Source organism: Peromyscus eremicus, chromosome 4 (assembly GCF_949786415.1).
Source record: "Peromyscus eremicus chromosome 4, PerEre_H2_v1, whole genome shotgun sequence".
NCBI classification, from domain to species: domain Eukaryota; kingdom Metazoa; phylum Chordata; class Mammalia; order Rodentia; family Cricetidae; genus Peromyscus; species Peromyscus eremicus.
Genome location: NC_081419.1, coordinates 105,960,253 through 106,099,608, shown reverse-complemented (window position 1 = coordinate 106,099,608; position 139,356 = coordinate 105,960,253). Strand labels below are relative to the sequence as shown.

General features: G+C 47.5%; 2 protein-coding genes and 1 long non-coding RNA gene across 4 annotated transcripts; 2 read left to right on the top strand and 1 right to left on the bottom strand.

Moving 5' to 3' along the window:
• The first annotated feature begins 18,119 nt into the window (after positions 1-18,119).
• Slc23a2 (solute carrier family 23 member 2) lies at positions 18,120-67,345 on the top strand. 2 transcript variants are annotated; one of them, XM_059261469.1, is made up of 15 exons: positions 18,120-18,371; positions 24,250-24,348; positions 26,993-27,109; positions 29,311-29,468; positions 41,064-41,152; positions 42,055-42,119; positions 43,511-43,692; positions 46,847-46,967; positions 47,391-47,547; positions 51,563-51,710; positions 53,004-53,109; positions 57,857-57,986; positions 59,106-59,243; positions 61,830-61,925; positions 62,989-67,345. In XM_059261469.1, exons 1-15 carry the CDS (start codon positions 18,264-18,266, stop codon positions 63,219-63,221), a joined length of 1,947 nt encoding a protein of 648 aa, XP_059117452.1. In that variant the 5' UTR covers positions 18,120-18,263; the 3' UTR covers positions 63,222-67,345. The 2 variants fall into 2 exon arrangements, with proteins under 2 accessions (XP_059117452.1, XP_059117453.1); XM_059261470.1 differs by lacking the exons at positions 41,064-41,152; positions 46,847-46,967; positions 47,391-47,547; ... (4 more) ...; positions 61,830-61,925; positions 62,989-67,345 and having other exon boundaries at positions 43,511-43,971.
• LOC131909689 (uncharacterized) lies at positions 42,446-49,773 on the bottom strand. The gene is made up of 3 exons (XR_009378900.1): positions 47,093-49,773; positions 46,073-46,286; positions 42,446-44,146 (listed from the first exon to the last, which is right to left on the bottom strand). It is a non-coding gene; the product is annotated as an uncharacterized LOC131909689 (long non-coding RNA).
• A 29,957-nt stretch (positions 67,346-97,302) lies between the features above and the next one.
• On the top strand, positions 97,303-134,701 carry Rassf2 (Ras association domain family member 2). Its single transcript, XM_059261468.1, has 11 exons — positions 97,303-97,488; positions 116,472-116,562; positions 119,326-119,401; positions 121,334-121,485; positions 123,576-123,664; positions 124,491-124,651; positions 126,128-126,229; positions 127,996-128,047; positions 128,607-128,728; positions 130,938-131,035; positions 132,250-134,701. The coding sequence occupies exons 2-11, from the start codon at positions 116,504-116,506 to the stop codon at positions 132,317-132,319; spliced, it is 981 nt and encodes a 326-aa protein (XP_059117451.1). The 5' UTR covers positions 97,303-97,488; positions 116,472-116,503; the 3' UTR covers positions 132,320-134,701.
• The last annotated feature ends 4,655 nt before the right edge of the window (positions 134,702-139,356 follow it).

The following is a 139,356-nucleotide window of genomic DNA, read 5'->3' as shown; positions in this document are numbered from 1 at the left end:
TGGGAACTGAACTTTGGTCCTTTCGATCAGTGCACACTCTTAACCACTGAGCCATCTCTCTAGCCCCAGAGGCTTACACTCTTTAACATGTAGTATGATTATGATCACATTGATGTGTGCTTTGAAATAACATTTTCTTTTCTCATTTCCAGTATGTCCTTTCTTGAGATAAATTATACAAGTATAATAGAAGTCACATAATTTTCTGGTAGCTATGTTAAATAAAATAAAAAGTAAAATTAGTTATAGTCAATAATCTACATTGAACAGTCTGCCATTGGATATTACATTTTTAGCTACTAAACTTTGGAATTTAGGTGTTTGTATAAGGTCAGCCACTCAGGAGTAGAGGGGACATTTATACAGCTTCCTCCTTTGTTCTCCTGTACAACACAGTGTCTTCTTACTGCATGGCAAGCGCTTCTTCTGAGCTCAGCAACTAAGTTGGTTCCTGCCCCCAGCTGGTCTAAGGAACAGGGAAAAGTCTTATTTAAATGTTATGTGTATGAGTGTTTGGCCTGAATGTTAATGGAAGTGTGTGTCCCTGGTGCTCACAATGGTCAGAATAGGAGGTTGGATCCCTGGAGCTGTTTGGGATGGTTGTGAGCTGCCTTGTGGGTTCTGGGAACTAATACTGGGCCTTCTGTAAGAGCAGCAAATGCTCTTAACCTCTGAGCCATCTCTTCAGCGCCCTTAACCTATTAAAAAATATGTATATGTTATATGTTTCCACAATTTGGCAGGCATTTCTCTATTTTTAGACAACAATGTTTTCCTATTTGCCTTTAGAATAGTAGGTAGTATTTTAGTGAAGAGTGTCAATGAAAAATTGGAGTGTATTCTATTTTAAACTAGGATAAATCCTTTAAAATGTGTTTTTAGTACTTTTAATGATGTCAGATGGACTTCTAGAAACATTGTAGCAGTCAGTCTAGTCTACTCTAACTAGCAGTGTTGCACATGTGCTTTCCTGCTAAAATTATTTTGTAATTTAATTATTTGTTGGTTGAATTATAAGTGATATACCTACTTTTAGATACTTTATATTTTTGTAAGAATGCCATATATAAAATACAGTCCTATCAGTAATGTATTGAATCCTCAGCACAGAGAGAGAGGTGGGGGAAGTCTAGAGAACCAGTGGGCCTTCATCCTCAGCACAGAGAGAGAGGTGGGGGGAGTCTAGAGGCCAGTGGGCCTTCATCCTCAGCACAGAGAGAGAAGTGGGGGGAGTCTAGAAGCCAGTGGGCCTTCAGTTAGGCTGATGAGTCTTAAAGACACCAGGAAAGGAAAGGGACAAGAACACAGGTAAAGCAAAAGGCAAAGAGAGGGTCCTCAAGGGCCAGACGCCAACCTCCGTCCATCACAGTGCAGCAAGGCTCAGCCGATATTCTACTGGGGAAATGCTGCAGCACCCCTGGACAATTCTTGATCATACTCTGGATCTCTTATTCATTGTGCATGGGTATAGGTGTGCACACACATCTGGCTTTGTGTGCATATGCTTGTATTTGCATATATATCAGGTGCCTAGGTTTTTCAGGCATCCTGGACAGGTCCTTTACCACCAAATTATATCCTCAGCTCTCTTTCTCTTTTCCCTTTTTATTTTGAGATGATGTCTCAACTAAGTTGCTACCTTGCCTTGAACTTGCAGTGTTCTTCAGTGCGCCTGACCTGCGCTCATGGCAGCTCTCCGGTGACATTCTAGGGATCTTGATCTTACAGAGCTTCCTGTCCTTGGTCACTCTCATTCTTCTGACGGGTCCTGTGGTATGGGCTTTTCCTTGGCTGGTCTCTGGTTCTCTTATTTTCCTGTGGGCTCTAGGGTGGTCACATATGTGTTGTCTGACCAGAAACAGACTTTCTTTACTTACAAGCTCCTTCAGTGGGTCAGCCCTTTTATTTATTTATTTATTTATTTATTTATTTATTTATTTATTTATTTATTTATTTTATTAAAGCGCATGTGTATGTGGCTTATGTGCAAGTGCCCATGGAGGCCAGACTAGGGCATTAGGTGCTTGTGGAACTGGAGTTACAAGTGGATGCAGGGAACTGAACTCTGGTACCCTACAAAGAACAGCAAGTGCTCTGGATGGCCGAGCAATCTCTCCAGCTCTAATTTATTTATTTTTGTGAGTTTTCTTGTCTTTTGAATACAACTGGAGATAAACTAGGTAATAAGGTGACATTCTTGAATCACTCATTTACAAGTTCTGTGTTTGATTAGACCTCAATTTGTATTTTTATGTAGTTTTCCTTCCCCTACAGCTCCTTGTATACCATTCTGTTGTCTGCCGCCTTACTCTCAACCCTAACCTCCACTTCTTGGTTCATGAGGTCATGACATACACACTCCCCTGACTTCTTGCCCTCCCACCTGCTGAGTAGATTAATGGTAGCTATCTGCAAACATCTCTGCAAGTGTGAGGATGTGAGGCAGTTCCTCATTTCAATATCACCATATACCAACGGATGAGACCCCCTCCTCCCTACAGGTTTTGAATATGGTTTAATTTGATGAATCCTGTTTCATTATTAAAAAAGAAGTGATATGCCTACAGGTAGAGGGTGGAACTCACAGAGCACGCTGGTTTTTGCTTTGTGGTTGACCCACACTGCAGTTACCTGCTGCAAATGCTCAGCAGCGAAGGGCTCAGGGCCCGTGTGAATGCTGGTTCCCACTCTCCTCCTATCGGATGCCACCCAGGACACCGAGATGAGTCTGGAGTGAAGGAGGCCGTTCCCTGTGGCTGAGCTGTATTTCCACCTTGCGGCTTGAATTCTTCAGGTGCTGGCAGGCACACATGCGCAGTCATCGGGCAGCCTTGGGTGCCCAGGAAGACAGTAAGTCTGATGGCCAGGACGAAAGTGAACAGTCCATTCTCCTCCTCCAGACCCCGGCCCTTCACTGTGAACCTTCCATCTGCCCCACAGAAGGAAAACCCCAGCTTTCCCCCATCACACCCCCAGGTTTGATAGAGTTTTATAGTTCTCTGCCCAGGTTTCATTTCTACATTTATTTTAAATGTGAGGTTTCTTTGTTTTTGAAGTACGATCATTATGGTTTCCTTAAACAGTAAATGTTTCTTGGGCTGGGGAGTATAGCTCAGTAGTGTTTCCATGGTATGCGTGAGTCCTAGCGCTGTGGGGGGTGAGGGGACTATGAAATTTCTTTCTCCTCTTATTTCCACTGTGCTGGGACTGAACCTGAGGCCTCAGGCAGACTAGGTAGTCTTTTATCTTTTACACTCCCAGCCCTCAGATTCTCTGCACGCGTGTGGGTGGGAAATAGTTTGGGGTTTAATATGCCCAAATAATGAAGTAGAAACTTCTCACAGTCTGCCCTCACACTCCCCCCCCCCCCCCCACACACACACAGGGTTTCTCCGTAGTTTTGTGACTGTCTTGGAACTCACTCTGTAGACCAGGCTGGCCTCAAACTCAGAGAGATCTGCCTGCCTCTGCCTCCTGAGTGCTAAGATTAAAGGCGTGCGCCACCACTTACCGCCCCACGCTCTTTTTAAACACACTCTGCTTCAGTCCTGGATGATCCATGAAAAGGGGAGGCGCTCTCCCCGAGCCAGTCCCATTGGCCGGAACTGAGTGTGTCTAGCTTCATGGTGTGCTGGAAGATGCTGGCTGTGTGGTTGTGTTCAGCTTCAGAGCCTGGGTACTAGTTGACTTTTTAACTGAATGAGAGGTAAGGATTTCCTGTTAATAAGACAGAAGTTGCTACCTGAGTCAGAAACTAGTAGTCAAAAGTAAGTTCGATACAAAATAAATGTGTTTTAATTCTGTTGTTCTGTATGTTAGAAATTTCTAAAATAAATTTTCTTTGACTTTTTTTTTCCAGTGCTGGAGTTCAGTCCCAGACTTTGCACATAGGCCAGCACTCTACCTAAACTGTGGCTCCTGCTCCAGCAAATTCTGTATTTTTTTTTTAACCGTTACCACTGCCAGTTAATTATTATAGCACTAGAGGGTGCTGTTAGGTAGTGGTTAGGTCAGGTTTGCTTTGCTTTTGGTGCTTACGGCTTCTCCCTCCCTTCATCAAGGAGCTAGCATAGTTTTGTTCATCTGATAATCCTGAATCTCTCATGTTGTCAGGTTAGCAAGAGCAGAGCAGGAAATGTCAGGATTGTAACATTTGTTTGGAAAGTTACAATCAAACCAAACAGACTATAGTATTTTTTTTATTAAATTTTTAATTAACATACAAAATAACAATTTCCCATGGCAGTTTCATTCATCCGTAGTTTTGGTTGGATCATCCCACCCAAATGCTCCTCTGTGTTGTCTCCCAGTCCTCGTCCCTCTTTGTGCCCTTCCGCCCCAGTGGTCACTTCAGCTTTCAAATCACAGGTGGTCTTATACCTTTTCATCCCTCTTCCTTACCACCCCCACCCCATAGGTCTCCTTCTAGTTTCCTGGCCTGAACACACACTTACAAAAATACTCATGTTTAAAATTAGAAGTAATGTAACTTGTTTGTCTTACACCACTTGGTATGTTTTCTAGTTTAGTTCCTAAAAAGAAAACAAAAAAGACTGTACATTAATGAAATGAGAGTTTCGATTATGTAGTTATTTCTTTTTGAAAATGCATCTGAGTATGTATGCATACATGTGTGAACACATGCGTGTAGAGGTCAGAGGACAACCTTGGGTGCTGTCCCCAAGATTACTATTTCCTTTGAGACAGAGGTCTCTCTCAGTGGTCTGTAGTTCACCAGTTAGGCTAAACTAGCAAACCCTAGGGATCTTTCTCTCTCCACCTCCCCGCCGGGGTGGGGGTGTGTGTGTGGAGGTGTGTGTGTGTGGGGGGGGTGTCACAACCACTCACCACCACGCCTGGCCTTTTACCTTTAAATGGCTTCTGAGGACCCAGTTTGGGCTTCAGGTTCGCAGAGCTAGCCCTTTACCAACAAAGTCATTTCTCTAGCTCCTCAAATTCTAGTTACACCCCCCTCCACCCCGCCTTTTTTCTTGAGACACGGTTTCTCTGTCTGTCCTGGAACTAGCTCTGTAGAGTCACCTGCCCTTTCCAGAATGCTGCACAAAAAGCATATGCCACCATGCCCAGCTAAATGCTGGTATTTTCTGACAAATCCTTTTGTATTTGTCCAAGTTTAGTCTTTATGATTTTCTCTCATTTCTATCTTGAATTTAACCTTAAGAGTTGCTGAGAACGGAGCCTCTCACTTGCCTCTTAAGGAGAGAGACTTGAATGGAGTTTGAAGTTCACACAGAGCAGACTTGAGTAGCAGAGCAGACTTGAGTAGCAGAGCAGACTTGAGTAGCAGAGCAGACTTGAGTAGCAGAGCAGCAGACTTGAGTAGCAGAGCAGACTTGAGTAGCAGAGCAGACTTGAGTAGCAGAGCAGACTTGAGTAGCAGAGTAGACTTGAGTAGCGCAGAAGCCCCGCTGTGGAGATCAGCAGGAGCACTGCTGGATGCCCAGCTTCCCCTCAGCAAGGTGCAGTGTGGGTACAGCTTCCAGTCAGGGAGGTCCTGTGAGTTCATTCTGTGAGTCCATGTGAGAATTTTGATTCATTTGACATCTTTCGGCATTTCTAGAGTTTTTGTTTGTTTTGTTTCTTAATTTGTGCTTTTAAATAGCTATTTTTTTTTTTTAAAAATTATGTGTGTTGGGGGATTATGCATTTAATTTAAGTTCAGGTGCCCACAGAGATCAAAAGGGCATCAGATACCCTGAAACTGGACTTGGAGGTGGCTGTGAACCCTCTCTCCTGGGTTCACAGCCCTGTTTGTTTGTTAAACACATATTTTTGTCTTGTGTAAGTATATGACATGTGAATGGAGGTTCCCGTGGAGGCTAGAAGGTGGCGAGAGATCCCCTGGACATGAGTTACAGGTGGTCGTGAGCCTCCGTGTGGGTGTTGGAAGCCAGATCCAGGTGCTTTGAAAGCAGTAAGCATTTTCAACTGCTGAGGTTTCATATTTTTAAATTGTTACCCAGGTTTATACTTATTTTGTCTCTTTTTGGTATTGTCTTAGTCTTTTGTTGCTGTGATAAAACACCATGACAAAAGACTGCTTGGGGGAGAAAGGCTTGTTTCAGGACAGTCCATCCCTGAGGGAAGTCAGGACAGGAGCCTGGAGGCAGGAGCTGATGCAGAGGCCATGGAGGGGTGCTGCTTATTGGGTTGCTTGTCATGGATTGCTCAGTTTACTTTCGTACAGCATCCAGGACCACCAGCCCAGGGGTGGCCTCACCTACAGTGGGTGCAGCCCTTCCACATCAATCACTAATCAAGAACGTGCAAAGGCCATACAGATTTGAGATAGGCCAGTCCTATGGAAGCTTTTTCTCAATTCAGATTTACTCTCCCTAGATGTATCTAGGTTTGTTGACAAGACCAACTAGCGCAGGCATTATAGTTAGATAATGAGAGACACAGAAGCTGCCTCTGAGGGCATTCATAAACGTTCACTGTGACATGCTCACGTCATTTCCCACCAATGCTCCCTGATCACTAGGGATGAAGCTCTGTTGTTTTTTTAAATTATGTACAGTTCCCTTCTGTTAATGTTAACTTCATTCCCTACACTGGCAGATCCCTACATGCTGCAAGGCAAGGAAACCCCCTTGCTTATATATTGTCTCTCCACCCTCTTTTTTTGTTTGTTTGTTTTTTGGTTTTTCGAGACAGTGTTTCTCTGTGTAGTTTTGGAGCCTGCCCTGATCTCGCTCTGTAGCCCAGGCTGGCCTCGAACTCACAGAGATCCGCCTGGCTCTGCCTCCTGAGTGCTAGGATTAAAGGCGTGCTCCACCACCACCGGCTTATGTTCATGTTTTATTGTGTTGTGGCGTTTCATATTTTCATGAAATCTTGGGGCAATGCCAGTAAATATAGTCATGTTATACTTAATAAGGAGACAGCTTCTGAGGTGCATCCCTAGGAAACATGATTGTATGCATATCGTAGAGGATACCACCCTAGCATCACTTAGTAGACACTCTGGCTGTATGACACAGGTACCATGCGTATGAGGTCTTTCTCTGACCCAAAGCTGGTATGTGGGATAAAGCTCCATTGAAAGCATACGTTTTGTCCCTGAGTGTCTCCCTCATCTCTGGCTGTGTAGACACAGGTTTCTCCTGACTTTACGTGAGCCTCTGTGCCCTTGTGGTGCTACACTGCCTTTTGTCCTTCACTGTTATGTCTTAGGTTTATCATAATGTCAACAGTGTGTCTTAGCTTTATCTGCTTGTCCCATTTTCATTGTTCAAAGATTTCTTTAGTTTTATGCTTAGAAGTGTTTTGCTTGCATGCATGTATGTACATCACGTGCAGTGATCACAGAGGCCAGAAGAGGGCGTTGGACCTCGTAGAACTAGAGTTACAGATGGTTGTGAGCCACCAATGGGTGCTGGGAACTGATTCTGGTCCTTTGTAAGAACAGTTAGTGCTTTTAACCATGGAGCCATCGATCTCCACAGCCCTTCCTCTTTCTGCTTCCTGGAATTTCTCTAGATCCCTGCAGTAGTCCTGTCCGGGATCCTCAGAGCATTCTGACAGGTGCTTGGCTCCCTGAGTGTACTGACCCTCAGGTGGTGGCCGTGTGGGGACTGTGTCCTGGGCCTTTTGGGCAGTGCACTTCCATCCTGAGCCTTTACAGTTCTTCTCCACCCTTCTCCCAGTGTCCAGATGTCTTCTCCTCTGGTCCCGTGGCCTCTTTCCCCTCCCCCACCACTGACTTCCTCAAGGCTGTGTGAAGGAGCGGCACTTTTAGCTCTTTTTCTCCTGGTTCTCCTCTCTGCTCAGGGCCCTCTCTCAGGTGTACGGTGTTGCCGGCAGAGCCTTTCCTGCCCCCCTGCCTCTCACCTGAGTCTGATGTCCTCTGCTTTGGGGGAATGCAGTCATTTATAAAAGAGACGGAGGCGGATGCTGCACATCCCAGAGTGGACCTGCTCCCGCCCACCCTGTGCCGGCCTGGGATGGAGTCAGGACTAGGAAGGACAATCTGGCTGCCTATGCAGCCTCTTCCTCTTCAGGGACTATGCACTTAGAGCCTGTCTGCCAGACAACGGGGACTCGGGGGGTGTGGTTTGTTCTTGGTGTTCACTTTTGTTGACTTTGCTCGTTATTTAATGATGGGGTCCTACCTTGACATCACTGAAGTTCTTTGAGTTTTGCAATCTCATGTCTTTGGGCTCCTGGTTGGGGGAAAGAAGAACTGCCAGGGAATCAAACTAATCCTCCTTTTCACTGAGCTGGCAGCAGCATGGGCAGACTTGCTCATGTGAACTGTTTGAAAAGATAGATTTTAATTTCTCTTCTTTGTTTGGGTTTGAGAAATACAATCCCAGCAGCTGCTGGGGTTCTATAATAGAACATCCAGATTGCTCTGAAGAAGCCTGCTGCAAGACTGATTTCAAGACCATAATAGAGGCTTGCAGTAACTGTTGGTAACCAGGCGGTGGCTGTTGTGTAATACAAACAGCATCTCTGATGAGGTGCGGTTAGTTATACAATTTGGGCAGCTTGTGTGGGTTATAAGAGCCGAAATTATTTCAGCACCTGGAAGTGGCTCCTGCTGCAGCCCAGGACAGTCACAGCACTGCACAAGCGTGGTGGATCCCACAGATTCCAGGACAGTTTTGTGGACAGATCGAGGCTCCATTGAAGGTATGACCATTACTTGGTACAAAAGCTCTGCTTTGGGGCATGAGTTCTGAGGCTTCCTAGACTGTGTCTGAACATGTCTGTGTGTGCATTTGTGACCATGTATGTACCTGTCTGCTGTGCGTGAGTATGTCTGGCCATATGCCTAGTTTTCTGTGAGTGTTTTATGCACACACATACACATACATGCATGCATGCACACACACATACACACACACACAGAGGCGTGTGTGTGTGTGTGTGTGTGTGTGTGTGTGTGTGTGTGTGTGTGTGTAAAGAGACAGACAGACAGACAGACAGACAGAGACACTATAGGTGGGTGAGTAGTTTATAGTTCAAGTTCATCCAGCTGTGTTACTGAAAAATGTCCCATCTTTCTCAGTGTTGCTAGGCATTATTTACCTACTGGTAAGCAGTGGGCATTAGCATTCCTGCAGCTCTCAGAAGGCCATGCCCTTGTTCCACGTGTAGGGAGAGTAAGGGCAGGACCGGCAGGCTGTCTGCAGCGGTGAGGAGGCATCGCCAACACCAGACGCTTTGCTTCTGCTTTTCCTTCCTCCACGTTCAGCTCGGGACTGACAGAGCTCTGTGTGTTCTTGTCTGTTTTCTATTTTAGAGCCTTTTAGGGCTTTGGAGAAAAGCAAGTATATAAACAAAAAGGAATGTAAATAACACATTTCATGAAGAGTGGGGCCTCTTTATAATGGAGTACATCAATTTTTTTTTTAATCCTTGTAAGTTTTTCTAGGTCTTAAGAGTATTTGGTTGAGTACAGAAAAAAATCGTAATCGCTGTGGTGTCTGACTCTAAGTGATTACAGTTTCTGTGTTAGGTGGCTTTTGTTTTGTTACAATTATTATTGACATAGGATCTTGTAATGTTGCCATGACTGGACCTGTACTTACAGTCCTCTTGCCCTAGGCTCTTGAAGGCTTGGGTTTAGAATTGTGTGCCACTGGAAAAAAATCCCACTTTAAAAGGTGTTTTTTAGTTAGGAGGTACATTATCCCTTCCAAGGGGGAAAATGGGCAACATGGTTATAGGCTCCCTCTATGGAAGATTAGAGAGAGCCTTGCTTTTTCTATCACTTTATAATTGCTTTTAACCTGGGGAAGGATTGTAGTCCCTGCCTAGGTAATTGCAGTACAGTTAGGCAAACCCTTGTTATCAACCCCTTACCTTATCAAGGAGAGTCTGCAGATGAGAGGGGACTCTTGGTGAATTGCAGTCGAGGTAGGAGGGGAAGGTGGAAGAAGGGTTGTGACAAAGATTTGCAAGAGGGGAGGCAGCTGATGAAGAGAACTAAGCCGGCAAAACCCCTGCAGAAGCGGCAGATACGTGAATAGGGTGTAAGTAAGTGGAAGGGATCTCTGGGATTAGGAGGAGATTTGTCTTTGATGTTTGAGGCACAAGGAAAAGATGGGAATGTTCCAAGTGGATTGGTGTGATCCAAAGAGTAACTTGGAGTTCAAAGAAAGAGGTGGGCAGTGTCAGCAATGCTTCTTCTAACACACATGGCTCCTCTCGGCGGCGGCGGAGGCGGGGGAGAAGTGGAAGGTGATCCCAGAGTTCACTGATGGCCTCCTCTCAGAGAGGGCAGTGGTGCTGCAAAGAGAGGGTGGCGCAGGGAGCCAGCACTACGGAGCAGGACAGCAGGACAGCTCTCCTGGAGCTACCGGAGCTACCGGAGCTTCCAACGCCGCCTCGTTCATGTTAGAAAGAGGGAGGGCATTGGAGACCTGGAAAAAGAGAAACTGTCCGTCTGGACTTCTTGACAATAAAGCAGGGACTTGGCCTTCCTTGGCTTGTTCCAAAATGGCTACCAGTCTTCAGAGCTTTGTTCTTTCTCGTTTTTCTTTCTTTTCTTTTTTTTTTTTTTTTTGGTTTTTTGAGACAGGGTTCTCTGTGTAGCTTTGTGCCTTTCCTGGGACTCGCTTTGTAGACCAGGCCAGCCTCGAACTCACAGAGATCCGCCTGCCTCTGCCTCCCGAGTGCTGGGATTAAAGGTGTGCGTCACCACTGCCCGGCCCTTTCTTGTTTTTCATTTGAAAAATGATTTTTTTTTTAAATTGTGTGTACATGCATGCAGTGCCTTTGGAGACCAGAAGAGGGCATCCTGGAGTTGGAGTTACCCCACATGGGTGCTAGAAATCCAACTCAGGTCCTCTGCTAGCTAATTTTATGTCAACTTGACACAATCTAGAGTCACTAGAGAGGAGAAATTGAGAAATTGCCTCCATAAGTCTGGGCTGTAGGCAAGGCTGTAGGGCATTTTCTTAGTGATTGATGGGGAGAGCCTGGCCCATTGTGGGTGGGGCCATCCCTGGGCAGTGGTCCTAGGTTCTATGAGGAAGGCTGAGCAAGCCAGAAAGCAGCACCCTCCATGGCCTCTGTGTTACCTCTTGCCTCCAGGTTCCTGCCCTTTTTGAAGTTCCTGTCCTGACTTCCTTCAGTGATGAACAGTGCTGTGGAAGCATAAACCAAATAAACCCTTTCCTCCCCAATTTACTTTTGGTCATAGTGTCTCATCACAGCAATAATAACCCTACCTAGGACAGGTCCTCTAGAGGGGAAGGAAGTGCAGAGCCTTGTTCTGTAGGAACAGAGCCTGCATGGGAGCACAGTGCCTGCTGTGTTCTCAGAGTCCTTGCCTAGCCACTTTTGCCCTTGGCAAGGACACACCAGCCTCTTTGCCTCAGTTGATGTACTTTGGAATGGAGACAGCAACCCCTTCCAGGATTTTTAAGGGAGTTAAAATCATATTTGGATCTGGAATGAATGCATCTATTACGCACTTATTTTTATCTATTAAAATGTAATGTAAAATGTGTTATTCAGGAGAATTGAGAGATGGCTCAGTCTGCAGAGTGCTTGCCACACAAGCATGAGAACCCAAGTCTGATACCCATGTGAAAAACTAACTATGCTGGTGCATATTTCTGCTACCGCTGCTGGTGGGGTGGAGGCAGGTGGGTCCTGGGGGCTCACTGGCAAGTCTAGTCTGTCTACTCAGGAGCTCCAGGGCAATGAGAGATCTTGTTTCAAAAAACTAAGCGGGCATTTCCTGACACCAATATTGACTTCTGGCTTCCACACTCTCTGGTGTGCACACATCTCCATCCATGAACACACTCCATGCACACCCATATGCAATTAGCTTTCCATGGACTTCATTGATTTTGTTTGCATGTTTTCAGGTGCTAGGGATGAAGCTCAGGGCTTGCACACACAAAGAAAGTACTGTACCCTAAGCTACATTTATATTTTAATTCTGGTCCTACCTCTCCTCCCCTTTCAGGTTCCAGCCACAAGATTTCCCTGGATAAACCTGGAGAACAGCAGTTAAATGTTGTTTTTCTCCGTGTGACTAGACTGCCCTTTAAAAAAGTTGTTTCCTTAAAAACTGTGACTGCCTTTTATGTACTTGCCACTGTATCTCTGCCCTGCTCGCTGGGGGAACTGGACTGATGCCAAGTGCCATGGAAATGTAGAAAAGGAAGGGACAATTCAGGAATGCTTCTGGGGAGGTGACCCTCTGAGTTCAAACCTGGGAACTAGATATACATGGTCAACGTAGATGGCCGCTGGAGGGGCAGGGGCAGGGGCAGGGGTGGGGGTGGGTGGGTGGAGATAGCCAAGATGGAGAGGCGAAAGACGCTTTTATCAGCTTTATTTAAACAGCGTTTGGGGAAGCAGTTTCTGCTGGAAGATTTCAGCAGACTTGGCAGTAAAACATCTGATGTGTATAGGTCAGAAATACAGATTGTTGGGCTTGGGAGAGGTTCAGTTCATAGAGTGCGTGACTTGCAAGCATTAGGATCTGAGTTTGATCTTCTGGAACCCAGGTAAAGAGCTGTGTACAGTAGTCCTATGTGACCCCAGCATCCCTGGGGCTCAGTGGGAAGCCAGTGTAGCTTGAGTGACAGTCACTGTCTCAAAAAAATCAGGTGGGGTGCAATTGAGAAGACACTCACTGTGAACCTCTGGCTTCTAATGCATGTGCACACACATGTATGTGCACACACATACAGAAAACAAAAAAAAGATTGCTGATGGACTTTGTGTGTAAAGGATTTTGTACAAGCAAACAAATTAAGCACTGTGCTGACATTTTGCTGTACACAGGCTCTCCTTCTTCCCCTAGCTGAGCATAAGTGAATATCTTGACCTCTGTAGGGTGATCATCCCTTCCCGTGGCACCTCTAGGCCATGGGTGGATAGCTTCTTGAGCGATTGTTCCTCTGCGGCTCTGCACACAGAACCTGGTTTCAGAGGTGGAACTTGTCATGAAACCTGGATCCCCATCAGACACCAGGCTTCATCTGCTTCTCTTGAAATGCTCTTTTTTCTCTTAAAATTTTTGGGGCTAGAGAGATGGCTTAACAGTTATGTGTCCTGGCTGCTTTTCTAGAGGACCCAGGTTTAATTCACAGCATCCAGTGGTAACTCCAGTTCTAGAGGTTCTAACGCCCTCTTCTGGCCTCCATGGGTACCAGACACACGTGATGTACAATCAAGATAAAACATCTATACACATGCAAAATAACTAAAAAAGCAAAATGATCCTATTCTACAGAGAACCAGCCCATCAGCTCAGACAGTGACAAAGACGTAGCAGTGTTTGGGGTATACAGGGGATCCTTTCTGTGGCTGTCACTGGAGCGTGTATATAGGATCCCTGCAGATTTAGTTTTGTGGGAAAGCCTGCTCTGCTGTTAGTGGGCACGTCCATGTTTGTGGAGGCCCTTCTGTAACTCCTGTCATCCTCTTGCTGTGTGCACTCACTTCGTCACATTGTTTCTCTGAGTGTGTCCTGCTCACACCCAGACCCATGATGCCTGCTACCTTTGTGTCACTGCAGGGCTTTATTTACATCAGTGACTTTCAGACTTGATTTGCTGACCCGCAGTGTAAAGAAAGCATTTTACTTTGAAGCTTGCTATGATAAAGATACCTGAAGCTGAGTAAATTGTGAAGAAAGAGGGATTTATCTCCTAATTTGGGAAACCAGAAGTCTAAACAGCATGGTGCTTAACTTGTGGAAGTCCAGATTCAGGACTCCAGCAAGGCTAGGGGCTTGCCTGACTGTAATCACCTCAGGCTAGATGACGACATGACCAGGGTCAAAAGAGGGATCACGTGAGAAGACTGGAAGTCAGAGTGTGATGCAGGATTTGACTTCCTCTTTCATGGCAGCTCTCTTGCAAAAGGAGAACTGCACTCTTCAAAGGCAGAGTCCTCCGTGCCTTCCCGTTGGCTCCTGTGACATCACCACACTGACCATCAAGTCCCCAACAGAGTCAGGACATCTAAGCCACAGCACTAGGTTGCCCTTACCTAGTGAGATGTGCTCTGATATTGCTGCTGCTTCTGTTTTTGTAGCCCTGGCTAGCCTGGAACTTTCTGTGTAGACCAGGCTGGCCCTGAGCTCAGAGAGATCCACCTGCCTCTGCCTCCTGGTGCTGGATTTCAAGGCTTTGCCCCCATGCCTGGCCTGGACTGAAAGTGCACCTGTGGAGTAACCACTCTCCTCCCCCGCCAAGCTCCTGGTAACCATCGTCCTATTGTTTATTCTGAGTTTGACTGTCTTAGACAGCTGATTTAATTCTTCTCTTCATTTTTCTTACGTGTATGAGTGTCTTGTTTGAAGTTATGTCTGTGTACCATGTGCTTTGCTGGTGCTGGAGGAAACCAAAAGAGAGCATTAGATCCCCTGGACCTGGAGTTAAGGAAGTTGTAAGCTGCCATCTGGGTGCTAGTTAGACTTTGGAGACGGTTTCTTTGTGGAGCCTTGACTGTCCTACCTAGAGCTAGCTATGTAGACCAGACTGGCCTCAAATTCCCAGAGATCGGTCTGCCTCTATCTCCCAAGTGACTGGATTAAAAAAAGGCATGTACCACCACTGCCTGGCTTTGCCCCTTTGGTTTTTCTCTATACAGAAATCTGAAGAACTTTACATTATAAAATCTGTCAACCCCCCCCCCCCCCTTTAAATCTTCTTTTGAGCCAGGTTCTGTGTAGCCCTGGCTGACCTGGAACTCGCTCTGTAGACCAGGCTGGCCAAGAAAAGAGTTCCCAGTCCCAATATGTAATCATGTAGTGACTTTTTAAAATCTGAGCTCTTTCCATGATTTTTGTGAGTAGTGAATTGAATCCGTACCTGCCCTGTACCTTGAAGTACCACTTTATCATATATTCGTAGTCTCCATTTTCTGGTATCTGTATTGAGTCAGGCTGTTTTCATACCTTTTTTTAAATTGCAGCCCTGTATTAGGGTTCCAAGCTGAGAGAATGCATTCTTTTTATAATTTTTCAAATATTTGAGGGTTTTTTTTTTTTTAAATAGACTCTTCCTGTGTAGCCTGGGCTGGCCTGAAACTGGAGATCCTCCTGCTTAGGCCTTCTGTGTGCTGGAGTTAGGTTTGTACCACATGTCCAGCGCTGTTTATAGCCATTCTTGCTCATTCTTTCAGGAATTTTCAGGGGTATTAAGATTAAATTTTTATCAGTTTTGCTGATTGGAAAATGAATATCCTTGCAGTAGCTCCAGGAACACTGTTTCAGCAGTTACTCAAACCCCTTTCATGGAAAATCAAATAAGATTATGATTATAGGCCAGAAATAATTGCTACTTATATAATAAGAGATGCATGATGTGCCTGGCATGCGTGGCCACTTAACAGAAAATGGCTGTTATTGCTGTCGCTATCGTCATCATCCCTCAGCCACTCCTCCTTCGTCAGGCGGTTGAGGGACAGACAGCAAGTAGCCTGGCTCATTCTCTGTCCTTACGCAAGGAGCAGGAAGAGGAGCCTTGGGGCCCCATTGACTAATAACCTTACCCTAGTGCCAGAGTTTCTGGGAGATTTCCCCTTTTCTGTTCTCTCTCTCTCTCTCTCTCTCTCTCTCTCTCTCTCTCTCTCTCTCTCTGATTGTGATTGTGTGTATATGTGTGAGCCTGTGAAAGTGTATATGTACCATTTGTGTGTAAAAGCCCTTGGAGGGTAGAAGACAGTGTTGGATTCCCTAGAATTAGTTATAGACAGTTTTGAACCAACATGTGGGTGCTGGAAAACTGAACCCAGGTCCATGGCAAGAGCAGCAAGTGCTCTTAACTGCTGAGCTATTTTTATAGCACCCATGATTTTTAAAATATAGTTTTCCAAAACTTTTTATTTAATAATAATAATTATTATTATTATTACTTTTGTAATAGCGTCTGTTTACATAGCCCTGGCTGTCCTGGAACTCACTATATAGACTAGGCTGGTCTTGAACTCACAGAGAGATCTGCATTCCTCTGCCTCCTAGTGCTGGGGTTAAAGGTGTACCCCACCACATCTGGCCTTTGTTTTTATTTTTAATTATGTGTATTTGAGTGTGAGTTTGTGTACCTGAGTGCAGTGCTTGCAGAGGTCTGAGGAGGGAGGGCATTGGATTCTCTTTGAGTGGAGTCACAGGTAATTGGGAGCTGGAACAAAACTTAGTAGGTGCCCTTCACCTAACTACTGAGGCACCTCTCCAGCCCCGTGTTATCACAAGTCCCTAAACTCCCCTCTGCCCTTGTCCCTCTCCTTTCACCTTTGGCGTTTTGCTTCCAGACCTTGGCATTTCCCACACAGAAGTATATCCCGTGTGGGTAATGCCACTGATCTCATGTTGATACAGGGTTTCTGACCTTGCGGCTGGCTGTCTCTGCTAGCCTTGCATACTTGGGTATGGAAGGTCCTTCTTTGGGGACTTCATCGTCCGCCCCTTCTGTCCACATCTGTTTGTTTTCCGTGTTCCCCAAAGCCTTCCTCAGAACATGATCTGTGGATGCAGGGTATTGGTCAGCACTGCTGCCTCCTCCTCCTAACCAGCTCTCCCACTTGTGGCCAAATACAAATATTGCCATTGGAGTGCAAAATCAGTCCTGTTGAGAACTACTGTTTTAAGTAGATGTGGGTACGATAAGGATGTAAATGAGTAGCTACTTCAGAAAGTTTTGATGGATGTCTTGGGTTCTCTCTGTTCAAGAATGCAACATGGGGACTGGGAGATGGCTCAGTGGTTAAGAGCACTGGCTCCTCTCCCAGAATCCACATTGTGGCTCATAAACATCTGTAACTCTGGTCCCAGGGGATCTGACGCCCTCTGCTGGTCTCTAGGCACCAGGCATGCACATGGTGCACAGACGTACGCTAAGGCAGTATACCCATACATATAAAATTTAAAACTTATGCGGTGTGTTTTGTTTTTCCTCTCTGCTCTCATGACTGCTGAATGCTCAAGTGTCACATGTCTTTTCTTACTCCCTGCACCCCCCTGCCCCCACCCCAATCCAAATGGAGAAACGCTGAAAAGGAAGTTTCCGATTGGTGTTCTTTAGTGTGGTTAGATTGTTTTCCTTTTGGAGGGCAGATCTGGCATCACTAATAACCGCCCCCCACTCCTCCCTGCTTGCGCCACACCTTTCTTTATAAAAAGCCAGGCATGCCTGGGCATGTTTTGTTGTAAATGTGCCATCCCGGGTGCTTTCTCCTTTTTGAAGACAGGTTTTACAAATGTTTGTTAATCCAGGGTGGATTAGTTGTATTGTCCAGGTTGTGTTTGGTGGTTTGAAATTGTTTTAATTTTTTTTTTCTCTTTTGAAACTTGTCTGCACAAAATTGTTGCAGGATTTTCCTGATTTTGAATTTTTCTTAGTTTTATTTTAGTTTGGAATATTGAGTGTTTCTCTTTTGAATAATGCCGTCTCTTAGACTCTCCAGACTTGTCATATCCATCTTGGATTTGGTAGTGGTGATCTCTCCCTTCCCGTCTCTTGTGTTACCTCCTCTTTGGGGAGAAAGAGGGAGGCTCTGGGCCTCTTTTTCAGGCTCATGTTATATCCCGTTGAGCCTGCATGCTTTGATTCCTGAGAACTCAAGCTGCTGCCTTGCTTGAGTTCTGCGTAGTCACTAATAATCCTAGGATGTTTGTCTGTTATTGGGTGTTGAAGACCTTCTGCCTTCCATAGGACATATGTAGGGAATTTAGACTTACTTAAGTCCCCATCCAGTCGTGACAGATTGGCTATATTTGCATTGTCTTAAATTTTAATTACAATTCACTTCTGCATTGGCACAAGCCACTTTTTAAGTGCCAGGTGACTAGTGATATCTGCTAGACAGGGCAGGTAAAGAAGATTTTCATCACTGGAGAGTGTTCTATCTAGCAGGTAGCTTGGGGTTAATGCACGTCAGAGGACTACCTTAGCTGTTTTTTTTTTCTCTTCTTTTTCGTATTCTAATATTTTTGACACCATTTCCATGCTTCCTTTTCACCAGGAGGTTGACTGTAGGTGAAGAGGGTGAGTTCTTGGGAAGCATTGCTGGGGTCTCATCAGCTGTTTGGGTGCACTCGGACTGTGTCTGTGCAGGGGGCCTGATGACGCTGGGCCATTGTCTTCTCTGACTTTCCTGCCCTGTCTTTTGCAGGTGGTAAGGGATGACACTAATCTCCGTCTGAGAATCCCGCGTTCCAGGTGCTGAAGAGAGCTACCTCTGCTTGAGCTCCTGGCTTGAACAAGCCTTCCCTCCAGCCACGCCAGGGCACCCCTTGTGTTGGTCGCTCACCTTCCTTAATGATGGGTATCGGCAAGAACACAACCTCCAAGTCAGTGGAGGCTGGTGGTTCCACGGAAGGCAAATATGAAGAAGAAGCGAAGCACCCCAATTTCTTCACTCTCCCGGTAAGAGCATCTCTTCCTTCTCGTTCCTCTCTGGAGTAGATGTAGGACAGACTTTAACAGTTATGTTTTCAGTGAACATTGTGGCACTGAAAATCAACTGCCTCTTATGCTGTCTTTGAGACAACCCAGTATTGGCTGTACTCTCAGCCAGCCTCAGGGCACCTGCTTGGGTTAACCCAGGAAGGAATTACACACTCCTATTAATGTTTTAAACCATTCAAATACCTACTGTATTATGGAGAGAGTCTTCATTTTCTCTCCAAAACTGTACTGTTAGGAATAACATGTAATCCAACTTCTCAAATTGCAGGTGGGAGGGATGAATGACATATTATTGGAATCATATATTACAACATTTCAAAAGACGTAGTTCAGGACCTAACACACCATTAGCTACCTTGAACCTGGCTGATGCAGCAAAGCCTCTTCTCTTTTTTTTCCCTTTCCTTTCCTCTTTCTCTCTCTCTCTTTCTTTCTCTCTTTCTCTTTCCTTCTTTTCTTTTTTCCTTCCTTCCTCCCTTCCTTCCTTCCTTCTTTCTTTCTTTCTTTGAGAATTTCATATGATGTAATTTGAACACATTCATCCCTTTTCCCCCACGTCTCCCGTCCTCTCTTACCCTACTCTTGAGATTTCTTCTCTTTTGTTTTCTTTTCTTTTTTTTTTTTTTTAATTTATTTATTTCTTATGTATACAGCATGTATGACTGCAGGCCAGAAGAGGGCACCAGATCTCATTATAGATGGTTGTGAGCCACCATGTGGTTGCTGGGAATTGAACTCAGGACCTCTGGAAGAGCAGTCAGTGCTCTTAACCACTGAGCCATCTCTCCAGCCCCCCTCTTTTGTTTTCTTTTCCCACCAAGTCCAGTTTGTGTTGAGAGTTGAGACTGCCCTCATGTGTGGTTGACCTACCATGGCCATGTCATTAAAGAAAACAGACTCTTCTCCCCCTGCAGTTTTGGAATGCCAATAGCTCCTCAGCTAGCATTGGGATTTCTTGCTCATCTTGCCCATTGTATGCTGGGAATTTGTCTTAAACCCTCGCTCTTACAGTCTTGTACAGTCCTCCATGACACTCGGTGGCCACATTCAGGCAAAACCATGTGGAGTAGCCGATACTGCAGCCGGAAGCTCCCAGACCCTGGGAATTGTGGCCTCTGGTACTCCTCAGCGCTGGGCTCCTCCGGGCGCTCCTGTCGCTGGTTGAGTTGTGGCTCACTTGTCCTTTAGCATTAATGACACAGCTGTCCCTGGTCCCATAGTGAAACTGTGCAGCTTGTGTCCCAGCCCTCACATAGAGGGATGGAGGGCAGGGGGTGACTAATGCCTGTCTGGCACCTTCCAAGTCCTTGAGCCCCACATTGTCACATCTTCTCTCCAAAGTGAGGCTCACAGGTGTCGGCTTAGACCTGCCTGCTGCGGTTTTAGTGGGGTCTGTTTTTTCCAAATCTCATTCTGGAATTCAGTCCCTGTTAGGAAATAAGAAGAGATGGCATGAGGTGAGACTTTGAAGAGGAGACTAGAGCTCTGCCCTTTGGAATGGATAATCTGTTCGTGCATGTGACTGATAGATTAATGAGTGGGTGGGCTGTGAGAGCCAGCTTAGCTAGCTAGGTCTCTGGTACATCCCTATCTTTCATCATGGGCTGTTTTCACAGCTCCCAGACTCTGTAGGCAAAACAGCATCGCCAGATACAGCCCCTTGAGTCAGAGCCACGACCAGCTGTTTTTCTATTTTACGTATGGCCCATACGTAAGGTATGGGTGCTGTGCCTGCTGTGTGTCTATGTACCATATGATGCAGTGCCTGCAGAGGCCAGAAGAGGTATTGGATCCCCTTGGACAGGAGTTACAGTGGGTTTTGAGCCAGTATGTGGGTTCTGGGGATTGTCCTTCTTTGTGTTTCTCATCTCAGTGACGTGGGACCAATGTGCCGGGATTCCCAACCCTGCCCCTGCAAGGCATTCCTGATATGGCTGCACCTCACTGCCCACATCTAGCTCAGCTTCAACTCTGCTCAGAGCCATATTAATAGTGCAGATCAAAACCTGATCTTAGAAATTTTAAAAACTATTCTAAGACTGTGCGGTTTCCTTGGTAAAATAGTGTTTGAAAGGTCACAAAGTGAAAATATTATCAATTATCAATGTATTTTATATTTGTTCCTTAAACACACACACACACACACACACACACACACACATGCATACACACTCAAACCCACTCCCTCAGTACTTCTGAAGGACTGATTTTAACATTGGATTTTTCCCCCTCTCCTCTTTTGGGTGCAAGTTGTCTAACCAAGAGCCATGTATATGCCAAGACATCCTCTGCCCCAGCATCTGGCCCGGAGCTGGGCGCTGCCTGTTGTACTCATCACAAAGCCCCCATTTACCTCAGAGCATCACTCTATATATACCTTTACGCTTCAGTGGCACTATCCTGTCCAGACCACTAGGTGCTGAAGGGTCTGCTCCTGCTGCTGCTGCCTTTTGACTTTGGCCCACCTGCCCACCCTCTGCTGTAGCTGGAGTGGCTGAGAATTCCCTAGCCTGGCGCCTGGCGCCCACTCTGGATGGACCTCCTGTAGAGTGTCAGGGTTGAGTCTTGTTTGTCTGGGACACAGCTAGGATCTGTTAAATAAATATCTGAGCTTTCATTTAGTTCAAGGAATATCTGTCATATATATAAGGATAGAAAGAATCAGGAGAGCAGTTGTAATTATGAACTCTTGCCAAAATCTGTTGGTTTTGGTCCTGTGTCAGATTTTAAAATTTATTGAGGTTGGCTATAGTGGTGCTACTTTCCTGTAATCGCAGCACTCAGGGGGCCAAGGCTAGAGAGGGTCAGGAGGCTAGCCTGGGCTACATTTTGAGACCCTGTCTCAAAAATTTTTCTTGAGGTACAGTTTGTATAACATAAAATTTGAAATAAAGTTGTCAGAGACATATGATATATTCACAGTGTTTTGTAACTATCACGTCCAGCCAGTTCCAAAACACCCTTGTTCCCCAAGAGGTACAGTTACCCAAGGAGCAGGGCGGCCTTATCCATGGCTTACTCTGCTCTAGACTCAGGTTTCTCTGATGGAGTCCCTTTGTGTTATGTTAGGAAGGTTTGTATTGCCTGTGTGTGTTCTCCTGGGCTTCTCGGGGGTTGAGTGCTGCTGTGCTGCAGCTGGAATGCTGTGGCCTCAAGTGCAGACTTGAGTCTGGCTGGGAACATGGATCTTGCTGTAGCCAGTGCAGGCCAACCAATGTCACAAACCCAGTTGTTCATAGAAGAAGCTGTAGTGTGGCTTAGAATTTTGTCTGTTTTTGTTGTCGTTCGTTTCGTTGTTTGGGGGTGGAGTCTTGCTCTGGTCTATTCTGGCTCCAGATCCACAATCCTCCTGCCTCAGCCTTCTGAGAGCTAGGATTATAGGTATGCACCACTGTACCTGGATAGAAATACTTTTAAAAGCAGACCTTGGCTTAAATTAATAAAAGAAAATTCTGCTCCATTAGAGTGTGCTGAGATCTCTGCATACTTTACAACTCGGACTTGGGTCTGCATGCTTTCGAATGAGAAATTTAATTTTTTGCTGGCTCAATTTCCTTAGCTACAAAAGTAAGTGTATTGGAAATCTCTCTGGAATTCCTCAGTCCAAGGAACTTTATACTCACTCTGCTGCTTAGCTCCTTAGTCTTTTTAGTAACTCCTTCCTGGAGAAAAAAACTTGTGTTCACTATAGGAAACTACCAAAATATGTAAAAGGAAAAGGAAGGTAAAATGGCCTTTAGATTAACAACAGCCACTGTTAATATTTGGGAATATGTCGTTATTGTCTTCTGTTTTAAATTTTGGCTTGTGTGCTGATGCTATTATTTTTTTTTGATTTTTTTTCCATTGTCAGTATGTCAACTTCAAAGTTTCTGTCCTCTCCTCCCACCTTCTCCCCCCACCCATCCTCTTTTTCCTTTAGACAGCTGTCCTGTGTAGCCCAGACAAGTATACAATGTATCTTGATCATAGTCCACTTCCTGACCACCTCACAGTTCTCCCAGAACCTCCCCATTCTCCCTCTTCTTCATGTTGCACAGTCTAGTTAATGCTGTTGTGTGTGCGTGGGTGTAAAGAAATGGTTCTCAAACTTCATAACGCTGTGACCTTTAATACAGTTCCTCATGTCCTGGTGACTCTCAACCATAATACTATTTTGTTGCTACTTCATAACTGTAATTTTGCTGCTGTTATGACTTGTAATGTAAATATCTGATATGCAGATATCTGATATGTGAGCCCTGTGAAAAGGTCGTTTGCCCCACAGGTTGAGAACCATTGGTGGAGAGCCATCCACCAGAGCTTAGGCAACCTGCAAGAGGTCATACCCTAAAGAAAACTGACTCTCCCCCTCTTAGCAGCTGTCAGCTGCCGATTTTTCTCACCTAGGGTAGGGCCTTGTGAGCCCCTACTTCATTTATGCTTGATCTCACACAGGTTTCTTTCTTGGGGTTAAAGCCTCTTTCGTTTTCAGTATTGCATCTTGAGAGATCCCTAGGAATGGAACCATTTGGTTAAGGAATGAAAATACTTTTAGTTTTCTTGTTTCTAATCAGATAAATCATACTGTTTCTCACCAAAGGAGGCAAGCATGGGGCTAGACTTCTTTTGAATCCATCCCAAGATGGGCTGGTCTCCCAGTGTCCCAAACAGCTACACACAGCAGGCTGCTTAGTTATAGTCCTCTGACTGCAACACTTCCTGCCTGCCCCTCCCAAATCCCCCACTTTTATCCATATATCTTTACTTGCAAATGTTCACTGCAAAGTCTTTGGTCTGGTTTGAGGCCTGTTTCTGCTACACCATCACTGGAACTTCTCTTGGTTACCCTGTTGTTGCCCTGTGTCGTGGAGATCCTGCAGCTTTGGATCTGAGGGATTGGTCCCTTCACATGCTCCAGCAGATCACAGATAGTGTGGATGTTGGGGAGGTCCAACTCATAACCCTGGTTCTGGGCCTGTATAGTTTCAGGATTGGTCAGTCCGCCAGCTCTCCCTTGTACTTACCACCAAGGTGAGCTGTCCTGCATGGCCCTTGCTAGTTCACCCCTTGCAGTGATGAGCAAGGGGCTGGGCCAGTTCTCCTGTACCCACACCTTCAGGGCCACTGTGTTGCCCAGGTATGGCATAGGGCCACTCTCCCGAGGGCTGCAGTTGATGAGAGGCAAGGACAGCTCTCTCACTCTTATGACCTCAGGGCCGGCTCTCTCACCTGCCTCAGACATTGATGGAGTGGGGAAGGATCTCTCTCCTGCCCATGCCACCGCATGACAGATGAGCAATGGGGACAGCTCTCCTATGCTCACAACTTCGGGGTTGGCTCACCCACATTTCCGCCAACAGGATTGACTCTATTGTGCTGCTCAGGCAAGGTGCAGGGCCTGCTCTTCCGAGGCAAAACTTCCTCCTTCTAGAGCAGACTGGCAGTTGCTTTGGTGGTTCCCGAAGAAGTGGTCTTAACTAAAGTAGCTTAGACACCACCACTCAGCAGCAACCTGGTCACCCGAATTGCAACACTGGTTTATCAGTCACCTCCCTTATCCTGGAGGGTGTTGGGGAGCCTATGGCTAGAGGTTTCTGTGGAATGTTTCATTTCTGTCTTCCCTGGTGGGCTCTGGCTCACCCAACTCCACCCTATGGGTCATAGCCCATTTCCCTATTTAAAATAGCCTATACACATCAGTTTCATTTAAGAAAATGAACTTGGCTGCTGTGATATGTAAAATGCATTTTAGGGCTCTTCTAAGAATTATGGGAGGCCTTTTGGAAAAAACACATTTCCCTACAGCACAGTGGCAAGTGTTGAAGCAGCCTCTCAGGACAGCCTTTCTCCCCAGGTGGTGATCAACGGAGGGGCCACGCCCAGCGGAGAGCAGGACAACGAAGACACAGAGCTCATGGCAATCTACAGCACGGAAAATGGTATCGCAGAGAAGGTACTGTGCTCACCCCGGTACTGCCTGACCCCGTGCTTCTGCAGGGCCAGGGATGTCTGGTTTGCGGCAGTGTATCTGTGTGTGTGTGTGTGTGTGTGTGTGTGTGTGTGTTAGGGGGTGGTCTGCATGTTTGTTTTGTAATGGAAGAGTCATAATTACTAGGTTTTAATTGTCTTAGTAGCAGTTAAGGTTAAAAGCCCTTAAGAGTCATTATCTAGGTATTTTTAAAAGCCTCGCCAGAATGCCTGAGAACAGTGGTTAAGAGCTTGAGGACTGAAAGTCAAGTCTGACTACAAAGGTGACGCAGACTCTTAAGGAAATTGACATGACTCTCTGGGCATCAGCTTTCACTTCAAAGATAGGAATAAAAATACAAGGTAGGTGTACCTAAGATAGATATCTGAAACCCCAAACTTTAACTACCAATGTGGCTTTCAAAAGCATTTTGTATGTAGTGTATGTATGTGTATATATGTGTGTATAGATGTATACTTGTATTTGCATATATACACATACACACATGTATGTTCCTCTGTATAGCTTTGGAGCCTGTCCTGGAACTCACTCTGTAGCCCAGGCTGGCCTCTGTCTGCCTCTGCCTCCTAAGTGCTGGGATTAAAGGCGTGTGCCACCACCACCTGGCAAGGATGTTGCCACTCTTGAGGAAGCCTTCAACACATGGACCTTCAGGGGTCACTGGGCAAACTATAGCATATATCACTTTTTGTAAGCTATGTGACAGTGTTGAGTTTGCCTTGGATGGTAAGCCCAGTATGTCCATAGTCCTGTCAGTATAGACAAGTGTTTCAGGAGTGGCCATTGGGTCCAATCACGTCTTCATGATTCATAGATTCCATTCAGTTCTCATCCTCACAGTTGTTTATGGAGAGAAGCTGCAGGTAAAATTCCTGATTTTTCCAGTCATCTTTCCCCCAGTGCAGGCAGGCAGGCAGGCAGACAGTGTTGTAATTCTTTCTCCTGCAGCAATGGATAGCACTTGTGAAATGTTGCCAACTAGAGAAGCTCACCGGGGCTTTGGCATGGAAGGTTTTATCAGGAACCCAACCTCTTAGGTATGGCTGGCCACCTGTGTGGCTGAGTTTAGATTCTAGCTTCTCAGACTACAAGCTGGTAACAGTGACCCAAGGACCTTGCTGTAGACCACATTGTTAGCTTAAATGTTACCTTACCCAAGGCTTTAGAGGGGGAAAAAAGAAGTAATAATTATGATTTTTAAAACCCAAGAACAAAAGCAAAGCACCTGGGCTAGTATCAGGAAGGCCAGACCTACTTTGCAAGGCAAGGTGTGAGTGGCTCAGGCCTTTGAGCCAATCTTTCCTAGTCTTTTACACATACGTTGCACTTTCTATGTCTACAACTACAGCTTTGGAAAGACACAATACCATTTTAACACATCCTGCCAACATCCGCTGCTGGACCAGAGGCAAATGCGCGTTCTGTAACATTTGAGTCAAATGTCAGCTTCATTAAGCTGTACCTTTAAACTGTAGAAGATGAAGCAAAACTCTAGCATGTTTGTGGAAAGGGATTCAACCCCAAGACAGAGCTCCCCTTTTCAAGGAAATTTGGGTGACAGTGCATGGAGCCAGCAGCATGTGGGCTGGATTGTCAGACATGGGCTCCAGGGTCACAATGTCATCTCTCTCTCTTTTTTTCTTTTTTTTGTAGAACATTTTCATTTTGGTTCCTATTACTTTGTTTGCTAGATTACAAAATATTTTTTTAATAAGATACTGTGTTCGTTAATTTTTAATTACTGTGATAAAATACCACAACCAAGGCTTATTTTGGGCTTATGGCTCCATGACCACTACTGCAGGGAGCTTGGCAGAGTCAGGCAAATGAGAGCTTAAATCTGGAACCACAAACAGGAAGCAGACAAGCCTGGTCCCAGGGATACACTTCCTCTAGCAAAGCCACACCTCCTAATCCTCCCCAAACAGCCCCTAACCAGGGACCAAGTATTCAAATGCCTGGTCTCAGGCATCTCATTCCAACCACCACAGATACGCATGGCAGATTCTAAGAAATACAATTAATTCTTTGCAGTCTTAGAAACCAGAGCAGTTTCAAGATTGTGTAGAAAGAAAGACAGGGTTTCCTTGAGCCTTCTGTTCAGCTGATGTCCTAGCTGACTACACAGCTAGGTTGAGTTAGTTGTCTTGGTGATCTTGGCCTTCAAAAGCATGTAGTACTTAACACTTTAAATTCTTTATTAAATTGTCACATAAAATATTAGAAATATTTTGGTTTTTTTTCTAATTAAGAAATTTTTTTATTCATTTTTACATACCAATCACAGATCCCCTTCTTCCCTCCTTCAGAATTCTCTTCCAACCCACCCCCCCATTTTTTTTTTTTTTTTTAATCCAAAATCAAAATCTGAGTCCTTAAGCTTGGGCAGAAGGTCTGCTCAGGTTTGGAGCTCTTGGAGATGAGTTGATGTCAAGGGAGACAGAGCTCTTGTTCTAGAACTAGCTCTCTGAGCAAGTGTACTTGAACCCTGCATCAGCGCTCAAAAGATGGAATGTAGTTTGGGGCAGTAGAGGGCTGCGCTAAGCTGAAAGAGCTAACATTCTGGGCGGTGACTAAGTCCCTCCTCTTCTCGTCTCGACTCTTGCAGAGTTCTCTTGCAGAGACCCTAGACAGCACTGGGAGTCTGGATCCCCAGAGGTCAGATATGATCTACACTATAGAGGATGTTCCTCCCTGGTACTTGTGCATATTCCTGGGGTTGCAGGTAAGATGGTCCTTCCAGGGTGTGTGACCTCTGGGCTAATGCTTGTATGTCTACCAGCTTGCTTTTCAAGAGATTCCTTTTTTCTCTTTTTCTTTTTGTGGCAAGGTCTCTTTGTGTAGCCTTGAGTGTCCTAGAACTCACTCTGTAGACCAGGCTGGCCTTGAACTCAGATGCCTCTGAATCCCGAATGCTGGGATTAGAGGTGTGTGCCCCCCACCCATAGTCTTTTCTGTTTTTATTCTGTGTATTATGTGTGGGTATGTATCAACTGCAGGTGCTGCGGAGGCCATAGGTGTTGACGAGGGTTCTGAGAACTGAACTCCCTTTTTCTGAGAGAACAATAGATGCTTTTAATTGCTGAGCCATCTCTCTAGTCCCCAAGTTTTATCTTTAATTAAGATTTATTATGGATTATTTTCCAAGAATGGTGCACAGGAATTTTCAGCATTAATTTCATAAATAGCAGGAAGAAGAAAAGAACCAGGAAGGAAACATTCAGGGAACAAAAAAAGTGATCCAATAGGAAGGAAAAAGGAGGCAGCTGTAGGGAAGGCAGACAGAAGAAGGAAGAAAGCAGAACACAGAGGAAGCAGTAATTAGCTTTGACCTCCCATCCCTGACCTTAGCAGTCCATGACCATGGCAAGTGCCTGTTGGCCAGGACCTGAGAGAAGGTCTTACCTTTTAAAGGAAGGGAATTGCTGCCTCCAGCCTTATCTGCTGTAGCTTCCAGCAGGAGGGAAGGCTGACAGTAGCCAGGTCTACTGTAGGTTTGCTGCTTGTCCTCAGTACTCTTGTCTTGCCTACAGATTGAAAGTGGCTTTTTAAGAAAAGGGACAGGCGGGGGCTCTCTCCTCACTGGCCTCACTGCCTGGCTTCTGACCACTCTGGGTTTGAACACTGTTTTGAGGTGTGTGTTTCCGTATTTCCTTGCTCAAGTTTGTGTGATCTCTAAGGTTTCCCAGGTGCTGGGAAAGTCAGTCTTGTTGCCCAGACCCCTATGTTTACTTGGCTCTGACTGGTGCCTGATTGTGTTTTCCTCCCCACCCTGCAGCTGGAGGGCTGAGTGGGCTTGGTGAAAGACTACACTCAGGCCAGGTGTCCTGGACCTAATATAGGCAGCCCACCTTTCAGATCTTTCTATTATAGATGTTTTCAGAATAGTCAAATGGAGTAACAACTCTTGCCTCCTGCTCTTAACAATACACAGTACATTGTGCACTGCTGTGAGACGTTTTCGACAGAACACACATATCTGCACATTTGAGTTGCAGTCAATATGTATGTTTCTCTCACTTGGGCAGAAATGGGAAGCTGTGGGGACAAAAAAGAGGAAGTTCACAGAACAGAAATAAAGAAATAGAAAATTAGGGGGAAAGGGAAGTGAATTGTGAATGCTGGGGCTGTCTTCAAGAGCCACAGGAGTAAGGATGGGGTCCTAAAAGGAAGAGTAGTAGGGGGTTCTTTCTGAAGGATTCCTGTAGCCTGTACCCTGAACCTTGCCTAACTGGAATAGGTGACTATTTGCCTAGTGGTACCAGACCACAGAACAAGGTAGAAAATGCCTTCTGCTGTGAACTCACTGTGTGGTATAATCCCTAGACCCGAGAGGGCTAAAAAGAAGTGAAAGAACTCCATAGAGAATGCAGATATAAAATATGAGTGTATCAACTGGGTTCAGTGCATTCCTGTTATCTCTGATTATCAGAAGGCTGAAGCTGGAAGGTTAGGAGTTCGAGATCAACTTGGGCTAAATAGTGAATTTCAGTACACCCTGGATTCCAAAATGAGACCCTGTCTCTATAAAACATGAACAAAACAAGATCTTATTAAATCAAGTCCTAGAGTATGCCTAACTAGGGTCTCTTTCAATACTGCAAGAATGGTTCAGCACAATGCAGTTATCAGGTTAGAGACGTGTTTGGGAGGACAAAAAATAGGTATCTCTAGTGAGAACTGTCTAAGCTTCTGTTGAGAGCTTCCTTTGTGCCAAAGTGAGTTCATGTCAGTGATGTCCTAATACAGCAGGGTGATAGGGAAGGGCAAGTGACAAGTGTGAATGGACATGATCAGATGTATAACTTGTACACCTAGAGATCCTTCCCGTGGCTGTAAGTCTTAAAGACACCAGGGGGCAACACCGGGGCAAATCAAGCAAAAGCAAGGGCAGGTTTACTTTTCCCCTTGTCTCTCCTCGAGCAGCACTACCTGACGTGTTTCAGCGGCACAATTGCTGTGCCCTTTCTGCTGGCTGATGCCATGTGTGTGGGGGATGACCAATGGGCCACCAGCCAGCTCATCGGGACCATTTTCTTCTGCGTGGGAATCACGACATTGCTGCAGACAACATTTGGATGCAGGTGAGATGGGGTGCTGTGGGACGTTCACATCCCAGCAAGGCACTGAGCTGGGCCCTTTGCCCAGCACTATTGGATACATCAATTGGTGTTACGGCGTATTCCAGTGGCCATTGGTCTCCAGTCCACCTTTACAAGGTGTCCCTGGTCCCATGTTTCTTCTCTTCATGAAGGAAACTATCCCATTGTGCAAGCTGGAAACAAAGCCTTTTTATTGCCAGTGTTGGCTGGCAAGGCCCTGCCAGTCTTTAGCGTGCCTTCTAGTCCTCTCCTGTAATTCAGACCCAGTCAGTCTCTTTGACTGAGTTCCCATGTGGTCTCTTGCACCGTGACTCTATGCACTCCCAGCCCATGCCATCTTTCTACTGCTCCCCTCCTTGGGCTGCCCAGGCCACATTCTTCCTGGTGTATAGCTTGTCCCTGATTCTCCGCCTTTCCCAGGCTTCCAGGTGAGCCTCTGAGCCCCACCCTCCTGCATGTCCCAGTGGCCCACCCATGGAGCACACCTCTACATCCTCCATCCCACTCATCCCCACTCCCGAGACTCCTGAAGTCCTCTGTTCTCCCTGAATTTCTACACCTGTGTTTTATGGTCTTTGGATTCATCTTCTAATGTGGCCCTGCTTTTCTGCTGTCTTTGCCCGCTCTCTCACACTGCCCTTCTTGGTGCTAGCACTTGGACTTATTTACCTTTGCATCATAGCCCCGGCACCTGGGGATGGAGCTGAGCCAGGAAATACAGGAGGCAACGCTCTTAGCTTCTCCTCTCTTTTCCATATTGAACTCTATTCACAGCATAGCCTCCTACTTGCCAAGGCTCTGCTGCTTGTCCTCAGAGTAAAGTTTGTGGCTGTATCTCTTTATCCATTGGGAGACAGGGCAAGTAGGGCATGCTTTTCCCTGCTGGGAAGCAGCAGCCAGAGGGACAGCGAGTAGCAGGCAGCCGTGACCTGTGTTCTGATGTGCCAGACTCGATCCTCAGGGCTCTCAAGGGCTACCCTACCCAGGGGACAGTTGGCACCTGGGGTGTCTGGTTGCAGTGTAGGTGGGGTGGAGAGGCAAATGGCAGTTCCCTTGTAGGTCTGCTATTGGAGAGAAGCTGTCTGCACCTGGCCATGCGGCTGGCAAGCTGTGGGTTCTTAGGTCCCCTTAGACAATCTGCAGCTCCTATACTGAGCAGAAGGGTTGGAGGTGTTCTCTCCAGGGGCCCAGAAGAGAGGAGCAGGGGTGTCATTGATGTGCTGGGGAAGGAGATGAACCCAGGCCTTTTACAAAGCATTCAAGCCAGGGAGTTAAATGTGGCAGTAGTGACACTGGTGTTTTGTGTTATATTTAAGACTCTGGCCACAGGTTTGGATTGGGTGGAGCAGCTTTTGTTGGCTGTACCTTGTACACAGGGCATGGCAGGCACTCTGGGAAATACTTTTCCTAAACAGCTGGCTTGACCTACAGTTGTTAGAGTTGCTGACATGGAGAGGTGATGGGTGCTCTCTCTTGTGGCTGTATCTGCCTGTGTGAGCTGCATCCTCATATGCCAGAGGCCAGGCCAAGTGACTGCTGAACCTGGGGGCAGACTTATGTAAGATGACATGGCCAGTGGACCTCAAGGAAGTGCTTTTGGTCTTGGGGGCACCCTTTGTGCCTGTTGTTCAGGCATCAGCCCATGGAGACCAATGTTGGTCAGTGCAGTTCATCTCTCTTTTTGCCTGAAATAGCAGTCAGCCAAGAAAGAACCAGAGAGGGACTGGAAATAAGGAGCGGTGCTTAGGCATGGAGTTCAGTGTGCTCATGAGGCTTTATGTCCCCTGTGGGGTGAAGAGTAGCAAGCCCCTTTTCACCATGTGTGGTGTGGCCACATGCTTGGTTGTTTATCGGGAGGCCGGTATCCCATCTAAGAACCAGGCAATGAGTGCACACCGTCCAGGAGAGTGGCTGCTGTGGTATCGTGCCGGGCCTGGGATGCGGGATTCTGTGGCTCTTGAGGTCTGGGTGGTATCCACTCTTGACCTTTGAAAAGAAGAAAAGTACTGACAGCCTCACAGATATCTAGTGACTCATCTGTGTGAAGGTGGCAAGCAGCTAGGACCATGCACATATGATGATGTCCATACCCCAGAGCATTGTATAGGGCCGTAAGACAGGAGGTGATGTCTTGCCTGTGACTTGAGGAGCTGATAATGGTAGAGATAAGTCCCAGAGACTTGGGTTTTGGGCCTAGGAGGATGAGAGAGTATCTTGGCAGAGGTGGAAGCAAAAGCAGTAACTTACAACCCAGCACAGGATTCCTCTCACTAGGCACAAGCCAGGGCTTGGCTGAGCACTAGGACCCTGCACTGGTAGGGTTGTACCGAAGGCCTTAGCTTGCAGCATGTGACCAAAGAGAAGTAGTGGGACATACCTTCTCGGCCTTAGGACCTTAGGCAGCTGCCTCCTTTGGGCAGGTGAGAGGAAGCTGCCTCCAGTGCCCCTGGATGACAGTGTTTGCCTTTGTCTTAATCATCTAGTATATTTTTGCAGATTATTTTGGGCAGTTGTAGAGTGTAACTGAAATGGGCATCCTTTTGGTTCTGTTAGATAGCAGTGTGGAACATCACCAGTGCTGAGAATTATCATCTCAGGAGGCATTTTAAAATTCCTGTTTAAAATAAGATCAAATAAAGCAATTCACACAAAGGAGATGCAAAGGTGCACGTTGGAGGATGGAGCCAAGAGCTAGGCTGTTCCCATCACCATGTCTAGAGATTGCAGGCGGTCTGTGCTTTGATTTACTAGTCATTGTTTGGGCTTCCCATAGCAGAAGTTTTTCATGTGAAACTTTTGTGGTTTCTTGGCAGATTCTCAGAATTTCACAACTCTGGTGATTATCTGTGTTGGTCATAGGTTCTGTGTGTATGTGTGTTTTCCTGCCATTTGTTGGCACCCGGGCTTCCATCCCTGGGCAGCTAGGGTATATGGGCCCTGCCTCTGAGGGGTGGACCTTTTATTCTACAGAAGCTAGAGAGCAGTGAAGAGTAGTCATCTGTGGTTAGGTCCTACTCCCTTCCTTTCTGCCGCCTTGAAAACCTATCTTTATCTTGTTCATAAAATAGAATTCAGGAAAGGTGATGCATGCTGTTAATCCTAGCTCTCAGGAGGCAGAGGCAGGTGGATCACTTTGAGCTTGAGGCCAACCTGGTCTATATATAGAATTCTAGGGCAGCCAGTACTGCATAGCGAGGTCCTGTGTCCAAAAATGAAAGAAGCTAAAATTGATCTTTGAGAAACAAAGATGATGAAACAGATGGGTCCCTTCTCAGACCTGAAGCTAAGCACAGGGTAGCAGTCTCCTAGGGGTGCCTGCGTCCCCGCGGTGACGCGCTCTCCGGGCTGTAGGGAATGTGGTACAGTGCTGCTGTAGGTCTGCCTTCCCTACTTTGCTGCCTAAGAATGTCTTCCGTGCCTTTGGGGACCACCATCTTTTCCCCTGGGGACTTCAGTGGCTGTTTTGCCCCCTAGAACGTCTGTCTGTTGGGTGAGGTGATTTGCAGAATGCCTCTCCCTCTCCCTCTCCCTCTCCTCCCTTGCCTGGCTTTTCCCTTGGACTCTGCTGTCAGGATCTTCATTGCTTCGCTCCCGTGATGGAGACTGAAGAGTTCTCGCTCTGGTTGGTTGGTTTGGCAGGGTTAGTTGTCCCTGAGCTTGTTCTAAGAGCTGCTGCCAACCCTTTTAAATCTCCCTGTCACGGGGATAGGGTTACTCAGAGTCTTCCTAACCCACAGCGAGCCAGCCTGCAGTTGTGTGTCTAGAGCCCTCACCTCTGCACAAACACCCTGAGTTAGTGTGGAGAGAGCTTCTCTGAAGCCCCGTGCTTCCCTGCCTTACTGATTCTTCTCACGGCTGTGGCTAGGGGAGAGAGAACCCCACTGCTTTAGAGGATTCCTCAAGCCTGCTCACTCCGTCATCCCCCAGTAGTGTAAGAGTATCGGTAGGTAGGGACTACCCAAGGGGCCCCTTGTGGTCAGGCACATAGGAGATTCCTTTGCTGAGAGCCACTGGATCTGGTTAAGTTCTGGTTTAGCCACAGTCCGAAGGAGAAAGTCTCCTGCCTTCTGTTTTATTAGCTTCTCGTGGCCAGGGCGTGTATGTATGAGACTCACTAAGGGCAGTACACTTCTGGGTCTTGCATCTGGGGACCTTGAACATACATATTGTTGGAGTGCATAGTGGTTATTTATCTAGGGAGGTTGAAAGTTTTCCCGAGTTTCTTCACCCCTGAGGGGTCTTGTGTTTGTTTTAGTTTTTGTGAACCAGTTGAAAATAAGATTGCAGATAGCATGATGTCCCACCCTAAACTGTCACAGGGATGATAGTCTCTGAGTAACCATAACACCATTTATCAACGAGAAAATAATTATTCTGTCATATCATCTAATATGCAGTCCACATTTAATTTCCCCAGTTGTCCCTAAAATATGTGTTATAACTGTTCCCCAAGCCTCTCTAAGCCATGGTCCAATTAAGCTCATATTGCTTTACTTGCTACGTCTCTGGTCTCTTACCTCCCTATATCATCTTTTTAGAGTCCAGACCAGGTGTCTCATCGACTTGTGATCCCAGTTTGTCTGGTTGTGTTCTCTGATGCTGTTTAATCTGCTGCACAGTCTCTCATTTGTTGTGAACTGGGAGATGGGGCCAGAGACAGGGATGATTCAGGGTGAGTGTGTCACCAGAACTACTTTGTCGGTGATATTAGGCTCTTTGTATTCTGCCATGCCAAGCAGCACATAATAGCTGGTTGTAGAGTTTTCCCCACCAGTAAAGTTTACTGCCTACTTCACTAAGGAAGCATTTTAAATAGCACATTGAAATGGGAGGCCAGTGCAAACCTGGAGGGAAATGACCTTGAAAGACATCATGTCTAGTCAGCTTCACTGGGGCTATAGACTTAGTGGCCTGGGTCTCTTTGTCCCACTTACAGCCATAGGACTTTGGCCAGGCTGCTTAGCTTCTCAAAGACCATTCCCTCTGATGTAAAAGAATAATAAGCATGTTATTGAGTGTTATGCAAGGTAGTGCCTGCCCCTGCCGGTTCCATGAGCTGTCATTACCTGAGCTCTGGAAAGGAGACAGAAGCCTGGTGGAGTAGCATGTCCCTGATGAATGTTACAGGAGTGGGTGTGCACCCTGGCCGTGCAGGCATGTTCTGACTTGGGTGGAACAGAGGTCATTTGACCCAGCTCCTCCTGAGGCCTGAGCTACTCCTGCCTCAGTTGCATGTTTTCTGTGGCTGGGGTGTTGGCCATGCTACCTGAGATTGCTCTTTTTTGTTGTGTTTTAAATCTTCAGGGTGTCAGGATTAAGCTGTGTGTGGCTTTAAAAATTTTGTTCTCTTCTCGGTATATTTTTGTTTGTTTGTTTGTTTTCAAGACAGGGTTTCTCTGTGCAGCCTTGGATGTCCTGGAACTAGCTATGTAGACCAGGCTGGCCTCTGCCTTCTGAGTGCTGGGGTTGAAGGAGTAAGCCACCACCACCCAGCTCTCTACACCCTTTTTATTTGACTGTCTGATCCTGTGAGCCTGGCACATTCCCCGTGCCACAGATTGCCCATTCTCTCCCTCATCCTCCATACTTCTCACCTCTCTGCTGGTGATTGACAAGAGTAGGAGGAAACAGTTCTCACTAAGTGTTAGGAGGGGAAGTAGCTCCTTGCACTTTTCCCGACTTCAGGACCACTATACAGCAGCAGTACTTTTCAGTACTTAAGCAACGTTATCTTCCCATATGTTCCCCCAAAGAATTGATAGACATTTTTTTTAAAGATTTATTTAGTCATGTGTTTTATGTATATGAATGCTCTGTCTTGCACATCAAAAGAGGGCATCAGATCCCATTACAGATGGTTGATGAGCCACCATGTGGTTGCTGGTATTTGAACCTAGGACCTCTGGAAGAGCAGTCTGTGCTCTTAACTGCTGAGCCATCTCTCCTGAGAGACATGCTTTTTAAAAAGTTCTCTTTGCTAGGTGTCCTTTAAGGATATAGATTTATATAGATATATAAGGCTATAGAGTTATATAGATATAACTCTCTGTTGGTTTGAAGCCAGCCTAGTCTACATGGTGAGTTCCAGGCCAGCCAAGGCTACACAGTGAGACCTCTTCTCAAAAATAGATAAAATAAAACAAATGAATAGATAACCGTTATGTAATGAGTAGTCGTATTAACATACAATAAAAGGCGCCTTTTCTTTTTTTTTTTTTTTTTGGTTTTTCGAGACAGGGTTTCTCTGTGTAGCTTTGCGCCTTTCCTGGAGCTCACTTGGTAGCCCAGGCTGGCCTCGAACTCACAGAGATCCGCCTGGCTCTGCCTCCCGAGTGCTGGGATTAAAGGCGTGCGCCACCACCGCCTGGCAAAAGGCGCCTTTTCTAAGATGTGTAACCAGGTGAGTTTTCCAGTGTATACAGTCTCATAGTTACCATTGCAGTCACCAGAGAACGATGCCATATCCTGCCATATCCTGCCATATCCTGCCGCCTTGTGTTTGGCTTCATTTTATGCTAACAGATTGGAATAGTTGGAAGGGAGATTATCCAAAGGAAAAGGAGTGATCTGATATGTGAAAAGGTTCCAGAGATGCTGGTTGGGCTGGGAGTGTTACCTTCCTTGACACGCTCCTGCTTACCTAATCTCACTTCTGGTTACTGTACACAGGGCCTAGAAACAGCAACACCCCAGCAGTAGTGAGCCCAGTAGTGTCCAGATCTCGTTTCCTCACGCCATTCTTTAGTATAGTGGACCAGTGTTCTCTGAGCAGGTGGCTTAGAGTGGGGACTGAGAGGACACGTTGAACCTGGAACGTCTCACACCAGAAAGCTAAGATGTGCTCAAAAAAATGATAGATTGTGGGGAGGGCTCTCGAAAAGAAAAAGGAACCACCGTAAACAGGCCACTTTAGGCAGGTTTGGGCAATTTAATTATTAAGAACACTCATAGTAACAAGTTCTAAAACTTTGAATGAAAAGAATTCATGGCCTGCAGTGATGTTCAGGAGAGAGAAAAGGGCGATGAAGATACAGTGGACAACCAGGGGAACACTGGCTACAAAGGATGCCAATTATAAACATAGATGGAAAGTCAGGAGGCCAGCTTGGGCTACATAGCAAGATCCTGATTAAAAATCTTAAATTATTGATTGATTAATTACCAGAGAACCATAATATCTAAACCTCATGCTAGAATGTAAAGTTAGTGGCAATATCACACAGTCTAAGAATCACCTGGCAGATTGTTATTAGAGAGAAAACATTCTCACATGATGAGATAGAGAATCACCACCTTAAATAAGTACCTTCACCCAGAGGGCCATCCTGACTAATGGGTTCCGGTGTGACTCAGTAACTAGCAGTTACTGAGCGGTCTCCTTGCCAGGATGCTTAGCTTGTGACAAACAGGCTTGGATTGTACTGGGTGTGGGAAGAACTGCAAATGCTTTAGAAACTAGAGAAATATAATTATGCCTGAATATTAGATTACATTTTTGTTTTCATTTTTTTCCCTTGGGAGATATAGAAGGTTCTAACTGATGCCTGATCAAGTGTTTGAGTAAAATATTTTAGGTATGTAATCTGTTTCCCAGCAGCTGATTGGTTGATGAGTAAATAACAGCAAAGTGTTACTAATTTACAAAAAGTTTTCTTTGGTACATCACTTGCTTTTCTTCAAAGACATCTAGTCCATACTCTTGGTGGTTGGTTGATCAGTGGTAAAACTTGGTTCTTTAGAGCCAAGCCTACTTGATTCTCTTAAGGATTATTATTTTTCAATTGTTCTGCAGTCCAGATGATTCAGATCAAGGCTCATCTGGTATGGAAAGGTTTTGCACCAGGTTTGGTGGTTGTGTGTGTTGAGAAAGAGCGGACTGCACTGCAGTGATGAATTCTGTCAGGGCAGATAACAGTTGGCACCTTCTTGGTGCTTTTGCAAAACACGGACCTTTTGAACTATTAAAGACCATTCTTTTAATGGTGTCCTCGGGGTGATTCATTCTCCCTCTGTAGTGATTGCAAAGTGTTTCCTCTGCTCTGTTCTCAACCTAAACCAGTTAGGAAAGCCTAACTTCTTCATTCTCATCTAACAAAACCCCTTTCCAAGCATGTTTGTAAGTAGCTCCTTAAATTCTTTACTATTGGTCCTGGGAATAAGTTTGTGAATGAAAAGACTGCGTCTTCCCATCAGGGAGTTACAGCTTCAGGACAGGATGGGCAGGCCAGTATGGAAGGGAGCCATTAGAGGCTAAATGGCTAGCAGGTGCTGGCCATAACCAGCTAATCAGTTAGGCAAGGATCACACCTAGAGCTATGCCATGGCCTGTTGGATGGAACTCTGTGGCTTGCTTCAACCTTCATGTCTGAGAATAGCTTCTAGGTAACAGTTGCATGTCCATTTCCCTCACAGTGATCCTTTCAGAGCTTAATCCCCTGAGCGTGCGTGCGTGCGTTTGTTTGTTTTGCCTACAGGTACCATGGGTTCCCTTTCACCTTCACTGTCCCTCTCTGGGCCTTCCCCTGAAGTTTAGTGTCTGTGTTGTTTGGGTGTCCCGTGTCCATCCTGTGGCCCCCATTTTACACCGCTCTTTTCTTTGCCTTGGTTCCTCATAGCCCCTCAGCACGTGACTCAGTGCCTCTCAATCTTTAAGACAAGCATAAGTGACAGGTGGCAGAGCCCCACAGCATCTCATCCTAGTCACACTGCTAATCTTCCTAGGTGACCACGATTATTGTTTCCTTCACAGCAGAAGCTCCTCAGGACCCCAGGAAGCTTTTTCATCATTTCTGCTTTTAGCTGTGCCTGTGTCGGGCAGATGCTGGACACTTGACATCTGTCCTAACAGGCAATACATTAAGAAGTTGACGTGAATTATCCACATATTAAAAACAATCTTACATTCCCCAAATGTGAAAAATTTATTAATAAAAGCGTAGCATTAAAAAACTTCAGTATTTAGCTTTAGCACAGCATTAGCAGAGCTAGTCAGAAGATTCCAAATCTAAAAATCAGTAAGTCACACTGTGTTCAAGTGACAAAAATCATTAATCCCTTCATCTAGCACAGTGGTTCTCAACCTTCCCAATGTTTTCAACCCTTTATAGTTCTTCATATTGTGGTGACCCCCAGCCATAATATTATTTTTGTTGCTACTTCATAACTGTGTTTTTGCTACCATTATGAATTGTAATATAAATAAATATCTGATATGCAGGATGATGATTCAGAAATGCAGATGTGGTGCTGAAAAATGGCTGAACAATTAAGAGTTCAACCTTTAAGACTTCATGCTCCTCTTACAGAGGGCCCAGGTTCAGCTCTCAGCCACCACGTTAGGCGGCTCACAACCACCTGTAACTCCAGCTCCAGGGGATTCCATGCCCTTTTCTGGCATACATATACAAAGACACATAAATAAAATAAAATACCCTCTAAAGATTCTGAATTGTGCCCCCACCCCCCGCCCCGCCACCCTGGGAATCAGAAGCTGTGCTGTGGACACAGACGAACAGAGCATTGACTGATTTCATGATGTTCTCATGCCAGGTTCAGTCTTTTCCTTGGGAAATATTCCACCTACCCACCTAGGACTACTCCTAATTAATTGTTCATGTGCTTTTGTAGCATTTCCTGAGAATTTAGTGTTGTCTCTGATTTGTGGCCACAGTTTCGAGCCCACAGTAAATCATGTGTTATTACCAACCTATGCAGACAGGTATCTGGCTGAAAATGGTGAGCCCACGAGGCCAGCATAAGCAGCTCGTATAGCCCGTCTTAGGAGACTTTATTCTAGTATCGCCTGCTCAGGATCCCAGAGTCCAGTCAGTGGATGAGGTTCTCTGCAGCCTCACTCTTAGGACCCTTTTTGTCTTAGCTAAAATGCTCACCGTAGTGCTGAGATCAGGTTCAGAGTGAGGTTTGATGTAGGAGTGGAACTCAGCCTTGACTTCTGTCACTTCCCAGGAATAGCCAATGAATGTGATGGTCAAGATTTCTAAGTGCAGTTGAGCTGGACCTGTTGCACACCCTTAACCCCAGCACTCAGGAGATAGAGGCAGACAGATCTTGGAGTTTGGGGCCAGCCTGCTCTACATAGTGCGTTCTAGGCCAGCCAGGGCTGCATCATGAGAACCCCACCACCACCAAGAATGTGAATGTGAATGTGTATGTGTATGTATATATGTATATATTCAACTCAATATACATGTTATGTTGCCCCAGGATGCCTTGCTTGAAGTCTGAAACTGTGGTAAAATAGGTGTTATTCGGACTGTTCAAGATGACATCCACTCCTAATGGTGTACTGACATCCCTTTAACCTGCAGTAAAGTCCTAAAATTTTGTGTGAGGACTTTCTATAAGCCAGTGGCTGTTTTCCCTTTGATGTACATTTCCACTAGAGGTGACCTTCACATTTACTGGCACTGTGCTCCAGACCCTTTTAGTCCAGTAATTATAGCCACTTGGTCAGTGGAGGGTGTGCCCTGTGAGTGGCTGGCAGGAAGGCCTCTGGCTGTGTATACTGTAAGGCCCATCTCCATCTTGCAGTCCACGCCCTACCTGCTCTTAACTAAAGTCACTGTGGTTAAAATGGCCAGGAGAGCATTTTTGACAATGGAGTGTGTCAGAAAGGAACACACTGGGTTCTGGGATGGCCCAGCAGCCAGATGTTCTTTGGCCAGGGCTACTTGTCTTTCTGTGTGATTTTCATCTCTGGTACAGAACTTATCAGGAGGCTGCTGGGTCCCTACCTCATGAGCTAGGTCACTGGCATGGCTACCTAGGTCATCTAAGGATGTATAACTGGCCTCTAGTCCTGCAGACAGCAGGAGCTGAACTTATACTTTACCCTCAAATACTGTGAAAAATGATTAAGTTCTTATGCTGTTAACTTAGCTGACACACTCTACATTTCTAATAAAAATAGCAAAATCTCTGTGATTTAATTAGTTGCATTCAATTTGAGAATGTGGGCAGGAGATTTAATGGGAAGTTTACCAGGTTTCTGAACCCTTTAAAATGTGTTAGAATACATATTTTGTATGATTAAACAGAACATTTATTATCTGTACTCTCTTATTCTAATTTACAACTTTCCTTCTGGATACATAGAGACTATTACTACGATTTTAATGCTTGTCTTTTGTGACTAGCGCAGATTTTAACTCACAGGATGGAGCAGTGGAATAGTGAATAAGAATGTGAAAGGGAGGAGGAGGGTCATGCATTGATGATTATTAGGGAGCCTATGAGCTCAGCAGGAAGAGGGAAGCCCAAATCCCCAGTGACCACCCCAGGGGGAGAGGAAACAGCAGGGACTGGTGTTGGGGTGTTAGCACTGACCACAGGGGTCCCCTGGAACTACCTGAGGCCAGAGCAGCAGGGGAGGGGGGTGGTTGGAGAAGCTAGTGGCCCCAACTCTGTGCTGCAGATCTTTACGGAGATTCTTTACAGGTGTGCCTGTGTTTACTCATGTGCTGCTTGTCTATGGAAAAGACTGTTAAGCTGTCAAATAGTGAACTACCTCGGTAGTTCCCGATGCCGTGATCATGGTTTTGGTCTCGTTTCTTTTAGGTTACCCCTGTTTCAGGCCAGTGCTTTTGCATTTTTGGCCCCTGCTCGAGCCATCCTGTCTTTAGATAAATGGAAATGTAACACCACAGGTAATTGCAGTTATTTCCACATATGTCATTGGGGTCCTTTAAAGCAGGTGGAAAGGGGGCCTGGACACCCTGCCAATAACATTGTTCCTTCCTGTATTGAGCATAGAATGTACTGGCCCTTAGCAGCTTAGAACGCTCCAGTCTGTGGACCGTGCCTGTTTCTGTCTCTACATCCGCTCTTCATCCCTAACCCTAGGGCAAGCAAGGGCCAGAAATGACTTCATTTCTGTTTGCCAATGAAACTGATAACTATGGGGATAGGATGGAAAAATATTTGTGCTATTTTCCTGCCTCTCTCTTTCAGTGGATTTGATGACTTACATAATCACTCTGTCGCTGCATCAGCATCCCTTCTCTGAACCATCTTTGCTACTGTGGTTTTCTGCAATGACTTCATTCCCCTTCCTTACTGATTGCAAAGATCCTTATGGAACCTGACAAGCTTGAGGAATTTGAGGAAGTCAGACCTGTTGTATTCTCAGAGTAGTTATATTTTGAGATTGTAGGAGCCAGGCTTTCCTGATTCCCTTGCCTTCCCTGCTCCATTGATTTTGATTTAGGAACCGGAAAAGGCCCTGCTTTATCTAGGTTTTTAAAACCTCCGCCCGCAGCCTTGCTGTTGGGCATTTCAGGTAGCTGCTTGCAAAGAGTGGCTTCTATGAAGCTGGCACTGGCTGGTAGCACCACTTCAGTCAGCCTTTGACACACCGAGAAGCTCTTTCAATGAGTGCATTTGGTTACTTAGTGTTGGGAGTCCATCTCCAAGTATAAGCCCTACCGTTGCAGGTTGAGTTTTAGGAATTGATACTTAAAACAATGAAGAAATTATTGTTATAATAAATATGTGCTATGAAACATTAGTGTCACTCCAGAAAAACGTTCTTTTTTCTTTTGTTTTCAAGAGATTACAGTTGCCAATGGAACAGCAGAGTTGTTGGAGCACATCTGGCATCCCCGGATCCAGGAGGTAAAGGATGGACACTTGCCGCCTGTGGCTTCCTTGTGTTTCTTCTCACCTTTGGTGCTGCCTGTGCCCAAGAAACTGCAGTTGCTTTGATTAAGTTCCTTTTGTTTTCATCTACTAGAATGTTTATTTCCATTGTTGAGCTTCATGTCGTCAGTCCCCAGGCCTGCCTGCTCACGTCCTCCAGTGTGATGCCTGTGAGTGAGTGAGTGAGGCTTGTGTTCACGTCCTCCAGTGTGATAGCTGTGAGTGACTGAGTGAGTGAGGCTTGTGTTCACGTCCTCCAGTGTGATAGCTGTGAGTGACTGAGTGAGTGAGGCTTGTGTTCACGTCCTCCAGTGTGATGCCTGTGAGTGACTGAGTGAGGCTTGTGTTCACGTCCTCCAGTGTGATAGCTGTGAGTGACTGAGTGAGTGAGGCTTGTGTTCACGTCCTCCAGTGTGATGACTGTGAGTGAGTGAGGCTTATTGGCTGTCAGCGGAAGAGGTCTGGCTGCTATGTGTCTGTCCGTTGTTAGCTGCCTTGTTGCTGTGTTGGGATGTTGAAAACAGCTTGAAAAGAGAAAGCTCAGTATGAGGGGCTTTGTCCATCTTGGTGGAGAGGTCATGGAAGCCCATGGCAGCTAGGAAGAGAGAAAGGGATGCAGAGAGCCAGGGCAAGATAGAGTTCCCAGGGACACATTACAGTGTCCACTTCCTTCAGCTAAGGCCCTGTCTCTCAATAATGTCCTCATATTATGAGCCATCCATTGACTATCTAATTGTCTCTGGAAGCTCCATGATGGGCACATCCAGGGTAGCTTGACTAACATGGACATCTCAGCACAAGCAAGTTGGTAGTCATACCTATTTGTGAAAGAAAGGTGATTTTGGGGAGGTCAAAGTACATTTGAGCAGAGTTAATTGGAGCTGTCCTCGGGTACAGAAAACCAGCTGATGAATGTGTATATATTCATATTGTCACCATAAAATTTTTAGACTTAGTACAAATGTCATTCTATGTGACAAAGACGTTCTTTTAGAATTTGTCAGCAACTCTGTCCTTTGAATGTCTTCCTGGGGCTTGGTCTTGTAAAGCTGACTGCTGAAGTGGCCTGCAGGGCCGGGTTGTAGATGTGCTTGTCTGAGAACTGGCAGATTTGTCCATCTCACCCTGCAGTGAGAAGGCAGGCAGATTTGTCCCCAGGACCCATTTCTGCAGCTAGCCTGACGTAATCGTTTACCAGGCCTCAGTTACCTCCCCAGAAACCTTTTCTGTAGGCCCTGGGGCTGTCCCAGCTGTCATGCTGCTGTAGGATATGTTGACTTGTTGCCTTGCAGAGATGGGAGTTGTGGTTGCAGGTGACATTCTGAGTGTTTGACGTCACTCTCAAAGTCTGCCCTTTTTTCTTTCAGATCCAGGGAGCTATCATCATGTCCTCATTGATAGAAGTGGTCATCGGCCTCCTTGGCCTGCCAGGGGCTCTGCTGAGGTATATTGGACCCCTGACCATCACACCCACCGTGGCCCTCATTGGCCTCTCTGGTTTCCAGGCAGCAGGAGAGAGAGCGGGGAAGCACTGGGGCATTGCCATGCTGTAAGTATTCTGAGGGAACCCACTCCAGGGGTGGGGACAGTTCTTACCACTGTGTGGGGCAGCCTTGTGGGATACTTGGAACAGTCACACTAACTTGAGAAGAGAGAAGAATGTTCAGACACTTTAAGTTTTGTTCAGTTCATGTGAGGGCTAATTAAGTGATTATTCTAGATCAGAGTTTGAGACATGAGAACAGTCCCAGTATTCCAAAGGCAGGCAACAGTGATGTGTGGAGAAGGGATAGTTGTCAGGTTTGGTCAGGTGGCAATTGTCCTTGCTCCTGCCTTTTGAAGTTATGCCAAGTCTCATGCAAGTGAGCTGTGCTGGGAAGCTACATTGTTTAGATGAGACTGGCAGCAGAGAGCGGTTCCCAAAGGACCTTTGGGTGCTCACCGATCTCAAAGCTGTGCGCTCCAATGGCAAGGCCACCGTTTCTCATGGCACTGTCTTCTTTCTGTGTAGAACACCAAATGCACTGACATGTCAGTCACTATTGTATATTAATGAAGACATACAGGACTTTAATCGTCTATAAGACTGAGACTTCACATTCTTTCTGTAATGTATAGAGTAGGTGTAAGGATTATGTTATAGGTTAATGCTTCCAAGAAGCTATAATTTTACCAACTAGTAAAAATTTGAAAACTAAGAAGATTTCTAAGTTTTTGTTTTGGGAAATATTCCATATTTAATAACGTGCAGCATTTATTTTTTTAACTATGCTCCTGTGCTTTGTATAATATTTACATAGAAGGTCAAGACTCTGTTCTTCATGTTTAACAACTGAAGAAACAGAAACACAGTGAGGCAGTGTACCTTGCCATAGCCACACAGCTGGTCAGTCAGCGGCCAGGGTTATTTTCAAAGTCTGTGTGGTGCGACTGAAACTCAGTTCACACTCACTCCTGTCTCTTACTTCGTACTTCACCAAAGGTCAGTCAAAACATTCTTTATACAAGCAAGATGCCATTAAGGGATTTTAACTCAGTGCAGTGTAGTAAGTACCAGAGAGGTGGCAATGTGTTTATAAAACATTAACATTTAAGACCCATAACAAGAAGATTAGGGGGAAAATACACAGGAGCTAAAAAAAAAAAACAAAACTAAACTAAAATTCTATATACATAACTCCTAGTCAGCAAAGGAATTGGAGCAATTGCTAATAATTTAGCAGGTAACAGTAGCAGCATTAATAACTGGAGTGATTGGAGTTGTCCTGGAGAGAATTCATGAGCTTGAAGAGAAATAAAGTACGTGTAACCTCTTCTCTCCAGTAGCCAGCAAACCATGTGACCACAGTGGGGGAGTTAATAAAGCACTACCCAGAAGCCACCTGTCTGAGTGAGAACCTTACAGGCCTGCTTCTGGAAAGGCTGAGTGGAGCAGAGTGTGCACATGCGGAGGGGTCACTCTAGACCAGAGAGAGAATGAAAGCAATGCACTTCTTCCGGAGAAATATAAATGGCAAAAATGGACTCGGTGTGCCTCATGCTTCCCCTAGACAATCCTTTTAGGAGCCCATGACACCCACAGGCGTGCTCTATGCAAGAGATGTCCACACAAGCTTAGCGCCATCCCATAAACTCTGTAGCTAATTCTCCCATGTCCCTCTTCACGTGATGTCTGGTTTGGAATGGAACACACTGACCTCCAGGCCATTTCCTCTGCTGCCTTTCTCGTTTTAGTGGTGGCACAGCCACACTCCCCCGTTGTCATGCTCACCCCTCCACATCTGCCACATGGAGCCAGAACAAGTTCTGCATCTCTGTTCCTCTCTGGGGCTTTGCTCCTCTTTGGTCCCCAGCTTCCTGTGCCCCATCCCTTTCTGAGCGTTCTGATCTGTGTAGGGCCTAGCCACTAGTGTCTTCCAGGACCTTGCCTCTGCATCCCCTCTTTTGAAATTCCAGTTTAGACACAAGCTACACTTTCCTTAACCCTCTGCTTCTTAGTGAGTCTCTTGAGTGTATTTGAAAAGAGAACAGTGCAGGTAGATGTTGCTTGAAACAAAGATGACAGGTAGGGTTGGGGCGCATTGGGATGTCATAGAGACTGTTCATCTTGAATAAATGGGCAGTTTTTAATACTCCGTGTTACCATGCTGGGTTTTTGTTGTTGTGGTGGTTTTTGTTTTTTGTTTTTCTGTAAATCCTGTCCCAGAGGAACTGAGGTGACTTGGGCCCCGTAAATGGTTTCATTCTTGACCTAAGCTCTCAGACTTGGATGGGTTGCCAGTTCACCCAAACACCCCATCGGGCAGCCTGTGCTCAGCCAGGCATTAGGAGCATGACCAGGAAGTGGGTTTTCTTAGCTAGTGATGCTGTCTCAGCAGTTGGAATACTTAAGCTTAGCTTTGAGGACACACTCTTCTTGTCAACCTTACCTTAGGTGGCAAGTGAAAAGCCACTGGAGATAGAGGACTAGACCCCTGTTCGGTGGTTAGGCGCATCCTGGGTCTCTGTATTGCTTTCTTCATACAGTCCACTTGGGAGGAGGAGAAATGGCTTCTGACCTGGCAGCCACTTGGGCCTCAGGCTGAGGAAGTGTCAGGGTCCTGGAATTAGGAAGTTCTGTAGTCAACCCAGGCATTCCTGCTCCTAGGACAGGTGTAGAAGGAGAAGTAATTAAAGCTCAGGCTACAGATTTAGACCTTATCACCAAGTAGATCTACCTATGTGACCCTGAACGGCTGACTTAGTGCCTGTGGAAAGAGCATGGTCACAGAAGCTGCCCACAAGAAGCTGTAACTTGTACTGGGAAAAAGTGATAGTCACCCATCACTTCAGAGTGTAAAACTGATCCCTGGTGACGTTCCGATCGTGTCCTTCCCTCCTGTTGGTGTGTATGTGGGCATGTGTGCACACTCCTGTTGGTGTATATGTGGGCGTGTGTGCACACTTCCCTCCTGTTGGTGTGTATGTGGGCGTGTGTGAGCTTTTCCATTCTTTGGGTTTTCTTACTCTAGTCAGTATCAAGAAATGGTAGGCCAGCTGTTTGTGACATCTTTCTCCAGATGGTAACATTTCCAAATTGAGGTGAGGAGGGCTAGCACAAGTTTAGGTGAATGAACCGAACATGTATAATCAATTAAAACTGAGTTATTTCAGTGCATAGCTATAACAACCTTTCACTTTATGAATTTTCTTTCTCTTCCTAGGACGATTTTCCTAGTGTTACTATTCTCGCAGTATGCCAGAAATGTTAAATTTCCTCTCCCAATTTACAAATCCAAGAAAGGATGGACTGCATACAAATTACAACTTTTCAAAATGTTTCCTGTGAGTAGCTGATCACCTCCCCGCACCCCAGCACAGTGTGCTTTTGTTTACATGTAAGATGCTGAGTAAAGGAAGGTTACAGGGAGCCCCCTACATCTCTGTGATGATGACATTGGAGGACTTACAGTCTAGATGCCGTTTAAGGTTCCAGTTCCAAGATCACATTATTTTGTAATGCCACAGAAGGACTCTGGTCAGTGGCTCTGAGGTGGGACCCCACATGGTCTCTGCAGGCATGCTGCCTGTTCTTTTACTGGCAGACTTCGGGAAGATAAAGTGAATTACCGCATAAACCTCTCGGTGCAATTCCACTGGAACAGCTGGTCTACATAGTATTGAGGATGGCGGGCTCGGGGCGGTGGTGACCCAGTAGGAAAGGATGTATTTATTACCTAACCAAGTTTCTGCCCTTGACCACTCCAGATAATCCTGGCTATCCTCGTGTCCTGGCTGCTCTGCTTCATCTTCACGGTGACTGATGTCTTCCCTTCCAACAGCACCAACTATGGCTACTATGCACGCACAGACGCCAGGAAGGGTGTACTTCTGGTAGCCCCATGGTTTAAGGTTCCATACCCATGTAAGTATCATGAAGGCGCAACTGGGAGGAGTCGGAAGTAGGCAAAAGGTTCTGCAACAAGGAAAGCTTTGTTTTGATCGAGGAATGTCTCTTTACCGAACATTTTTTCTGATCGTTTATGTGTGTGTGTATGCACACACGTGTATGCCTGTGTGGGTGCAGGTATGGAGGTCAGAGGACCGACCCCCTCAGCTGGGGCTCTCATCTCATCGCCCCCTTGTTGGAAATAGGCTCTCTTTGTTGTTTGCCACTGCATCACACCAGGCTAGCTCAGCTGTGAACTACCGGGGTTCTCCTTGTCCACCCCATCTCTCTGGAGAAGCACTGGTATTGTAGATATGCACTTCTGTGTGGGTTCTGGTGGGTCTCAACTCATGTCCTCATGCTTCAAATGGCACACACTTTACCCACCTCCTTCTCCTGAACCCCTGAAGCCTGAACATCTTAATGGCTGCTTGGTCATTAGAGAGTTAGACAGTGAGAAGGGGAGTTCTCGTCCCCAGAGGTCAGTCACTCACACACAGTTACTGACCACTTCCCCTCTCAGGTTAACTACTTGGCATTCTGAGCTCTAATAGGCTCTGAAATCCTGGGCAGGTGCTCTGGCCAAATGTGAGCTGTGATGGCAGAGATTTGAGGGCCACTGATAAAGACAAGCACGAAGCTACTTGGTACCAGAGCTGCCCCAACGAAAAGACCTGGAGATTAGCTAGCTGCTCCTGCCTGGCGGAGTTGATGTGATCATTTTACTTTGGTCACAGCTGAGGAGGTAAACTGACACCCACAAGCAGCCGGAAGACTGAGCTTAGGCTTCAGTGTTGGGTAACATGGGGCGGAGCATGGATCTCACCCAGAGGATCACCTGGAGTCACGTGCAGCGTTCTACTGCTCCCAGCTCTGAACCTCCTCCCGGGAACCGATGGTTAGAATGCCGTTCCCAGCATTTTGGGTTTTCTTAGAGTTGAAGCATGAACTTGGCCAGGCTGAGCCACTCACCGCCTGAGCTGCCTTGTTTTCTTACTTTACAGTGAGAAACCCGAAAAGCAAGAGAAGCCAAGAATATTAAGGTTGGGTCAAAGATGACTCCGCCAAGCATGCTGAGTGGTGATAATGTGGCAGCTCTCCCCTTTGTTCACGATACTTTATGAAAGCTTTAACAGGCTTAGCCTTCTAAAATAACATTCTCTTCACATGGCGTCTCAGAGTGTATTTATATATACCTATCCTGTTTCCAGAAAAATGTGCTCAGTTCATAAACACACCTATAAGCCAAGATAAAGTGAGACTAAAGGTCACTTGGTGAGGCATCGTGGGAGGACAGAGCAGAGAAAGAGCCTCAGCACATCCACTTGGCCTGCACGTGCATGTGACTTCCCAGCTGACAGCCAGTAGGAGTACAGATCACCAGCTGTTCCTGAGAAGGACTCTGTAGGGGTGTCATCCATGAGGTGGTGTCACTTAGTAGACAGGATGCATGGCATCACCATGGGAGTGACTGAGCTCAGAGGGTTCTCTTCAGAAACATCCTTCAGCTGCCTGTAAGACCCAGCACTTTGCAGCAGTTTGAGTCAATCTAGAGAGGAAGTTTTCACATATCACAAGCCGTGTCCTCAGCCTTCAGTATAGGAAGGATTACTTAGATTAATGTTAATATACAGACTTCTGGTCCAAGATGTCAGCAGTATCGAGGCTGAAAACCTGTTGTAACACACAAAAAAAGTACGTAAGCCAGACACAGCATGTCCTTATAGACGATACCAGCATTCAGGAGGCCGAGGCAAAAGGATTCTCACATGCATGGACTCAACAAAGTTCTAGTTAGAAGGAGAGATAAAGTAACAGCTTTAAGGCAGAAGTCAAAAAGTTCTGTGTGTGCACAGAATGAAAAGCCACAAAAATGGATTAAAAGTTTAAGAAGGGGCTGGAAAGAGGGCTCAGTGGTTAAGAGCTCTTCCAAAGGACCTGGCTTCTGTTCCCAGCACCCACATGGTGGATCACAAATCATCTGTACCTTCAGTTTCAGGGGATCTGATGCCCTCTTTTGGGGTGCTTGTATATACCACATACACATGAAGCACAGTCATATGTGTAGGTAAAACACTTGAATACATAGTATACATAAAAATAAGTCTTTAGAAACTTAAAAAATATTTCAAACTTAAATGTTGATATAAAAGGTTTTTAGAAATCAGATTTAAAAAGACTTCTGGTAAAAGGCAAAAAAAAAAGAAAAGAAAAGAAAAATTTCAGATGTTCTTCATAAAAATGGTGCAGGTTGAGTATTCCCCTTTTCCAAGATGATCTGGGCCCTGGTATTTTAGATTTCAGAGAGTACATACTCTGTACATACTGTATCCCTGGTACAGTGAGGGTGGTCTAAGCATGAAGGTCATCTGCATTTCACCCACCGGACACAGCCTGAAGGTCATTTATAGTCCTCTTAGAGTAGTGTATTTCTTTTCTTTTTAATGCGTGTGGGTGCTTTGCCTGTGCATGCTTTCCTGCCTGGTGCCCATGGAGGCCAGAAGAGGGTGTTGGATCCTCTGGAACTGGAGTCGCAGATGGTTTCAACTTGTCACCTGGGTGCTCAGAATTGAACCCAGGTCTTCTTAAAGCACAGCCCATGCTCTTACCCCCAAGCCAGCTCTCCAGCCCCCCATGTACCTGCATGTTGACTGTAATCTATCTAACATAGGGTTAGGCTTGGAATTTTCCACTTGTGATGTCATGCTAGTTGTAAAAGAACTCCAGATTTTGGGATATTTCATATTTTTAAATTAGGGATGTTCAACTGAAAATGGTAGAATATAATAGGAATCTTCCCTCAAAATCAGGGACAGGAAGATTGTTTAAAGGGAAACTCAGGCTGTAGTCTAAACAGTGTAACAGAAGAAAGCTGCTTCTGAAACTTCAGATGGAACTTGACAAAGTAGGTCCTTGAACAAACCCTGAGAGAAAATGTGGGCTGCCAATGCGGCTGGACACAGCCTGTGACACTCTTTCTGGGAACACCCCCTTGCGCCTCTGACTCCAGCTGTGTCTGCCTCCTCTGATTGCTCCCAGAGTAGGACAGCCCCAGGCAGGAGCACTGTCCTCACATCCCAGCCCTGTTCACACATCTACTTTGAATGTCATCTTTCTCTTCCTAACCCCGTCTTCATTTGAACTTGAACTGTCACACTGTTACTGGTCATCTCAGAGTGCTCAGAGCTACAGGGCTAGCTCCTGCCCCAGAACCGAGTTTCAGATTTTCCCCACTGTGTGGCATCTGGGTTATTATTCCCAACGGTTCAAGGAAGAAGGGCAAGTGATTTTTATCAAGGAAAGAAAAATGTTTAATAAGGATGAAGCAAATGCAGATACTCAAATGAAATTACAGTGGGGATTTCATTTGCTTTCTAAAATAAAAGTTAACAAACAAACTAGGATTATATATACTTTGTGGTGTGCTTTGTGTTGGACTAGAATAGCTGTGACTTTTCACTTGATGCCACTACTTTTTCTGTGTTTTCTACAGCTGTGCTGTGAACCCCTGTACAAATTCCAGTTCCAAGCCAGGAATGGAATCCCAGCCCTATAATCCCTAAACTCTGGAAATTGATGCAGGAGGCTTGTCATGAGTTTGAGGCCTGTCTGGGCTATATAGTAAATACCAGGCCATCCAGGGACACTCAAAAAACCAAAGCAAAACAAAATTTCTGTCCCACCATAGCAGGTAGTGTTAAATTACACTTTAGTGGACACTAGGAACATGACTTTGAGGAAGAGAATCTCCCATCTCTTCCAGGCCAGTGACTGCTTTCTTAAAGATGAGGAGGTCAGCCCTCACAGAGGCCCCTACTTAGTAACTTTCCCAGACATCTGGTGTGATTTAAGATTTAAAAGCAAACAGTTTCCAAGAGCTTCAGAATCCTGCAGCATTCCCTGAGGTCCCTGTGACCTTTGCCAGTCCCTGAGGTCAGTGAGCACACCTCTCATGGTTGTTTCTCCTCCTCCTCCTCCTCCTCCTCCTCAGTTCAGTGGGGGATGCCCACCGTCTCTGCGGCCGGTGTCATCGGCATGCTCAGTGCTGTCGTAGCCAGCATCATCGAGTCCATCGGTGACTACTATGCCTGTGCCAGGCTCTCCTGCGCCCCACCACCTCCTATCCATGCAATAAACAGGTATGTCCCAAGAAGACATGTCATCTAGCCTTGGGGATGAAGCTGAGAGCTTTGGATGACAGGAGCCAAACCACGATCAGCCGCTTGTCTTTGGCTAAGTCACTGCCCTCTGTGGCCCGGTTGTCTCATCCATGGCACAGCAGCAGTCTGCCTTCCTTCCTCCCAGTCTCCAGCTTGTGGAGGGGTGGAGACGTCTCTCGTCGGTGTGAAACCGGCAAAGCAGACACCATGTGTCGCCATTGTTCTTTGCTTGGTTTTGATGTGTCTAGTTTTCTGTTGTCTTGTTTTCCCAAGTAACTCCAGCCCCCAAGAACTCAGGGTTATTTCTGAGTTGAAGAAAATTCAGTTTTTCTCTCAGTCCTGACTGCCATAGTCAGACAGATGGCACGACATTTTTCTTGCATCAGACAGTAACTGCCGTAGATCCGTCGGTGGGTGTATTTCAGTTGTCTTTCCGAGGAACCTGCTCACAGTCATGGATCACAGAACCAGACAAGAACAGGGAGAGGTGAAAACTTTAAGATCCAGAGACTTAAATGAGTCCCCCATGAGCAGGGGGTTTGCACCTCTTTAGCTTGTGGAAGTCATTAAGGAATTGTTCCTAAGAAAGACAGAAAGGAGCGCAGACCATCCCTCCATTGTTGCCCCTCCAACATGAGTCAGCATGACTTGCGTGAACTCTTTGGGGGCTTCCTTAAGCCTTTTCACAGTTCTCTAGCAGAACTGTGACACATGATGAGACTACTCATTTCTGATTTTTAAAAAAAGATCCAAAGCCAGGCAGTGGTGGCGCATGCCTTTAATCCCAGCACTTAAGAGGCAGAGGCAGGTGGTCTGGTCTACAAGGTTATCCTGATCTACAAAGAGAGTTCCAGGACAGCCAGGGCTGTTACACAGAGAAACCATGTTCCCCCAAAAAAGATTCAATGGTTACAAACTTACAAGCATTTCTTCCTAAGGAAACTATCTTATGTCTTAATAGCAAAGAATCAAACTGATGTGTTTTACTTCTAAGCATAGCTCATGTTTCTCTTAGATTCAATAGTTCTTTGATTTCGTTTGAAATTATTTTAAAGTACTTGTGTCTAATGGGCAGTGTGGAGATAGCCTTCTTAGAGTTGTTGGGCATATGGGGGGTTGTCTTCAGCTGATCAGAGAAGGGACCTGAGATTCTGCACACTGCCACCACTTAAAACCCCCATCCCTCCCAAGGGGCGTCATTCTTGTAGGTTTCCAATGTTAAGGTTTCAATGTTTCCCATGAGTGACTGTTTCTCTTTCTCTTTACTTGTAGGGGTATTTTTGTGGAGGGTCTTTCCTGTGTTCTCGATGGCATATTTGGTACTGGGAACGGCTCTACCTCCTCCAGTCCCAATATTGGAGTTTTGGGAATTACAAAGGTACAAATGTTTTCCTAGTTCAATGGCTGTCTGTCTATTTCACTGATTGGGTCTGACTGGGACCCTTCCAATGTGACCTGCCTGTCCCATCTCCTTTTCCCCTGGGATGAGTGCCTGTTAGGAGACCTCCCCTCACTTGGCCACCCTGGGTAGGAGGCATCTGGGTGTAGTTGTGGCTTCCCACAGTCTGCAGACATCTATAGGCATCTGCCTGTGCCAGACCTCTGCTTAAGCACTTGAAAGTGCCTGATGAGAAAGAACTTGGAGTTTACATCCTAGTGAGGGAAGACCCTCAGAATTCAGCAGAGCATGTATGATGGGAGATGCTTGTCACTAAAGAAAACATCCATCACATTTAATAATAGTCTCAGACCTCTGGGACAGAATCCCTTTGTAGTGAAATCTGTGGAGTCACAGCGAAGCAGAGCCTGGATCTGAGTCCTACCCACTCAACCCTAAGAGCACTCTACCTGACCCTAGATAGTGATATGTACAGCTGTCCCACCCCAAAACCCAGCTTCTATAAGAAACTCTGCTGCAGACTTGTCTGCTTTATTACGGGCAATTAAACTTCATGTCCCAGTTGCCATAGGCAAACAGTGCTGCTTGCTAGGATGTTGAGTGCTGGTTGGCCCAGCAGCCATTGGATGTTGTGTAACTGGAGACTGTTGAAACTGGTTCCCTTTTCTTTATAGCCTGCATGAGTCACAGGGCTCCTTACCTGAGAACCGGATCCGGAAGTCTTCTAGACCTGTTTGACCTCTAGCTCCATGCAAGATTCTATAATCAGATAAAAAGAAACCCAGTGTCAAGTGTAATTCATCTTGATTACAAATCTGGGTGAGAGGGAGCCGTGTTGAGATGCAGGGAGCACACCTGACTTGCTGGTCTTCCCTTAGGAGGCAGGGCTGGTGTAAGCTCAGCTTCAGGTGTGCCAATGGCACCATCTGCTGCCCATTGCTCCCAGCACATGGCATGGAGGGAGAGAGGCTTTATGGGTACTTCCTGCAGTGCCGTTGCTGGAGTCCAAGTGCTGCCTCCAATAGGCAGCAGATGTGGAGCCCAAGGAGCTGAAGGAAGGGTTGGATGGGCACAGAGTGTATATTAACCAGCCACCCCTGAGCCTCTGTTCTCCCATGAGCCCATGGGCAAATAACTAGTTCCAAATAGGGTGGTTATAAAATTGCTGAGAGGACCTTGTGTTTATCAAGCACCCTTTCTGTACCTTTACAGATACCATAGAAAAGCTAAGGTCACTGAAAGGAAGCAAGTACTCTTTACAACATGACCATGGTGCCTCAGGCAATGAGGGATCTTTGTATGGTACCAGCCCTTTCTGAAATGGCACCCCAGCAGCACTTACATTTTAGTTGTGCAGGGGGAAAGTGTACACACAAGTGCAGTTCCCACAAGGTCAGAAGATAGCATCAGATCCCCTTGGTGCTGAGCCAGTTGTGAGCCTCTAAATATGGGTGCTGGAAGGACAATATGAGCTGTTAACCACTGGGCTATCTCTTCAACCTACCAACACTAATGAGTGAGATGATTTATGTTGCTCTGAATCCATTTCTTTGTTCCCAGCCTCTGGAGCCATTTCTCCAGACAAAAGCTGTATTCATCCAAGACACTGTCAAGTCCCTAGTCTACATCTGCCTTAGAGCAAGGAGGTGGGACTTGGAGCAGAAATGTCTATGTGACCCTAGCCCTGTGGCCAACTAGGAAGACTCCCTGCTTAGGGCAAGGAGGCATGAGTTCTGCACTGTGTTAGACCCTTCATCCTGCTGAATGACTTGGGATAAGCTGCTTTTCTGAGTAGAGCACAGCCCCCAAGGTCTAGATCCACACTGTCTGACATGGCAGTCAGTAGCCACATGTAGCTGTGTGCCCTTAAATAGGTTAGTGTTAAGATTTTACCTACACAGTCACATTGAACGTATTTCAAGATTCAGCCATTGCTCAGTGGCTGGCAGAGGGTAGCACATTGGGAAAACACAGCCACTGTAGCAGCCTCCTGAGCCATTGGACCAGGCTTGGTATCGGGGGTGGTTTGTCCTCCCCATCTGTCTGCATTTTCTGCCAGCTGTGCTCTTTACAGCTTCTATCCAGTTACTGCATTCCTTGGACTTGGAATTACTAACCTTCTCACCAGAGCTGAGTTACCTCCTCTACCTCTGCCGAGTGTGGTTCACCGTCCCACACAGAAGGCATCAGGACAGACACCAGGGGGATGAGCTGCCCTGGCCCCATCACCTTTTTTCAACATGGCCAGCAGGTTACCCCTTTGGTCTCTGTGCCCTGGTCTATAAAGGTAGCTTGTAAGATGTTAGAATTTATCACTTGATATCAGTTTAGCATGGCTTTCTGGCATGTTCCAAGTACCAGTTATGTTACAGATATGGTCACTTAAACTGTTTGCCACTTGGTTTATTTCTAGGAACAAAGTGACATGGTCTTCCTGAATATAGTCTGTGTCTCTCACTGCCCACCTCACCCCCTAGATTAAAGCATTTTTTTTTCATGTGTCAGTGTTTTGTCTGCATATATGTATGTATGTGCCTGGTTCTGACCCCAGAGGTCAGAAGAGGGCATGGAATCCCCAAAACTTGAGTTAAAGATGGTTGTGTGCCACCATGTGGGTGCTGGGAACTGAACATGGATCCTCTGTTAAGAGCAACAAGTGCTCTTAACTGCTGAGCCATTTCTCCAGCCCCAATACAGTACCTTTTAGAGATGGAATCTGGGGAAGATCATTTCTCTGGTGCATTTCATGCTATTGAAAACTTGGTTTTTGATGGTCATGAGGGAAGAACTGTTAAAGTTTAGCAAGGAGGCATGGAAGAGGTGCCAGGGAAAGGTAGAAGGTGCCAGAAAGGTCCAATGTAACTAGCAGGTAACAGGAGGGCAGGATCTGAAGGCAGTGTCTCTGGGGGGCAGTTGGCAGGGGGATAAACTGGGCATGGAGATACATGTTTATGAGCCAAGTATTCAGGAAGCAGAGGCAAGAAGACCATGAGTCTGGGCTGTGGAGTATGTTCCAGGCCAGCCTGGTATGCATCACCACCATAGACCAGCCAGGCATGGTGGCTATAATCACACCTATAATCCCAACACGTGGAGGCAGAGGCAGGTAGATCCCTGAGTTAGAGGACAGCCAGGGTTACACAGAGAAACCCTGAACACACACACACACACACACACACACACACACACACACACACACACACACAGAATCTGTAGTAGGTTCTCAGGTAATATTCATGAACAGAAGGAAGAGTGGCTTACTTGCTGCTGGGTTATAAGCTCTATTGTCGAGGGCATCCTGGGCCATTGTGGCCTTTCCCATCTGACAGGGCTGCCCATTCCTGCTGGGAACCTTCACGCTGAAGGGAGTCCTCTGCCTGTCAACTCTTCCTTCATGGAAATCTTTCTCAGCTTCCTAGAACATCAACACCTCTCCACAACTCATATTTTTTTCTTCCCTCCTGGACTCTCACATAGCAGAACAGTGCAGTTTTATCATGGGGCCATGACTTAAAATTCATCTTCATATCCATCCATGCCCAGTCTACTGAGTGATCACACATTAGATCCCCAGAGATGTTTACTGCAGGCACATCCTTCTCATGGAATCAGTATGTCAGTCCCTCTTCATTGATCCTTGTATGATCTTTCCCTGAAGGAAGAGTTGACAGGCAGAGGGAGCATTACATGTAGAGGTTCCCAGCAGGAATGGGCAACCCTGTCAGATGGGAAAGGCCACAGTGGCCCAGGGATGCCCGCAACAATTCCCTGTCTACGTATCCTCTGGTCCTCGCAGAGGCTGGACTGGGGCAGTGGAGGTCACATGTCACCTGTGACCTCCTTTTCCCACTCCACCCATCTTGTGTCACTCACTAGCCTCTCCACTGCCTCCAAAGTAGATTATTTACTAGTCAACAGGATTTTAAGAAGGGACTGGCAGTGTCTGGAAAGTTTATTCAATGGCAGAGAGCAAAGGAAAGGTCCAGAGGCAGCAAACCTAGGAGGAAGGACTGTCCTATCCTATCTGTGCCAGCCAGACACAGCTCCCTTTACTGCAGCTGCACTGTGTCCTCTGATCCTTAAATCCAAACCACACAGTTCCTCCATGGTGGAGTAAGGAGCCTGAGCGCCAGAGGGGCTGCCTTCTTCAATCATTTAGTTAGAGGTATAGTGGGCACACAGACCAGCAGCCAGGCTCCAGAACTGCACTCTTAGGCCCTTCACTATCCCACCTTCTGCGGCAGGACACCATGAGGGAGGTGCTTCCACAGATGGTAGATGTTCATCTGACTTGGGGAAGATGGGTGGAGCCACAGGGACTTCTGCTGGGTTGTCTTGGTGAAAAGTCATAGGAAAAAAGTGGGAGAGAAGCCAGGACAGTATGTGTAGCTGTTATATCCATGACTCTAGCCAAAGCCCATACTCAACAAAAGTAACTACATCCAGGGTGCGGATGAACAGTCTGACCTCTAACTCCTGATCCCTGGGGTCACCTATCCACAGCTGAAACAGTCAGCTGAGGTGCTAGAGAGAAGAATGGAGCAAGGACAAGTGGGGGTCTTGGGTTGTCTCTATAGAAATTAGGTATGGAGGACTAGTCCCTGTTAACTGAAAGTTTAAAGTACTGTGGGTTCTGCCCAGGACACCGTCACATTTGCCCTGGACTCTGAGAGTCTGGGTTGGAGAATGGCAGGTAAGCTTATGTCTGCAACTGTTGTGTCCACAGGTTGGCAGCCGCCGAGTGATCCAGTATGGCGCAGCACTCATGCTGGGCTTGGGCATGATTGGCAAGTTCAGTGCCCTGTTCGCATCCCTCCCAGACCCTGTGCTCGGAGCCCTCTTCTGCACACTCTTTGGTAAGGGTCTGCTTCCCGTAGCAGCAGGCTTCCATCACCAACCAGTCTTCTTCATGTCGTTGGCTGATGCTTTTGAAAATCGAACTGTGTATTGTTGCTGTTTACACATAGGCTTTTACATACAGGCTTCAATCGTCAGAATTCCCTGGATTCAGTAGAAGTTTTATACAATAGGAACTCAGCACTCAACATTTGGGTCTAAAAATACATGCAAAACATTCTTTTCTGGAAAACACTTAACTTTGAACAAAACACAAAGGCAGATTGAAAACAGTATTTCCACTTCACCAAAAGTAGTCATCATAAAAAGTGTAAAAATCACCCAATACACATGACCTAATTCTTAATGGGGATGTTTTAGCAAATAAGATCTAACAATAAATCTAACAATTTCATTTTAAACTGCAAAAGGAGATACCTTAAAAACTTAAAGATTTGCATCAGTGTCCAAGCTAAATGTATGTTAAAGATAGAAGTAATTATGAAAATTAAGATAAAAATCTAGTCTCTTTAATTAGACTTTCTAATTGATTTAACTCAGGTATATTCCTCCATAAATGAACCCTTTAAACCTGATGGCTTTCACAATGGGACTTTGGATTTGATGTGGACCATTCAGATTACAGTCATTGTGGACATGCCCGAGATTTCTAGTGTGGACTTAATCAAATGCTTAAATGGAGAGAATGAGGGTGGCTCAGCTATTAGAGCACCGGCTGCTCTCCGAGAGGTCCTAGGTTCAATTCCCAGCCCCCATGTGGTGACCCACAACTCCAGTTCCAGGGCCTCTGACATTGACTTACGGTCTCCATGGGTACTGGGCACACACTTGGTGCAGTCCTAAAAACACAGGCAAAATACTTACATAAAGTTACAGAAAAGTAAACCAAGCCATTGTCTGTCTACTTGATTTAAAGAAACTGGTGTGATGCTGTCATTCGGGTCATATGGGTATCGTTCTATCCCTGAACCTTATCTTTCTGCCACTGCACTGGTCTCCAAGCTGATTTCTGATAGACAGAGAAACGACATCTGGGAACCTGTCCTCAGCCTCCAGGAGAGCCTGTCAGCATGCCGTAGGTGAACTCAGTGGAACTGTTCTGATGCTTTTCTCTCCAGGAATGATCACAGCTGTTGGCCTCTCTAACCTGCAGTTCATTGACTTGAACTCTTCCCGGAACCTGTTTGTGCTTGGATTTTCCATCTTCTTCGGGCTTGTTCTTCCAAGTTACCTCAGACAAAACCCTCTGGTCACAGGTAGGAGAAAGAGCTCTTGAATCTTGGGTAGGGCAGCTGGGATTTCTACCAGAGACTCATGAATAGCTCTTGTAGTTGGAAGGGACATAGGAAACCTCATGTGTATGTTTGTCTCTGCCTTCCTTCTGAATCTTACTCTGAATATTTCTCCGGAAGTCACCCAGTCCTCTCACAGACATTAGCATACTGGCCTTGGAGTGTCTTCAAATTGACAGCCCCCAAGTGGACACTTGATACGGGTGCCAAGGTGTGTGTGTGTGTGTGTGTGTGTGTGTGTGTGTGTGTCTTGGTTTTTTTGAGACAGAGTTTCTCTGTGTAACAGCCTTAACTATGCTGGAACTTGCTTTGTAGACTGGACTGTCCTTGAACTCACAGAGATCTGCCTACCTCTGCCTCCCAATTGCTGGGATTAAAGGCGTGCAGCACCACCGCGTGGCTAAGGTCTCACTTCTTTGCTTTATTTTGGGTGTACGAATGCTTTCCCTGAATGTGTATACATCAGGAGCATGTGGGGCCAGAAGAGGGCATCAGATCTCCAGGAACTGGAGAAGTAGGAGATCTCAAGGCACCAAGTAGGTGCTAGAAACCTAACTTACTGCAAGAGCAATAGGTGACTTACCCAATGGATGGTCATCTCACAGCCGTCGGGGTCTCAATTTTTACTGGTCGCCTCTCCTTTGGCTCTAAAACTTTTGATTTCTCAGACTCATGCTGTATTAAGTTGTGTAATTCCTTAAAACTCAACTTCACAGGCTTGGATGTGTCTTTCTATTTTCAATTCAAGGATACTTATTTAGGGCCTGGAAACGTGGCTCAGTGGTTATGAGCCCTTTTTTAAATTTCCTTTTATATTTTACTGTTTTATTTGTATGAGTTTTTTACCTGTGTATGTGTATGTATACCGTGTGTGTGCCTCGTGCCTAAGAGGATCAAGTGAGGGCTTTGGATCCCCAGGAACTGGAGTTAAAGACAGTTGTGATCCACATGTGAGTTCTGGGAACTGAACCTGGGTTTTCTCCAAGAGCAGCAAATGTCCTGAGCTAGCTCTCCATCAGCCCTCGTTGTGTGCTCTTACGGCTCTTGTAGAGGACCTGGGTCCAGTTCTCAGCATCCTTACGGAAATTCACAGTTGTCTGAACCCCAGCTCCTGAATCTGAAAGCTGTCTTATCTCTGTAAATATTGCGTGCAGATGCTACCCAGACATACATGCAGGCAAACACACATGCGTAAAATTAACAAATCTTTAAAGCATACCTATTTAGCTCCTACTTTTTATTTTAATAAAGTCCTGCTGTTATGCAGAATGTACAAAGGAGGAACCTTCTTAAGAAATATCTGTTGCTACTGATATATTATTTTTACAATTGAATAATTCAGGATCATTTGTTCAGGTTTTTTTTTTTTTTTTTCTTACATGGGCTTTCAAGTGTAGTCCCGGTTGACACTGAACTCATTTAGGCAAGGCTGACCTTGAACCTTTAATCGTTTCTCCACCTCCCAAGTGTGGGGATGACAGGCATGTACTACCATACCTGACTCAAATTAACTAGGCAGGCAGCCTGAATTTTAGGTCAGCCTGCTCTACATAGCAAGTTTCAGGATAGCCAGGGCTACATAGAAAGACCCTGTCTCAAAAAAATAAACAACATCAGTAAAAAAAGAAAACCATTTTTAAAGTGGTGTGAACAACTAGGCTTGGTGGCTCTTTTGTAATCCCAGCACTCAGGGCTGACACAGGAAGATTGTCATGAGTTTGATACCAGCCCTAGCAACATAATGAGTTCCTGGCCAGCCTGAGCTATGGGGTGAGGCTTTGCCCCCCCCCCCCCCACCCGCCATAATATTTTTCATAGCATTACACCTGCAATTTATTAAAAAAAGATTTAATTTTATGTGTATGGGTGTTTCACCTATGTGTTTGTCTGCATCCTATGTGTGTAGTACCTGTGGAGGAGAAACTGGAGTCACAGCTGGTTACGAGCCACCGTGTGGGAACTGACCGAGGTCCTCTGGAAGAGCAACCAGTGCCCTTAACTGAGGAGCAATCTGCCAAGCCCCATGCCAGCCATTTTTAATTCTGAATCTTATAAAAGTCTATAGATCATACCTCAGTACTTCCACAGTTTGTTATAGTGTTATGTCACTTATTCAGTTCATCTACTATCCACATTGGGTTGGAGGGGTTGTGGTTGGTTGGTTGGTTGGTTGGTTGGTTGGTTGGTTGGTTGGTTTTTTGAAATAGAGTTTCTCAGTGAAACAGTCCTGGCTGTCCTGGAACTCAGTCTGTAGATCAAGCTGGCCTCACAGACTCTGCCTGACTCTGCCTCCCGAGTGGGACTAAAGGCGTATGCCGCCACCACTCAGCTCCTATCCACATTGTTAAAACCATGGAATTGATGGAAGTTTGCACAATAGCTTTAAATATTACTGGCAAGAATATATACATGTGTACAACTGAGAATTTTATATGTTCAAGTCCTGTGTTGACTTCCAGAGGTGTCCACTTCACTGCCTCTTTCTGAGTCAAGGACAGACCTGCCCAGGCTACAGTGATGACCCTTAATGGTGGTTCTGTTCTTATCCAGGTATAACAGGAATTGATCAAGTACTGAATGTCCTTCTCACAACTGCGATGTTCGTAGGAGGCTGTGTGGCTTTTATTTTGGACAACACCATCCCAGGTATGTGCTATATGTCAGGGTTGTTAGATGCACAAGCAGCCTTAGTGTAGCCCAGGTCCCAAGCTCTTCATCCTCACTCTGCCATACAGAAATAAGAACCACAAATAGCACTCAGTGACCTTTGCCTGTCAGTACCAGCTACTCACGAGTCTACGGCAGGAGGATTCCCTGAACCCAGGAGGCCGAGCTGAGTAGCATAGTGAGACCCTGTTTGGGGAGTGAGTGTAGGAATAATCGGTTCAAAGCTACCACTGGTAAGAGCTGTCTTCTAAAGTGGTTGAGATGATACTCCATCTAAATGACTGTTAATAGACAGTACATCATCCTGAGATGAGAAGGCAGAGGGATGCTCAGGCGCACCCTGGATCCTGGTCTCCCCTCACCTGAGCACCAGTGCCAAGCTACTGGTAAATCTCGTAGAGGCAATCGCTGTGCTGTTGTCAAATGCTGCCTTCAAGGACAGATGACACAGTCCATCTGTCTCGTGTGTCTGCCACAGGCTCGCCAGAAATCTTGGGAAAGCGACATTTGAGTGGTGGATTGTTCTAAGGAGGAATCTTAAGAACTTCAAGCCCAAGAACAAGACCAGTTCACCTCCTATCTCCACATCAAACTGGAGCAAAAATAAAAGCTTTGGGGCATGGCTCTTTGATGAAGGCATCGCGTGTTTTTCACGGGCGTTTTAGAGGGGGTTTTGCACTGCGTTTCATAATAGATTTTGAAGAGGGTGCAGTGAGGTGACGAGACAGCCAGTTAGGAGACTGGATCAATATGATACCCAGGACATCAGTCTCATGCCTAGGTCAGACCTCAGCATGAGAGCTGTGAGGACAGGGAGGACACGGAGTACGAAGTCACTTGACTGTGGAACACGGGGGACAAAGAGGGAGAGAGACCCCATGCCTTACTTGGCCACGTTCTCCAACTTCTCATGTTTTCTATTGCTGTCATTGCGCAGGTTTGATTTCTAAAATGAGTGTGTGTGTGTGTCTGTCTGTCTGTCTGTCCTCGTCGTTTCTAAAATAATTAAGTATTCTTTTGTGTTTGTGTGTGTATGGAGCAGGTACCCCAGAGGAACGAGGAATCAAGAAATGGAAGAAGGGTGTGAGCAAAGGGAACAAGTCTCTTGACGGCATGGAGTCCTACAATTTGCCATTCGGCATGAGCATTATTAAAAAGTACAGATGCTTCAACTACCTGCCTATAAGCCCAACGTTTGCAGGCTACACATGGAAAGGCTTTGGGAAGAGTGAGTCCAGCCGGAGTTCAGACAAAGACTCCCAGGCCACAGTATAGCCTTTGCTGTGCCCTGTGGCCTGGCCACAGTGAGGCGTGTATCTGTAGTCCCTTGCTGAGTAACAAGAAGATGTATGTTTGTATATCTACATTGGCACCCTGCACCTCAGGGCCAAGACAGGTTGCACATCACTCTTCTGTTGTGGGTGGTGATTGTGTCCAATATGGTGTCTCGCTTGTCTCCTTATTGGTCCCTTACCCTTTTCATGTCTGTTGCTGGCCTTGGTCACTGAACTTGAAATCACAGTCCTGCCATTGGAGTGGGCATTGGAATCTGTAGTGGTCCTGCTTTCAGCTCCCGGCTGCGCAGACTCTCGTTCCTGTGAGCCACTTCAAGGTACAGGGATTTCTGCTTCTTAAACACTATGGCCCACTCTTTTCGCCTGACCTCAACCTGAGCCCTGTGGAGACCTCATCTGGCCAAGGGGCCACCAGTGTCTTTACTTTGTCACATCTGCCTGGTCAGAGTAATTCTGTTGTCCCCAATACCCAGGAGCCTATTGACCTGACTGAAACTAGTGACATGGCTGCCCCGTGCCCAGATGGGAGCCTGCGTAAGGTCTGTATAGCTATGACCAGGTGGAACTCTGTTTAGGAGATTGACAGGGAAGGAAAGGTCCTGAGTCAATGGGATTCTCAACTACTCTCCTCCTTGCCACCCTGGCCCCATCCAGGTCAGCACAGTTCATACTAGTCCGTTTTACTGGCTGAGACAACCTATTTGGCATTTTCACTGCTGGCTGGTATGACGGGTATAGAGTGCCCACAGATATGGGCACCTTGGCTCTGCTGTCCTGTACTGTTTCATGTGTTTTATTCCTATTTAATGTTATGACTATAGCGGACTTTTGAAATCAGTGTTTTTCCATGTGAAGTTCTAATCTTGCATTCTATTCCTTGTCCTCTACCCCTTTAAGAAAAGAACCAGCGTCTGTAAAACTGTGGGTACCATCAGGGAAGCTTCTTGGAATGGCTATCCAAGGCCAGTGACCATTGTTGTGGGTGTGTTTTGTACTGCTCGATACCATGAAAGTGTAAATACTGTAATGTCTAATCTATTTATCACAACTGACTACTGGACCAGAACCCAGAAACATGGGCCGAGTTACATGTGAATTTGTTTGGTGAAGAAGGGAACCTGGGACAGTAATACAGCATCACCACATGGAATGTGCCATTTCCTTCTGTTGCAAGTCATTGCTGGTAGATCTGGCTTAATAAGACTTTGTGTGGGTTGTCAGGTCACATGTCCACTTAGCCAAATAGCTTGTGTAATTTGTTGCAGAAGATAGTAAGAAAAGCAGCTACCGGCGCCCTCTGTGAAGTATTCTAACCTAGATCACACATTCTTGCTGACAAATGACTTGTATTGAATTTGGTTTTCAAGCCAAGGGAAAAGCCTGAGACATAGAGTAATGACCTTGCTTCGTGTGATTGTACCTCTTAAGTCGCTGTGGACCTGGCTGAACTGTGTGTGGCAGTGAGCATTCCTGCCTCCCTTAGCAAGGTGTGACTCTCAGTAGCCTTCTCTCCACAGTTTGTGTCTCTGAGCCCCAGCCCCAGGCTGGCTCGGTGTCACCACATGCTAGGCCTTTGTTTTCATCCCGGCAGCACTCATGAGAGTTTGGGGTTTCCATAACACCTCACCTCAGAGCCACTGCATTGCTTTGCCAAACTCTTACTCCAGATTAAGTAAAGAACTTGCTTTCTAGTTGCATTTAGTTCTGTATGTTTTCTGAATGTATATTCAGAGTGATCAGTGCTTTGGAAGCTTGTTGGGACCTTTTGTCCCTCCTTCCTCAGCAAGCCTGTGAGGCTGACAGCTCACCTGCTCTGCATTCACTCTGTTGCCTCAGTCTGCGTTTTGCTTGGTTTATCCAGCTTCTCTGGAAGCTTCTGAGATTTTCAGTATTGGGATGCAGGAGTAGGAGTCCACACAGCAGCATGAGAACGGCCAGTGATCTGTGCCCAGTGTCCTACCTGCTACACCGGCCCTGCTGAGTGCCACCCCGTCTTCCCGTTGGGTTGTATTCTGCTCTGGTCACTATTAGTCTGGGCCATGGGCTCAGCAAGAATCTGTATGATCACGGAAGTGCTATGCCAACGTCTCCAGGGAAGCAGGTTTCCCTTGCTTCTCCCGAACCGACTGTTGATGTTCTTGGAAGGAAGAGGCAGGTGGGAAGAGAGAGAGCAGCCCAGCCAGGTGCCTCCACGGAGTTGTGTGCTTTCTGCACAGCCTTGAGTGATTGGCACCTCGTAACCACTAGGAAGCTTTGTGCAGCATGTAGTCACCCAGAACATTAGGGAATGTGTGTTTATGTGCCTGGAGGGGAGTTTTTAGGGGGACATGGTGGCCATGTGTGGTCTGTCTGGTAGATCTTGTGTCTGGCTTGTTGAGCTGCACTGCTAGGACTTGCTGTGTTTTGTCTGCCATTGGGCAGTTCAGAAGTATTTCAGATGTGAACATCCTTACAGGGCATCCATCTCTAGTTCTCACAGTGCACACTTGCCTCCTCTTTTACCTGAGAGCAAGCATTTGTGTCCGCAGAGAAAACAGAAGGTGTGAACAAGGACAGGAAAGGGTTCCCTGTGCAGGAGACCCAGGTTGGAGGGTAGTGGGAAATGGCACCAGTCTTTTTAAGTGACTTTCATTCTCATTTATGGGTTAAACCGTGATTCATTGGGACATTTATGCTCAGAATCTTTCAGGTTTCCAGTGTTAATGGTTATTGGGATTAATCTGGGCAAGAGAAGTGGCTTTACCAGGCCAGCTGGAGTGAAGCATTGTGGGTCCTACTGGTACCCATTTCCACTGTAACAAATTCACATGCAGGATTTACTTTATACTGTAGAATACTGACTTTCATGATGACAACTTGATTTATGCATGAATATCACAGTATTTCCATATAGTAAAATAACATTTCTGCCCAGGATAATAGTCACAGTTTTCCAGGGAGGGAATGATATAATTTTCATGACAATGTCATGTGCTGATAGAATTTCTCCATTGATGAACCTCTAGTATGTGTGTATACTTTATTTTACCCATGTGTATATTTTATGATCATGATCTAAACTGTTAGTTCTTTCATTCATGTCCCTGCTGAGACATGCAACTTAGAGTTGGCAAGGTTAATCATCAGTCAGACCAGTGCCGCAGAGGTGAAGCCTCAGTGTGGAACCATCTGGCTAGAAAAGAGGCAGCATCCTGCAGGTGGCTCTGCTGGGGATAGACATAAGGCTGCTGGTACCAGGCTTGGCATGGCTTGGAGTGAGGGGCCTAATTACCCAGTTGTTGCTGGACGCCAGCTGTGTATACCCAAGCATGTCCACTGCATACTGGGTTAGTGCACAGCTGGACCTGAGCTTTCACAGAGAGCTCTCGTCTCCAGGAAACTGTCTCTTGGATCAGGGTTTCACATACTGTACTTAGTTCTCAGTCCCCTCAAGATTTGGACACAGAATAGGACATCTTCCACTTTCTATGCTTCCTACAGTCAGAACCCCAGTAGTGCAAGAAGGTCCCCTATGTGCCAGCATTCAGCTCTCTCCCATGGAACCTGAAGCACAGTAGTGCTGGGGTCCCTTTTCAGCAGCCTCACGACCCCGTCCTTCCAGGATGTTGACTGCCTTGTCACCTCTCTGACACCCAGCAATCTCAGTTGCTGTATGTTTCCTGGTGTCTAGAACACTCATACCAACGTTGCTGTCCGAGGCCCTCTGACAGTTCGGTGAACACCCTTTTCTGTCTGTTCTGACAACTTATTTGACACATTAATAAGTTTCTGACTGTCCTTAAAACAGTAGAGATTCCTCTATTTTATTTGAGTTTTGTGACTGACTTTACCTATATATCTTTCTGGGATTTTGTTTGTTTTTAATTTTTATTTTGCATACTGAGGGTATTTGGGGTGGGGTTGTTTTTTGAGATGTGTAATTCTTTTATGGAGTTTTTAAAAAGAATTTTCATATTGTTTTTCTAACATGGCTTCATTAAACGTTTAAGTATTTTAAAAATATGTAATATTTGGACCAGATGTTGTGAATAATAGTAGAGATAAAGCTATTTTATTCTGTATTTTTAAAACTGTTCCGTACGAATAAAAGCTCTCCTGGATGTAGTTCTGCTGTCACGTGCCTCTTTCTTTGGCTGGAATTCATTTAAGAGCCACATGTTTTAAGATTCTTAAGGAACAGAACCAATGGGATGAAAAAAAAAACTGTGTGTGTGTGTGAATTTATTATATATGATAGTTCATATATATGAAATATATATGTGTGAATTTATTAAGTCGGCTTACATTAAAATAACAACAGCTGAATCACACCTGAGAGGCTGAGAACCAGGTGGTTGCTCTGGGCTTGAGGCCGGGGGCCTCCGTAGTTAGAATGCTGCTGTGGTTGCCTCTCACTGGCCAACAACCCAGCAGTTGCTTAGTTCACAAGGTGGGGAGCCTCAGCAGTCCCAGTCTGGTACCGTGGACCTGGAAGGATGCTGGTGCTTAGCCCAGGATGGAAGCCTGGAAACGGTGGTTTTGACATCAGTGGAGGAATTGGCGGCAGCAGCAAGTGAATCTAGGGCCAGCCAAGCAAGCAAGAAGCCAGCAACCCTCCTTCTTTGAAATCTTCATGCCCCCCTTTTTAAAAAATCTGGGCTGTGTCGAGAAGGTCCAATCAGGGCAATGAAGACAGTTCTTCAGGTGAGGCCCCTGCTCAGGTGAATCTAATCTATGATAAAGTAAAATTAAAGCCATAGTCCTGTCACCTAAACAGACTAGTGAGGTAAGTTCAACAGCTTCCCAGGAGCCCATGTCAGCAAGTGGGTGGGGGTGGGGGGATCCTGAATCAGTGAGAGAAGCAGGAGCCTTGGGAGGATGTGGGGTGGCAGGCCTCAGGTGTCAGAGACAAGCAAGCATGCTGGGTTTGGTGGCAGTTTGGGGTGGATTTCAAGCCCATTATAAACAGCAGCCACACCAAGAGGTCACAGTGTGGATGGCAAAAAAGGCCAAGTACAGCTACTTGTGTGGCCAGGCCCCATTCAGTAGTGGTGTGCTAGGGAGGCCAAGGGTGGACACTGAGGAGCTGTGGAGGGGCCAAGGGTGGACACTGAGGAGCTGGTGCATTTTTCAAGTTGGAGCAAACAGACTGATCTAATCTCCATCCTTGATTTGTCCCTGTCAGCTTAGGACATAGTGACATTATAGCTGCTCTGTGGGCCATATATCCTGCTGCTGCATTCTCAGTGTCCAAGGAGTGCTAGGAGGTTGTCCTCTGCCTCTGAGCACACGCAGAATCAATAAAAAGCCATCTAGATGCTTCCAGAAAGAATTAGCTGGTCTAAAACCCAAGTAGCTAGGACCCAATGGACATCAGTATTCTCAGTGAAGTCTCTCCCCCTCGTCCTCCCCATCCCTATCCTTATCCCATTTCCCTCCCCGTCTCTTCCCCTTCCTTTCTTCCCTCCCTCACGTTTTAGAGATGTCTCTGTGCAATTCAGAGTGGTTTCGAACTTATAATCCTTGGCTCGGTCTCCCAAGTGTGAGGATGACAAGTGTGTACCGCTATGTGGGGCAGGAAGAGATCTGAACTGAGCTACCAAAGGCTCACATTTAAATGCTTTGGAGAAGGACTTTTTCCCCCCCTTAATACCAGTGTAGAGGTTTTATTTATTTATTCCTTTAATGTGCTTTGGTGTTTTGCCATTGGTGTCAGATCTCCTGGAGCTGGAATTACAGACAGTTGTGAGCTGCCATGTGGGAGCTGGGAATTGAACCCAGGTCTTCTGGAAGAGCAGTCAGTGCTCTTAACCACCAAGCCATCTCCCCAGCCCCGTAGATAAGTACTTACACACGAAGAGAAACAACCCCAAGCACTGTGTATGATAACTGGGGTAGGTCAGCAATAAGCTCAGAGAGTCTCCCCATAAAAAGCAAACAGCCAAAAGGAGGGGGAAATGTCCACCGTGATACCAAATTAAGGTCATACGTGTCATCGTGGTGGGGAAAAGAGAAGACTTAGAGGAAGAAACAGACCTAAATGGACTAGTAGTTACAAATGACCCAAACTGCCAGTCAAACATCCTAGCACATGCTGCGAAGCACTGGTGTTCAGAAGAAACACGAGCTGCGATTGTTGGAGGCCCCAACGTTGTATTCTGAAACTGATAGTGTCTTAGCAATCAATATAAAGAAAAAAAAATTTAACCATTTTTGTTGAATCTAAAAACAACTGGGCTTATGTCTTAAATACGTTTAATTTTGTTGTTTTCTTTATAAAAGTCGGGCTGCGTAGGTTAGGGGACTGGGTGGGGGGGATTGACCAAGCTTAAATGACGTCTACCATAGATACATTGAGAAGCTGCTTACACTATGGTGCTGGTTTACAAAAGGATATGCAAAATTACAAGGAAAGTTGTGAAAATCACCCTGGGCAATTACCAGTCACCTACCATTTCATCAAGGCTGTCCCCAGAGGGAGAGACCGCCGGGGCCACACCTTTCTTCTGGCGGCTGAAGCATTTCTTGAGGGTTTCTTTTTGACTGCATTTATTGAAGGAGGTCTGAGCTTGGTTAGTGGCAGGATTTGCAGTAGGTTTGGTTGGTAATTTTTCTCCCAAGCTCATCTCACGAGCTGGATATCAACTTTGCTTTTCTATTCTGAGTAATACAGAATACAATACTGAGTAATACAGTAACACAGAATACAGTTACGCAATAGAAAGTATAAAATTACAACTATTTGGTAATATCACAGGTTAAGGGGAAGGCCCCCAAATGCCTTGCACGTTACTAACATTCAAGCCTTATACGTCCTCCAGTTGTACTTGACGTTGAAGTGACAGTTTGTAGCCAAAATCTTTCTCAGCCAAAGTCATAGGTCTTAGTGGTGTGGACATGCAATTCCAACTATACAGCAGGCTGAATCAGGAGGATCCAAAGTTCGAAGCCGACCTGTGCTTCAGAGCCACTTGAAGGCCAGCTTAGAGACCCTGTCCCCAAACAAACAGTACAAAAAGGCCTGGGGATACAGCTGTGTGATGGAGTGCTTGCCTAGGAAGGCCCTGGGTTAAATCCCTCATACGGTACAGAAAACAACCCAAAGCTACCCTCATCTGCACTTGTTCCTGCGGGTGGCCATGTCAGAGGCACGGCAAGAGACACCCTGGGGCCGAGGCTCCCACGGGCCCTTGCCTACCGAGAGGTTCACCCATCAGAGCTTTGCTTCCTGGTGAACGGATCCCCTGAAGTCAGTTGCCACTTCCTTTCCTCTGACATGGCTACCAGCATGTTCCTCCATCAGTTACTTCTCATTGCTATGAGAAAACATCCGACAGGAAGCCACGTAGGGGAAGATGGGCTCATTTTGGCTCAGGTTAGAAGGGATCCCTTCCACCATAACACCCCAAGGCCCACCCCAGTGACGCACTTCCTCCAGCAAGACTGCATCTCCAAAAGGTTCCACAACTTTCCCAAACACGAGCCCATGGAGGATGTTACACACTCAGAGCACCACACACATACACACACACTCACATACACACATACCACACACTCACATACACACACACTCATACACACACACCACACACACACCACACACACATACACACACACCACACACACACACACTCACATACACACACAACACATACACACACACCACACACACACTCATACACACACACCACACACACACACCACACACACACCACACACACACACACTCACATACACACACAACACATACACACACACCACACACACACACCACACACACACACTCACATACACACACAACACACACACACTCACATACACACACCACACACACACACACCACACACACACATACACACACACCACACACACACCACACACACACACACACTCACATACACACACAACACATACACACACACCACACACACACAACACACACACACAACACACACAACACACACACATACACACACACACCACACACACACACATACACACACAACACACACACAACACACACACATACACACACACCACACACACACTCACACATACACAACACACACACATACACACACAACACACACACACATACACACGCACACACACACATACACACCACACACACATACACACACACACCACACACACACACCACACACACATACACACACCACACACACACACACCACACACACACACATACACACACACCACACACACACATACACACACACATACACACACACACTCACATACATACACACCACACACACACAACACACACACACATACACACACACTCACACACCACACACACACACACACACACACACACACACACACACCCTTTGCCTATAACTGGCCTTTCTTAACGGTTGCAGTCTTCTAGAACATACCATCCTCATGAGGGAACAAGACTCAAACTAGAAGAAAAACTCTGGTGGCTGGATTTGGTCATCAGTCCCAAGCTTGTTCAGAAGTACATAGTGAACACCCTTGCGTGACCCCCTCCACACACACTCACACATATTCCAACATGGGCCTTGCCTTAATGTCTGAGGACATCCTCCTAGGCAGAGCAAGAAAACTCTCCTATCAAAGCCCAAACTTCAGCCCCCACTTCCCAGGACAGCGAGCCTCAAACTCCTGATTCGCTTTACCTATGAGGAAATGGTAAGAAAGATGCCTGTAGACTGTGTGAGCTCCAGGGCTAGACACACAGAAGCCCTTTTCCCAGATGACAGCCAGCCAGTGTCCCTGGATCCTTTTTCTTGTTCCTCCGTGGTGCTGGAGTTTCAGGGTGCAGGACTCCCCAGCCTTGCTTGTGGTCGTGGCATGTGGCCGAGCTCTGGACATGAAGTTGAAGGAAGCTTAGAGATGCAGCTTCTGGTCTTGTCCTTCAATAGCAGATGCTTACCCCGATCTTTGTCTTTGCCCCCTTGATGAGAAGCAGAGGTGGTAGCCAACCAGGGGAGCCCATTCAGAGAAGGACATCCCCAGAGAGGTAGGACACGAAAGACCCTGGTCTGATGTTTCTCATGGTCGTGGCATGAAAGAGAAATCTTAGAAGCCTTAGCAGTAACTGTTAGAGCTGTTAAAGCTGTGCTCTAAATACGGGGAATTTCTGAATGAGGAAGCATCTAAAAACTACACTGGCAGCTCCTAGGGCCTGACAGGACAGTTGACCAGCTAGATGCTTTGCTCAGGTCAGCTTACATGCTAGTTCACCACGTGCTTCACAGCAACACCTCGTTGCGGGAAGGATTTGAGGGCTTAAGACCGACTAGATTCAGGCCTGGAGAGATGGCTCGGCTGCCCTCCCGGAGGACAGGGTTTGTTCCCAGCTCTCACATGGCAGCTCCTGATCATCTGTAACTCCAGTCCCAGGGGATTTGAAGCCCCTCTTCTGGCCTCCTTGGGCACCAGGCAGGCATGTGGGACACAGATAGACATGTAGGCAAAACATTCATACACATAAAAATAAATAAAATTAAAAAAAAAAGAGTTGTCTAGATTATGTTGGTCTTCAGTTCCTTTCCAGGTCTGGAGGCACACACAGTTGTTGTTTTTTTTAATAATTTGTTTATTTTTATTTTGTATGCATTGAATTTTTTTGCCTTCGTGTGTGTCTGTGAGGATGTCAGATCCTCTGAAACTGGAATCGCAGACAGTTGTGAGCTGTCATATGGGTGCTGGGAATTGAACCCAGATCCTATGGAAGAGCAGTCAGTGCTCTTAACCACTAAGCCATCTCTCCAGCCCCCACACAGGTATTTTTATAGAGCCACAATTCTTATATATGTGTTTTAAATGAATCAGGCAGGCAGAACTCATATCTTGGGTATACCAGTCTAAAATGGTAGGGGCCGTTTCTACTTCATCTGCATTTTCTAGACCAACCAAATCCTTTATCAAGTGGCCAGAACTGTGAGACAGACACCCAGAATTTGACCAGCACTTGGGCTGTCTGTGGGATGTAACTACAACCTCCTCCCCAGGTGAGACTTAAATGTCTGCACACGGGGACGAGCCCCAGTGGGTCAAGTGGGGGACAGGGTTCCACTCTCAGTTCCAGACTCACCCAGAGGAACAAAGAGAGAAGGAAAGCTGCTATTTTAGGAGCTTTTCTTACTGATGTCTTGAGACATTTCATGCACCACGTGCTGACTGTTGTGAATGCATCGGTATAAAGACATAAAGAGTGACAATTATCCCACTGTACCAGGCAGGGGTCCACTGCTTCCACCTGCTGTGCCCTTGGACAGTGCTCACACAGCAGTGTACAGAATATGTTCAGAAATACACAAGGGTTATGCTTGTGAACATGTATCCAGCAACTTGCCCTTTCTCTTATTATGGTGTAGCACAGGCACCTCTCTAGTGGGAAGTTAAAGACATTTGTGCGTTGAGGCACAATGCAAATAAGATGTTACTGACGTTGACTTGATTTGCTGGGGTTTGTTTGGCCTTGTTTTAATTTATTTATTTTATGTGTATGGGTGCATAGCCTGCATGTCTCTGTCTGTGTAGCATGTGCATGCCTCCTGCCCACAGGCCAAAAGACGGGGTGTTGGATCCCCTGGAACTGGCGTTATAGACAGTTGTGAGCTATCATGTGGGTTCTGGGAATTGGACCTGGGTCCTTTGGAAGAGCAGCCAGTGCTCTTAAGCATTGAACCATCTCTCCAGGCCCTTGTTTTGTTTCGGAACAGGGTCAGATGTAGCCCAGGCTGGCCTGGAACTTGCTATGTAGCAATTTCTGCTCACTCTGCCTCCACCTCCCTCGAAGTAGGTTCCAGGTGTGTTGCCCTCATCCCAGTTGTACCGATTTCTTCTTAATGCAGTGTTTCTGCCATCTTTTCTCTGTGTGCCCCCCCATCTCTCTCTCTCCTCCCTCTCTCTGCCCTGAGTTGTTCTGATTGCCAAGTACTTTATGTTAACACCCTTCTTTGTATCATTCATACATTTCTCCACGTTCCTATAACTAGTAAACATCTTGCTAGCTCTGCATCTTGTCTACACACACATACACTGTGCTCATATAGCCGCTCATCACTTTTTACAGGGACTTTTATGCACCTTTCTGCATCTCACATGATCTTCTCAGCAATGTCTTGTGGAAACTCCTATAGTGGAGTTGGTATCACTTAAATTCCCTTTTTTCCTGGTGGTTTTATAATATTCTTTGCTATGGATTCACTGTTCTTTATTCAAAGTTGTGTGATATGTGTATTTGGTCTTCGGTCATAACACATAACCACAATAAACACTGTTGAAAAGGGATTTAAACAAATGCTGAAATACATTCCCAGGAATGGGGCTGCTGGGCTGACAAGTACGGGGATTTTAAATTTTAAGTTATGTTGCTAGATTGCTTTTTTTTTTTTTAAGTAAAGTTTTAATCTGTTGCACTATGTAGCTAGGCTGTCTTTGAACTCTCTGTGTAGCCAGACTGGCCTCAAACTTGTAGCAATTCTGTCTCTCCATCCCCAGTCCTGGGATCACAGGTGTGTACCACCATACCTAGCTTCTAATCTACATCTTGACACAGAGATAAAATGACAAAGAAATAAAATATTCCCTGTCAAGTTGATGGGACGCGGGATGGATCATATTGATTGTCAACTTGACCGGGATTAAAAACTTGTGGCATACACCCAGCTCCTTCTGATTCTTGCTTGTGGATACAGTGTGACCAGCTGCCTCTAGCTCTTGCCACCATGGTCCTGGTCACGATGGACTGGACCCTGAAACTCTGGGCCGAAACAAACCCTTCCTTCTTTCCGTTGCGTTCACCAGGGTGTTTTACTACATCAGAGAGACCAGTGACTAACACAGTAAACTTAGGTAAACCCACGAAAAAGCCTGGGAAGGGTGACCGAGAAACCTGTTCCCTCCCGAGTGTGGACTTTGGTCTGTAATGAAACTTTGTCCTACTTCCTTACTTGGTCTTTGAACTTTCGGTCCCAGGGCAGCGGGGAAACCCTGAGTAGAGGTGAGAACGACTCCCCCACCCCCCATCACTAGCATCTCTCTCACTTTCGCTCTGTGACCCTTACAGTTGAATGACATACTCACGTGAGACTTGACGGGGCCTGCTTTCCTGCCGGACATACAAGCTCCAGCACCGGGTAGGTGCCTTGCATGTAAGTAGCAATGAAAAATGTTTGTAGAAGCAGGGCCTGGGAGGCTGAGGCAGGAAGATAGAACACTCAAGGCCTGCCGGGGCAGCTTAGTGAAACCCTGTCTCAGAATAATAATAACAATAGGAGAGATTGGGGAGAGCTCCCATTAGCACTAGCGCCTAGCGTGTGCCAGGCCCTCCCTGCCTTCCCAGCACTGCAGAAAATGTTTGTGGAGATGCAGAGACCAAAAGATGGACCACAGGTGGACAGAAAGGCTCAGCAGGTGAAGGTGCTTGCTACCAAACCTAGTAATTCCAGATGGATCTTCAGATTCCACATGGCAGGAGGAGAGAATCAACTCCTGTAAGCTGTTCTCTGACCTCCACATGCATGACCTGTCACCACCCCCAAGTAAATAAATCAAATCCCTGTCATGGGCAGGGAGAGAGAGATTGAACGGTTGCTTTGGGTTGTGGTGATGGTTGTTGTGAATTTAAGATCTTAGAAAAACAAAAACCAAAAAAGGCTGCATCTATATGAAACATCCTACAAGGCCAATTGACTGTGTATGTGGAGAGCTGGGACATTTCGGATCCAGATCCAAATTTTCTTGCACTGTCTTAGCCCCTAAATAACCAGTTATTGTGTGTGGCGTAGCATCCTTGTGACTATTAGGTCATTCTTTTTGGTATATACTGATTCCTAGCTTGCGCTAACCCACAGGCTAAGAACGTCATCAGATAACGTCTAAGGCCTACGGCAGAGGTTTTGCTCAGGTTTTGTCCAGGTTTTGCTCCCACCCTCCTGTCTGAGTTCGCTCTCTTCTGTTGCTGTGATAAACACCAGGACAAAAAGTAGCCTGGGGAGGAAAGGGTTTATTTTACATACAGTCCATCATCAAGAGGAGTCGGGCCTTTTAACCACTGAGCAATCCAGTCTCCTCCACTCATATGTCTTCACCAGTGTTTTGTTTGTTTGTTTGTTTGTGTTTTTTGTTTTTGTTTTTCGAGACAGGGTTTCTCTGTGTAGTTTTGGTGCCTGTCCTGGATCTCACTCTGTAGATCAGGCTGGCCTCGAACTCACAGAGATCCACCTGCCTCTGCCTCCTGAGTGCTGGGATTAAAGGTGTGCGCCACCACTGCCCGGCTGTATTGTATATATTTAAGTTACTCTGTATTGCATTCTCCCCACCCCCATTTGTGAATCTATTGCTATTTCTTGCCAAGATATAACCAAAAAAGTAAATAAGTTTCTAGAAAATGTTTGCAAGAGATAGAGAGTTAAATAGTCTTGATCCATAGACTTCTTTTAAGCACTCACATAGCTAATGATGCTGCTGTGTCCACAGCAAGTGAGGTTCGCTGTGTCCACAGCAAGTGAGGTTCCTGTTTTAGTAAAGACCGTATGTCCACTCCCCAGGTTGGATGGGTACATATATGTCAAATAATAACCTCAAGGCACCCAAAATATATCAGTGTTGAATTAAGGAAAAGAAATTAAAAAGCACTTCCCCTTAGAGTAATTGAACCAACAGCAAGCCCAGATTAAAATTCTCTACTCTCTACATCTCCTGTCATTTCCTGTCTGTCTGTCTGTTGTGTGAGTCTGCATCTGGGCCTGCCGGAATGCTGTCTTGTGACTCGATCCCTGTGTCTGTGTCTATCTGTTCTATGTGTGTGTCCCTAACAAAGGGCTTCTGCTCTGTAGCTTTTGAACAGTAAGAAAACATCACATGGGAAAGGAATGAGGGATTAAGTCATGGACTCTAACTGATCCAGATAGCAGACACACACTATCAAGCAATATCCATATATTGTCTTCAATATTCATGGCAGATATTCATTTTGGAAGGTTACTTTCAACCTATTTGCTATTCCAAGCATTTATTCCCATAACATATACACACATGTACATGCATGCATTACTCTGGGGTCAAGGGCATGTTAGAGTACATAACTTAAAATTTCAGCTATGCCTTAGTTTAGGTTGTAAAAGTTGATCACATGGGAAATCCAAGGCAAGTAAGGTTATTGTCACATTATTCTCTTAAAGGCAGGTTAAACAAATAGGCTGAACACACAGTAAAACAGCAGTCTTATTTCTTAAGTGACCTGACGGTGTATTATTAACTCTGGCTGTGAGGCCAGTCTCTTAAAATGTAAGAGATATTTGTGTATTCCACAAATATTGCACCCTCACTTAGGTAGTCTAGAATTTCATTCTTGATTTTTATTATTTATTCATTTAAAAAATATTGTTATGGACTGGAGAGATGGCTCAGGGGTTAAGAGTACTGCCTGCTCTCCCAGTGGTCCTGAGTTCAATTCCCAGCAACCACATGGTGGCTCACAACAATCTGTAATGAGATCTGGTGCCCTCTTCTGGCCTGCAGGGATACATATAGGCAGAACACTGTATATGTAATAAATAAATAAATCTTTTAAAAAATATTGTAGTTTTGTTTCATGTATACAAGTATTTTGTGCTTATATGTGTGTGTACCATATGTGTGCCTGGTGCCTAGAAGAGGGAGTCAGATCCGCTGGAACGGGAATTACAGGTGGTTGTGAGCTGCCATGTGTGTCTGGGAATTGAACCTGGGCCCTCTGCAAGAGCGTCCAGTGCTCTTAACTGCTGAGCCATCTCTCCAGCCCCCATATTCAGCACTTTAATTAACAGTAGTTATTGATATTTGATCAGATGTTCTTTCAGCACTAAATGTTTTTATTGTATGGTTTTGCTTTTTAATTTATTGTAATGAATTAAGTTACCTGTGATAGTTTCTGGTTTTAAACCAGATTTTTTTTTTTTTTTTTTTTTTTTTGGTTTTTCGAGGCAGGGTTTCTCTGTGTAGCTTTGCGCCTTTCCTGGGACTCACTTGGTAGCCCAGGCTGGCCTCGAACTCACAGAGATCCGCCTGCCTCTGCCTCCCGAGTGCTGGGATTAAAGGCGTGCGCCACCACCGCCCGACAACAGATTTTTTTTTCTTGAGGCAAGATTTCTATGTGTAGCCCTGGCTGTCTTGGAACTCACTTTATAGACCAGGCTGGCCTTGAACACACAGAGAGCCTGCCTCCACCTCCTGAGTGCTGGGGTTAAAGCTGTGTGCCACCACCACCCGGCTCAAACCAGACTTTTATCACTAAAGTACAGCAAACACATCAGTGTGCTGGTCTTCGGGCATGGCTGTGTCTATTTGCTAACACTCATTAAGGACTTCTACAGTGTGTTCCTAAATGCAGCTGTCTATAATCTTCTGGTTTCACTTTCTATATCCAATGTGAGGATTCAAATTAGTGCAGCTTCAAAAATCAATTAGGAAGCTTTTAATTACTTACCTATGATCTAAAATCAGTATCAATCATTATGGTTTCTGCAGAGGGGATTCCCCAGGCCCCAGAGGCCCAGGCTGGAATGTTCACTGGCTTGCTCTGGTGCAGGTTTTAACTGGCTTGCTCTGGTGCAGGTTTTAACTGGCTTGCTCTGGTGCAGGTTTTGTGCAGGCAGCCAGAGCTGCTCTTCGTTCATGAGTGCAGTGGTCTTTGCCGCGTCCAGAAGATATAACTTAGCTACAGCCCTTCTTGACGTCTGCCTCTTACAATCTCTCCACTCACTCTTCTTTAATGTTCTCTGAAGCCTTGAGGCTCAGCCTTGTGCCTAAACACTCCATGGCTACTCTCTGTCTGCACTTCGGTTGTGAATCTCTTATTATCTATTAACCACTGTCCGCTGCACAGAAACAGGTCTCTGATGAGGACTGAGAGCTGCACTAATCTATGGGTACAGAGGTATGTATTTAGAAGACAGTTGGATGCTATGTCATATCGCAAAACAATAGTGGCAGATTCACCACTGGGGCCTATGTGCTCCCCAGACATGGGCTCTTCGGCAGACTTCCAGTGCCAGGCTTGAGTGTCATCCTGTGAAGTTGGTCTTAAATCCAACCAGAAGTGGTTGGTTACTCCCCCGTAATATTCCCAGCACTTTAATGATTCAAGCATTAAAGGATTTAAGTATGTAGATCTGTTCATGAAAAACAGAAGGCAAATACACTTATTATGTAAAAGAGTGAGTGAAAAGGAATGGAAGCGAAGCCCTATGCTACCATTCCTCAGAAGCACTGGGAGGTTGATCTATGAGCCTTCGTTATGGTAAACACAACCAGAATCAGAGAACGTGCTCAACTTACGCTACACTCAGTCCTCCACTTCCTTCTCTGTGGGAGCTCCTACTGCATCAACCAAAGTAAGCTACACATTTCCCAGAATTCTCTTCCCTACACACACTCGGGTCCGGGTTGGCCATGAGAGAAGTGTGTGCATGTTCTAGAAAGAAGCGTAAGACGGCAGCGGTTGCAGTTCTGTTTGGAAGATGGGCGGCCGCACCCTACCCTGCAGCACAGCATCGTCGGGTCCTCCCCCGGGTCTGTGCAGCTCTGAGATCTGGGCTCTGCTATCTTCTGCAGGTCACCCCTTGATGTGTGGAAAGAAGAAACGGGTGCCAGTGTCTCCTGAGGTGACTCCTTGGGTTCAAGTTTGTCCTTACTTTCCTCTCTTTGGGTCTAAACGTGTAGCCCTAGCTGCCCTGAGTTACTGCTGCACACAGAGGCCCAGCCTTCCTTCCAGAGTTCTTCCTCAATTCCCTGCAGGTTTCCTGAGCTCTCATTGGTCTTCTTAAGATGTTACCTGGGGGCTGGGGATATGGCTTAGCCGATGAAGTACTTGGCACACAAGCATAAAGGCCTGACTTCGGGTCCCCAGTACCCATATGAAGAGTTGGGCACTGCAGCACATACCTGAAATCCCAATGCTGGAGAAGCACCCTGGGACTTGATGGCTAGGCAGTCTAGCTGAAGCCGTGAGCTCCAGGTTTGGAGAGAGACCTTACCTCAAAAAATTAGATTGAAAGTAAATGAAGGGTATGCCCAGGTGCACAGATATACATGTGTATCTATGTATGTGCATACATATGTGTATACACATTTGTAGGTATGTGTATCTAGACACACACATCTATCCACAACACATAACTTGTACACATGCAAAGGATGCTACCACACCAGCTTCTGCTTCAAGTAAATTCAAAGAGCATCCCATTCATTATGAAGGCAATCCCAAACTCCTCACCACCACCCACAACACAAGAGTGATCTGACTTCCTCCTCCTCCTCCTTCTCCTCCTCCTCTTCCTCCTCCTCCTCCTCCTCCTTCTCCTCCTCCTCCTCCTCCTCCTCCTGTGTCTTCCTTTGACCCTCTTCCTGCACACCTGGATCCTAGCTTATCGTTCCTGAAGAACATGGCCAACAGATTGGACACTGGCAATTGCGTTTTCTGTGCAGAGTCCCTTATCTGCTTTAGAAGCCTCTGTCCCTGGCAACGGGGGCCTGGGGAGGAATTGGTTAAGCTTGTTGGAAGGGCTGGACAGCTCAGGCCTGTTCTCAATCAGGGCACAGTAGGAAGGCTTGGGGAGGTCTCCATAACGAAGCGATTAGGTCCAGAGGTTGAGCGTGGGAGAGAACATGCTGATAGTTCATCTCTGTGTACTGAGGAGGTGGAGGGCCAGGACAAGGAGGAAAGCAAGCAAGGTCTCACAGAGCTGAAACCTTGAGAGTTGGCGTTCACCACTGCAGGGAGCAGGCCCGTTCTGGCAGAGGGTCAGCATCCCAGGGCCGGCTGGAAGGGGCCCATGGACTATCCTGCTGGCTGCGTTGTCCTGTCCGCCCCTGTTTGGCTTCTTCCCAAGGTTTCTTGGCCCACAAAGCATGCCTTTCCTCCAAGCAACTCCCCCCAGCTGGCTCCTCTCTATAACTCCACAAGAGAGGGAGGTGGTATCGGCTCCCTGGCCAGTCTGGAGTCTGAAGCACATTTACACACAGGGAAAGACACTCAGGGTTGCTGAAACGCCACGGGAAACAGGCAGCTCATCTCATCTTGGGTTCTGACTCTTGGCCGTGTAAGTGAAACATAAAACATCTCTCCTTCCCACTGTTTGCTCCGGGCACACAGGGCCACATGCTGCTTTCCCACTGAGCTAGTATCTTCATAGCTTCATAACTTACTACTCTTGCCTCAGCCTAGAATGTTTTTCCCCGTCTCAGGAACTCCTGCCAACCCTTATGCCTGGAACCAGATGTTAGCAGTTCCACAAGGTTGCTCCTTATACACCTTGTTGTTCTTCTAGACACTTCCATGTAGTACCTGGCACTAAAATCGTAGAGATCATCATCTTCAACCTGAGGAATACCTGTTCGTCTTATGATAGATACTTCAACAGAAGCTGAAGCCTGGTTCTGGGTTTTTTGTTTCTTGTTTGTTTGTGAGAGAGTCCCATGTAGTTAGGCTGGCCTTTAACTTACTATGTAGCTGAGGCTGATCTTGAACTCCTGATCTTCCTGCCTCAGCCTTGTAAGTGCTGGGATTTTAGGCATATTGCCCAACGTGGTTCTGAGTTCATCACAATGCCCAGGGGATGGCTGCTACCTGTTGCTGTTATTCATCCTGTCGCTTTGTTTCTCTGTAATCTCTTTCTAATCAGGAAAGAGTTAAAATATTTATTCTATCACTTGAATTTCCATGCTAAATATTCTGGTGTGCTGCACACAAAGCTCAAAAAATCACCGTTTGTTCTCTCCTTTGAAACCCCGTGCAGCTAGTAACCAAAACCATGACGATCGAAGTCGGGTAAACCTGGCCATTTAAGATAGTCCTGCAGTGCGTCTGTTTGCCACACCCCAAGACCCCATCTCTGTTCTAATGGTGGCGGTGAGCTTACGTCACATTTTGGCCATGGGGGGAGAAGGGACTTCTGGTCTTGGGTGGATGGCATGCTTATTCTAGACACAGTATTCTTCCCCCACAGTCCCTACTAGGATATCTAAGTTTCCATGGGATCTCCAGAATGGCTCAGATATCATCTTTCTGTGATTCTCTCATCCGGATTGTAGGATACGTGTGGGTTCCCCAGCTTTCTCCCTTCTAGGCTTATCTATGGAGTAAGTAGGCCTGCCCCTCAAGAACTTCCTGAAGCTTCAGAGGCTGTCTGGCTCTACCATGACTGAGGATGCCCAAGGAAGCTCCACGCTACAGGAGAAGTCTTGCCACTGAAATCCTCACTGGACTAAATATGAGGATCTTATTGTCCACAGGCCCCCTTCCGAAATGACCTTCTAGAGAAGGTTGCTGGCTGCCTTCTTAGGATCCCTAGGATCCCACCATGGTTCACTCCGCGGCGCAATGACCAAACGAGTTTGCTTCCACTTCCTCTCTCTTTTTTCTCCTCTTCACGTACTTGTGGTTGGCTGTTGCTATTATTCATCCTGTCGCTTTGTTTCTCTGTAAGGACAGCGTGAGAGCTACATGTGAGATGAATCGTCCAAGGCAGCTTAGCATACCGCTCTTTCTGTTTTTTTTCCATCCAGCACAGCTCTGTTGAAGCCCTTAGCCACAGAGACAGTGCTGCTGCCCTGGCTGAAGCTCCCTGGCCGTCTCTTGCGTTACCTTAAACTGAATGCTAGCTCTAGGAGCGGGGCCATTTTCTCTACACAGACCTTTTTGCTCCCTTCTTATGCCAAATTCCTCCTTGGCATTTTAGCTTGTCGGTAACATCCATGCTTGGTTCTTGTAACCATAAACCTAAGAGTTGTTTAACAGAAGTTCAGCGGCGCTCACTGTGGGTTCTGGCTGGCTTCTTCATCTCTTTAGCCAGCGTGGCCTTTGAATGTTGTTTTCTTGCCCCAAGGCATCATGGGAGCTGTGAAGAACAAGAGAATCACACTTTTCTCCACTATCTCACCAGGTTGACTTTAAAAACTGGACATTTTGACCTCTGTCCTGGATAACCAATGAATTTTTGTTCCTAAAGTAGAGTAACAGGACAGGGCCAGCTGCTTTGAGTTGACCCGATCCTTCAACAGCTCAGTCACCTCTTGTTTCTTGAGGACGTGGGGGAGAATTCAAAAGGACAAAGATCACTGTCCTCATTTGCTATAGTTTGGATCTGTAGAGCATCCCAAGGGCCACCATGTTAAAGACACTACTGGGAGACGGTGGAATGTTACATGGGTGAGGTCACTGGGGGAGGAAGCTAGGTCACAGTCGCTGGGCCCTCCGAGGAATAGTGCCCTCCACGGTCCTCTTGTTCCTGTTGATTTGTGGCTATCATGGTGTGAACAGCCTGTTCCTCCGTGCGCTCCCTGCCGTGAGGTGCAACCTGACCACAAGCTCAATGCCAAGGGGCCAAGTGGATCCTCTGAAGCTGCAGCCAGGAAAGCGTCTTACAAACTGCTTGTCTCCGGTGGCTGTCACTGGGACAGAAACCGACAGATATCATGCCTCCTGCAACGTATGTTCTGCGAGAAACCGAGCAGAAACCCCACATCTGCTTCCTCGGGACAGAGTATGTAACTTCAATCTCGAAAGCAACTTTTGCCTTAGGAAAGTTCTGACTTGGTGTTGGGTGCCCAGGATGCGTTTGCCGGACTTCCTTTGCTGTGTTTTGAACCTCCCTCTTGTCTTTGGCGGCCATGTTGTTCTTCGGTGGCCACAGTGTCCTGAGCCTGCTGCTCTCAGTCGGTGCTCCGAGGCTCGCTGCTCATGGGCCTCACTGGCTCGTCGCTGAGGCTTCATTCTTTCATCGGCTCCTTAAAGGTTCTGTTTCTCTCCCACACTTTCCCCTGAATGCTGACAGCTTACAGCTCCCCTCTTTCCCTGTATTTATACATATACAGTATCTCATTGTTTATATGTTCTGTGTACATGTAACTTTTATTTGAATTATTGGTTATGGTGGGTTTTTTTGTTATATTATTTAATTAATAAAAAATCTTTGGTCACCATTTTTCCACTCAAGTCCAAGTTATTTTCTTTTCTTCTTTTCCTTTCCTTTCTTTCTTTCTTTCTTTCTTCCTTCCTTCCTTCCTTTCCTTCCTTCCTTCCTTCCTTCCTTCCTTCCTTCTTTGCTTTCTTTCTTTTTCTTTTGTTTGTTTTTGAGACAGGGTTTCTCTGTATAGCTCTGGCTGTCCTAGAACTCACTTTATAGACCAGAGTGGCCTCAAATTCACAGAGGTCTGTCTGCCTCTGTCTCCTGAGTGCTGGGATTAAAGGTGTGTGCCGCCACCGCCTGGCTGACCAAATTATTTTCAAGTGCTAGCAAGAGGCCTCTCAATGGTTTGTAGGAAAGTGCTTAACAATCAAGTGTGTGTGTGTATGTGGTGTGTATGGTGTGTGTGGGGTGGTGTGTGTACACATGTATATGGGGTGTGTGTATGTGGTGTGTATGGTGTGTATGTGGGGTGGGGGTGGTATGTGGGTGTGTGGGGTGTGTGTAGGGTGTGTGGAGTGTGTGCGTGTGGGTATGGGGTATATTGTGGGGAGTGTATATGTGGTGTGTATGGTATGTGTGGGGGTGTGTGTGGAGTGTGTGTGTGAGGTGTGTGTATGGGGAGTGTATGTGGGATGTGTTGTGGGGTGTGTGTATGTGGTGTGTATGGTATGTGTGTGGGATGTATAGGGGTGTGTGGGGTATGTAGGGTGTGTGTGTGTATGTGGAGTGTATTTTGTGTGTGGTATGTGTGTATGTGTGGTGTGTGTGTATGGGTGTATATGGTGTATGGATATGTGGAGTGTGTGTGTATGTGTGGTGTGTGTGTGGTGTGTGTGTATGTGGTGTGTATTGTGTGTGTGGTATGTGTATTTGTGGTGTATGTATGGTGTGTATGTGTGTATGGTGTGTGGGTGTGTGGGGTGTGTGTGTATGTGTGGGGAGTATATGCACGTAGAGGGGGGCATGTGTGTGGTAGGTGGGATGTTTGGGCTTTTCTCCATCAAACAGACTGTAGAGCACGGGTCCCCACTTATCTGCCCCCATCCAGTGGCTTTGTCCTCTGTTGGTACAGTTCTTAAAATCAGCGCTCATCTCTCGGCCCCTTCATTGTAGTACATGGGGCTCAAAAGAGTTCTGTCCTGTAGCCAGGATGCTCAAGTGCATATGTCACCTGCTAATTCTTCAGCACATTGTCTCACTACAGGAATAGACACTCACTGTTTTGTTATACTGTAACGCCTTAATGATATTACCTCTTGAGTGCTGAGGACAATTCTGGCATGACAGTTGTCAATTACATGCTTGTTGAATGAATCAGCAAGTGTCAGAGGTTTCCACATCAGAGTCAAACTTCAAATTGAGTGAGAGCTTGGAGGGAAAGACGTGGGAGTGGGAGCTTCTGCCAGCCTCACAGCTTGGCCTAGGATAGCTGCGCATTGTTCTTTCACCCAGGCCCTAAGACCACGGTTGGGGGGGCTGCAAGGATGGGATAAACCTGACTCTACCCAACTCCGGGACATATGCCAGCCCCAGCCTCAGCCTCAGCTCAGGTTCATCACCCAGTTTCAGGTGTCAGTCGAAGGTAGAGTCTAGGTGAGGGTCAGCGGGCATCATCTCTCTGCTGGGCCTGGCTGCTCAGGAGGAAGAAAGCAGATGTGCTGAGAGACCATTCTTCTGGCTGGGATCTTGAAGGAGTCGCTTACCCACTTGGGGCAGGAATAGACTTTGTGAGGACTGAATGAGCTGCTGCTTGTAGCACTTGGAGGTCTGAATGGCCATTACACACATGCTGTGCAACCCACATATTGCCTTCACAAACACTCACTTACTCCACTCTGAGTATTCCACACTGCCAAATGCATTTCTTCCTTTGTTATACGTGTGCTGAGTACTCGCCGACAGGCAGGTGGATGAGGACGAGAAAGGCAAATAGCACTGGTTCTCAGCATGGCAGGATGCTCCCGGGAGATGCATCTGGGAATGGTGTGTAGGGTCACTGAGGAAGCAGGGCCAACGGTGGTGCTAGTGTTGTGGAATATTATTTTTACATTTGTCTATGCTATGGAGTATTTGTTTAATGAGGCAAAGAGGTGTTGCATTCGTTTATGCTGCATTTGTTTAACCCTATGAAACTGTGTTACTTTGCCTGTCTAAAACACCTGGTTGGTCTAATAAAGAGCTGAACAGCCAATAGCTAGGCTGGAGAAAGGACAGATGAGGCTGGCAGGCAGAGAATAAATAGGGAAGAGAAGATAGAGGAGCAAGGGGGAAAGAGAGAACTCCAGGAGCCAGCCACTCAGCTACACAGCCAGCCACAGAGTAAGAAGTAAAGAAAAGTATAAAGAATAAAGGTAAAAGCCCAGAGGCAAAAGGTAGATGGGATCGGGGCTGGAGAGATGGCTCAGAGGTTAAGAGCACTGGCTGTTCTTCCAAAGGTCCCGAGTTCAATTCCCAGCAACCACATGGTGGCTCACAACCATTTGTAATGAGATCTGGTGCCCTCTTCTGGCCTGCAGGCATACATGCAGGCAGAACACTGAATACATAATAAATAAATAATTCTTTAAAAAAAAAAGGTTAGATGGGATCATTTAAGCTAAGAAAAGCTGGCTAGAAGTAAGGCAAGCTAAGGCTGGGCATTCATAAGAAAGAATAAGACTCTGTGTGTTTACTTTACAAGCAAAGAGTAAAGAGTGAAAAACAACCAACAACATGCTAGTGATGAGGAAAGGTGGCAGGAGTACTCCCCAAGGAAGGTGGCACTTGAGCAGGTTTGGAAGGTTAAGAAGTCCCTGTGTGTGTCACTGTAGGAGTTGGGGAGATGGCTCAACAGTTGAGAGCATGCCTGCTCTTCCAGAGGACCCAGGTTCAATTCCCAGCACTCACACGGCAGCTCACAACTATCTGTAACTCCAGTTTCAGGGGATCCAATGTCCTCTTTTGGCTTCCGTGGGCAATAGGCATGTATATGGTTTTCAGAGACACATTTGGGCAAAATACTCATACATAAAATAAATAAAAATTAGTAAAAATTTAAAAAGAAACATATGTATAAAAATGGCTTAGATTGTATGTTTGATGTCAGAGGCCAAAGAGCAGGAGGCACTTATGGGGGTTATGCCACCGGGTGAAGCCCCCAGATCACTGTTAACAATGCCGTGGAAGAGAGTGGTAAAGGAGTCACACAAGAAGACAGCTCCTGGGAAGACATGTGGAATACGAGAAAGCATGACTCCAGGAGCCCACCGTCCAGGATGTCTCAAGGATGGTCAGGGCACCAGGCCAGTAGGAAGGGGACCTGGAACCTGGCCACAAACCTGGGTAGAAGGGCCAACAGGTGAGAGTTCAGCCCGCCACATGCACACTCAGCTACTCGTAAGCCAGGCACGGTAGTACAGGCCTATAATCCCAGCAGTCAGGAGGATCAGGAATTTAAGACCAACCTCAGCTACACAGCAACCTAGAGGCCAGCAGCCTATGCTACCTGAGACCCTGTTTCAAAAAATCTAAACAGAAAACAAACTTCCCAGAGATTCAAAACTATTTCCCCTTCTGCTTACCCCTCATCCTCGTGGGAACACTGGCCTATCTCATGTCTAGGGTTCCACCCCCCTGCTGGTCACACACATGGCTCCTCGAGTCTGAGTGAGCTGACCGTGGATACAGGATCTCTAATCCTATAGATACTGGGGCGAAGGTTACTATTAGTCATAAACTGGAGCAGAGTGGAGAGAAGACAGTGTAAGAAGCAGGGAGGAAGTGAGGGAGGGCCAGGAGGGAGCGTCCTGTAAGAGAGAGTCCTCTGGACCTGTTTCATGTCCTTCACGCAAGAGACCCTGGCTCTTGGAAATCACTCTTCCCTTGGGCTGGCTCACACACCGTTTGTTTTTATAAGCAAATAGAAAGATGACTTGATTTCTCTAAGTCTCTAAGTTCCCACAAATCATTATTGTACACGATGCTCCTTAGCATGGCTCTTGGCTTTATAACACTAGCATTTCCTGTCTTCCACTTACCTGATATAGTGGCCTGCACACTGCTGATGTCTTACCAATAAACGTTGATACAATTGTGAGTGCTCCTTCCATTTGTATGGACTATATACAACAAAGAATACTGTTCCAAGTAGAAGAGAAACTTTAGTGGGATATAACCTTGGGTCAAGGAAATTTGAAGTGATTCCCAGAAAAATTCTATGGAGTATTCTCTCTGCTTCGAGACAGTTTGGGTAATGTGTGCATAATAAGCATGTTGTTTAGCAGGGTGATGTGTGAGTTTAGTCTGGAGGCTTATTCCCAAACACTTCCTGTGAAAAGAGACATATTTTGGGGGCATGAACAATTCAGGTGATCTACCCATGATCCTTTGCCTTCTTTGCTTCTTACCAGATCCATTTGTGTTTCAAGTGAGAAGGGAATGTTTGGTTAAGATAAGTCTGTTGTGTGGGGATGTGCAGGAGCTCTGAGTGTCTCTGCTCTTGCGTCTCCAAGGAGGATTCCAGATACTGTGCCATATAAATATTTTAGACACCTGTGGATGAAGTGGACTCTTAATTAAGATAGCCCTTCCCCGTGAAAGCCAAACTGGGAGAGTTCACTGACAAAATCTTTACTTCTCAGATTTCTCTGGGTCTCTCCGGCTTGTGAGAACAAATGAGGTCATGTTAACAGCTGTTAATCTAAATTTTGCCAGCTCATTCAGACTTGAGCCGTGTGAAAATGCCACTGTGTCACGTGGGTGGGGTTCTGGGGGCACAGCGAAGGCTGGGTGGGAGAGTCCCAGGTCCCTTGGACAAGTTCATAAACAAATCTGGGGATCTGAACTTGGGCCCTATGCTTGTACAGCCAACACTTTACACAGGGAACCATCTCCCTAGCCCCTGGGTTGGCATCTTACCCCAGTTCCTGTTTGCTGTAACAGAGTACCCGAGACTGAATAATTTGTAAACAAAAAAGATTTCCTTGTCTCATGGTTTGAGGTTGAGTGGCTACACCCAGTTGACCAAAAGTGGCAGGATAAGCAGGTCATTCCAAGAAACGACTGAGGCTGACCTTTGTCTTAGTTACTTTCCATCACTGTGACCCAAATACCTGGCCCAAGCCGCCTTAGGGAGGAGCCATCTGAGGCAAGAAAACATGGCAGCGATGATGTGTGACAAAGGAAATTCTGTGGTTCCTCTAAGACAGGAAGCAGATAGAAAAGCAGACAAGGTCCTTGTAATCTTCAAAAGCACTCCCTCAATGGCCTAGTTCCTGTAGCTAGTCCCTACCTTAAAACTTCCTCAAAATAGTTCCCTCAGCTGGAGACCAAAGGTTCAAAATAGGAGTCCACACAAGACACTTTAAATCACTAACCCCTGCTTTTTAAGAGGCACTGTGAAGTTCAGGCCCACTGAGGACAAGAACTCAGCCATGAAAGACAGGAGAATCTATTTGGGAGGGCCTCCTGGAAGAGTGGCAGCCAGCTTCAGAGCTTGTCTGGGGGGGGTGGGAGGGAGGCGGGTCACTGTACAGTCCACCTTCCTCTTCCTGGGAACATCAAGCCGGATGGTGGCCTGTTGTCCCTTCAATGTTACTCAGCGGTGAGTCCACAAAGGGAGGCTGTGGGGCTCAGACCATTCACCTCCTTCTGTCAACTAAGGCTCTGCTTCTGGGCCAAACTTGTTTTGTTCTTTTCTTAGCACGAGAATAATCTCCCAGAGGGCCCTTTTCATCTCTCAAACAGATTTCCAGCCAGCTTCCTCTGCCAGAGTTCCAGGCGCGTCCAGATGTGGTTGGGTCCTCAGGGTAGACCTTGTTTGACTTCCTTATTTCTCTGTAACTCATTGTATCTCCTTGTAGATTTTATTTCCAGTATAAAGGGGTGGAGGTGGAGGTGGTGGAGGAGGAGGAGGAAGTGGTGGTGGAGGTGGTGGAGGTGATGGAGGTGGTGGAGGTGGTGGAGGTGGTGGAGGTGGTGGAGGTGGTGGTGATGGAGGTGGTGGAGGTGGTAGTGGTGATGGAGGTGGTGGTGGAGGTGGTGTTGGTGGTGTGGTGGTGGTAGTGGAGGTGGTGGTGGTGAAGGTGATGGAGGTGGTGGAGGTGGTGGAGGCGGAGGTGGTGGTGATGGAGGTGGTGGAGGTGGTGGAGGTGGTGATGGAGGTGGTGGTGGAGGTGGTGTTGGTGGTGTGGTGGTGGTAGTGAAGGTGGTGGAGGTGGTGGAGGCGGAGGTGGTGGTGGTGGTGACAGAGATGGTGGAGGTGGTGGTGGTGATGGTGGAGGTGGAGGTGGTGGTGGTGATGGAGGTGGTGGAGGTGGAGGTGGTGGAGGTGGTGGTGATGGAGGTGGAGGAGGTGGTGGTGGTGGTGGTGATGGAAGTGGTGGTGGTGGTGGTAGAGGTAGAGGTGATGGAGGTGGTGGTGATGGTGATGGAGGTGGTGGAGGTGGTGGTGGTGGAGGTGGTGGTGGTTGTGGTGGTGGTGATGGTGGTGGTTATGGTGGTGGGGGTGGTGGAGGTGAAGGTGGTGGAGGTGGAGATGGTGGTGGTGGTGACAGAGATGGTGGAGGTGGTGGTGGTGATGGTGGAGGTGGAGGTGGTGGAGGTGGTGGTGGTGATGGAGGTGGTGGAGGTGGAGGTGGTGGAGGTGGTGGAGGTGGAGGTGGTGGTGATGGAGGTGGAGGAGGTGGTGGTGGTGGTGGTGATGGAAGTGGTGGTGGTGGTGGTAGAGGTAGAGGTGATGGAGGTGGTGGTGATGGTGATGGAGGTGGTGGAGGTGGTGGTGGTGGAGGTGGTGATGGTGGTGAGGTGGAGGTGGAGGTGGTGATGGTGGAGGTGGTGGTGGTGGTGGTGATAGAGGTGGTGGAGGTGGTGATGGTGGAGGTGGTGGTGGTGGTGGTGGTGGAGGTGGAGGTGGAGGTGGTGATGGTGGAGGTGATGGTGGTGGTGGTGAATGCAGTTATGTAGTCATTTACATAATCCTTTTGGTCTCTGTAGGTTAAAATCCTCTTGGAGTTCTCTTTTCATTTCCATCTGTCTTCAAGAGGGTCCTGGGGAGAGTATGTCTTCCTTTCTTTTGTGGAAGCATGCAGAGCTAAAGGCACCAGAATCTCCCTATCCCTGCAAGACTCCCAGAGGCCCTGCTTTGACAGTTATCTTGAAAGCAGATGCCAAGGAATGGTAGACCCAACCCTGACGGGTTAGTTGACATTTGCTGCTTATGTCTATGACTGAGGAACTTATGATCTGGGTGCCCCGCACCTCTTCAGGGCTCAGTATCACTGACTAGCTCTTGGTCACCAAGAGACCATCCTGCCTTCCTGCCAGCCCCAACCAGTCTCTAAAGCCCACTTGCTTCTCCCTGGGCGAGGTCTTAAAGCAGATGACGTGTGTGTTCTGTATCACATCTTCTAGGTCCTTCGGGCACAGTGACTTGTCCCGTTGGTGTGATAGGGAAACGTGGCCCACACTGGTTCCTCTGCTCAAGTAAAATGAGACCTCTGGCTATGTCTTGAAATCGAGTTTCAGAAGGAGTCAGAGGAAGCAAAGTCAGTGAGTTTTTAAGACAGGAGAGAATGTGCTTGGAATCCACACAGGTGTTTAGAGAAGCGTGTCCTTAGGCCGTATGTGTGATTCTATGACTTACGTGGTATAGCTCTGATGATAAGATTTACAATAAGGTTAAAGATTAAGAAAAGCCGGGCGGTGGTGGCACACGCCTTTAATCCCAGCACTCGGGAGGCAGAGGCAGGTGGATCTTTGTGAGTTCGAGGCCAGCCTGGTCTACAGAGTGAGTTCCAGGAAAGGCGCAAAGCTACACAGAGAAACCCTGTCTCAAAAAAAAAACCAAAAAAAAAAAAAAAAAAAAAAAAAGATTAAGAAAAGCTGAGGGGTGTGGGGGTGCACGCCTTTAATCCCAGCACTCGGGAGGCAGAGGCAGGAGGATCCCTGGGAGTTCCAGCCTGGTCTACAGAGTGAATTCCAGGACAGCCAGGGGTACACAGAGAAACGCTGTCTCAAAAGACAAAAGACAAAAAAAAAAAAATCATCTGACTGAGATTCTAGGTGGTCTTAGGAGGTGTGTTGTTTAGACTTGGGGATGAGAGGGCGGTGCAGAGAATGACGACTCCAGCCGCAAAGCACTCTGGCTCTCACTTGAAATGTCTTCAGGAAGGAAACCCAGGCTCTGGAGGCGGTTTTGATTTTATTAATGGTTCCTAGAGTTTCTGACTCCCTGCCAGATCCCAAAGGAAGATGCTTTGTCCCCTCCTGAGTCCTCTTAATTTCCCACCTCTCTATCCTGCCCCAGTCACAGAGACGGCAGCCTCAGCTCCCTTCTCTTTCTCAGATGTTTCCTTGAGGCCAACGAAGGCCACACAGGTCAGGAGGTCTGAGGAGGTAAGCTAGGCTGGAAGCAGTACTCAAATGGTCAGATTTCCAGAAAGTGCCCAGGCCCCCAGCCTCAGAGCGGACAGCTCCAAGGTGTATTTAGCCTGAGGACTTGAGCCCTCCATGCCCACAGCAATAGTAACTTGTCTATGCATGCACCCTGGCAGCTCCTCTCCTGTCTATATTCTCACTGTCCTCTCCCCATCCTTGGTTTCCGGGTCCTAAGTAAGTGACCTGCACCCAAGTCTAACCTGCGCCTCACAATCTACCTTTGCGGTGCCCTGGGATTTATGGTGACCCAGGCCCTCCTCCATGTAATCTTGGGGAGCATGTCCTCCTGTCTCCCGGCACACCACCTCTCCAGATGCTAGAGCGAGAGCTATAGCTGGTGGTGTGGGATGTTCTGTATGGCAAATGTGTTGCTGATTGGTCAGTAAATAAATCACTGATTGGCCAGTGGGTAGGCAGGAAGTATAGGCGGGACAAGGAGGAGAATAAAGCTGGGAAGTGGAAGGCTGAGTCAGAGACACTGCCAGCCGCCATGATGAGAAACAGCATGTGAAGATGCCGGTGAGCCACGAGCCACGTGGCAGGGTATAGATTAATGGAAATGGATTAATTTAAGCTGTAAGAACAGTTAGCAAGAAGCCTGCCACGGCCATACAGTTTGTAAGCAATATAAGCCTCTGTGTTTACTTGGTTGGGTCTGAGTGGCTGTGGGACTGGCAGGTGAGAGAGATTTGTCCTGACTGTGGGCCAGGCAGGAAAACTCTAGCTACACACTGGAAAAATGATTTTCTTTCTGTGGGTGTTCTACATTTCTGCCCGTGTTTTGCCAATGACATCAGAGGGCCTCCTCACCCACCGTGGAAGCCACCAGCCCTGTGCCACCCTGCTGTGGAGGCTTCTGAAAGTCACATGTAACTATTGAACTGGCACATGTTCTCTTTCTTTCTTTCTTTTTCTATTTTCCTTTCTTTTTGGAGACAGAGTCTCACACCGGAGCCTTGACTGGCTTGGAACTCACCGTGTAGAACAGGCTGGCCTCAAACACTTAGATCGGACTGCCTCTGCTGGGGTTAAAGGCGTGCACCTGCCACAGTTGACTGGCTCAAATTCTTAAGGAACTGAATTTTTATTTACTCAAAACTCAAATTAAAATTTAGATATTGCTTCTCAGTGTGGTTACTAGGTATGTTTTTTGTTTTTTTTAAGGAGCTGAGGACGGAACCCAGGGCCTTGAGCTTGCTAGGCAAGCGCTCTACCACTGAGCTAAATCCCCAACCCATACTAGGTATGTTTTAAGTATACTTGACTTACTTAGGTATGTGAGTCTACTTTTCCAACTAGAAATTTTAGAAAATGTTAACTACAGGTAGAGAATTTCTTTTTTTATTTTTTCAGATTATAAAGTTACATCATCTCCTCCTTCCCTTTTCTCCATACTAACCCTCCCATATAATTTCTTACTCTCTTTCAAATTCATGTCCTCTTTTTTTAATTAATTTTTGTTACATGCATATATATATTATATATATTCCTAAATACATAAATCCAAATGAGAATTTTTGCTTGTTTGTTTGTTTGCTTGAGACAGGATTTATCTGTGCAGCCCTGGCTGTCCTAGAACTCACTTTGTAGACCAGGCTGCTGTAGGATGTTCTGTATGGCAAATGTGTTGCTATGATTGGTTGGTAAATAAAACACTGATTGGCCAGTGGCTAGGCAGGAAGTATAGGCGGGACAAGGAGGAGAATAAAGCTGGGAAGTGGAAGGCTGAGAGAGAGACACTGCCAGCCGCCACGATGACAAAGAGCATGTGAAGATGCTGGTAAGCCACGAGCCACATGGCAAGCTATAGATTTATAGAAATGGATTAATTTAAGATGTAAGAACAGTTAGCAAGAAGCCTGCCACGGCCATACAGTTTGTAAGCAATATAAGTCTCTGTGTTTACTTGGTCGGGTTTGAGTGGCTGTGGGACTGGCAGGTGAGAGAGATTTGTCCTGACTGTGGGCCAAGCAGGAAAACTCTAGCTACACCAGGCTGGTCTCGAACTCACAGAGATCTGTCTGCCTCTGCCTTCCGAGTGCTGGAATTAAAGGCCTGTGCCACCACCACCCAGCGAGAAATTTTTAATGAAAATTTAGCATCTAAATTATGATGTACTGAAGTATAAACACACTCATTTTATCCTTACTATAAAAATCAAATGTAAAATATTTCATGAATAATTTCCTTATGTGTTTATGACTTATTTATTTATATTGTGTATTTATGGCTATTAGAAATTTTAAACTCATACCATGGCTCTTGTGAGGAACCCAGGGCCTTACCCATGATAGGCACGTGATTTCCTTCTGAGTTACATCCCCAGTATTTGGCAACTACTTTCCTTCCCTCCTTCCTTCCTTCCTTTCTTCCTCCCTCCCTCCCTCCCTCCCTTCCTTCCTTCCTTCCTTTTTTCCTCCCTCCCTCCCTCCCTCTCTCTCTCTTGTTTTTTGGTTTTTCGAGACAGAGTTTCTCTGTGAAACAGTCCTGGTTGTCCTGGAACTCACTCTGTAGACCAGGCTGGCCTCAAACTCACAGAGATCTGCCTGCCTCTGCCTCCCGAGTGCTGGGATTAAAGGCGAGCGCCACCACCGCCCGGTTTAGTACCATTTTTATTGGGCAGTTTCTTTTAGACAATGTTCCTCTGCTGCTTTCACAGGCAGTAAACCTCCCGTCTTAGCATGTGAAAATCTGCAATGTTGAAAGGTAAAATCCAATGTGTGTTTTCTTTTTTTTTTTTTTTTTTTTTTTTTTGGTTTTTCGAGACAGGGTTTCTCTGTGTAGCTTTGCGCCTTTCCTGGAACTCACTTGGTAGTCCAGGCTGGCCTCGAACTCACAGAGATCCGCCTGGCTCTGCCTCCCGAGTGCTGGCTCTGCCTCCCGAGTGCTGGGATTAAAGGCGTGCGCCACCACCGCCTGGCTCCAATGTGTGTTTTCTATTGAGAAATAGTACCTCAGCCCAGATGCATCACTTCTGTCTTCTCTGGAAGGATGAGAAACCATTCTTCTCTCCTGTGGCTTCAATACGGGAAAAGACCAGAACGGGGTTTCCAGTGACTCAGAAAAAGCTGAGGTGCTTTTTAAAGGTCTCGCTTTGTAGCACAGGATGATCTCAAATTCATAGTCCTGTCTCAGCCTCCCGAGCACTGGGATTATAGGTGTGTGCCACCAGGCCTGGCAGATTTAGATTTAAACAAGACCGAGGATCAGTATTTCTGGTATTAGGATCAGTATTTCTAGTATTAGGAATGTACCCCTAACTGGTGGGAAGCCAAATGATTGGTTATAAGATGGCTACTTGACCCAATGGGATTCTAGCACTGCCTTGCAACCGTCTTGAACAGCAAAGCTAGAGAGCCCTACGGTTAGGAGTCATGGGTACCCTTTGTTCCGTTTCTGAGGTCACGGAAGGCCAGGTTAGAAGAGAAGAAGAGCCCTCAGAGAAGGCTTCCTGGAGATTACTCAGTTCTCCTAGCAGTTCTAACCCAAGAAACGCCCATATCCTCAGGGTACATTCCTCCTGGGGTCCTGACACCTGCAAAGGAAAGCACTTACCTAATACACAGTAATGGCTCCAGGGAGAGAAATTAGTGGAGCAGGTTTGTGTTTATAGCTCAAGGGGAAGGAACTAGATGCATTTATCCATTTTTTTTTTTTTCACAGTAGAAAAGCTGATCAGTAAGTAGCCTTCTTGTTCAGTATAGTGGGCCGTTTCCAGCACCACCCCACAGCTGCGCTTTGGGTTCAGCAAATTTGTGGCTGGCCTGGGAAAGGACTGCCGTTTATAACATTGTTTCTATGGGAGACACATTCCAAGATCCAAACAATGAGTTTAGCAGAGAATATCTGGCTTCCAGGCTTCCAGGATGCGCTATTCGGCACTTGGGGATTTGGCTACCCTTTCTTTAATTGCTAGGTTATCTTCCCCTTCCCCTTCGGTTTGGGGACCCACTGCAAGGTCGAGGATGTATAGAATTTTGGTGAGAGGTTACAGAATCCGCAGCTGGGTGCTTCCTCCTATGCACTAGGTTCACCCGAGGTCTAAAGATGGAGAAGAGGAGGAGGCGGGGGATGGACAAAGAAACTTGACTTCCTTCACATTACTGTCACGTCTGCCGGCCTGCGAAGTCGAAGGGGGCCCACTTCGCCCTTTAGCCGCTCAAACCCTTTTGGTAACGAGCCCGGGTGTTAGAAAAGAAACACCACCCCACCCCACCAACTGCCCATCCTCTGCTAGGAAATCTGCATTCTCTAGGCGGGCTGCTCCCTGGAACTGACTGTCACTGTGCCAGGCGAGCCTAAGAGTCTGGGCCAAATCTCCATGCCGCTTGGAGAGGGCTGGCGCAGTGGGGTGAGAGGAGCCACCTTATCCTCTTCACCCACGCCCTCCGCCCCCTCCTCATTCACTCCAGCCGGTCCGGAAGAAACGCGGGCAGCCCGCGCGAGCTGGAGTGGAGGGGGCGAGCTGGCGGGGGGGGGGGGCGGCAACGAGAAGCCACAGCATTGTCTGTCTTGCTGGGAGGGGAGAAGCCCCGCCCCCTAGAGGGGAGGGAGAGGAGGGAAGAAAGGCGAGAGAAGAGGGGTGGGTAGAGGAGAGCTACAAGGGTGACGAGTGGGTTGGTCAAGGATCGGCAGATAAAGGCAGAGCTTGGGGAGGCGGGGCGGAGGGACCAGGAGGGCGGGGCGCCCGCCCCCAGCCGCGCTGTCGCCGCCCAGCCCGGCCCGAGCGAGCGGGTCTCGCGGATCGCTGGCCAAGCACGCTGGAACACCCCCCACCCCCGCAGCGGCGCCCCCACTTTCCAACCCCTGCGGCGCGCGCGGATGCAGCTGGTCCGGGACGCAGGCAAGACACCAGGCGTGGGGCGCGAGGAGCCGGGTATTGGCGCGGGATGCGGACGCAAGGTGCGGGCGCCGGGGGTCCTGTCTCCCCCTACCCAGCCCAAAGTTTTCCCATATAGGCCCTTGGTCCGCCTGGCCGGGCCACTGAGTCTCTCCTGTCCCCGCTCGCCAACCCTCCCCGGAGCCACAAAGTGGTCCTAGGCATGCGGTCTGTCCCAGGAGCAGAGCAGACAGGCGCCCCAGCCCACTCGCTTTCCCCGGGTAGAAAGTTGTGGCTTGGAGTTCATCCTGCCGCTCTGACCCCTTGAGGTCTTTTCTGCGGTCGACACCAAATGCAGTGGCAGGAGAGTGCCCCCTCCCTGGAGCAGGGTGTTCCGAACGCCCTGGCGAAGTGGAGCGGGGCAGCAGGTGCAGGCCTGGGTAGCTTAGGGAAGGGTAGGACTGTAATGCGCCCCCTGACTCCCAGGGTGAGGGCCGTGTGGTCGGCCGGGACCGGCCGGGACCAGCCCGGTCCGCCTTGGCCTTCAGAGTTTCAAAGCGCGCAGTGCTTAGGCTCACTTCCCACTCCCGGGTTTCATGTCCCCTCCAGAGCTGGTGCCTGAGGTCGCTGGAGGCCGAGCTAGGCAGGTGCTTTCAAAAGGCGGCCTCGCCACTTGTGCATCTAGAGGGCTTACTCTGCACCCAGCTCTACCCCGAGAGCGTCCTAGAGACAGCAGAGTGGGGGTGTCCTGACAGGGACGGATCTGGACCGGCCACAGCACCCCTGTGCTTCAGTGGCAAGCTCAGCGCCAGGCTTCATAACGCTGCGCGCGCTTTAGTCCCAAAGGTCTGGAAACCAGGGGATTAGAGCGACTTTTCCCTGAGAGCAGAGGCCAGGGTTACGGTAAGCAAGCACCCCCCAAGGGGAGGATTCCTACGTGAGGAAGCGGTGGACAAATGACAACTTGTGAGAGCAGTCTCTGTTCCTGCAGTATTGGTCCTGGGGCGGTGGGAGGAAAGAATTCGAATCACGGTTCTTGTAACACAACTGCCAGATTCAGCCAGGGGACCTTTTCTGAAGAGCATGTGAACGAGGAATCTGAGGTTGATTTGTCATACTTTCGATCCACATTTTTTAAGCGGAAACTTTTCCTACAGGTGGTCTGAGGGTTAATCCTCCGTGGCTAAGCTATACTGAGTTTGAGAAGAGTGCCCCCCTTCTCTCCCTTGTTCCCTTGCTCCCTTCTTTTCTGTCCTAGGGGACTGACTGTGGCGTCTTAGTGAGCGGTGCCCATTTGAGCTCAGAGGCCCTAGAGTGGGGGGCTGTTCAGTGTGGACAGTTTTCTCCTTTGGACAAAAGCCTGATTCTTGGGACCTGCTGCAGTCTAACGGGTCTCAGGAAGGTAGAGGGGAGCATCAAACGATGGCTGAGCTTGGAGAGATGACCTTAGTCTGCAAAGAAACCTGTTTCTGGCGCTGGTACAAGTGTGTAGTCTGCCTGGCCACCTGGGGGTATGGACCGGTAGTATTTGAGATTGGCTGTGCTGGGAGTCGTGGGAAGCCACACCCATTCCCTCGTTAACAAATAGAAGAGTGCTGCAGAAACACAGTAAAATACGGGGTTCAAACACAAATGATGAGAAGTGGCCTTGAGAACCCAACTGGAAGACCAGGGTATCCGAGATCCCCACGCCAGCACCTGTGGGGTGGCCCGGTTGGCCAGGGCATGCTCTCTCTGTACTTGCACCGGTGGTTTCTGCCGCCAGCATCATCCCCACTTTGCCTAGGGCGATGTCGCTGAACCCCTGACCTCGAAGCACACCGCGCTCCATCTCAGTGTGGCTTCTCTTTAGAGGTGCCCGCTGTGCCTCTATTTTGTGGTATTTTCGGGGGAGGGCAGTGGATGCCACACCTTGTTTTCAGTTTTCTTTCTCACTCTGATGTTTAGGTCCGTCTGCAGCATCTCAGAGGCCCGCTGGTTTCACTTTGGCTTCTTTGCTGGTGCCTCGGAGTCAGGCTCCTTGTCTGACTGTGTGAGTGTGAGTAAGTTCCTTAGGAATGGCTAAGGATCCCGGCTAGAGATGCCCAGGCCGGTACTTTGGCATCTCTCTGCTACTTCTCATTTGGGCTGGAGGGGACTTGCCAGAAGGGAGACCCTCTGTCCAATCACAAAAGAACCTGAGCTGATTGCTGTTTTTAGTCCTCTTTGGGATTCCTAGGCAGGAAGTGTCCTCCCAGCCTGGGAGGAGATGGAGGTGGGTAGTGCAGAGCGAGGCCGCCAGAGTCCTAAGGAAAGGCTGAGAGGGAGTAGAGTGGGTTGTCCTACGAACAGCCTTAGGGCCTGCCCAGGCCTCCTTTGCTCTCCTCCAGTGAAAACCTGGGCTTGTCATGTGCTTGGAACAGAAAATGTCCTGGCTCCGATCTCAAGTCTCAGCTGCGGAGAGCTGCCCCAGCTGTGTTTATGATGCCAAGGCAGCAGTCCTTCATGGCATTTCCTGATGCCCTTCATGGTGTGCTCCGTTTATTTACCCCAATGACAGACACACTCACATATAAACACCTCCCTGACTCCTCCAAGTTTTTATTTTGGTTGTTTGGTTTTTGTTTCTCTGTGTAGCACTGGCTGTCCTGGAAACTCACTGTGTAGACCAGGGTGGCCTTGAACTCCCAGAGATCCTCCTGCCTCGGCCTCATAAATGCTGGGACTAAAGGCTAAAATCACATGCCATTGCTGCCCAGCTAACTCCCAGAAGAATTTTTTAAAGACCTTAAGGCAGGGTAAGCTCACCCCTTAAGCCTGTGACTGCCAGTTTGTGTATCCTCAGAGGACCTGGCTGTCGGGGCGGGGGGGGGGGGGTAGAGGATGGAACAGTGGGTTCAATAAACATGGACATGCTTAGACTCCACCGAGTGGGTTACTGCTGATCATCCCTGGACGAAGAAACCAGAGCCTATAAGCACAACTTGATGCAGTTGCTTGAGTTAGTAGTTTGGGGCTGCTGTGGACTCTTGCTCAAGGCAACTGTGGCTGAACCAGAGAGTGAAGGACATTTTTCTAATGTTTTCCGAGTCCCCCCTTCCCACTGAACAGCTGACAGAAAGATACTGCGTGTTCTCTTTGGCTGTGTCAACCCAAAGTGTTTGGCAAAGTAGGCATATCCCATCCCTGTGTGGTTTTACCAATGGTTGGCACTCAGTTGTGTTTGTGTAGTTAACTGCTCCTTTTTGTAGGTATAATAGGTTGGGAGTTTTCTTCCTTCTTTTATTTTCTAGCTGAAGGATATGGATCATGTCGTCGATCTGGTCAGTGTCTCTTTCTGTGTCCTTGGCCTCTACCAGTGACCAGTGGGAGGGGTTCTGTAACACACCCCAGTCCCCTCACTCTGATGGGATTGCTTTGGGACATGTCCTGTGCTGTCTCTAAAGTTCCTCCTTGGGACACTTTTCCAAGTGCTCCCAGGAATAACTCTTTCTCTTTTTTCTTTCTTTTAAAGATTTTTTATTCTATGAGTATAGGTAAATTCCTGCATTGTGTGTGCGTGCACCATGTGAGTGCTTGGTGTCCAAAGAGGTCAGATAAGGGCATTGGATTTCCTGGAACCGGAGCTACACATGGTTGTGAACTGCCGTGTAGTGGGTAGGAATTGAACCTGGCCTAGACAGCAGCCAGTGCTCTTAACCACTGAGCCATCATCCATCACTGTGTCCCCCTTCTTGTCTCACATACCCATCCTCCTTACACTTGAACTTGAATTCTTGTCTCTGCTTCTGGGGGAACTCCACCTAAAATAGACTTTAGATTTTAGTTTAAATTTCATAAGATGGAAATTCTGATAGCTATCCCCTAGGGATATTCTGAAGACAATGAACTGTCACCTTCCATCAGAAAAGGGCCTGGCACACCTCAAGCCTTCAGGAAAACACTTCCTGGTTCTTTGCTGAATACGAAGGAGGCTGTGATGGATCTGAGAGTGTGTATGATGGTGGAACACGGGGAATTAGGTTCAGAAAGAGAAGCTGTTAGGTGTGAAAATGGAGGTCAGCATCTCGGGGGTGCATAGCTAGGTTGTGATCAGTGATACACCATAGCATTGTAATGGCTAGCTCTCGGAAGCGGGGTGTGGGGAAGCCTTGCTTTGGGGTGCTCGCCTGTTTCTGTAGTGTAAATATTCCTATTATAGCTGGTTCTTAGCTATCAGCATGGCGTCATTGAACACTGAGTTGGCAAGACATGAGTTGTGTGACCCCTTTGGCCATAGCTGAACCGGGTCACCCCAGTCATCTCACTTTCAATTGTATGCACTGAGACAAGGAGGATTATGACTATCCTGGGTGTCCAAAATTTGCTCTGACTTGGTTGAATCACCGTGTGAGACAGTTCTGGGGCCCTAAGTTGGTTATTGAGACATTTACACTGAGTCTTTCTGGGCCTTACTTCCACAACTCAAAGGCAAGGGATTAGGTGGTTCCCTTCTAGCCCTGGGTTTCCTCAGGAAGGGTCCATTGCATTTTAAGGAGAGGTTTAAACGTCTACTCAAGACTGAAATCTTGAAGAACAGAAAGCTTTTCCAAAAGCATGTGTCCGCCGGGCGGTGGTGGCGCACGCCTTTAATCCCAGCACTCGGGAGGCAGAGCCAGGCGGATCTCTGTGAGTTCGAGGCCAGCCTGGGCTACCAAGTGAGTTCCAGGAAAGGTGCAAAGCTACACAGAGAAACCCTGTCTTGAGAAAACCAAAAAAAACAAAAAAAAACAAAAAAAAAAAACCAAAAGCATGTGTCCATCCTCACATCCCTGGGCACCCTCAAGAGGTGCTAGGGTCTCCTGCTGGATAAGAAGTTCAGTGGACGTTGACCCAGGATAACTCCGCCTTCCCTTCATGGCCCACGCAATATGTGAGGCCAGGAAAGGCCTGGAAGGGGAGGTTAGGACAGCTTCTGTGGAGAAGACAGTCTAACTTCCTGAACACTATGCAGTTTCTTAGGAACAAAGAGAAGTTGAAGAAAGATCCATGTGGAGAGCAGAGGTTTTGTAAGACAGTTTTTCACATCCTTGGAGTGGCTCACTCTCTCTGCTTGGACAGCCTTCCTGATGGAGCCCCTGACTGAGCACTTGACTAAGGCTATAATTGGACAAGTGCTTGGGGACCTCCCTTGAGTCATTGTTTACAATGCCTACAATCCCGAGTTAGTTAATTATGGTATGGAATATCATGTGGCTTCCAAACTAAAGGTTACGGATGTGCATCTGTAAACATGGACAGATACTGTATATTTCTCAGAAGGAAGCTACCAGGCAGGGTACTACTTTTGTGAAACATGCCATCCATTCAGATTTGTGTCTGCAAGGATGGACGGCAATGTGCTGATGGCAGGTCTCTCTACGTGGCAGAACTTTGGGAGATTTTGATTTCCAATCTTCTTTTTTCCAGATGGAATAACCTTACATTTTTAATGCCCCATTGAAAACCATAAAAATTATCCCTTTGATGGTTTTTGTGTGTATAATTCAGTGTCAGCAAATCCATTTGTAATTTGTAGGCCATTTGCCACTCTAAACAGGTAATGTAGAAACCTCAATAGTCATTCCCTTCCCACTGTCCCCACTGCCTGGTTACAGCTGTTCTACATACTGTCTTTATGAATTGAATTTGCCTGTTCTCGGTAGACCCTATATAAGCGGGGTCTTCTGATATTTGTCCTTTTATGATTATTATTCCATATTAAGCTTTCTGCTTATCTACATTTTAAAAAATACAAGCAAAATGTGCATATTATTTATATAATAGTAAGGAAAGCTCCGGGAGAGAGGTGTGGGATTTGGTGTTTGTAGGGCCACAGGGCCCTGGCCGTTCTCCCTGACCTGGGACAAGTGTCATGCTCCACCTCCATCTTAGCCTAGAAGGATAGAAGTAGATGGTTGGAGCTGAGGTGTACAGCTCTTGGCTGGGAGCTGGAGACAGCTGGGTTTGGTGGTTGCTAGCTGCTGTGCCTCAGGCCCTTGCTGCTGAACTCTTACCCCAGGATTTTCTGTGTGGGTGGTGAGTTGGGAAGGTGGGTCAGTAGATGTCTTCTCGTGAGTGAGATTCAGTGATGGGATTGTTGAGACCAACTTCATTAAATATGGACTCTCAACTTTCCTATGTTAAGCATCTTTTGTGTGTCCCAAACCCTGTGGCTGACCAGGGCTTGCTGACTGCCTCTTGTGGTGACCATGGGTATGCCTGATGATGCTTTGATTACAACATGGTCTGGGGCACAAGGGGGACTTTAGTTGGTGGGGTCCATGAAGCTTCAGGTATCTGAGGAATTAAGTAATAGCTGCAGATAATAGGTGCCCTGTTTATGAAGTTCTATGCAGGATCACCTTGACCATGGGGACATTTAGGGTGAGAATCACTTTGCTGCGCCATGTGGAGGGACAGCTGTGGTACAGGGGCAGTTCCAGGAAACATGTGTGTACTTTGAACTGGAACTGAGGTGAAGGTGGTCAGGAGGCTGTGGTGCCGAGGACTGGGAAGCCTCAGGTACTCCAGGGTCACCGAATGGGTCAGGATGCTTTTCTAGGAGGAAAGCCTTAAGATCCTTGCTAAGGGAGGTCCTATTGGGCCCATGAGCCTTCACTGCGTTGATCGAAGGTAGCTCTGGGAAGCCTCTTGGGAAGTCTCTGTACCTGGTTCTGCCTTTTCATCTGCCTGGTGGGAAGCTGCTGTTACATCCCAGGCACTTAGGGAACTGTGAAGCTGATTCTATAAAAGTAGCCGTTGAGGACCCAGAAGAGACGCTATTTCTCATGGTGCTGATTTTCCTTGTAGGGCTAGTCAGCTGATAACAGGGCAAGCAGAGCAGGTGTAGCTATGATGCTGTGGAGGATTTCCCTTGGAATGCAATGGAAACCCAGAAGTGCAGTTTCTTCTGGTGCTGGGAGATCAGCTGTATGATGCTGAATTTTCCTGTGTTCATGGTCAGTCCTTATGTTTGTGAAGAGGTGGGTTAGATACCCTGCTGTGGCTGGGTGCCTGGAGGCCCTTCCCTTAGTCCAGGGAACCTGTGGGCTCTGGGAACAAAGGGAGTCGGCCATCCTGGCTTTTGATTTTCAACCCTGACCTCAGGTAAAAAGTAGAGGAAACCCCAAGATTCGGGTATACAAAGTTCAGATTCTCAGCTTCTAGCACCAAAAAAGGAAGCCGTGTGGGGTTCCCTTCAGGAAGGGGATGTGAAGTCAGAGGTGAGTTTCAGTGTGGCCAGTGACTTGGAAACCACGCTGTAAACAGGACGTGTGGTCCTCACAGAAACCTATCATGGGAGGAAACCAGAGGCAGCCCTTCCCTACCTGCTCCGGTCAGTTGGCAGGTCTGCTGAGCTGGGGGCCAGCTCGATGGGCAGGAAGGACCAAAGACTGGGCCAGAAGGAAGTTCAGTTGACCTTCTAGGGAAGACTTTTAAATTACCCTATAAAATAGCCTTTGCTTTTGAGAAATGCAGGTCAGGAGTGTTTTCTCTGAGGCCCTCCACTGGGGTCAATGTTGTCTCCCCAGTAGCCCCGAACCACTTTGAGACAAACCAATCTCAGGAAATTTTTATCATAGTTGGGTTTTAGTTCCCGGGGGCTGGGGGTGGGGGGTGGGGGGCTGAAATACATACACTGTGACAGGGCCCCTCTGCATGTTGACAGAGGGGTTGTGATGAAGCTCTTCCCTCCAGGGTCTGTATGTAATGGGGGGTGAGGACCAGCAGCCTAAGACTCTGCTCTCCTTGAGCCAGTCTGGATTCTCTCATCCACCTCGTCTACAGTGGGTGTCACAGCTTCTAAGGAGAGTCCAGAGTGGTCTTGCCCATACGCTGGGAGGGGGGGCTGCTGAATAGAGAGACCATGATGCATGGGGCCTTGTTTGTTTTCCTCACCCAGGGCTCAAACCCTGGATCATACCCTTTTCATCCAATCACCTTTCAGTACAGCTGTTGGTGCTTCAGGCATCTTTATGTAGGGAGGTCTCCATGCTCAAAGAGATTTAGAGCACTACTGTGCCTCGCACCAGATCTCACACTGTGCTCCTCACCTACAACCTCTGTGATACGCTTCTTCACAGTCAACCTGCCAGGATAAGCACTTCCCTGAGTTCTGTGAGCTGCCTGCCTAGCAAATTAGCCAAACCAGAGGAGGGGTTGTGGGATCCTGATGGGTAGCTACCCAGGTGGTCAGAAGCATGGGTTCTGGGTCTTGTGACTGGCATATGAAGAGAGGGGATGGTCTGCCTCCAAGATAGCTAGTGTCAGGACTTAACTGGATTAGGGGACACTAGATATCCAGAACTGATTGCCACTTGCTGGTGGGAGAAATCCCACTATCTCAAGGCTTCTGTGTTGAATGGGGTGTGGCAAGGAAAAACACTGACATGTTGCCCTGGACCCCCCATAAACATACACCCATACATACACACCACACTCAGTTCTCTCACCCTCATTTCACATCCCATAACACTCTACACACTCACACTGCCGTGCCTTATCTTTACACACACCCTCTCTTACACACCTATACCCATACCTTCATATCCACTCACACATGGCCTTTTCTGATAGAGTTTTTACTTCCTACATGGTTTTTTTTTTAGTATGCACCACGGCTGTTGTTTCCTCATAAGAGATGAAGGGCCTCTTGAGTTTTCCTTCCATAAACATCCATTGAGAAGGCCAAGAAGCTTTCAGATGCCCTAGGGATGTCCCTCTATTAACAGGCTGCTCTTCTTCTGGCCAGGCTGATTGTCTAGGTGTCTCAGGGTGGCTCCAGTCATTCACTTGGCCAGCCCCTGCTGGTGTGGAGCAGGAAGCAGGTGTTTGGGGCCTCAGCTTCACTTCCTGAGATCTCCTGCAGTAGCTGTGCTGGGGAATTCAGACCTGAATGTGCGTGCAGGGCCTGAGTCAGAGGCCCAGGTGGTGTGGAAGGAGCTGGTCTTTGCAGCCCCAACTGCTAGGGGAATTCCAGTGCAGCCCCCTGCGGCGGCTCAGTTCTGCATCTGCCCAGAGGCCCATGGGAGTGAGGTGGCCTGGATAGGACCTGTGCCTTTGCTAGTGGTGGAGGCTTCTTTCTGAGGCAGGGGTGGGCGTGAGGCACTAATGTGGGGCCTGTGATGGGAGAAAAGTAGTTTATTGTCTTGACAGTTGGTATGATTGAGGGTCAGTGGCTGTGATTGCCAGGCCCACGGTCCTGGACAAGGATCTTTATGCTCTGCCCTGGGCCTGGCTCTTTGGGGTCTGCCTCTCCGACAGCCTGTTTGCTGGACCACTCCCCTCCATCTTCCCTTATCCTAACACTCCCAACCTCTGCTGGCTGGTGCCAGACCCAGCCTGTACTGTCTCACTTGCTGAGACCGTCTCAGCCAGGCACTGCACCAGGAACACTGGGCTCTGTGTGACCTTTCATTTCTTCTCTGATGCTTCTTTTGTGGTGTGTGGGGTTAACGCATTTTCCTCCTAGTCAGAATCTCGCGTTCTCTCCTACCTCCCCCATTCGCGCACCCCCAACGTGGTCCTTGGTGACTAACTCTTCTGCTTTCCACCTTTAATCTCTCTCTCTTAGCATTCACAGTGCTTCCGAAGCTCTCCTCAGGACTGGATGTGGCCGGAGGATATACTGTACTTCTCAATATGCTCCCACCTCGGGGTCGAATCATGACTGCCGAGGTCTCAAGGCTCTCTCCTAATGAAGTGCATTCTAAACTGTTTAAAGAGTAAAGCTTTGTGTGGGATGCTTTTACCACGGCTCAGCTCCAGCCCTCCCTGTGGTGCCAGCTGCCAAGGATGGAGGTCATCTGAGGAAGGATGGAGAGTAAGCAAGTCTCAGAAAGGACGCGGCCTGGCCAGGAAGTGGGCCCCGCCTCGGTCAAGGCGTGTAGACAAGGCAAAGTGTTGAGAACCTCAATTTGCTTGTGCAAAGTTGTGAAGCGCTGTGTGGAAGGAATCCCTTGTCATCTGTAGATCTTGGCAGGGCCTCAGCCCGCAGCTCAAGTCTCCTTCCTTGAGTGGTGCAAGGCGGCTGGGGCTTCCTGTTTGCCATCCGCCCTTCTTCCTGCCCCGTGTGAGGGTGCTGAAGTACAGAGGGCCCAGCACGGTCCCCTCTCTGCTCCAGCTCCTCCATAAAGCCTTTATTCTCTCAGGTGACCTGACTAGTTTGTCTTTAGCTCTGTAGTCTGAAGCACTGTGCGGTTGCTTTCAGGGAGGGCCGTACACAGGAGGGGTAAAGACCAGGGGTACCTCAGGAGGGGTAAAGAGCAGCCCCCAAAGGGGAAGCTGGGCCTCCAGCAAGCATTTCCTTTGCATCAGGCCGGAGCCCGGGGCAGACTTCCTCCCTTCTAGTTTGCAAGAAGAGGTGTTTGCATCAGCTCTCTGCCTGCACATCACAGTCCTAGAGATGTTCTGTCGTCTCCTTTCTCTTTGGAAGCAGAAGTCACAGGGAGGGATGCTAAATACCAGCTCTGTTCTCTTTCAGACAGTCCTACTCCTTCCTGTTTGAAATACATTTGGTGTTGTCCTGGGTCTACACAGCTCTTTGTCAGATTTCACAGTGGCCCTTCCCCGGATCTATGCTGGTCTGACCTGGAGAGGCTCCCAAAGATACTGCTAATCATCAGTTTTCGTTGTGGCCTGGACATCATGGTTTTTGGAAATAATCCCTCCGCTGTCCTGTTCCCTGACCCACGGGTGCTGGGCACTGAGTGCTACCTTAACCCTGTCCCTTCATGGTAGTTGAGGTGGGGATAGGGTGGGGCCTGCTTCCTGCCACACATCCAGGAAGACAGGTTAGGAAAGGAAAAGAGCAACACCACCAAAGGGACTCTCCATCTGCCTCCCTGTGGGCTCTCCCACCAGGGTTCTGCCTTTCTGTCCTGTATCTACTTTGCTTCTCCTGGGTCTTTCCAGTGGACAAATAGAAGAGACAGTCTCAGGGCCGAGACAGAACCAGAGCGGACTTCTGGGCTCCCTGACCGCAAGGAATAAGGGCGCCAGCACTGGAAGGAAATAGGACTAAGAAGAGAAGAATTGTCGTCTTTGGAGGGAGTTGTGACATTTCTCAGCTCCAGGGGTTTTTCTTGAGGCCTGGCCTCTGCTCTTCTTATGGGAAGCTGGGCCTGTGAGTCTCTCAGGCTTGAGCAGCCCCTCACTGATTCCGTGGAGCCTGGTGCGAGAGGCTGGAAATGCCTGTGTGCCAGGCTTGTGGAAGGGAAGAGGAAGCTTCTTGGAAGGTCAACAATAATGTCATCACTGGCAGGTCTGTCCCCAACCTCCCACCTGGCTGCTCAGAGCACCAGGCCTGCCTTGAGTGAACAGCTGTTTTACCACAGCCAAGCCAGGAGTATTTAATTCCAGACATGGGTTGGTGCCATAACCAGAGTTTTAGGGCAAAAACCTGGCTCTGCAGCCATGACTGGCTGGGCTCGGTCACCGTCCCACTACACCACTTAAAAAGAAGACCAGTAATGGCAAAAGTCTGCATCATCAAGCAGTCTGTTGTGAGGTTGACCACTGTCTGGGTTCTAGTCCTTGTGGTGGTCGTGACTTGAGGGATTCAGAGTGGTTGCTTTAGGATACATCTCCCACTGACGGCTGTCACTCTCCCAGAGTGGCCCATCCGGTGAGGCTTTTGCTATTCCTAGAATCCACAGTGACTGCAGGTGTCGGACAATGACTTGTTTCTGTGCCTTCCGCCTTGAAGAGGGGTGAGCTAGGTGGTCAGACACTCCTTGAGTGGCAGGCTCGTGCAGAGTCTAGAGTGAGTTTGACCCAAAGTCAAACACAATGAAGGCAGAAGCGCCAGCTTTTATACAGTATCTAGTTACTTACTGATCTCAGGCAAGGAGTGCATGCCTTTTGACAAAGCTGTTTCTACAAGTGCCTGTTGGGGTGTGGTGGATACTGCTGGTACCATCCGACCCTTTTTACTATTGCATGTTGAGTGTATTTCCCACGTATGTCTTAGCTTGTCCCTATCCTGAGACTGGCTCATGCATGGGATGCCTGGGAGGTCGCTCTTCCTCCCCAGAGGGGCCGGGACTTTTGGCTAGTGACAGCACTGATGTCCCTGGACAATTCCGTGCTGTTCTGCACACTCCAGGGCCCCTATGGGAGCAGGCAACTGCTTGCCTCCAAGGGAATCAGCATCACCCCTTAGCTTCCTCCTCTGCCAGCCCAGTCACATGTTTCTCTGGAAGAAACCCCAAGGGAATCCCTCACCCTGAGAGCAAGTTCTCCTTCCTGGCTGCAGTTGAGCCCAGGCTCTCCGATGCCGGGGTGATCATCCCTGGGAACCTGGGCAAGGGAGGGCTCAGGATGGGAGCAGCTGGCCTAAGAGGTGAAGAAGGCCCCACCAGGCGGTTTTTGTATCACAGCTGTTAAGTACTGTAAGGAAGGGCAAGCTGAGGGTGAGAGTCTGTTCCTCCAGCACCGTCCTGGCCAGAGGTGGCTGGGTTAGCTCAGAAGGTAAGGAAAATGTGGATTAGGATTTAAAGAACACAGGAGCTTGCTTGGGTCTGAGTTGAAGATGAAAAGCAGACCCAGAAGCTTCTCTGTGGTTGAGCTGTGATCATGGTCAGTGACCAAGGAAATATCTTTTGGAGGGATATTCTCTTGGGTTTAGGGAGGGAAGGTGTGACCTTGATGTGTTTTTAAAGCAAGCAGGCAAGAAGTCATGGTTGTTCTCCATTTGGGACAAACTAGGCCCCTCTGACAAGCTGGGTGGCATGATATAGGAGTTTGATAGTGCTAAGGAGAATCCAGAACAGTCTGCTAATGTATGAAACCAGTACCAGAGGGAAATCTGACTGGTTGGTGGTCTAATGTTGAGTTCATTGTGGGGCTTGGGTGGCCTGTGTCCAATGGTAGTCACATTTCCAAATATCTTAGCAGACATGCTCTGTATTTAGGGGACATTCAGTCTTTACCTTAGTTTCTGACTTAGAAGTCCTGTGTGGTGATATCCCTGTTCACAGAAGGTTAGTAGAGGTAAAGGTTTAGACTGCCAAGGAGCAGCTCCATGTTAGTAATTGTTTGGGTGAATTCTATTCTCTCTCTCTCTCTCCCTCCCTCTTTTCCCCCCTCTCTCTTTCAGTCTCTCTCTCTCTTTTGAGACAGGGCTTCTCTATGAAGTCCTGGCTGACCTGAACTCTCTACATAGACCAGGCTGGCCTTGAACTCACAGAGATCTTCCTGCCTTTGCCTCCCATGTGCCAGGATTAAAGGCGTATGCCTCTACACCCTGCTTGCCCTTTCTTTCTTGTCCCTTTTCCTTCCTCCTTTCTTTCCTTTCTTCTCTCTCTCCTTCCCTCTCTTTCATCTTTTCTCAGTAAGTCAGAGGGCGTTTCTGCCCTGTACCTAGAATGTGATGCGCCTAGCTGATGTGGCCTCTGTCTTTCTTCTTGTCTTTTCTACAAAGACATGGGAACCCCCCAGTTTGGTCCCAAGGCATTGTGGGACATGATGCTTGTAAATGATTCCTCCAAGGCATTTGGAGGACAACAACCTACAAATTCTAGATAATAACAGAGAAGACAGGAGGGTTACCACCAGCAGCTGCCATGTCCCTCTTTCAAAGGCATAGAAACTGTGGGTAACCCTTGGGGGAAGTCTCCAATTGAACCCACATTCCAGCTCCACCAGCCATCTTCCTTTGACCCTCCTCCTGCCAGGAACACTTAACTCTAAACTTCCATTCCACTGTTGCGATGCCTCTGGGGCTTGCCCTGCAGTGTGTGTGTGTGTGTGTGTGTGTGTGTGTGTGTGTGTGTGTGTGAACTTAGCTTTAGCTTTCCAGCTGGGTGGGAGTAGTTAGGGATCTGTAGAGATGGTTGGAAACTCTGTGAAGAGAGATTCTGGAAACATGGTAAGGAGATGATGGGTCCTGCAACAACATGGTAGCCTATAGAAGTATTCTCTTTACACTCCACGAAGTGTAAAAACAAGAAAAAGAAATGTGAGGAGAAGGCAGGCCAGAGGACACAGGGTGGCCTAACGTGAGTCTGAAGGGCAGACTTCCTATGCAGAGAGAACAGCAGACCATTTCCAGCTGTGCCCGTGGTGAGCTTGCCATGGAGCTAGAAAGAGTGTGAGGCCCTGGAGAATCTCTACAATTGGGGCTTCCAGGTGACTTGATTCTATTAATCTGGCAAGTAAAAAATGGTCACAAGGGAGGTGGAAAATTTTTCAAAGATTTATGAATAACTTGAATTGATAAAGTCCTTTGGCTATTAAAGATGTTAGCCCTTTGTCGTATGCATTGTGAATATTCCCTCCTATTGCATGTTGACTTCCTATGGAGTTAAAAAAAATTTTTTTTTTCTAAACGGAAGTTGAAAACCTTGATAGTTTTTTTTTTTTAATTATTATGTTTCTGGATTTTGAGTCTTGACTGGGAAAGGTTTTGTTCCCCCTTATATCTAGTTTAACACACACACATCATTCTTTCACCATTTTATGATTTTAATATTTAAATTCCTGTGCATGTATAATCTTTCGGTGGAAAGCATAAGAGAGAATTTATTTCCTATTTCCACTTCTTCCCTCTCCAAAGGCCAGCCAGCCCTCTAGTGACACTTTTGCCTACTGTGTCTTTCTCTGTTATTTAAAGATGCTGCTCACATTCTGTGTTTCCAGATATATTTGGGTCTAATTCTGGATGTGTATTGTTTGGTTGATCTGCCCATTTTGCCTCTAGTATCAAGTAGATTTTAATAACTACATGGAGACCTTCTATTCTCTAATTGGTATTCCCAGTAGGTTTAAGAGGATGTGGTATCAAAAGGGAACTGTGTGAAGAGCAGGGTAGATTGCTTTCAGATGCAAAACAAAATTACTAAATTATAGGTTATGATGGAGGCAATGAACAAAGAGAGCTTTATAGAAGATACACTTGGTGAGTTAGAGACCAGCTAAATAATTCTGAAGAAAATAAGGGATGGAAATTATGGGTGAAAATAGTATGAAGCTTGGAAGGTGGATGAATTGATTGCTGGAAGGATGGATGGATGGATGGATGGATGGATGGATGGATGGGAGGATGGATAGATAGATAGATAGATAGATAGATAGATAGATAGATGATAGGTAGATAGAGATAGATAGATAGAGACAGATAAGAGGATAGAAGGGTGTGTGGGGAGATGGGTGGTTGGGAGGATGAATAGATCAGAGGATGGATGAATGGTACTGGATAGAGGGGATAAGCATTTTCAGAAGAACCAATAATGGAAGGAAGAGAGGAATTAGGCAAAGAAAAGAATAAAATATTACTTCCTCTGTGTTTGAGGTGAGAAAAGAGCTGGTGCCCAGGCTCATTCTTTACCTTTGATCTGATTTTCACTGGAACCTGCCTGTAGAATGACTCTGACCAACGTCCCCTGCGACCTTGATGTAGTTCCAGTCAGGCTCCAAGTGTCTGTCTGTTCCCTGGACTTCACCACCAGCTCCTGGCTGCTGTTTTGGACACCCTGTTCTAAAGGCTTTCAGAACACCACATCTCTTGTTTCCCCTCTGTCCTCAAGGGGCTCCTCTCCCTCTGCCCACTCTCTTGGCTGGGCTGCCTGGAAGCTTGCCCTGACCCTCTCCATTCTCATGATGTTATCTGTTCTAACTCAGAGGCTCACACTCCCATCTTGTACAGAGGGTATGTGTTGTTGGTTGTTTTTCACTCTTTGGCTCTTTGGGGAGTGTAGCTGGAGAGTTTTCTCTCCGGGTCCCTCCAAACCCCAGCCGTCCGACAGCCCACTTATAAAATAAACACACAGACGCTTATATTATTTAAACTGTTTGGCCTAATGGCTCAGGCTTCTAGCTATCTAGTTCTTACATCTTAAATTAATCCATTTCTATAAATCTATACCTTGCCGCGTGGCTCGTGGCTTACCGGCGTCTTTACATACTGCTTGTCATGGCGGCAGCTGGCAGTGTCTCCCTCCGCCTTCCTGTTCTTTCAATTCTCCTCTCTGTTAGTCCCGCCTATACTTCCTGTCTGGCTACTGGCCAATCAGTGTTTTATTTATTGACCAATCAGCAACACATTTGACATACAGACCATCCCACAGCAGGGGAGCCCACCACCCAGCTCCCAGATGAATCACCTGGAGTCTTATTCTTTCTTATGAACACCTGGCCTTAGCTTGGCTTGTTTCTAGCCAGCTTTTCTTAACTTAAATTATCCCATCTATCTTTTGCCTCCGTGCTTTTACCTTTCTCTATTTCTATGTAGCTTTTCCTTCCTTCTTACTTCCCCCGCCCCCAGTATCTGAGCTTTATTAGGAGGAAGGGCGGAGAACAAAAGAGCCAGGCCTGGGGGAAGCATGTGCAGAGAGCAGAGAGAGGGAAAGAGAGATAGTAGGGACAGAAGAGAGAACAGAGAAGGGCCTTTGCCTTCCTTTTCTTATTCCGTGTCTGGTTCTGTGGCTGGGTGGCTGCCCCACCCCTTTCCACTCCCATCCCCACCCCTGGCATCCTCCTCTCCTTTTCTCTCTCCTCCATCTCTTCCCAGATTCCCCCTCCCCCATTTATTCTCTCTTTCTGCCAGCCCCGCCCATTCTTTCTCCTGCTTCGCTATTGGCCATTCAGCTCTTTATTAGACCCATCGGTGTTTTAGACAGGCACAGTAACACAGCTTCACAGAGTTAAACAAATGCAGCATAAAAGAATGTAACACATCCTTGCATCACTAAACAAATGTTCCATAGCATAAACAAATGTAACACATCTTTAACTAATATTCCACAACAGGTGTGCTTCTGCCTGGACACATCTACCCTGTACTGATGTCATCACCCTCTTGCCAATGACACCTGGTGTTTGTGTGTGTGTGTGTGTGTGTGTGTGTGTGTGTGTGTGTGTGTCACTGAATCCAGTTGGCCCCCAGGAATCAACCTAAACTCAGACGTGTCCTTCCTGTGGGCCACCATGGTCCTGCCGTCCACCCAACCTGCACACTGAGAGCAGGGAAACTATTTGCTTTGCACAGCTAGGCACACAATGAATGCTAATGGAGTGTGGAAACCTGCAAGTGCATAGGAAGAGGACTGTGGGGGTATTTGCTAGATAAGAGTAACGAAAAGGAAAGAAAAGCTTTTTAAACAGTCTGCCTGCCCTGCGTGTTGCTTTCTCTTCTTTCTGCACAGTACATACTTACTTGTTTTTATAGTCAGATTATGCTGGGTTTTTGGAAAAACACAAGTATTTAGAACTCAGACCCCACTGTGTCCTAAGGTCCCCACTATTGGGTACACAGATGGGCTATGCGTCTCACTCTGGCTGAGGAAGCCTTTTATTCATTTCCCATAGTTGCTGGAGCAAATCACCCAGACCTGGGTCCTTAAAACAACACAGATTTATTGTCTGACAGGTCTGCAGGTCAGAAGTTTGGCTCAGTTCTCTTGGAGTCAAAGTCAAGGTATGATCAGGGCAGGCCCCTTCTGTTCCCACAAAACAGTGAATTCGGTTTAATGATAGACATGCTGAAGTGTGTCAGGGAAGGTGCCTTGGTGCCTCAGAAATAACAGGGGTTGTTGGTAACTGGCAGGAAGGCAGAATAGGCAACTGCCAGAGTAAGCATGTATAGTAAAGTAGTAAGGATGGGCTAGCCACCAGCCAAGCCTTACGTGCTGTCATTTTTACTTTTTAACATTTTTTTCCTTTTCTTTTTCTTTTTTTTTTACATTTATCTATTTTTTTGTTGTTGTTTATTTATTTTTTTTATTTTTATTTTTTTTTTGAGACAGGGTTTCTCCGTGTAGCTTTGCGCCTTTCCTGGAACTCACTTGGTAGCCCAGGCTGGCCTTGAACTCACAGAAATCCGCCTGGCTCTGCCTCCCGAATGCTGGGATTAAAGGCTTGCGCCACCACCACCCGGCTACATTTATCTATTTTTATTTGATGTGTAGAAGTATTTTGCCTACATGTGTGTCTGGGCACTGAGTGTATGCAGTATTCACAGAGGCCAGAAGAGGGCATCAGATCCATCAGATCCCCGGGACTGGAATTATATTCAGTTGTGAGCTTCTGTGTGGGTGCTGGAAATCCAATCTGGGTCCTCTGGAAGAGAGCCAATGCTCTTTACTGAGACATCTCTCTAGCCCTAGGAATTCTCTTAATAAAATATTTGGAGCCGGGGGAGGCCAGTGATATCACTACTGAGAGAAAGCAGCCTTTTACTCATTTACAGGAGGCACTAAGTAATATCTAGAGACTTGGCTTTTCTCTTGTGCACATAATCTCACTGTAGCCTGGGCTGGCCTCAAACTCATGACCCTTCTTGCTTTGGGCCACCATACTCAGTGTTAGACACCTTTGTGATAGTCATGCCTGGGGCCGTGCTACTGGTTTTGAGCAGAAAGAGGCCAGGGAGGCTGGCAAGCATCTTCCAGTGCAGAGGGCAGACCCACAACAGAGCACAGTTCAGCTGCACGTGTCAGTGGGTGAAGGCTAGACCCACAACAGCTGCACATGTCACTGGGTGAAGGCTAGACCCACAACAGAGCACAGTTCAGCTGCACATGTCAGTGGGTGAAGGCCGAGGAGCCCTGGCATATTATGTAGCAGATTTGAATATATGCTTTCATATACGTGGGCTGTGTAGACATGAAATTAAAGAATGAGACCGAGTTTCCTAATTCATTACTTGTTTTCCCAAGTAATGAACTGCCTTCACACACTGCACTCCAGTGGCACTCATGGAGCTGTGCTGTACTGCTGGGCATGGCTTTATTTCAGGTGGTTTCCTGTCCTAGGTCAACTTCAGTAGATTTTGGGATGTCCCTGCCAGATGAGATTCTGTTCCATGTGGCAGATGTCCTTTTAGAGAGAAGACTCATTGGCCATCCTTGGGATCAACTTTGTTTTTCATATTTTCCTTGGCTGGGGCGGAGGTCATGCTCTCTCTTTCCTGTGGGTGTTTTTTTAGGGCGTGAGGCCAGCGGGAGGCAGTGTGGCATCTCATCAGCTCTGGCTGTGGATCTGGGGGAAGGAGAGCCATTCCAGCTGATTTTGTCTCCACCAAGGTCACAACCAGGCTCTAAACCCTGGCTTCTCCTTTTGATTACAGGCCTCTTCTTCTGATGAAAAGAGAAGGGAAAGATGGACTACACTCACCAAACTGCCCTAGTCCCGTGCGGACAAGATAAATACATGTCCAAGTAAGATGTCTTGTACTGCTCGGCCAGTGCTGGGACTCCGCGGGTAGACAGAAGCCCCTGGGAGAGGAGTTTCACTTGTGGGAACAGCTAAGCAGCTCAACGTGGACTAGGGAGAGCAGCGGCAAGATAACCAGCAGCCGTAGATGAAAACCTGCCTCAGGGAACCCAGCCTGGCCAGTAAAGGGGTGATAGGACACAGCACCTTTGGGAACTCAAACGAGGCTTCCGGAAAGAGGAGTTGGCTGACTGCTGCTTGCTAGACTCCGAATGTGTGTTACCACCACCACCCCCCACCCCACCCCACCCCTCCATTTCCCTCCGAAGTCTAGAGCCTATGGTGATGGATTGGATGTGGGCTTCTGTAGGGGTGGAACCCTTATCTGCGAAGTGAATGGCCTTAGAAAAGCCGGAGGGTGTTGGCTTATCCTTCTGCCACGTGAGGCAGCAGGGAGGAACCAGCCCTTGCTGAATGCTGACTCAGCTGTAGCCTCCTCCTAGACTCCTCAGCCTTAGCTGAGAAGTGAAATCCTATTGTTGTTAGGCCCCTTAGTCTAGTCTTTTGTCACAGCTCCCATAAATGGGCACAAACACGGCTCACGGCTCCTCCTGGGTGTTGCCTACGGAAAGGCCAGGCGCGAGAGTGAGCCATGGACTGCCATGGCTCTGACTAAAAGAGGCACAGGTACCCTCTGAATAAAAGAGGCAGGGTCGGTGGGGTGTGGTGAAATACACCTTTAATCCCAACAGCTTGGAAGGTGGAGGATTGCCGGTTCAAAGCGAGCCTGGGCTGTGGTGAGTTCAAAGCCAGTCAGGTAACTTAGTAAAATCTTACCTCAAAATTAAAAAGAAAAGGGAGCTGGGGATGTAGCTCTGGCTACACTTGCCTAGCACCCCCAAGGCCCAGTTCATTCATGCTATGAGGAAGGAAAAAGGAGAAGGGACTGGTCCATGGCTTTCTGTATGTTAATGTCTCTGGAACAGGCTTTGTTGATAGAACAACAGAGATTTAGTAGACATTGATTCCAATCTCCTCGAGATCGGATCCAGGGCCTCACAGATGAAAGGTAAACCCTCCACACTAAGCTGTGCCTCCAGTAGGGATCTTACCTCTTGGATACTTCCCACCATTAAAAATTATTTAGCTTATCTGAGACTCAATTGTCTTAGACACTACACTTAGTCACATAGTGATGCCTGTTGTATGAGATCCAGAACATTCTCGAATCTTCACCAAAGGGTTTCCCTGGGGACTTCTAGTGAGCAGGAATTTTGAATAGCACAGTGAGCCTTTGGTTGGGTTTTTGTGGAGTCACATTTTTCTCTAACTCAGTCCAGCTTGTGTGGAATGACTCCTTCACTGAGGTTTGACTTGTCTGAATTTCAAGGATTCTCCAGTGGATTTGACTTCCACTGGGGCCCACACTCCCTCCATTGGGGTCGAAATCTTCCTATTGGCCTGCTGGGTTTAGAAGGGCTGAGCTCTGTCACCTCTTCCCTGGGAAGCAGGCAGACACACAAGATGGGCAGCCTCCCAAGCTGGCACGTGTATCAAGCGTAGAAGATTGGCGGGGTCCCGAAGGCTCCTCTGGCCCATGTCTATTTACTGCTTCCCAATAGGTCTGGCTTCTTCCACTGAACGTAAGACACATGAGATTCATCAGTGTAGTATGTATATCCATTGCTGTGTTACTCCATTGTGACAGTAACTTCCTTAATTCATCTAGTCTGTTGATAAGCATTTGCTAAACCTAACAGGGGTTTGTCAATGAAGCCCAATGCCGTGCACAGACACCTCCCCACCCCTTGCAAGCCTCATGGCCTGCAGTGGGATGCAGAAGAATGAAACTCGGGATGGTGCTGTCTTTGCAGACACTGGGTCAAGCCCTCCAGGGACTGACCTCACGGTTTACTTTCTTTACACATTTAAACATAGTAGAACTTGTAACCTGTGACCTTTACAATAAGAATGGATTCTATTGGCTGATAAACAGAGCTCAGGGCTAGGGCCTAGAGAGGGATTTGTGATAAGCATAAGGATAGATTTTTATCAGTGGAGGATGCCAAGTACATGGGGCCTCTTCCATAGGGATGTGGCCTATTTACTGTAGGATTGTGGTCTAAACAATGCTCAGGATATTGAGAGGATTCAGGTGGAGGCTGCCTCCTAATAGAATAGCAAAGAATCACCAGGCTGATTGACCACTTTTTACTCTGGCATTCCAGGTGACTAGGCATCTTTCATTTCCTTCCATTGAAGAAAACAGGTTTTTGTGATTGACAGTCTTGGTTTCTCCAGTGCTTTAAGCTGAGCCTCCAAGTCATCCCTGTCAACTCCCTAAAAGGGCTAGAAGTCTCAGAGCTTTGTGAAAGCCGATAGTGGTCCACCCTGTCCTCACTGACAGCAGAAAGAGAAAAGAAAGGCCAAAGAGAGGCAGGAGAAGTCCTGCTGGCACGGAAGGGCATTTGTCTGCGTCTGTGACTGATACCTGTTTGTCTGTGGGTTGGGGCCGAATGATGGAGATGCTGGTCTTTGTCTACAGGCTGCCATGATGGTCCCAGGCTGCTTCCTAATGTTGATCTTGGCCCTGATCATGGGGAAAGGTCGACGGGGTGGTTGATGCAGAACTCTTCGTGCGTGTGTGCGTGCGTGCACACCCATGTGTTCATATTCTCAAAGGACTGCTGAGGCCAGTTGGGGGGTGAGCAAGAGAGGGAATGATTGCCCTGTGGTGGCTTCAGCTGGCAATGTCATTCTCCCCCAAGGAATGAACTTCTCCTGCATCTGAAGACCTACAACCTGTACTATGAAGGCCAGAACCTGCAACTCCGCCACCGAGAGGTAAGGTGTCCCCACAGGAGGCTCCTGCCCTGGTAGGGTCCACTCTCTTTCTTGTCTCTCCTGCTATAGCAAATGACCCTAGGATTCAGGATGTCAGTGGGTCTCCTTCTTTTTAATTCATCCTGTATCTGTTTCTGTAAACTATAAAGACGTTTGTTAGAATAATTGGTGCTCAATTGTTCTTGGCTAACTAGAACACATTTTCAAGGGATCAGCCCCTAGTGATTTAGTTCATAGGAAGAGAGAGCAAGTGGTGAATGTCAGCTGCTAAGGCAAGCTGTTGGGGAATAGAATACAAGGTACTGTGGCCTTTCCCTGTCTCTTAAAGCACTTCACTTAGAGTCCTATTGCCGGTTAAATCCCACCCTGCTATTAAGCAAAGTAAAGGAGCGATGCCAGTCCAGGCCGGCTGGAAACCATATAAACAGCCCCGCCTACATAAAGCCTTCCTCCTTAAGAACACCAAGTGCCCTAACATTGTTACATTCCTCGCCCATCTTGTTGAGTCTCACCCTCACCCTGAGGACGATCCTTTGGCCCAAGTCGGTTGATCACTAAACAGATGTTTGTGGCCCCCGTTGTGGCCCTCATGAAACTTGGGTTCAGAAGGGAGAAAAACAGCCTGACCCTTGTAGGGGATTAGCTGGTGGCTGGGCGGTAAGCATGAGCCTTGCGTAGGACCTCGCACAGCAGTCCTGCTTCTGTCCTGGATTACTTTGTGCAGCCGTGAATGCACAGCCTGGCAGACATCTTAAAAAGAGGGAGGTTCTGTTTGTGCTCATGGTTTCAGAGGGTTTGGTCTGTGGTTACCTGGCTTCATGGCCCAAGTAGAACATGTGGCCGGAGAATTTCTTCACCTCATGGCAGACAGGAAGTGGAGACATATGGGAAGTTTCTAGAGAGCAGATAGAACCCTCAGTGACCCACTTCCTCCAGTTAGACACTCTTTCCTAAGGTGTCCACCAGCAAGGAACCAAACGTTTAGCCCATAGGTGTGGGGACATCTTGTAACCAAACCAGAAAGATCCTGTAGTTCCTCTCCGAGACCTCACAGCCTGAATAGGATTGGAGGGCTGCGTTTGGGGAGGTTTTACATTGAACATCTTGTTAGTCAACAATCTTTTGGTATAACTTAGGAATTCCTGAAGGATTTATTCACCTCTTGGGAAGTGTTGTGGTGTGTTAGATTATGACAAGCACAAGGGAGTTTCGCTTTTAAAAAAATAATCAGATCAGCATGGCAGCTGGCAAACACTTGACACCTTTTAAGGCAACGGTTCTGCTCCAGGAGCATGTTCTGTAAGTAAACTTGGGGAAGGCTTTGAGTCTCCGCCACCCAAAGTCAGGTCGGATTGCGAAACACAGGAAAACAGCCAGCTCCAGGGTTTTCTTCTTGCTTCTAATTAGTAAGGCCAGTCTCTGTTACTTTAAGGGCCTGACCCTCTCTCCCTCTCTTCTTCCTTCCATTTTTGTTTTTTTCCTCTCTCCCTCCCTCCTACCCTCCCAAACATGTCTTCTTTAGTTAGGTGCTCATTCTGTAGCTCATACTGGCAAGGAGCTAATAGCAATCCTTCTGCCTCAGCTTCCTGAGCACTGGTACCCGAGGTAGGAGCTGTCACACCTGGCCATTGTTTTCTGATTTCCTTAAAGTCATCCGGATAAGACCATACAAAGGTTTGATGAATTGCGCATCTGTATCTCAAGCAAAGAAACAGGATTTTGGGAGTGTGTTGCTGGGGAATCTCCCACATGCTGCCGAGAGCCTTCCCTCAGCTCAGCTCCTTCCCAGAAACCTTTGTGCTTCTGACCTTTGAGGTCAGCGGCAGGGAGCTGGAGACTTCACCAAAGAGCGAGCCTCAGAGCCAGGGTTTGCACACCACGCGCATCCCGTGGGTCCACTCTGGGCTCAGCACCCCGGTGGCTTCATGATAGGAAGAAGACGAGTTCATCGTGGAGGGGCTGCTGAATATCTCCTGGGGGCTGCGCAGACCCATTCGGCTCCAGATGCAGGATGACCACGAACGCATCCGTCCCCCTCCGTCCTCTTCCTCCTGGCACTCTGGCTGTAACCTGGGCGCACAGGGGTGAGTGAGGGGAGATGAGTTTGAGGGTGCCTGGGGCTCCTGGTCCAGGTCCTAGAATCCCCACTACTCCACAGGCACAGAGTGAGGAGGAGTGGTTCTGAGTCAGCAAGGGGAGGCACGGAGGAGTGGGGTGCAGAGGGTCCTCCCTCAAAGGTTCTTGTTTTGTTTTGTTTTTCGAGACAAGGTTTCTCTGTGTAGTTTTGGTACCTGTCCTGGATCTCACTCTGTAGACCAGGCTGGCCTTGAACTCACAGAGATCCGCCTGGCTCTGCCTCCCAAGTGCTGGGATTAAAGGTGTGTGCCACCACCGCCCGGCTTTTTTTTTTTTTTTTTTTTTTTTGGTTTTTCGAGAAAGGTTCTTGTTAGTGGCTCACTGATCCAAGCTTGCAGGCTTCTGACAGGGCGCCAGCCCACACACATCCTCCCGGCTGGAATGGGCCTGCTCCAGGGACGTCTAGGATTTGAACCTGCTGATCAAAGCTCTTTCTATCTTAGTGGAACCTAATGAAAGAACAGGAATGTTCTGTCTGAGCCAACCAAGTGAGGTCAGCCAGGGTTCTCCCGTACACCTGGAACAGGTCATGGCACACAGGCAGTACTCTAGGAGGTCTCCTATTGGTCTTCACTGCAAGTCCCGTGAAGACCATGTCTGATCTCCCACCTTCAGTTGCCCGATGAACAACTGGTTGCCAGCACCCAGCAGATCTTTTGTTCTCTCTCTGGGACTTCGGTTTTAAGATCAAGTGACTGGCCTTGTTCCCCTTGAAACTTGCTGAGGTGGGCGGCGTTCGGGCCAGAGCCTGGGTGGAGTGGATTGCTGCTCCGCTGAAACCACAGTGATGTGCTTTCTACTTTAAAGGGGAACTGAGCCCTCCTCTCTGCTGGCTGCCTGGAACAATGTTACATTCCACAGCCAAGTTGAGAAATATCTGCAGAACAGCCAAACCCTCGAATCAACCTTGGCTCTTCCCAAGAGAACGGAAGGAGGGAGGTTGTTGCCCCGCCCACTGGGCATGGGGAAGCCTGGTCAGGGTTTTGGGGCTTGTACTCAGCACTTTTACTGTGCTTCTGGGCTGGACCCTCCGTGCCGGGCACTGACCTCTAGACTGTTACATTCTGGTCTTCAATAAGACGAGTTTAAAAATCCCGTTTTCCCCCATGCCCTGGGCTGCAGCTGCCCAGGGGTCCTTCAGTAGGCACTCTTGTTTTTTCTCCACTCCCCATGATAACAAGCTGGTTCTTGAAGGCTGTAAATATTTTAAGGGCTTTCAGAGGCATGTCCCAGATGCCAGCACAACGTAAATGTTGCCTACAGGACTGTGTGTGAGGTACCAAGGCCAGTTTCTGCCCTGGACCCCAGAGAGAGGGGTGTCACCTGGGCCAAGCGCCTGCCAGTCTCTGGAGGCTGCGGACTGAGGCTTAGGCAGCCATAAGGAGAAATTCTTGCGGCTTTTCAGTTTTCCTTTTCTTCCCTTGACGCCATCCTCCCAGGAACACAGGCCTTAGAAAGCCCCACTCTCCTCACCTCGGTCCTTATTGTCAAACAGACTCTCCCTTCAGAGTGAATCCCCTGTTGGTTTCGGATGTGTTTTTCTGAGCTGCCTCCACTTCTCTTTGGGGCTCCCAGTCAAACCCGGGTCTCAGCTCAGGTGACCTGTTGTGGTCCCTTCTCCGGCTCGCAGCCCTGAAAGCATTTCTCGCTCCTGAGCTGTAGATAGTTCCTGAGATGTTCTTCCAAAGAAAGAAAGAAACCCAGCCTGGAATCGTGTCCCGAGAAAACGTGCTTTGAGACTGGGTGCAGGCCACACACAGGCTTTGTTCTGGGTCTGATGATGGATTGGGAGCTTGTGCTGGTACAGGTGGGGATGGCCACCTTACTCCCGAGTTCCCCGCCCCCATCCAGCATTAGAATGTACCAGCCCCCTGGATGCTCACTCAGCGCAGCCTGCCAGCCTCTTGCCTGACCGATGGGTGCTAGTGCCCTCCTGCATGGCATGGGCAAAAGCTCCCATTGCAGGAAGGGGGCGTGAAATTGGGACGTGACCTCTCAGGGGCTAAACAAGTCTGTCCTGTTTGTTTGCTACCTTCAGCTCCACCCTGAAGCCCCTCACCATGCCCACCGTTCAGATCTCAGAAGTGGATACTCCTGCTGAAAGCAGCGAGACACCCAGCCCCACAGGTATGTGAACAGCAGAGGAGCCTCCAGCTAGAGGCCATTTGAGTGACAGCGCCGTGTTTTAACCTGTGACTTTGTGTAAATATATAAAACCCACATGGATCAATATCTTTAAAAAAAAAAAAAAGTTAAAAGGGAAGAATTTTAAATCTCCCACCTCCTCCTCTTTAGTTTCCCTCCCTTAAAACAACCTGCAGCATCCTTCCTGATGGAACAGGCAAATGCGTGCAAATTCATACAAATCCAGGCAGACGGCCTGCTGCCACCACTTGGAGTGGGCATGGCTCCTTCTCATCCTCTCTCTGGACAAGTGACAGCTTTTGGCAGAAGCCCTATTCCCCCAGACCCCTCACCAGTAGCAGCCACCACTTGACTTCCTGTCTCTGTGACTTTGTCTGCTCTGAGCGCCTCGTGTGAGTTGACTCACAAAGTACACACCCTTTCATGACTGGCTAATTTCAACCCAGCCGTCAAGGTTCTTCCATGCTGTGCCCTGTGGCAGCTTGGTCGCAGCATCTTGCACGCCCTTAGGTCATGCTTAGCCTGAGTCTCTCTCGGCCCTGTTCTATGTGTTAACTTACTTACACCCTCACTGTGATTCCACAAGCAGAGACTCCTGTTGCCCCTTCAGAAAACGGAGGCACGAGAGGCCAGGGAAGGACGGCTGGGAGAGAGCTGAGTCTGGAGAGCCGGCTCTGAGGCCTGTGCTTGGAACCTGTACACTGCTATCTCCTCAGTAAACTGCGTATTGTGTCTCCTCCAGCAGGAAATCATTTCATAAAGGGAATCGGGTTCAAGCAAACAGTTCACTTCTCCTCTTCCTTCTCAGACTCGAGGGGCCTGAAGCCCGTGCAGGAGGACACCCCACAGCTGATGCGCACACGCAGCGATGTTGGGGTGCGTCGCCGTGGCAATGTGAGGACATCCAGTGACCAGCGGCGCATCAGACGCCATCGTTTCTCTATCAACGGCCATTTCTACAACCACAAGGTAGAGGGAAAACCTCGGGGACATCACTACTTTCTGGGCAATGGCCATGTGGCCTCGGGCGTTGGGGGGGTGGGGTGGGGGAGGGTGACGTGGGCACGGGACCCGGGAAGCCAAGAAGTTTTGGTTCAGTCTAAAGGTTGTGCGTGTGATGGAGGCTTTGCTGGCTTCTTGAGAGATTCAGGACTTCCTGGTGAGGAATAGTCCCCACCAGGTGTGGGAGATCTCAGTAGCCTGTGAAGCAGACTTAGCTTTCAGAGTTCCATGAGCACATCTCATGAACCCTTCCCTTGCCTTGGCAGGTCAATCTGTGTAGTTAATTCCTGCTCCAACCCCTGGCCTCCCCCAGTACCCAGCACCCTGTGCTTTCCTCCTAGTGTGAGAAACAGTGATCTTCACTTCATAATAAGAGTACTAGAGACCCCGTAGTGAAAGTACAAGAGTACAAAAGTACAAAGTACATTTCATGACTTTGCAAAGTCAGCGGCATCCTAGAGAAAAGGTAGGCAGGCTGGAGGGCCATTTGGTACAAAACAAGGGTTTTTATATTCCTGATCACATTTAACGAATCCTTAAGTTCCCAGTCGGCTGAGTTCTTTAGAGAGGTACAATTCCCCATCCTATTGGCTCAGGATGCAAACCTTTCTAATTTCTAGCCTGGGACTTGAGTTTCCCTCCTTTTCTGACCCATGGGCTCAGTTGGGTAGCAGACTGCCTGTGGCTTTTCAACCGCTAGGATGGACCGAGAGTGTTCAACCAAGTAAGCACCGGTACCAGCAGGAGAAGACAAGGGCTGGGTGCTGGTACCGCCTGCCTCTCTGTGATTCTCCGACAAGCTGTGCATGTACCCCCTGAAAATGAACCGTAATGATTTACTCTTCTCTGCTGCCATCTGACCCCCTGAGCTGATGACTGTTTTTGAGCAAGGCTACAGGTCCCAGTTCAGCCCAGCATACTGCCACCTCGGGGACCCCAAGCCAGCTAACCTTCCCTTTCTTTCCGCTGCTTAAATCCCACTAGAATCCTGCAAGTGCGTGATGGGAGGCTGGCCGGTAGACCACCTCATGCCCAAGTGCATGGTGGGAGGCTGGCCGGAGACCACCTCATGCCCAAGTGCATGGTGGGAAGGTGGCCAGAGACCACCTCATGCCCGAGTGCATGGTGGGAGGCTGGCCGGAGACCACCTCATGCCCGAGTGCATGGTGGGAGGCTGGCCTCTCAAAGGAAGGGTCTCTGTGAATATTTTGCTTACCTGGTCTCACCTCTAACCCTGCTCTTTGGAGCTCAGTTTCCCAGGGGAGCATAGTCTGAGCTGGGGGAACTCTAAGGGCCGCTTTGTCCACATCCATGCCTGATGCTGGCCAGAGTGTCTGGGGCTCTCCTCAAGTACATTTCCAGTCCTGTCGCTGGGCCCCTTACTGGTTTGATACTCAGGCCTTGTCCCCACTCCTCCCCTAAGCCAGACCCCTCTGTTGACAGACATCAGTTTTCACACCAGCCTATGGCTCTGTCACCAACGTCCGCATCAACAGTACCATGACTACCCCCCAGGTCCTGAAGCTGCTGCTCAACAAGTTTAAGGCAAGTTCTCTGCGTGGGCTGTGGGCCTCAGGGCTGGCAGGGTGGGGGCGGGGCGGGGGCAGGAGCTTGCCGAGTTCTCCCACGATTCTGCAACCCCAGATCCATTGCCTAGGGAATGGTGCCACCCACAGTGAGCAGATCCCCCGCCTCGATTAACATCAGGATAGCTCGCACAGACCTACAGACTCTAGACATCCCTCTTTGAGGCTCATTTTCCAGTGATTCTAGATTATGTCAAGATGACAATTAAAACACCAAGTATTTACTTGTAGCGCAAATCCTAATTGCTCGTAAAAATAAAAACTCGGAGCCAGATGTCGGGGTAAATGCTGAAAGATCAGAGAGACAAAGGAGCAAACCATAGCCACCTCTTACCTCGCCAACTCCTTGGCTTGAAAAAGGGGCTGAGCTGGGAGGGGTAGTGGGGTGGTGGCGCACACCTTTAATCCCAGCACTCGGGAGGCAGAGGCAGGCGGATCTCTGTGAGTTCGAGGCCAGCCTGGGCTACAGAGCGAGATCCAGGACAGGCACCAAAGCTACACAGAGAAACCCTGTCTAGAAAAAAACATAAAACAAAAGAAAAAGGGACTGAGCTCCTGTCTCCTCCCGCCTTATATTCTTCCTCTCTCCATCCAGCTATATCACTTCCTGTCTCCACTTCCCTAGTGCTGGGATTAAAGGTGTGTGCCACCACTGCCTGGCCTCTATGGTTAACTAGTGGCTAGCTCCACACTCTGATCTCCAGGCAAGCTTTCTTTGTTAGAGCACAAATAAAATATCACACATTTACTTTTTTTTTTTTTTGAGAAGAGACCTCACTATATTGCCCAGATTGGCCTCAAGAGAGCCTATGGCTTTAGCCTCCTGACTGGCTGGGACTATATGTATGAGCCTAGCTAGTATTCTTTTTCTTTTTTTTCTCTATGTTCAGGTTTTTTTGTGTTGCTAGGACCCAAATCCAAGTCCTCACACTGAGCAACAAACACCATCAGCCCTTGTATTCCTGTGTTCTTAATTTTTTATTTATTATCTGTGTATGCTTGTGCCGTGGTGTGTGTGTGTGTGTGTTTGGGGGCGTGTGCCACAATGCATCTGCAGAAGTCAGGCGACAACTCTGTGGAGTCCATTCCCCCACCCCTCCACTTTTTATAGACTCTAGGCATCAAGCTCAGGTCGTCAGGCTTACGTGGCGAGCATCCTTGCCCATTAGCTGTCTTACTGGCTAGAGTTTTTTTTTTCATGGAACCAGTGCAACCTAGGACACAAGGCTCTGAGTTTGGGTCCCCTGGCACCTGCCAGGTGGCTGAGTAGGGCAAGTTGCCTTAACCTTTCTGTGCCCCAGCTTTCTTATTTGTAGGAGGGTGGTGCCCACGTGTTATGGGATGCCATGGTATGAGATGAGCGGAACACACGTTAAGTGTGTTAACTAAACCAAAAATGCACCAACCTCAGAAACTTTGTGAGCAATGACGTGACTCAGTCATCATCTCGGGTCTCAGGTTTTTGTAGAAGGAAGCTAAACTGGTAAAACTTCTGTCCAAATCCCAAACCTGAAACATGTCTTCTCCCAAACATTGCGGGTGAAGGATGCTCCGATGCTATTATCTGGTGTGACTGACAGTTCCCTGCCTGTTGCGTGTCCTCCAGGGTTGTAAATAAAAGGCCCTGACTTTGCAGAAGCCTAGAGTCTGGTTTGGAGAGTGGAGGCAGAGGGAATAGCTCAAGGCTGGGATGTTTCACCGAATTGTTTTTTGTTCTCGATTCAGATTGAGAATTCAGCAGAGGAGTTTGCTCTGTACGTGGTCCATACTAGCGGTGGTGAGTCTGAAGAGCACAGTCCACTTCAAATCCTTCAATTAACTCCAAATAGCAAGCTCAAAACAAAACCCTCTATTCCATGGTTGATGTTTCCTAAAATTCTAAATGCTGTTTGTCCCCAAGCCTGGTGGGCTTGAGGGACAAGAGCCCCGGGGAATGCCATGTGGGCAGTAAAATACTGAATCCCCAAACTTAACTGCTTATTAGGAAATGAACTGGAGTGGAATCTTCCAGAGGGTCTGAGGCATGGTAGTGTATGTGGGGGGGGAGTGGGGGACTAGTATGTATTATATGGGGGGGTTAGTGTGTGTGTGTGAGCTAGTGTGTATGTGTATGGGGGGCTGGTGTGGGGGGAGCTAGTGCGTGTGTGTGGGGGGTAGTATGTGTATGGAGAAGGCTAATTTTAACAACAGATGGTGAGTAGTTCATCCCAACAGTGTGACTTGTGTGGCCACATCTCCTAAGTTGCCTGTCCCCTTTGGAGCCCTGAACTGGCCACCATTCCTGGTGAGAAAGGTCTTGGGCTGAGCTCAATCAACCTTGATGGTGTTGCTTTCAGAGAAGCAGAAGCTGAAGAACTCCGACTACCCCCTGATCGCCCGCATCCTCCAGGGTCCGTGTGAACAGGTCTCCAAAGTCTTCCTGATGGAGAAGGACCAGGTGGAGGAGGTCACCTATGATGTGAGTCCCTTGTGGTTGGTGGTCTGCCCTCAACAGCAGGGGGTGGGGGTGGGGCGAGGAGACTTATTGGTTACAGCATGATCTTTTTTTATTTTACATTTACATTTTTTATTTTATTTTCCAACCACAGATTCCCCCTCTCATCCCTCTTCCCGCTCCCCACAGAACCCCCCCAAACCTGCCCTATTCCCTCCTCCAAAAGGGTAAGGCCTCCCATGGGGAGTCAGCAAAGCTTGGTACATTCAGTTGAGGCAGGACCAAGCCCCTCCCGACTGCATCAAGGGTGAGCAAGGCGTCCCACCATAGGTAATGGGCTCCAGAAAGCCAGCTCAGCAGCATGACCTTTTAACCAGAGCTCTGTCCCCTGTGGCTGCCCTGCTTTAATAGCAGGTTCTTTTGATAGCAGTGGAGGGTGGGCCCTGTGGGGATTGTTAGAGGATTGCATTTCTTGAGCCTCCCGAGGGTGCTGGGGTTCTGAGAGCTTGGGAAGCATGCTCCCGACACCAAGGACTCGGCAGAGAATTTCTTTTTTTCAGGTGTTAGTTGATACCGTAACAAGCACCCCCAAATCCAAGTACCTTATAACCCTCACCGTTTTCCTCATGATTCTGCACCCCCGTGCTAGGCTCTGGGGTGAGTTTGTATCTTATTCAGACCCCGCTGAAGGGCAGCGGCTCCCTGGGCTCTCCTCCCCATGGTAGGTGGTTAGGAGCATAAGAAACTAGTACAGGGGCTGGGGAGATGGCTCCGTGGGTAAAGAGCTGCGCATGTGTGAGGAGCTGAGTTCGAATCCCCAGGCCCCACAGGTACCTAGGTGTGGCAGCAGGTGTCTGTAATTTTAGTGCCCTACAGTGAGATGGGAGGGGAGGCAGGGGACTCCCCAGGGGTCTCCTCACCTCTTGGGCCTCCTAGCTTGTCACATACAGTGGCACACAACAAAGAGACTGTCTCAGACAAGGTGAAAGATGAGGTTTTCCTCTGACCTGCACACCGTGGTGCACGCCGGCCCTTTACTTGAGCTCCTGTGCTCACACACGTGCACCTGTGTGCATGTCACACACACATTTTTGAAATTTTCGAAAGAACAAACTGGTCCAAACCGTGGAAGCTCATTTGAAGCCTCCGCTGAGATGGAGAGTGCCAAGTCTACAAGAATTCCAGTGCCCCCCCCCAGCCTCCCCCCCCAACCCTCCCCCGAAAGCGACCCCGGCAAGCTCAGCACTTGTAGGGTGGAGGGATACCTGGAGGAAAGTTGGGAGAGCAGGGCAGGGTTGGTTTTGTTTGGTTGGTTGGGTTTGGTTGTTGCTTTTTGGGTTTTGTTTGGTTGGTTGGTTTTGGTTTTTTCAAGACAGGGTTTCTCTGTGTAGCCCTGGCTGTCCTGGATCTCGCTCTGTAGACCAGGCTGGCCTCGAACTCAGAGATCTGCCTGCTTCTGCCTCCCCAGTGCTGGGATTAAAGGCGTGCACCACCACCACTCAGCTGTTTTGTTGTTGTTGTTGTTGTTTGTTTGTTTGGCTGGGGAGGGAAAGCTGTTTCTTTAACTCTCTGGAGCCAGTCACTTCCCTGAAGCAAGTGCCTATTTGGATACCCAGAGACTGGAGACTGAATCTGGGCTGTGATGACTCCTCATTCCCTCTGGGGAGAACAAAGCAGTTTACTAAGGTCTTCTTTGGGCTTTGATTTGTTGCTCTGGGGATGAAATTTAGAGCCTACCTCCACCCTGCCAGCCCTAGGAGGGAATAGAGCCCATCCCCACCCCCACCCCCACCTCCACCCTCACCTCCACCCCCACCCCCAGCCACACTCCCAGCCCCAGGAGGGAATAGAGCCCATCCCCACCCCCACCCCCACCCCCAACCCCAGCCACACTCCCAGCCCTAGGAGGGAATAGAGCCCATCCCCACCCCACCCCCAACCCCAACCCCAGCCACACTCCCAGCCCCAGGAGCTTTCTCTGAGTCAGTATATGAAAGGAATGTACTTTTCTGTTTGAAGTCACCAGAGTTGTGGCTCACAATAATGAAATGAAAACTGAGAAGTGCCAAGATAGAATCATGTAAATGCAGGCTTCTTCGTGCAGACTTGACCAGCCTGGGGTAGGAGGAGGAAATCCTGGCTTAGTGGGGAAATAGATTTCTGAAGACTTTGTGCCTTGAGGAAAGTGATAACAAAACTTTTCATAACAACAGGATTTGATCCCCCTCCCCAGGTGGCCCAGTACATAAAGTTTGAAATGCCGGTCCTTAAAAGCTTCATTCAGAAACTCCAGGAGGAGGAGGACCGGGAGGTGGAGAAGCTGATGCGCAGGTGAGCACAGCATCTGAGTGAGACTGGGCTTCAGGGGCGCGCTGTTAGCTGCCTTGTGGGGACTGGTACCCGCGGGCTGCCCACTGACAGACCGGATCTCAGACAGGGACACGAGCACCGGGTTTCTGTTTCCCACTTCTGTGTCAGCTGCTTATTGAGTATGAGATCCCTACTATCCTTTCCTTTCCTTTTATGAAAGAACTCTGGGAAAGAATGTGTTGGCTTCGAGTCTATTCGGAATCTGGATTTAGAAATAGGGAGGTCCCTTTCTCTTGGGTCTTAACTCTATTGTCTGTTTCTGTAACCAAACACTCGGGGCTGGGTAATTTAAAAAGAAAAGAGATGCATTTAGCTCACAGTTCTGGTGTGAGGTTTAAGGGCACACACGGCCCACATCTGCTTGGCTTTGGTGAGGGCCTTATGGCAGATGGTGTGGCAATGATAACCACACACGAGACAGGAAGCTAGAGAGCGACTTGGGGTGAGTTTTTTTTTTATAAGAACTTGTTATTTGAAGAACTAACTGGAGTCTTGTGAGACTATATTAATTCGACTATGACCCAACATCACCATGTGGAGACCAGGCTCCACACACACGAGCCTTCGGGACAATGGCTTGGTGCTGTCACAGCAGGGGGACGAGGCTCCCAGAAGCAAGCTGGCATTCCCTCAGATGAGGCTCAGAGTCTGAGGTTATTTGAGGACAAAGTCTGGAGGTCATGGGAGGGTCCACACAGGTTCTGGGGCATGTCCCAAAGGGGTGCAGGCAAAGAATGCTAAGACACAGATACTCTGGGAACCTTAGGAAGGTTGGTCTGCAGAGCAGAGATGGCCTGAGGCGCCCACTCTAAAGTCTTTCCCGTCCTTCCTCCCTTTAGATGTGTTCTTCTGGAAATTTCGTTTGGGTTGAAGAGTTCAGCAAAATTCTTTCTGGGAGGAATCGATGATTTCGTTTTAGTCACAGAGTAGACTGCCTTTTGTGGATATAATAGAAGGTCGTTAATCTGGTGTTGGAGGATAAAGCCAAATATTTATTTCCTGTTTTCACTGACAATTTATTGAACACTTACTATGTCCAGTGATGAGAGCTCAGATGCAGGATGGTTGGGCTCTGGTGTTGCTTGGGTGGCGGGGGGGAGCGAGGGGGTGGGGTAGGGGGGGCACAAGAGGTGTATTGTAGACTGCTGTCTACTTCAGGCTGCTTTTGTTCCCAGGTACACTGTGCTCCGGCTAATGATTCGGCAAAGGCTGGAGGAGATAGCAGAGACGCCCGAGACTATCTGAGCCACAGGAACAAGGGAAATCCAGACACTCCAGGGGCCCCTGCTGACCTGAAAAGACCCATGGGAAGCTAGGCACTGTCCTTCCACAGAAATGTTTCCACCCGAACCTCTGCAGCGCCCCCCAAAGCCAGCACGGAGCCCTGGAGTAGGACGCAGAAGCTGCAGAAGCTCCCCATCTCTGGATCTCTGCTCTCCTTTGTTCCATTCTCAAGAGCTTTTATTTCTAGGAGGACCCGCAGTGTGTGTTCACATACCCGAGTGTGTGTGTGTGCGTGTGCTCACATACCTGAGTGTGTGTTTGTACACACACGTGTATGCGTATGTGTACTTATTATGTCCATATGCCTCTCTGATGTTTTCACATGCAATTAAATTCCAAGCAGCCAGCACAAGTGCCATGAGGCTGGCAGACATACCGCTCCTGGGCAGGAAGAGTAGAGGAATAGCTAAGGCTTTTGTTTTTGCTTCTTCGAGTGCCAACGGCAGTCACACGTATCTGCCGTGTTTGAAAGGGAAGAGGATTCTGCAGGCTCACCATTTGGAATGTCTGAAGGTTTGTAGCAGAGATTCTCCCCATTTGCCAAGGAGGATGGGTGACGGTGAGACCCTTGGGAATTGGTGAAGTGACAGTGCCATGCCCTTGGGGCAAGTCCAGGGAAACGGAAACGTGAGACCGCCGCGGGGCAGATGCAGTGAGTCCGTGAGTTTTTGCACTGGAAAGGTTGTCATTGGAGATAGCACAATGAATGTCCTCTGCTAGGTGGACACCTGGGAGAAATGGCTTCTGCCTCTGTTCTTGACGTTTGGGCACTTTCTGGGTGTTTCTGCTCTCTCAGTTGCCACTCCAATTCTTGGGGTCCTCCTTGGCTTGAAGAAACATCTTCTGAAACAAAAGTGTCTGGAATGCATGCAACTCTGACCTGCTCGTGTGTCGGGGCTGGGTGTGTACTGAGATAAATGGCACCCAGAAGTGTCTAAGCACCAGTGGGGCTGAAGGGAAGGATAGAGGCCACCTGCTGAAATGAGGTCTCAAGCCCTTGCACACCATCGCATCAGTAAGAGTTGTACCCGCATGGAGTTGGGGTTTTGCATTTGAAGCTAACACGTTATTCCTTTTGGCCTCTGCACACTTGCAAGCTCCTTCACCTTATACATGGAGATTGAGAATGAAGACGCGTCCTGTTGTTGAGTCAACATAGGGATCAAGGATTTCTTTGGCGAATCCCATGAAGTGTGGACAGAGAGGACAGTGCTCACTTAGCCTCTGAGCAGCCATGCTGCTGATTTTTCAAATCAGCCTCATTGGCAGAATGGGCAGGGATGGCCCTGTACACCCTCCGTTAGGGACACTGTCAGGTAGCTGGCCGCTTGTGTGGCTTGTGCCATTTGAGGTGGGACAGACAGATGCTAGGAGTTTGGTGCTGGTCTATGAAATGCAACTAAGCAAGATGAGCAGCCTGTAACTCAGGCATCTCTGAGCCTCACTGCCACAAAGTGCCCTTCCCTATCTGCTCTCAAGAAAGCTCTAGAAGCGGAGCAGTTGAGGGACCGAGGGCCCCTGACCAGAGTGCCTTTTAAGGAAGGTGGACCTCTGTAACAGACCCATTCCTGTGTAAGTGTGTTGCTGTTCTCCACCCTCCTTAGAAGGTCTCATTGTGGGCTTTCAAATGATGGCTTGTGGCCGGCCATTTTGCTGGATGTCGCTTAGCAACCTAGCTCCTCTGCCGGGGTACCACCGTCCATGCTATGGGCAGTGTGATGGGAACCCAGAGCGCCTTGGTCTCAGTTGTACACTCCAGTGGACATGAGCAAAGCACAAAATTAGGGCCAGGGGAGGCAGCTTCTCTGATAATCAGAAGCTTCGGTGGACTTCAGTAAAACACAGAACTCCGCAGGGAGCTGGGGGTCCTTTATTACAGATGAAGAGCAGCTTTGCAGACGCAATATTTGAGAAAATGATTTGGATAATTTCCCTTCCAGTTATTTTTATCTTGACTCTTCAGAGCCTATACTGCCCCATACTTCTTCTTTGGGAGCTAGGGGGCTTTCCACAGAGCACTGTCTCTTACTGGGAAAGGATTTCTGGTTTATAAAGATTCTTTGTGACCCTGTTAATCTGTGACTGTTGGAGAGTGTCGGGTTGCCAGGCTCTCTAAGAAGGTGTTGCCAAGGTGATGACTTTTAAAGTGTGGGGTTCAGAAAGAGAGTTGGGGTACATATCCACTAATCCATCCTGGCCCATCCCCTAGAATCATTTCTCACATCCATATAACTGATCAAGAATTTTAGGAACTTGGCTGGGCATGTGACTGGGTGGTAGAGCACTTACTTAGCATGTAAGAAGCCAACTTCCATCTCTAGTACCACAAGAAAAAAGCAGCTGGGTGTGGGTAGAGGGATTACTTAGTATGTTAGGACCTGGTTTCTGACTCCAGCACCAAGCGCCACTCCACCCCATGAACTTTGGAAACCTTTAAAATAGCCGCAGCTAAACAGACCTTTATGGTGGCAACTGGATTTTCTCACTGGTGCCACTTGGCTTCGAAGCCTTGAACCTCAAGATTGATTCGTGTAGGTTTATGTAATTGTGTGCAATGAACCTGAAATCCTGTGGAATAAAAGACCAATGCATGGGGGTGGGGGGAGTTAATCCAACTTGTGAAAAGTGATTTGGCCTCATCTGAACTCCTTTTTCCCCTGAAAAGGCTTATGTGACAAGGTGGTCACGTGAAGAGGACACCCGACTCCATCTGAGTGGGGTGGGGAAGTCAAGCACAGGCTCACGTTCTCGGCGACCACACTGGTGGGAAGGTGACGGCTCAAAGCAGGTGTGGGCGTTAGTTGGAAAGGGGCCCAAAGCACAAACACCAGCCTGCCTGGGTTACTGGTGAAGGGCACACTGCTAACCCTGGACAGACAGCAGCCGAGGCTGGGAAGAGAGCCTCAAGAGGACAGAGAGCCCAAGGCCAAGATGTTGGTCTGAGTCACGATGTTCTGAGAAGAAATATTTGCACCCTTCTCCTTTCCTAACTATTTCTAGAAACTTCCAGATAAAGACATTTTATCGTTTTATCTGTGGCATATGATCATCTTCCAAAATCTGTTGTCCATGCAAAAACAGCTTGGCAGGGATTGTGTTTTGTGGGTTTATTTGGTGTCAGGAGGGTAGACGAGGAATCTGGCCGAATGGCAAGCACACTCAAGAAATACCAGCTCTTAGAAAATGACAAGAACAGTAAAACCTCAAAACAAAACCCATAGTTTATTTGAAGCTTTGTAACATGGAGAACTTGGGGATCAGGGATACATTTCCAAGCAAGAAATATGGCCAGTGACCAGAGGAGTCTTAGTGTCCCACAGCAGAAGGCCGCCCTGAGCTCACTCCCACAGCCTGCCTGCTTTGAAGTTTTTACTTGGGTTGTTTTCTGTCAAGTCAGGCTTCTGACAGATGGGAGAGCATCAGAGAGAATAAACTCCATGTGACATCCCTTCCTTCAGACATAATTGAAAGTGTTCACCAAGTCTTGGGATACACCTCCCTCCCTTCCTCATGCTCCTATTAAACTGAGCACTGAGGTGCTTAACTGTGAACTTTTGGAAAGGCCTCAATCTCCAGGCTGCTGGCTTCTGGGGTTCCTACTAGTATTCCTTCAGGTTTCCTCTTAGTTGTGTGGAGTCTTTTTTTCTTTGTCATAACTCACCTATTAGGAATGGTACACGACTTGGTTCAACCATGGGTTCTGAGCTAATAAACAGATGTTCATAGGCCTCAGTGGTTTTGTAACCTTTTATTGAAAAAAAAAATTTTTTAATGCACCTGACTTAGACCTTATTTAAATAAAGCCGTTTTAGAAGAAAGTCCCTGTGGATTCGGTCTGTAGGTCTTGGGAGGGGAACTCTGCTTCTAGAGGTCAGTTGTAAGGTGGAGGGTGGGTCTTGGGAGGGGAACTCTGCATCTAGAGGTCCAGTTGTAAGGTGGAGGGTGGGTCTTGGGAGGGGAACTCTGCATCTGGAGGTTGGTTATAAAGTGAAGGCACAGTTCAGCTCCTAAGCCAAGTTCCTTCCCCTGGGGTTTATGGTTTGAATGTGCCCAGACTTAGCTGTAATGTTTTTTAGTCCATTTGGGGTTGCTATAACGAAATAGCAGAGAGCTAGAAACTTATGAAAACTTACAACTCATATTCTGGAGCCTGTAAGGTCTACAAGCATGGAGTCAGCGCCTTTGTGATGTATGGTGGGATCAGATAGCAAGACTGAGAAGACATGATAGAGAGAGCTCCGTTTTACAGATTTGTTCTATTTTGTCGGTGTTGGGAGTTGAACTCAGCCTTGTGTAGGCTAAGTACAAAACCTCTCCTACAATAGCCCACGATCCTACACACCATGAGCAGATTATTCTGTTCGCCAGGGCAGAGTTCTAATGACCCATCACCTCACAGCAGTTCTGCCACTGGGGACAAAGTGAATTTGGGGAACACATTCAAACCACTGACTGTTTTGGATCAGAAGAAAAACATGTGTATTCTTCTGTGAGTCTAGTTGAGGTCACTGGTACACCGAGTGTGGTCCAAGAGCTGGGACCTGGCGCAGAGTGGGGCTGGATTCCACCCTGAGGGCATCCTGGCTCGTTAGGATCCTGAATGAATCTGTTCTGCAAACCATGCTCGGGACCCGACCCTGCTTCACTGGAAGCACCCACTGAGTGGTCTCCATGAGCATGGCTTTCAGACTGCTACCTAAGCTCCACTCTGGTGAAGCCCTGAGTGCCACGGTGGCTGGTGGCAGTTGTCCACTTGGTTAGGCCATAGTCCAAGATGTTTGATCAAATGCTAGATGTTGTTGTGAGTTTTTTCTTTGGTTGGTTGGTTTTTGTTTTTTAGGTGAATTTAACATTTAAATCAGTAGACTTGGAGTAGATTACCCTCCACAATGAGGATGGGCCTCATCAAAGCAACTGGAGTCCTTAAAAAAAAAAAAAAAAAAAAGATTGAGTCTCCAAGGAGGGAGTAGTTCTGCTTCCAACCTGTCCTGTACTTCCAACTTGAACTATAACTTCAGTTGCATAAGCAAGTGCCTTAGCACATCTCTTCTCCATGTGTGTGTGTGTGTGTGTGTGTGTGTGTGTGTGTGTGTGTGTGTGTAATACAGTCAGATCTCTCTATCTGCAGATTCCATGTCATTGGATTCAACCAGCTGTGGGTTGAAAGTAGGCGTTTATTTATTTATTTTTAATTCCACAACGTTCCCAAAGGCAAACTTGAGTTTGTCATGTGCTCTACAGAGTCTGAGTGAATGCAGCGATTATAGGCATGGCCGGCCACAGCTCCTGTGTTTCTTAGTTCCTCTATCCTGCTCCAGCCAGCACTCATTTCAACATTGGTTGGCTTGTGTCTTATTCCACTAATTCCTTGTGAGTTCTACACACACACACACACACACACACACACACACACACACACACACACTTTGTTCTGTCTCTCTAGAGACTCCTGACTAATGCAGAGGGGAAGGATGGTGCTTGGTTTATAAAACTTGAACATGTGATCCACAGTTGTCTTCCTGGGGAAACCTGGTCAGGAAGGATAAAAATTACCATAATTTGTTCTCCAGAACAAGAAAACAACCAAGAAAGGATTTTAATGATGTTTCCTCAAAATGCAGCAGATTTGCATGCTGCATGTCACAGGGGTGTTGGGGACATAGACAAGAGACAAATGGTTGGTTTGGGGTCTCACAAAGGTCCAGGCACACAGTAGGTCTCATAAAAGTCAGTGTCTAGATTATCCAACAAATATCAGCAACCTGCAAGGGAACTGGCGGCTGTTGCTGTGCTTTGTGGAAATGGGTTTGATTTGGTGTCGTGCTGTCTGTCCCACATGCTGTAGTTCCTACCCAGTGGGGTTCTGAGTTCAAGACTCTACTGGTAGATCTGAGGTGCACCTCTGTAAGTTACTGGGATGCTTAAGGGTAAGCAAACGCTACTCAAAACTGACCTTGGGGAGCTGGAGAGATGGCTCAGAGTTTAAGAGCAGGGGCTGTTCTTCCAGAGGTCCTGAGTTCAATTCCCAGCAACCACATAGTGGCTCACAACCATCTATAATGAGATCTGGTGCCCTCTTCTGGCCTGCAGGCTGAACACTGTATACATAATAAATAAATAAATCTTTAAAAAAAAAAAAGAAAAAAACTGAACTTGGGTGAAATCGCCATTGCTACTTGCCCTTTAAAGTGACCCAAAACCAAAACGATCCCCCTCCAAAACCATCAGCACTGATGATTCAAAAACACATGTGATTTACATGTACACTCACTCTATATAAGTGACACATTACTAATACATAGTTATAAATTATGTTATATTTACAAGTTTTAAAACTGTAGGCACATTGGTAGGAGCCACATGGGAAATTATCATCCTAGTCATCATTGAATGGACACAACTTTTATCAATTATACCTCAATAAAATTGATTTGCTATACAGTATGAAATGGTTGCTACAATAGCATTAATTAACACATCCATCATCATGCAGTTACCACATTGAATGTTTTGGGGGCGGGGTTGTAATGTAATGACACTTTGGTTCTACTTTCCCAGCAAATTTCAAGTAAACAATATAGTATTAACAACCACACTCCACAGTTAACAACCACAGTTAACACCATGTTGAGTTCTAGAATTGATGAATCTTTTTTAATATATCAATTAATTTTATGTGTATGGGCATTTTATCTGCATCTCTATATGTGCACCCTGTGCATGCCTGGTGCCTTCAGAGGCCAGTAAAGAGTGTTGGGTCCCCTGGACGTGGAGTTACAGATGGTTGTGAGCTGCCATGTGTGTCCTGGGAATCTAACCCACATCCTCTGGAAGAGCAGCCAGTGCTCTTAGCCACTGAGTTGATCTTCTAAATGATAGCTTCTATCCTGACCTTTTGGATGTCACATGCAACAAAAGCAAACACCTGGAACTCTGTGTAACTACATGGAGCTGAAAAGCTTCCCCACATGGCAAGCACAAGGCCCTGGGTTCGGTCC

Coding starts and splice junctions, on each gene's coding strand:
- Slc23a2 (XM_059261469.1), top strand. CDS start 18,264: ATGATGGGTATCGGCAAGAACACAACCTCCAAGTCAGTGGAGGCTGGT. Junction 42,120..43,510: donor GGCATCCCCGGATCCAGGAG/GTAAAGGATGGA, acceptor TTTTTCTTTCAG/ATCCAGGGAGCTATCATCAT. Junction 43,693..46,846: donor CACTGGGGCATTGCCATGCT/GTAAGTATTCTG, acceptor TTCTCTTCCTAG/GACGATTTTCCTAGTGTTAC.
- Rassf2 (XM_059261468.1), top strand. CDS start 116,504: ATGGACTACACTCACCAAACTGCCCTAGTCCCGTGCGGACAAGATAAA. Junction 121,486..123,575: donor TGTAACCTGGGCGCACAGGG/GTGAGTGAGGGG, acceptor TGCTACCTTCAG/CTCCACCCTGAAGCCCCTCA. Junction 124,652..126,127: donor GCCATTTCTACAACCACAAG/GTAGAGGGAAAA, acceptor CTCTGTTGACAG/ACATCAGTTTTCACACCAGC.